The sequence below is a fragment of the Triturus cristatus genome, chromosome 3_1 (genome assembly GCF_964204655.1).
Source record: "Triturus cristatus chromosome 3_1, aTriCri1.1, whole genome shotgun sequence".
Classification (NCBI taxonomy): Eukaryota; Metazoa; Chordata; class Amphibia; order Caudata; family Salamandridae; genus Triturus; species Triturus cristatus.
Window position 1 is genome coordinate 667,990,186 of NC_140583.1, and position 144,179 is coordinate 668,134,364.

The following is a 144,179-nucleotide window of genomic DNA, read 5'->3' on the forward strand; positions in this document are numbered from 1 at the left end:
GGGGTGGATGGACCGGCACGTTGACCCTCTGAACCGCCTCGGTGGAATCCACGTCCGCGACCGCGTGGAGGATGGTTCACAAAAGGGGCGAAAAGCGGAAGTTTGCGGGCGTGGGGCCGAGTGACCCAAGGACTTGGCCATAGCCCTGGAGTCCTTAAAGCGCTCCAGCGCACTGTCCGCTTTGTTGCAAAGAGGCGATCGCCATCAAAGGGCAAGTCCATGAGGGTGCTCTGGACATCCCCAGAAAAAGACGTGGACCACAACCAGGCATGACGACGAAGCGCCACCGTGGATGACATTGCCCTGCCAAGTGAATCCGTCGTGTCCAAACCACATCGGATGGCATACCGCGCTGCGTCCCGTCCGTCGGCAAGAGCCTGGGCGAGCCGTGTCTGGGCCTCCTCCGAGCACAGGGGCAGCACGTCCTCCACCGTATCCCACAGAGAGTGGGAGTAACGGTCCAAGAGACAAACGGTGTTAATCGACCGCAGCCCTAAACTAAGGGAGGAGAACAGCTTTTTGCCAAACTGCTCCAGTCTCTTGGATTCCCGATCCGGGGGAGCGGACGGGAAGGAGGTCTGGGAAGTAGAGGCCTGGATGGCCAGGCTCTCAGGGGTGGTGTGTTGGGACAGAAAACTGGGGTCGCCCGGTGCAGGGCAGTGGCGTCGGGCCACGTTCCAATCCACAGGAGGGACTGTGGAGGGCTTGGACCAGGTGCCCTTGAGAACGTCCATTAGTGCCTCGCTAAACGGCAGCAGAGGCTCCGAGGAGCTTGCTGATGGTTGGAGCACTTCAGTGAGGAGGTTAGTCCTCACGGCCACAGTAGGTAGCTCCAGCCCAAGGGCTTTGGCCGCCTTACGTAACGCCACAGAAAAGGTAGCACCTTCCTCCGAAGCCACGTTCGGAGGAGTGATGAAGCCAGTGTCAGGGGAGTTGTCAAGGCCACTGGCATCCCCCAGCTTATCTGCCCAGTCCTTGGATAACTGGTCCTGGCGGGCCAGAGGGTCATCAGACCCCTCCCAGTCGCCACCGTCATCCGATTCCTGATAAACAGGGGGAATGATCGGAGCCAGGCGGAAGATGAAATAGTCACCCATCGTGTCGGATGCGGCGCCGCACCGGTGCCGGGCCCAGACCGGGGCTAAACCGGGGAACGGCGTCGTCCGGAGATGGCGCCGGGGGCGGCACCGGTGTCGACACCGGCGGAAGAGGCGTCGTGAGGTCGACCGGCTTTGAGTGAGATCCGGGCCTGGATACAACAGGGACCTGTGGCGTCAGGACCGAAGTCGACGACGGCGCCGGAGCAGGAGCCGCCGGCTCGCTAGGGCTCCCAGTCGAGCCTGCGGGGCCCGAAGGCGCACCGGCAGGCGTCGACAGCGGAGCCAGGGCCCTCATGGCCGAGAGGAAGGCACTGATCTCCGCCGGAGTCGCGTCAGTCCCAGGGACCGGCGGGTATGGGGACGGACGCGGCTCCTGCGGAGTCGCAGGGGTAGTACCACCCGGACCCACAACCGAGTCGTGTGACCGGCGAGGGGAGTCCGAAGAGCGATGTCGTCTCTTGGACTTCTTACTATGCTTCGACTTACCCAAAGACTTGGAGCCCGACGATCGGTGGTGGTGGCTGCGGCTCCGCGACTGGTCCTTGGACCTCCTCCTGGACCGGGACCGTGTACGGCGCGGAGCCGAGTGTCGGAGCTCGAGAAGTTTGCGGGACCGCTCCCGCCTAGCCCTCGATGTCAAGGCCCGACAGTCGGGGCACGACTCCGCGTCGTGGTCGGCCCCAAGGCAGTAAAGGCACCGGCGATGGTGGTCCGTTACCGACATCAGTCGGTGACAGGAGTCACAGGCTTTAAAACTAGGCATCCTACCGGCACCACTTCGAGTCGATGAGTAGACAAAAGAGTCTCAAAAAGTTTTAGTCAAAAAGTGACTAATGGGGTAAGCTCTTCCCGGATCGGCGCTGTCTGGCGTGGAAAAAAGAAGAACTGACATCAGCGCGCGAGGGCGGCGTCTAAGTACTCCGACGACGTCATTCCAGCGCACGACGCCGACGACGGACGCGGAGCCGCTGACGACGCCTAGCGACGCGCAAGGGGTATTACGAAAAATCTTTCCGGATCCAGCTTGACGCCTGGGGATATTCTAAGGTGAGGAATCTAACTAACGTGTTTCTTTCAGATTAGGTGCTTTATTTGCCCAGATAAAAGCTGTTAACATACTCTCCATTTCCTTAAAAAATTTACTCTAGAGTTTCGAAGGAATAGCAGCAAACAGGAAATGTTATAAAGGTAAAACTGACATCCGGATTAGAGCAATACGACCCATTATAGAGAGAGGTAACTTGTTCCAACTGGCAAATAATGCCTTCACCTTGCTGATAAGGGGGATATAATTCATTGGAATAAGGTATCAACATTCTCTGTGAAATACACCCCAAATTTCGCTTGGGTCTTGAATTGATTAATGATGAAATTCATGTCATAAAGTGTCTTGTGTGCAATTGCTTAATAAAATCTGTTTTGGACTTATTAATCTTGTACCCACCCAAGTCTTGATAAGTTTGGAAAATTGAAAAAAACGTTTCTAATTTTCTATATCTGGCTGTAAAAACAACACTACGTCATCTGCATATAATTGAATAGGAGTCATGCCCTTTACAGGCGGCTCTATATTAGGTTTTGTACAGATCGCAAAAAAGAGCAAAGGGTATACGTGATAGGCGGCATCCTTGTCTTGTTCCCCTATTTATTGCACGTTATGATATTTCTTGCATTTACAATTATTGGAACTTTAGTTCCCTTATACAAACTAGATACTAAGTAAATCAGTTTTATAGGGAATCCGAATTTTTAAGAATAAGAAAAAGGCTCTCCCAATTTACCAAATCGAAGGCCTTTTCTGCATCTAAAAACATCACAGGAGCAGGTTTTTGTTTCTGTGCAAGAAAACCTAGGGCTTCTGCTAAAAAAATTGTATTAAAAGATAGCTGTCTTCCAGGCATAAAGGCACACTGATCTGGATGAATTAGCTTCCCCATAGCTTGACTAATCAGAGTAGCTAAACGTTTTGTGACGATCTTATAATCAACATTTAAAAGGCTTATGGGCCTATACAATTTGATGTTTTCTTTAGATTTTCTTTTCTTTTTTTAAACTGATTACCGTTGCCAAGCGAAATGAAGTTGAGATCTTGCCCTCACGATAAGCCAAATTTAACATTTCTGGATTTAATACTAATGCAAACCTTTATTTTTACATTTCTGCCAGAATACAATCTTCCCCATATTTGCTAAAGACGTCACCGCTGTTTCTATCTCAGTAAGAGGCAGTTTTTCCACCAAAGCTTGTGCTTGATCTTGTGTTAATTTAGGGATATCTAGCTTATCTAAAAACTCAATAAGCATTTCCGAATCCCTGTTGTTGAGTATTATATGTGGATTCATGTTTAAGAAATTCTTCCTGAATTTGTTGTGAATCTTTAATGCTTCTCTTTGTCACTGGATCTTTTATTGAAATGATCTTGTCTTTCTCTTGGCGATCTCTTGTCTGCCAAGCAAGAAACTTTCCCGCATATTCACTTTCTTCAAACATCTTTTGTAAATATGCGTGATTGGCTGGGTAACCCTATGTGAAATAGTACTCCTGAATGAGAGATCTAGCTTTCTTAAGTGCATCCTTATTGACTGTTGTAGGTGAACATTGCACATCTGCACTTGCCTGGTTTAATTCTATCTCCAGCTCTGCCCTGAAAATCGAACTATCTTTTCTCTTTGCAACCTCCTTGGACGTAATGTATCCACCTATTGTAGCTTTATATGCCTCCCATATATTCTCAATACCGGCTGAGTTATTATTTAATTTAAATTAGTTAGCTATCTCTCTTTGTGTCTCATCTTCAAGATTCACTTTATTAAAAATCCACGTTCCATTCGGCCTTTCTACTTTAATACCTGTTAGTTCCATTTTTAGTAAGGTATGATCGGAAAATGCATGAGGAATATGGGAGTATGCCTCTAACTGGAAATTTTGTGTAGAGAGAAAAAAATCAAGTCTAGCAGATGACTTATGTCTACCTGAATAGCATGAATATTCGTATTTATCCAGGAACTTTTCCCTCCATAGGTCTAGTAGGACTAACCCTCGCTTACATTATCATATAGCAGCCGCCATTCGTGGTTTATTCTGCCTACGCTTCCCTGAGGATGAGTCAACCTCTGAACATTGTAGGAAATTAAAATCACCCATGAAATAAAAAAACCTGGGATATCATGCAAAGCCTGATATAAACCTTCTATTGGAGTCGGATCATCAGTTATTGGGGAACCTATTGCAGCTATAGTTAGTCTGTTGTTATTAAGATATCCACTAATAAGAACCCATCTCCCCCTTTATCTGTTTGGGAGAAAGTGACTTGCAGGGAGAAATGTTTGTTAATATATATTGCAACACCCCTGTGCTCTGCATTTGTGCATGAAAAACATTGATGTTCGGCCCATTGTTTAAACATTTTAAAATGTGGTTCCTTTTTTTGATATAATGGGTTTCGTGAATAAGGACCATATCTGGACAGTGTCCTCTCACCCATATATCAATTGCCCTAGCCTTGGCTTCGTTATTAAAACCATTAGCATTCAATGTCACAATCCGAATTGATTCTCTATAGTGTGCTATCTTTTTACATTACTAATATATCTAAAATGTCTCACTTGTTCCTCATGGAGGATCATGTCCCAACTTGTTTGTAAAAGGACCCTTTGTCTCCTAAAGTGTAACATGGCTGTAAAGCATAACATTTTCGTATTTTAATACTGCATCCGCATGCCTTCAGTATGTAACCACACATTAATATGTTTGGTTTGTCCTTTCCTAATCATTATAAAAAACGTACTGCTCATCTAATTTATATATTAAGTGCCGTGTGTTGTCAAAATTTGCCCAGTGCTTGTTTGCTATATCCAGCTTAATACTCTCTTGGCTAGCCACCTCATATAATATCTTCCCTCCTTTCATATAACACCACCAATTCCAGCTAAAACGTGCCATGTGCTTTTGCGCTATACCTGCGCCCCATATGCTACCTAGACCTTGTCTTATATATCTGATCATTTTACCATTTATTGTATCTTGCCTTCTGTTTACTATCATGCTGATAAATTAACATATTAAGCCCAGAAGACCTTCTTGTAACCATTATTCCAAAACTCTTCCATTTTTGATTGCTACCTTTAGTGCCCTTCTCACCCCACTCCTCTCCAAGAACAACCCCAAGGCTAGGATTGCCATCACATTCCCTCTCCCCCCTTCAATCACCTTGCCATGTTTTTGCACCCCGAACGCACTTGTGCCTTAGGATTGTCAGGAGGATTCTTATGCTCATCTAACCCCCAGCTTGAAGTATATCTCAATTCATTAAATTCTTCAGAAATGCCTGTGCTTCTTCTATATCCGTGAACACATAGAAGCGAGCCTTTGGGAGAACTTTCAGTTTGGATTGCTGTATAACGATGCCTGAGCGCCTCGTTCTTTGAATGTCGCAATCATTTTAACAAAATACCTTTATTTGCTTTCAGAAACCACTGACATGTCTGAGAAAATCTTAAATTGTGGAACTTCTTGAGTAGATAGTGTTTCTTTTGAATGGCTTTAGATGAGATGGATTCCCTAATGCAATAATCCGCAAAAGTAACTAGAATTGTTCGGGGGTATTTTGCATTAGCATGTCGTTGTGATGTCACTCTTTGGGCCCTTGTAATAGTCAAGTCCCCGTCTAATTTCTAATTCCAGTATTGCCTTTCTTATTTAATAATCAATCCCTTGCCGCACATTTAGGCCTTACCTTCCTTCGGGTACCCCCAGTATTCGGAAATTTGATCGTCAATTATCATTTCCCAAATCCACGATTTTCTTTTATTTTTCTCCAATTGTTTAATTTCTTGTTGCACTCTGTCTTCTAATACTCCGATTCGATTTTCTGCTTCTATCAATCTTTCCAGAAACTTTGCAATGTTCTCTTCAATTATTGTCAGTCGATTGTGCAGTGCTGCAATTTCCTGTGTCTGAGTAGGTTTTAACTCTCTTATTTCTGCCAGGATACTTTCAAGCATACTTTTAATTGACAGTTCTGAGTCTCTAAGATCTATTTGACGATTGCCAGACCTGTCCATGCCTTCTCTTGACGCAGTTATTTGTGGGGAATCTTTCACTGTATCCTCATTGCTGTGAATTTGCTTAGCCTCCGTTGTTGGTACTTTAAGTAGCTGCTGACCGCTATTCCCCGACTGTGTCAATTGCGTCTCCATTGGTGCACTTGCTTTATTCTGCTTGTAGAATGACACTGCTTGCTCCTGAATATACTTGTAGTGGACTCTGCTGGACTTCTAAATTCCTTATCTCTGGCTCTCAGGCTATTATCAATCTGACCTTCTGCGCTTTCCAGCTCCTCCAGTCCTGAAGGGGAGCCTGACATTTGTAAATCAGAAATATCACCACAGCTTTCATTCTCTGATCTCCTTTCATATTGTATTTCATTTTTAGGGTCTTCATTTTTTTCAGCATCTAAAAGCTGCTGGACTTTCAAATCAATTCTATGCTGGACGGCTCTTTGTGGACGAGTTTTAGCAGCAGATTTTGCTTGTTCCCCCTTTCTTCTCCCTTTTTGGGCCGCACTTCAGTGGCTGAATAATTCAGTGCTATTATTGGCAATTTTATTTTGTAGTGTACACATGCTTAGGCAGAGGCAAAGGCAAAGTCAAAAGTCACTGAGTTCCTGACTAATTGAAATCCTTCCCGTATTGATATATCTGTGATGCGGAAGTCAAATGAAGAGGTAAAACCATCCCTTTCCTTTTTTTTTACTATATATTAACTGTATTGTTTCTCACATCCACAGCTAGGAGAGTAACTTTTCAGGCTCCGCCCCCTCCCATCTGGCTGCTCTGCATACATACACAGATACACCAATCCGCTTTTGATATCCCCCACAGGTAGCGAGAGCAGCCCAACCCGACTCCTCGCACCGCAGCGCTCTCACCTAACACAACAGTGGCTCCTACTTGCTCTTCAGGTTACTCTTCTCTCTACCATGCCGACTCACTTCGCTTCACTCTCTGCTCGTCCTCCGGTCGGCTCACACTCTGATCACCGTCTCCGAGCTGCCTTGCTTTGCTTTGCTTCTCTGCTCAGCCTTGGATCAGTGTCTACTTCACTGATCACAGTGTGCATACCTCTGACAACCAGGAACCTCATATCTGACACTAGCTAAACAACACAACCTTACCAGTAGGCCTGGAATGAACTGGGTGCTAGGGAGGTATATAGATGAAAGCGAGAAAACAGGACTCAGAGTGATGCAATTAGCAGTATGTTATTGGTGCATTACCCTTTGCACCCCTTACCTCCATTACATAATAAGATATACCAAAGAATGAGTCCTGGACAACCAAGGTTGCATGCTGAAAATACTTTATTATATACAGCAAGAGTTCTCCCTCCACTACTCCACAGAGGAAAGAACCTTGAAACCAAAAATATCCTTAACATTCAAATCCTGCATAATCCTGTAATGTTTAACAAATGTGCATGGGGTAGACCAGGTGGCTGCCTTGCAAATATCTGACATGGAAGCTCCCTGGACCTCTTTCATAAGGGTAGACATCCCCCTTTGTTTACCTGCCCTGAACCCTATTACCCTGTAAGCCAAAGATACTAGGGATCTAATCCATCGACTAAGTGAGGCACATGAAGGCTTCCCACCCCTCTTAGCGGTCCCACAGTTGATAAAGAGCTGGCTGCTACAAAGGGGGATCCTCTATCAAGATATAGAAGAAAAGCCCTTCATACATCTAAATTGTGGAGCCTGATCTCTTCATCTGACTCAGGATTGGAAAAGAACTGAGGCAAGATCACCTCCTGGTCCTTAGGAAAAATAGACTTAACTTTTGGCACAAAAGCTGGACCTGGGTGTACGACAATTCTATCTTCAAACATTTTGCAGAAAGGATGTCTACATGATAGAGAGCCCAACTACCTAAGCCGTCTCACCGAAGTGCCCGCTAAAAGGAAAAAAGAAGCACCAAGGTTTTATGTCAACTGACTAACAGACTTTAGAGGCTTAACGGTGGGATCTTTCAAGGATTCCAAAACTAGAGGCAAATTTCAAGAAGGAAAGATAGCTACACAATAGGATGCATATTATTAAATCCTCTAAACAGTCGCTGTACCAACGCCTCCTCCATCTGATGTTCTCCTAGGTGCCCCTGAAAGCTCTGATTGCCGCCCACTGGATCGTCAGTATTGGAGCTTTCAGCTCGATGTGGAAACTGTCTGGAAAAAAGAAAGGATGTGGGCCATGTTTACAGTTCGGGGATCCAACTATTTAGACATACACCATCTAATAAAAGATGCCCAATGTTTTGAATAGGATAATAACGTAGATGGTCTTCTGGATGCTTAATGTTCTTTAGCTATGTCATCTGAACAACTGCTCTCTTTAATCTATTCTTATAACCTCCAGGGCATGAACATGAGCCTAGCCAATGTTTCCTGCTGCAGTGCCAGAAATACTAGGGGAAGTGGATAGGTGGGAGGTCGAAGCTTCTTTCCCATTCTCATGACTATCAGAAGAGGAACCCAACCAGAGAGGAGTCATACTGGAAATCAAGATCACGGATACCATAAGTCTCTCTTCACCCTGAATGAGAATTGTAGAATAGACGGATCTGAAAGAAAGCATAAATCTGATAAGAGAGAGCATCTACATCCCAGACTCCTAATTCCTACCCTGCGAACAAAACACCTCTAGTTGAGTCTTGAAAGTAGATGCAAAGCGGTCTATGACTGGTCTCTCCAAATGTCTGCAAATCAGGGCAAATGTTTGAGGGCATAAATGAAAGTCCTGAGATGTGGTAATGGGCCTGCTCAACTTGTACGCAATCAATTTGTAAATCCCTTGGATATGAACGGAGATTTAAACTACATTCAGCTTCGTCCAAGTGAAGATCTTGTCTGATATCTTGGAAAGGGATGGAATTCTCGTTCTCCCACATTTGTTTATGTAAGACTTTGAAGTTATTTTAACCATCCTGATCATACTTAACCTCCTCCTCAGAAACTGGGAGAAAGCCAAGAGGAGTGAGCAAATGGCCTCCCCCTCCCTCTAGCTGGGTGACCTGAGGCTCTGAAACAGAGACTAAAGTACTTTTGTCCACTGAGAATCAATCCCAAGTTCCTCAGCCAAATAGACTGGCATCCATTGTAATTACTACAGGATCTGGAGAAGAAAGGAGGATCCCTTTCAATACATTCTGGGTGTCCAACCATCACTGCAGTTCCTTCTGTGCCCCTTGTGATCAGAGGAATAGGAAGAGACATGTCCTGCGATGCCAGATTCCAGTATGCCAAAATGTGCACCATAACTTTGAGAAGATAAAATCTGGTCCACAGTAACAAATCCCCCTGAAGCTGCAGCAATGGTACAGCTGTTGGAGACGAGTGAAAGAGAAGACTCAAAATATGAGATTGTAGTTTTAACACTCTCATGTCTGGCAAAGTTACCAGACCCTTGTCGGTACAGAACCCTGCCCCTCTGAAACGCCTTTCCTGCAAAGGGACTAGTTCGGATTTCTACAGGATTATAAGGAAACCATAGTTCTTTAACTTTGACAGAACTCTCTCCATGTGAAGTTGGAACTGAGCCCGTGACAACAATGAACCAGCCAGTCGTCCAGATATGGATGCACAAATAGGGAGAAGCAGCAAATGGAACCAACAACTTGGTAAATAATTTTGTTGCCAAATTGAGCCCAAAAGTGAGAACCATGAACAGAAAATGAAAGTGGCATTTTCCAAACCGCAAAGCTATTTGATGCTTTGGATAAATTGGAACATGTACATAACCATCATGATGGTCTATTGTAGTCATGAATTGATGACTGTGGACCAACCGTATGATGCTTTGCAATATCATCATTTTGAAATTAATAGTATCTAACCAAATGTTTAGTCTCTTTAGATCCAGGTCCAGCCTGTAAGACCCTGAAAGTTTTAGGACTAAGAAAAGGATGGAATAAACTCCTTGTCCAATCTTCTCTTGAGTAATAGGAATGATTGCTCCTTTTTTCAACATAGGCCATACCTCTTTCCACACAGCTTTGCGTTTGCTAGGAGCTTTGGGGACAGGAGTAAGAATTGGCCCCAAGTCTGGTGGAAGCTCTGAGAAGACTATACAAACAGCCTTTCTTGATAATGTTCAAGACGTCTTCTTATTATGAGATGAGAAAAAATGATTTTTTCTACTCACTGTTGGAGGTGGAGGAGAAGGATATAGGTCAAGACATTCACTTGGAGATCTCTTCTGAAAACTGTAATCCTTCCTGTTGGATTCATAGAAGAATGGCTGCAAGACTTGGAAGAACTTGAAGATTTGCCCGTTGAGGGTAGAGTGCTTTCCTGTCCTTAAAGGCTTTGGTGTTCATGGCTTCCAACTGATTCCCAGAACATTTCCTTCCACCAAAAGCAATCTTTAGAAAGAAATGTTTCTCTGTAACATCTGCCCTCCAATCATGCTTCCTCAGGATTCTTCTGGCTAAAGTAGTGGTGGTTGTAACTACTGAAGCTGACTCCAGAACATCCGAAGAGACATAAGCCATAAATCTAGCGTCCTGCTTCATCTGAACCAACAAATCTTGGCAGTCGATGCCTTCTTCAATTGCTACTTAAAGAGATTCAAAAATGTTAACTAAGGCAGGAGAAACATAGGCTAGTAGGATAAGAGCATTACCATTTGTTTACCCTTGCATCAGCTGGAGAACAATCATCTGGTTTTATTGCTGTACTCCAAATCAATGTTTCCAGATCAGAGTCCATCACTATATATGAGGGAGCACCTCCTCTGCTTCCTGTAATGGATAACGTTTCTGAAGAAAGCTGGGTATATTTGCTTCCTCAACCTCCTTCCAGTCCCCCAAAATAAGTGTTTGATCTTTTTATGGAGAGGCATAATGAACTAGGAAGTCCTCTCATATGGAGCGAAAACCCCTCTTTGGTGAAGAAAATTGAGAAATACTCAGGCTTTCCCTTATATGTACCAATAGTTCTGGCATCTCCTCTCTACAAATATACTTTCCAGTTGCCGAAAAAGTATGCAGTTAAAATTCGGAATAGAATGACTTATCCAAGGAATAAAGCCAACTGGATTTTGCATCTTTTTTTCTTAGAGTGGCCTTTTTTCTATTCTGTAAAGCTTTGGCTACTGCAGCTTCTAAAATGTCCTGCACCTCAACAGCCACAATTTATGCAGGGGCATTAGGGGTGAATTCTGGAGAGCCTGTAGATCTTCTTTCTTTTGCTGAAATAAGCTACTCCTCCAAGAAGATAGATGAGATATGCCTTCTCTTGGCTCTACTCTTCCCCTCCATTACTGAAGAAATACTAAATGGAGTGGCAACCACAGCTCAAAATAAAATTCAGTAGCTGAGAATATGCAGTAGTGAAGAAGGCATGTCTAAGCAGTGCAACAATCAAGCATTGCCATACTCAACCAACAAAATAAAAGAACAGCTAGCTTCAGAAATAGATTAAATAAAGCCTCCTTAGAAGTGTCTTCTTGGTCTCCTTCCTGGCTTTAGATCCACTGGGAGAGCCTCACTACTCCCTTCATGGAAGCAGCATAACCAAAAGACCACTCTGCCATCTCTGATCCAGAAGGGTCAGCACCCAGACACTTTGGCCCAGTCAGACACCTTTTTTGATCGCCACAGACAACTGTGTGTGACCCACCACTACCGTAGCTCTGGCACTCGCTCAACGATGCTTGAAGAGGAAGAATGCATGCCTCTCAGTGCTCAACCACCTGTTATAGCTTTGATGATTTTCTTTCTTGCTGGTTTTTAAAAATAGGGCAGGCAGCCGCAGCTCTACACACGGCCGCCATGGTGGGTCTAAAGGTAAGACAAACTAAAAAAAGGATGAGGTGCGGGAAGGGGCTTTTTATTTTGGAGGAATAAATGGTGATTGGGAGTTCAAGTTCTGTGTTTTTCACTTTCTTGATACTTTTAATTCTCTTTACTTTTAATTTCCTTCTTATTTGTTGCAAATGCTTTTGCTGATTTAAATTTAAGACACATCTACCAAATGAAAGCATCTTAATTTGGGACGCTTTATTTGGTTAAATGCAAGGCAAGTTCAGATTGAGAAAGCTTAATGGGTCAGAAACGTAATGCTTTCATATGCAAGAATGATACGGGGCATTGCCTGGTCGGAGTTAAGTACTAGAGTTTTTAAATCTGCAGTGACAATCTTTGAAGAGATGTCAATGTAGATCAATCCATAGATTGCGTAACTATGGTGAAAATCTCTTAAGAGAAGACACAATGGTGAAGAATGGTCATGTGATCTCTGTGCTCCTGGATTTAAATGGCATCTCTACCTCATGGAGCAAACTGACACATTAATGAGTGGATAGTGAAGGGTTTTGGTTGCATTTCATTAAGAATTAGTACTGGCTGAGTGGAGTATACCACTCCAATTGGTTCAAGTTGCTCGTGTACGGTATCCAAATAGGTTGAACGAAAAGAATGCTTAGTTGGAAACTGATACTTAGGGGCGAAGGGGTGTGTGGCATGTGTGACTTGAAGCGGACCAAGATGGCCAAACTTGCCTGAGCTCTGAGAATGTGGCCCTGATTTCCAAACTACCAAACTATCCCAGAGGAAACAATGGAGCGCCCCTGGCATGGCAGCAGGTGCGGTGACATAACAAGGAGGTGATCATGGGATGTGCGGTCTTGCATGGGCGTGGCCCCCTGTGACAGAGTGGAGGCTGCAGCCTGGCCTTCAGCCAAGCAGGGCAGAGGTAGACCATGCGTGGGCCCCCGTGGACCCAGGGTGAGGACCAGTCCTGAGAGAGGTCCTTGGGCCAACGAAGGCACTATAGATAGTGATCAGTTGAGTGACCCCTGCCCACCCCCATCTGGCAGTCAAAGCAGACACTGGTGTGGTGCGTGGACAACAGCAGCGTACCAGTCCATGTGAAGGAGATAAGTGGGTCTGTTGGCATTAAGAGGGCAGTGGTGGAAGGATGGTGAAGAGAAAGAGTACAGGCCATGGACTGTGAGGCCCTATGGAAGAGAAGCCTGTGGAGCACTGAAGGTTGCTGCCTAGTGCGTGACTAGATCAGCACTGATGCCGCCCGATGAGTGTAGGTACTGTTCTGGGGGCCAAAGAGGTTGCCTCAGTGTTAAAGGGGTGGTCCTCCTCCCCTGTCGGTCCTAACTGGCTACTGGGGTAGCTAAGAAGAAGTTTGGCGAGTGTTCCCCCCACACATGTGACTCCTGAGAAGCCTCGACCGGACGGTTTTTTGAGGCCGCAGTGGGGGTAATATTGGCAGATGTACCGCTGAAAGGTGGGTGGGCAGGCACGCAAGGGATGCTGCCACATGGCATCTGCTGTGCCTGCCTGAACAGGGGATCAGGACTCTTGAGTTCCATGCAGTTGCAACACTGACTGCTGGTAACTGAGTGCTGGTGTCGCACTGAAAGCCAAATGAGCTGGGGGACAACCCACTGATGGCATTGCTCAAACACAGAGATCTTAGGGGAACCCTAGGCCTAATAATCTGGGGCAGAGCCGCTAACTCCATGACTGCTAAAAGAGAGAGTCTGGTGCAAGGAGGCCCTGCCCCCCCCCAGCATATATTGCACTGCAGAGTGCCAGTGGACCACAGGAAACCTGTGAACCCGCCCCAACAAGCTTGCCTATTGATCCTGGTGCTATGATGGACCAATCCAGGTCACTAAGAGATACCCAAGGAGAGACACCCTGAGAGGGTTGGGTTGCTGCCTACCACCCCATGATGTACACCTGAGCCAAGTGGAGAGCACCTCTCCAAGACAGGACTCCCCCGATACGTTAGACTGGAGAAGACAGCTGCTTCTGAAACTGTGCAGGCAGAGGAAATGTGGTTCAGATCGAGCTGCAGACCCTCCATTTTGCAATCAGCAAATAAGAGAGCAGCTGCCATTGATATTGCAACCACTTCCAATGCTTTGGCACAGGGGGTTTCGACTGAGCGGTGTACGGACTCTGCATTGGAATCACAACTGCGACCTGAGTGATCCCTGGTGACTAAAAAATGTGAGGCTAAGAAACACTCGTTCAATTTGCCAAGTCACAACCTCTGTGTTTACTTAGATAAAATAGTATACTTCCCTCAAGTTGCAGTACTACTTGTGCATAAGGACTACCTGGCTCTGACTTTATCAGATCACAACCTGCCGCTCACATGCATACACTGGAATGGACAGGGCTCACTCATACCCACCTGGAGACTCCCAGACCCCCCTACCTCTAACAACCCATGCTCAGGGACCCTCTTGAAGACCGGATTGCGGAATATTTTCCGACTAACTGGCATAAAGTGTCCAATGGCAACATTGAATGGGATCTCTTCAAGGTGGTGGTGAGGGCACACTGCTTAAGTCAATTAGTTGGAGTCCGTACATCCCTCCACTGGGACCTCGCTTGACTCAAAGACGATATCCATAATCTGGAGGTGGCAGGGCTGGGGCATACACAGGCTCACCCTAGATTCATAGAGGTTAAGAAGTCCCACACAACTATGTTAAAAAAAGACTGCATACTGAATGGGCATGAGTATATGTTCACAGCCCATGGAGAGGAAAGCAGGGAGGCTCATTTGATGGGTGATACGCTCAGAGGAACGATACGTCCTATCACGCAGGTCACTGACCTTTCAGGGGGGATGGTCTATGCTCAACTGGACATACATAAAACATTTAACCAGTATTACACAGAGCTTACAGGGCATGCAACCTGACACATGAGAGCACTATTGCAGCTTTCCTCTCCAGGGCAACACTCCCAGAATAGACTCTGGGAGGTCCCATCACTGAGCCTGAAATTAGGGGTGCTTTTTAGGAATTGGTAAGGGGTAGGATGAGGGGCTCAGCCTCAGATGGCCTTCCAGTGGAGTTCTATCATACATGCTCATCCATACTTGATTCGGCCAACGGAAATGTTCAAGGAGGCTTTTGAAATGGGGCACTTACCACACACCAACAGGGAGGCAATCGTTTCTATTCTTAAACCTTCAACAATGAGCTTGATATTGCGTCCTATACCCCTGTCCATGTTTAATTATAAAATTCTCAACAAGATAGTGGCTGCTCGACTACAGCCCCCTCTACCAACACTGATACATGAGTACCAGAATGGTTTCATCCCCAGTGCAGCACCTCTTAAAATATAAAGTATCTGTATCTAATACAAGCTGTGCAGCATGTGATCGAGAACATTAACTCGGAACCCCCTACACATGACCAACTGCAGGTCATGCTGACATCGGAGGGTGGTTTTCACCTAATCTCTTGGCTGTACAAAACAATGGTGGCCATACTACTAGACGGCCTGCCGCACTTATGTGCCTGATGGAAGACCATTATAGGGCGACAGTTCCAAGGAAAGAAGTGGGAAAAGACCCGAGCACACACTATCCCAGAACACGGTTTCAAATTCAAACAGTTTAATTATTTACACACCAAATCTCACCTCACAAAAGCTGAAAATTATGATGGGTGCCTCTAACCTAGGCAGCCCTCGATGTGCGGAAGTTAATGCAGACTTCGCGTACATGGTATGGCATTGCTCAGACATCACTAGCTTTCGGACAGGGCTAACAGTAAAGCCAGGCAGAACATCGCAAAGACAAGCACTTTACTCAGCAGAAGCAATTGTCTCAAGGTGAGCAACAGGTTTCTAGATCTGGCACTGGGCTTAGCCCCTAGGGACACTGCGCTACATTGGAAGTCCCCAGATTGCCCGCCCCATAATCTTTGGGAAAAAAAAAGAGTAGAAAAACTGGGCAATGGCCGAGGAAGCTGCTTTGCGCTGTGAGGAGTACGGGGGAATCTGAAGAAAGGCTCTGGTGGAGCAATGTTTGGCGGCGTTTAACAGCTTCACAGAAGCAGACTTACCCGCCCAATAGCATCCCACAGGTGGACATGGGTACAGGTCTTGCGGTCCCAGCCTCTGGGGATCCTACAATAGCAATTCACATCAAACCCAAATTTCCCCCCCCCCCCCCCCCACCCCACCCATGGCTTACACCCACATATTCAGCAATGAGTTGGCTGGGCACCTATCACTGTTACTTTGCCCAACTTTCAAATACATATATGGCCCTCACCTAAGCCTACACCTGGATTTGTTTGTTTAGAATTGTTAACACACACAGGCTTTCGGATAATCCCTTGGGCTGCATGCATACATTTACAAAATTAGACTTAATTATAACTATGGCAATGTTATTTGCACTGAGTGATTGTATGTTACCATGGGGACCACTGTAGCACTTACAAATTATTATTTGCCAAAAACGAAATCATTTTTTTTAAGTTGGAAACTGATTTTTACTCCAGTGAACCAGCACGGTCCAGGGATACTGAAAATTCATGTTTCAAAGGAATGTAGTTTATTTTGGAAGATTTGGTACAGTGACTGCTTTTGTGAGCTACATTGGAAATATGCATCAATGCCCAATTTGAATGAATGGAGGTATCTGTGTGAAATGTGGCAGCTGCTCAAGGAACATGATAAGAAGCACTACAAATTGAGTGATTCGTATAAGCAATGCTCCAACAATGAACCGGACTAGGGCAGTCCGGACTCAGCATCCATATATGTAGTTTCCAGCATATCTAGATTCTCAATATGTATGCAAGTAGTGCTACTTGAGATGGCTTGCATGAATTAGACATATGGCTAGTGGGAATTGGATACACCACATCACATACATAAATACAGTCGGTGATGTGGTCACCATATCATACTGATTTACCATCAGTGCTAGTGTTTGCTTGATCTGAATTACGGCCTGAGTAATGCAAAACTCGCTACCAAAATTCCCTATATCATAAACTACTCTTGCCAAGTATACTTAAAATAATTTCCATACAAAAGCTTGCAAATGTAAGTGGTTGACTGGATTACATTTAATCCCATAAATCTTGATACTGAGAAACCTCCTAGGCATCAACACTAGATGAATGAAAGTGCAAAATGTACCGATGAATAAAGTACAGTATGCCTGAACTCTGGTTCTGAAGGCCTCAGTGCTCTGGTTCTAGTAGATACACAATGTATTATAGCAATGCTGGGAAAATTGAAAACCACAAAGGAAAGAAGGATACTCGTATATTCTAACTTGACTCACACTTTTTAACAGCACATAAGAAAAACGTCCATTTGATCAAAGTTTTTTAGTTTGTCAAGTTTTTACTGGCCTTGAAATATTTTGTTTATTAGCCTAAGGCTAGTGGGAAAGACAATAATTCTTTAAATTAAACCATGCAAATGTATTTCTAAGTGTGAGCAAAAACTACCTTAGTGTGCAAACAGGGACAACCCGAGAGCTTCATTAGCCTTGGTCCCTTCCTCTTAAACAAAAACCCACACATATGATTTTTAAATCAACAATAATCAGAAAAAAGTCTGATAGAAACGGAGTGTTGTTCGTGTTTTCTACAGAAAAGAACAGATGTAAGAAAAAATGGCCCTGAGATTAAGACCTACAACGTTTGGCACACACTTTGACCACCAGTGATGGTCAGAACGAATGCCTTCTCCTGGACACCCTTGTCTTGACTGCGGTCTTTTACATTAAAGAATAGTTTGCTTGCGAAATGTGAAATGTTGCCACTGTTGGCGAGTCAAGTGCTATATAGACTCTACCTCAGGCCGGACCATAGTCTGCACGTTCTCAGTTCATCTAGAATAAAGCCTTCTCTGACACCCAGCGCCAACTTCAGGTTAACAAATATAATGTAATATTTAAGAAAACTCCAAAAGTTCTGAAGAAGGCAAAATGTATAGATGCATTCAGGCAGATAACTCTAGTATGTACAGACCGAGTGCTCGTATGTTTACCACAAACACTGACGTGAACAGTGCTGAAGGGCAATCCGGCAGGAAAAGTGGTGCTTCAAAGAAGCCAAATGTCAATTTACAATGCACTGAAGCAACGAGAGTTATCCATCCGGGGCGAGCACCAATGCTCATGTCCAATACTATAAAACCAGAAGACCACCGGCCTACTTGAGCCTCTTGAACTCATCTTCATCACTGCTCTCAATGGCAGACAATGCGATGAGCATCTGGGCTGCATAATACGTGACCATGATGATGACACGGGACCGGGGCACCGGGAAGCAAAACTTGTTCACTGCGATGGTGAGATCCGAAACTATAAAGAGCACAGCACCGATGAAGGCAGAGAGCTTGGTCCAGGTCCAAAGGTCATTGCAGAGCTGAATGCCGGCCACGGCACGCCAGCCCATGAAGGCAATCAATGCGGTGTACACACCGACCAGGTAGGTGAAGGGACCGGAGAGGTAGGAGTACAAGAGAATGTAGAGGAATCCTGAGATGAGGCCCATCACTACACCAGCTTTTAGATTCAGAGGCTTCATGCCAAACGCTGCGGAGTACAGGATATGCGCAATAGCAAACATTAGCAAGCCTGGAAAAGAAGAAATAGAATATTAATTCAAATAAATGCAGAGGTTGACAAGTACAGTTATTTTATCCTGCAATATGTTGTTTTTCAGAGATGCGGTGTAGGAATGTATCTCGTCGGAAATTCGAAAATGCTATATTAATTTGTATCTTCAAGTAAATTAATGAGTTCAATAAATAGATCGCTTAATATTCCAGAAGGAACCGAGGGCCCAGACATAAAGCAGTTCATCTCGGGCCTGTTAAAGGTTTCCCTGGGCTTAGAGCACTCTGTGGAGGAGTTAGCCATGGACATACAGCGAGTCCACAGGGACCCCTTTCGGCGTAACCCCCAAAGATCAAAGCCGCGTAAAATTCTCGTTAATTTCCACACGTATGTACTGAAGGAACAGATTCTTAACCTGGCATTAAAACAAAAGTCTCTCGCCGGGGCAGGCTACACTTTTTTAGTTAGGTCTGATCTCTCTAGAATAACATTGGAAAAACAGTGGGAGCTCGGGAGGCGTCTGGATGCCTTTAGGAAGGTCGGAGCAACGGCTCAGCTCACGTTTCCGGCAGCCATCAAAGTTATGCATAATAATCGGATGTATAATATTAGAACTGTACAGGCAGCTGATGAGCTTTTGATAACATTAGGGAAAGAACACAATTAGATTGCGTATTTTCTGTGATAGTGTTGGGGGTTCCTACAAATCTGCCTACCAGATGTTGTATCACTATTATACATAGATCTACGCTCCTTACCTCACTTTAGGCCATTGCCACTTATCCATATTGATTAAATCTCTCTCTTCTTCTTGGTCTAGGTTTAGGTTGGCTTAGTTAATTGTTTAAAAGAGGTCTAGGTGACCTCGTTCTTATTTGTATATTGGGTGGGGACTTCACCTCTCTATGTTTTATACTTTTCTGGCATGTATTTTCTTCTGGGGGATGGGTGGGGGTTTTTCTGACGGGAGCTTGTTTCAAGGGGTGCTATCTTCCGGACTATGGGCCGGTTAGATAACACAAGGGTTTTCCATGGGGGGGGGTGGGGGGTTTCAGGGGATGCACGGGGTTAGAAGGGGGGGGTGTTGGCAAAACTTTAAAATGTTCCTCATTGTTCGAAGTAGTATTATGGAAGATGGAGGTTGGCAGATATTGTGCCAAGTATTAATGCAACAATGGAAATCTTTGCCTTCCTTAGCTTTTTTTTTTGAGTATGGGTAGTGTGGGGTATGTCTCTTGGAATGTAAATGGCCTCCGTACCAAGCCCAGAGCTAATAGAATTATGCAATATTTACGGGACTTGGATACGCAGGTCATTGTGCTCCAGGAGACACATTTAACACATGCCGAAATGCTTGCCTTTCTTAAGAAATTTGGGTGGATAGACTTTGCAGTTTCAACAACCCAAACAACTAACACAAGAGGGGTCTCAATTATATTTAAAAAGGGAGCCAAAGCTAGGCTGATATCACAGGCGGTTGACTCAGGTGGCAGATGGGCCATAGCGTCAGTGGTTATGTCTGGTATGCTAAACACAATTGTAGGATATTATGGTCCGAATCAGGATGACCCCTCTACTCTTGAGTCAATTTTTTCACATCTGCTTTCCTTCCCTGATCCGATTATTCTGGCAGGCGATTTTAACATCGTATTGGACCCTTTACTGGATAAATCGGCTAATAATCGTTCTGCCGTCTTCTCCAAATCTAGGGCCTTGCTGCAAAGCGCTATGAAACAATATGGTTATGTTGATATCTGGAGAATGAGGTCGGGACAACAACAAGGGGTTTCTTTTCGGAATTTTAAATACCACCACCAGTCCAGAATTGATTTCATCCTAATAAGTCTGAGACTGGTAGATTCCGTAAAGGCTATCAGCTACCTCCCATTACATTTGTCTGACCATGCGGCCGTAGTAATGGAACTGGCTAGACCGATTAAGAAGTGCTCCACGTCTTGGTCTTTTGACCGCTCTCTTCTTTCATCTCATGAGGATATCGCATTTCTTAAATCTGAAACCCAGAATTTTTTGAACTCCAATAGAGGTTCAGCCACGACTAGAATAATTTGGGATTCCTTTAAAGCCTTCTTGAGAGGGGTTATTATGGGGAAAGTCTCATACCGCAGGAAGCTACATAGAGAAGAAGTTACCTCCATTGAAGCTCAGATATGTCAAATACAACAAGACATAGATACCAACTATGTGGCTCCCGGATCAGATCCGTCCAATCTTCACAGTCAACTACTAGCCTTGAAGGGTAGTCTGAGTTCGATATTAAATCTTCGACTTCAACAAAGATGGGAAGCAAGTAAGTTGGCCCACTTTGAATATAGCGAGGGCGCTGGGAAACTACTGGCTTGGAAGATCAAAACGGATCTGGTTCGGAATAACATTGCTGCAATAATGGTAGATAACAATACCTTACACTCTGATGAGGATATTAGGGGTGCCTTCAGAGATTACTTTCAGGTGATCTATAAGGAGGATAAGGAGATCTCGATAGATTCTATTGAGGGCTGGTTGAAAGACATTAATCTTCCTTCGCTATCGGCCGATCAATCTCTTCTCTTAGATAAAGCCATCACTGAGGAAGAGGTAAGATCCGCCATTAAAAGCAGTAAGAAGGGGAAGGCGGCTGGGCCGGATGGCTTGCCGGCAGAAATCTATAGAGCCCTTGAAATAGAATTAGTCCCATTCCTCACTATTCTTTTCAATCAAATCTTATTGGAAGGGCAGCTCCCCCCAGCCTCATGGGATAATGCCTCTATTACACTTATTCTGAAACCAGGGAAGCCAAAGACCGCTTGTGGATCTTATAGGCCAATTTCAATACTCAATGTGGATTATAAGATCTTTACCACTATTTTAGCATCAAGGTTGGCTGTGATTGCGCCTTCGGTCCTCCACTCTGACCAAAAGGGCTTTGTTAAAGGGCGACAACTATACGAGCTAACCTACGATTTAATAGGTGCCATAGATATAGCATCGACCCGTGCCCTCCCCTTGGCCGCCCTCACGTTGGACGCGACCAAGGCTTTTGACAGAGTCAATTGGTCATACCTGTCGGGAGCCTTGGCTAAGTTTGGCGTGGGGGCTGGGTTTCGCAGGGTTATAAGCTTGTTATATCATAGCCCAGTTGCACGTCTGTTGGTCAATGGAGAGTTATCCGACCCAGTCACTATTACTAGGGGGACTCGGCAGGGCTGCCCACTTTCCCCCTTACTGTTCGATTTTTACATCGAACCCTTTGCGCAACAACTGAGGGAGGAGGTCAACATCAAACCTTTCTCATATAAAGGTTGGGAAAGGAAAGTAGCCCTTTATGCCGATGATGTGCTTATTCTTACTTCGGATGTTGCCACCGCACTCCCTTTGGTGTTAAAGTTAGCCCATCTATTTGGCCAGGTTTCCGGTTACGAAATAAATGATGCCAAAACCGAGATGCTTGTCTGGAATGATGACGGGCAAGCTAGGGATCTACAAGCAGGCTCTTCGATGAGGTATTTGGGCTTACATATTGGGAAGGACATAGGGAAAATTGGTCAAGTTAACCTAACAGCAGTAGCTAAAGAGTGTCGCAGGTTATTGCTTTCATGGTCTTGTATTCCACTATCTCTAATTGGGAGGGTTAACTTAATTAAAATGTCGATTCTTCCTAAAGTTTCTTTTTCGTTTTCTACCATTCCCCTGCATTTTGATTTCTCTTGTTTAGTTAAGTTACAGTCAGATATAACATCTTTCATCTGGAATAATAAACAGGCAAGGATTTCTTGGATAAAGCTTAGGAGGCGAAGGGACAAAGGGGGCCTGGCTGCCCCTGACTTGAAACTATATGCTTGGGCTTTTCAGTTAACTCATTCCCGTATGTTGTTAAAATTACCTTATGACTACGGGGTGGGGCGGATGTTTTCAGCCATGCTAGAAGGGGAAAAAGTTAGCCAATCTGCCTTTTTATTTAAATTTGGCAACCCCAAGTACTTTAAAAAAATTAAACTGAAAGTATTACAGGGTTTGGCAAAGTTGTGGGCCGAAGTCACTAGATCTATTAAACAAGGCTACTATTGTGATAAGACTCCGTTATGGGGGCTACCTGAAAACCCTGACTGGCTCGGAGATATCTTAGCGGCACCTATAAGAGATGCAGGCCTAGAGGTCTGGGGAGATCTCTTTTTTGAAGGGGAGTTGCTTGCATGGGAACAGCTGCAGGCTAAGATTGGCCCTAACCTCTCAAGGTTTAAATACTTTCAAATGCATAGCTGGACTCAGGCCTATAAAACTCAACCCCTCGGAAGAAATAGGTTCCTACTTGGAGGATGTAGCCCACTTATAAATAATCTGGTTAACAACCCCTTGGGTAAGAAAGAGACTTCACAGTGGTATCGACTATTATTGGAAGAAACGGATGGCGTCTTTAATTTGCCGGACCTGCTGTGGAGCCCTTTAATTTCTGGTCCCAAAGCACAAGAACTCTGGTCAGTATCATTCGACCTTTTATACACCATAGTGAAGCCATCTTGGCTACGCAGGAACCATTTGTTTACTTTGCATCGGGCATATTATTCTCCCCTTAGATTATCTAAATTCTCCGAGGGCAACTCTATTGCGTGCTCAAGGTGTGGTCTTCTGGCTGCTTCGGACACCCATATGTTTTTTGACTGCCCCACTTTACAGCCATACTGGGCAGCTATCAGTAATACTCTAACCATTTCATTGGGGGTCCATGTTAATATTGACTTATCTCTAGCGATTTTCGGGGTCTTGGAAGGAGTACAACTTGCAGCCAAAAAATTGGTGTTCTACGCGGTGCTGTTGGCAAGAAGGGAGATCTGCAAGAAGTGGAAAGACCCGACTCCACCCTCCTTCAGTGAATGGCAGACCTCCGTTTTGTCTACATCACGTATGGACCTTGTTAGAGCTGGCAATCAGAATAAGAGAGCTTTCTGGCATTTGTTATCATGGGTTCACTGATTTCCGGGGTTTTTTTTTTTTTTTTTTCTTTTTTTCCCCGGGTCCCATGATTATCCTATTATGGTGCTCCCATTGCCGTTTACACCATGTGATTTGTCTCTACCTGGTCCTAGCCCGGGCTCACCTTGGTGGTTCATAAAATGGGAATCGCTTGCCTCTTCGCCTTCTAAGATTGACACTGCAATGGCTGAGGGATATTGTGTACCTTCCATCTCGTTTTCCTTATCCCTGCCAGTTCTTATGAACTGAGACAGTCATGTGCAAGCTAATCTGGCTTGGCATTGGAACCATGGTAGCAATGAGGACAAAAAAAAATAAAAAAAAATAAAAAAAAAAATAAATAGATCGCTTTAGCGCTGTCAAATGGCTTCTATTTCATATTTACTAGGAAACTAAGCCGTTACAAAAATCAGATTTTTGATCATTTTGTTGTATTGCCAAGCATTTTTAGCATTACGTCTCCTTTTTACTCAGATTTGCTCTACGACAGCCTTCTCATCGATGTTTTTAATGATTTTACTTAACGTCCACTATTTTTGGCTTGATTCACACACAAAATTAGACATTTGCTTCAGTACCTTGTAGCCAGGTACCCTGAAACTTTCATAAACGCTACCCCACCCCATCAAATTTTTCAAAAAAGCCAGCTCGCTAAATGCTAAGTTTCAATGAGAAATTAAATTCCAAAATACTCATTACAGGGTCATGCTTTTGGCCGACTGATTGTATATCGCGGTAAGTATTAAAAAGATGGCTGGTACAACGTTTGCTATTGATAAGTTTCCATTTTTACAGAAAACAATCTGAGGAATCGTGTCATTTTGGTAACACTTAAAGGACCTAAGGGTATATCTGAGTGGTGCAAACTATGCGCCTAGACCAAGACTGGGGCGGGAATTTAGTTTCCAATAATGTGTGCGGTTGTTAAGTTCTCCGATGCGCCCGAAATTCTCGGGTTTACACCTCATGCGTGCCAACTTTCTGTCCAAAGGGTCTTCCCAGAATACACTTGATATGGGTGAGGTTTTTGCCTGTTCAGGACCCATGACATTTACCATACCAGGGTCAGATTCAGGGTAGTGCGACAGGGGCGGCCGCAACGGGCGCTGACCTGTGGAGGGGGCACCGACCTCAGGGAGTAGGGGGTGCTGTGTTTAACAATAACTTATAATTGGAGAGATGAGGGGCACGTTTGCCCGGTGGTAGTGAGAGAATCCGAGGAGGCGGTCATGGAGTGCGGGCCCCAAAAATGATTGCCGCAACGTGCTCCAAAAGCGCGAAAGACGGCCCTGTACTATACACACGCATGGGGCAAAAGACGATGGCATGGCTATCATTTGTAGAAACCTCTAAAGGCATAAATGCAAAATGTGCGAAATGTTAAAAGGATGTTCCCATTCCAGAAAGCAGTCGTGCACCTGTCACTAGGGCACGAGTCGGGGGTACACACTGGTGGACGGCGTCCACCAACTTTTTTCACAGGGTGGACTCCATCCACCCTGCTAAGATTTCGGGCCCCACCGAAAAAGATGCTGAATTCTTCCTGGTGTAGTTTTCAAACACCATGACACTTTCAGCAGCGCCTGCAAGTTGTCTGCTTTCGATCCACAACAGCGTACAGGCAGGGAGGGGGCATTCTCAGTTCTGACTCCTGCTGGGCCCATAACAATGGCCCAGTCAGAGGGGTCATCTGGCTTCCTTTTGTTGGAGTCTCCTGGCTGGCAGCAGTCAGGAACCTCACACCTAGAAGCAAATGCAGCAGAGGGGAAACAAAGGCTCACACCTTGTTAACACTTCACACATACTTAAGAGAGGCAGCTTTACACTTTGTTCAGGCTCTGTTTAGGAGATATGCATGCACTGTAAGGACGTCAGATGTGTTGATCTTTCCCAGTATTTGCACAAAACAAAGAGTATTTAAATAGCGCTTACTACCCATGAGGAGGCGTTTTAATAATTAAAATATCACTATGTTTTCGTTTAGAGCCCTATGGCTAGAGGAACCTTCACGCTGACAAAGGGGAACATTGTTTAATGTGTAGAGTGCAAAACTGTTAATTTTCTACGTAAATCAGGAGGGTTTGCATGTTTACTCGAAATGTGCTCAAATGGACACATGATACACCCGCTAAACATATATGTGAGGGCTTAAGATCTGATGTCACTTCTTGTGATGCCACTTCCTGTGATGTTACGCACCTCACGTGCCGTGATGTCACGCGTTGCGATGCCACTTGCATACCCAATTAACTAAGTTAGTCCCCCCACTTCTTTTTAGGTCTCGGCCTGACGTAAGCAGCGCATGCGCTGCTCTCGTCTTACGAGGCTTCTTGGAATCAATACGATTCCAGAAGCCTCGTCTCAGCTCCGCCTTAAGTTTTGATTCATGCGCGTCGTTTTGCGTCACTAATTATGCCAAAGGCAGTGCAATGATTGCACTGAAGGCATGTCAATCACCGCTTGTTGCCACCCTGTCTCCTTTCAGCCTCGCCAACCGGGATTTGATCTTTTACTTGCGGCGAGAGACAGTGTCTCCTAATTAGCCGCTATGCACTTTTTTGTGATTATTCCCCTTTGGCAAAGGCAGCCGCGTGTTTCTAATTGCATCGCGCTTTCATTTTAAGTGAAAGCGCAATGCAATTAGAAACATGCGGCTGCCTTTGCTAAAGCTGAGAGCTTTTTATGTTTTTAATTTCTGTGCATATCGTATTTTTTAATGTCTTACCCGATTCCCCTGGAGGGCTTACTGCAATTTACAGTGCTTTGCCGTGTAGACTGTGCATGGGCAAAACGAAAATGCAAAAAGGGAGAGGGGGCTGCTGATGCTGCGGATTGGTAACCAGGAGACCCTGTGCCAATTCCGTTCGCTTGGTGTGTTACATCTGCGATTGCTCTGCAGGTGCGTCTGAAACTTACCTGTGCCTGGAGGGGTGGGCTCTGCTTCGGCCGGAGGGCGCGAGGAGGAGGAGATGCGAGGGAGGTAGCAGTGCTGACTTATGTTGAACGGAATGTGAACTGCGACTCATTTTAGGAATATCTGCACTTCGTGTTTTCACTCTTCCAGGACCCCCTAAGTCATATGAGCTATGCCCAGGGCATAGACGAAAATAATTGCAGAAGGGGGAGCGATGTGGAGAAAACGTTGACCAGAAGACCCTCTTGTTCATTTCAGTGCCTTTATTGTATTTTGTAAAATTTTCATCACCCTTCGCTGTAGCTCAGCAGAGCCTTACTTCACTCTACAAATCTAATCAGGGTGGCTTGCTCTAGGTCGACTAACGGAGGAGGCTGTCTCCCTGTCAAGTGATCTCATGTCATGTGACAGACATCGCCAGCCTGTCCCTCCTTTACAGACCACAAACAAAACATTGCATTCTGGGACCTGTAGTTTCAATTTTAACATTGCACTTGCGGGCTTTAACATTCCCTGCATGCAAAGGGCTGTTAGCTGAAATGCCGGACCAGCGTCAAGTGTTCCCATGATATGTAATAGAGCCACTCACCAGATGGGCAGTGATTATGTTAGAGGATGGTAGCCTGCAGATGCAGAACCCTTTCTTGATCGCATTCACCACATGAGTAGCAGTGAGCAGACACTGTGCGGTAGTTCAGAAAGTGGGCGGGGTCATATCCAGGTGGGCTCTGGACCTCCTTGTATGCCTAAATAATTCTCATTTGCCCACTTCCTATAGTAAGAATTCCTCATCTGGGTAACCATAAAATAGAGCCCTGCTGTGCGAAGCATTCCCTCCCGTCATTGAAAGCTATTCTATGAAAGGAGGTCTAGCTCCCATGTGATAGGTGCGTCTTGACGGGGTCGCCGTGTGTGATCCCGTGTGAAATCGTGCATCACCCGGTGGCAGAAGCGTGTAAATTGGCAGGCCCACGTGTGTAAAATGTCTGGATAGATTTTGATTGTGTTAACTTAATGTGTGTGAACTTTGTAGCAGATGATGGGCTTACCTTGAGTTTTTTTGAGCGGGGGAAGGGGCGGGAGGTACAATCCTAATGGAGTGCTGCATTGTATTTCTTTCGTGCAAAGTGATTTAGTTGTATACTTGGTGCACCAGTACAGACCTGCTGTTTAACAGGACATCATCGATTGTGGCCCAAACCAAGTGTCATTGGCTAACACAACTTTTTTTCTCCTTTGCATTCTGTCTGGTACTTGAAATTTTGCTTTTCTGTTGTACACATAAAACTCACAAGAGCAACTGGACGTCAAAGGCAACTCCAACTCCACGGTAAATTTGAAATATATGGTCTCATGCAATATACAATAAAGTTCTTTGTGGGGAGGGAGCACAAAAGAATGATCCTCTAATGGACTGAGCAATTAATAATATTCTTTAATTTATGAACCATTTTATAATTGTGTCTGGAATGGGACATTTAAAATTCAATACTCTTATGTAAATATAAAAAATGAAGACAGATCTGTTTATAGGCTCTGAATATATTTTTGGTATATAAATCGTTGCAGTTTGATAGATTTTTCTAAAAGAATGTATATTTATAAATTGTGAGCCCCCTCTCAATCCAAAGTACTTTATAGTACATTGCATGACAAAAGTTGATGGGTGGGTGTGAGCGCAGTGACATTGGAGCCCCCCCCACTTACTTAGGTCGATCGACCAGACAATGCAAGCTGTGAGGCTGCAAAACACTTATTGTTAGTTTACCAAGAATTTACAGATTACTTAAAGCCAGCCCTTTTTTTAACCATTGATTGGCTTCATTGTCACAAATTTGCTTGTTTCTTAGTCAATGGCTTGCCTTGTTCATCTTATGTTTGGCCCTCCTTTGAGGCATAGCCCCTTTGCTGTGTACTGATCACTTTTAGGTTTTGCCTGCACAACCCTTGCGCTGTGCTTGTTAGGATTTCTCTGCACAGCGCTTGCACTGTGCTTGAGAATTTTTTTTTAATGTAAACTTAAAAGGGACTCAATCCCTCCTCCTCACTTTCCTGGCTTCTCATTGGATCCTGTGCGTGCCACTTACCTTTCTCCATTTCTATCGGCTGAAGCATATTTTCCTGCATTTGCCAATACTTGTTCCTCCTCTGCTTCTCCTATCAGTTTCCCCGCCGAAATACTGTTAACGTCCGCTTTGGTGGAACTATATTTTCATAAAGTTTTGACTTTTACTCTTGCAGCATATTTATATGACAATTTATCACCTGGAGAAATTAAGTGATTTGCATAGAATCACAGGATGTTGCGGAGCACCTGAGACTCAAACCGGGATCTCCAGCTATCGTTTCAGCTGCTCTGGCTGCTGCACAACATCCTCTCCACTCCTGTGTTATCTGTCAGGGAGGTCTTTCCTTCTCCCAGAAGATAAATGATGAAAACAGCTCTCTATTCACTACATTGGCGAAACCGATGCAATACCAATGCTTGTTTCTTTTTGCTTAAGCACTCCACAAGAAAGCATATGTTTTCCAGCTGTCTCCCTCATGTCCTTCTCTACTCCCCGCTCCAGGTTGCTCTCTTGTCTGTGTGCTTTTCTACTCTGTGCTGCTCTCCCTTGTTTATTTTTGCTTAAGCCCTCCAGGAATGTATTGTTTTTGGTCGCTGTCTCCCATGTGTGTTTCGTTCCCCCACCCCACTCAATGTTGCTCTCTCAATTCTGTGTACTTCTCTCCCCATGCTGCCTCTCATATGTCTGCTTCTGACCACAACCCTGTGTTTGGTGTTGCTGTCTCGCGCCTGCGTGTTTCTGTGGGGTTCTCCCTTTTTAAGCTCCTCCCTTGATCCTCCATGTGCTGCTTTCCCCCTCCCCTTATCCCATGGATACTCACAAATATTGGCCCAAGGGCCACAAAGTATGGTCTGAATTGTGACCGATGGCCACACTGACGGCAGCAGTGAGGCGGTAGGGGATTTTGGTCAAAGGAGCTCTAAAAACATGTTAAACAAGCATTAAAAATGCAATAGGTCTTGCCTTTCATTAAGTTAAAACCGTTTGCTTTGCTATAAAATACCATTAGCAAAGCAAATGGCTTTAACTTAATCAAAGGCGAGACCTATTGCATTTTCAATGCTTGTTTTAGGACTTGTGCCCTGCCTGTCACCCAATGCTTTGGTTGCTCAACCGGAGGAGTTCATAGGATGGCTTTCGAGGCCACCACATCAGTCTCTCGCATTAATTCGGATGTGATCAGCTAGTAACGGAGAAGAAAACATTGTGTAAACCTAATGCCGCATCACGTGCATAGGACGCGTGCATTAAACATTAAAAACACTAACGGGGAAAAAAATTTTTTAACATCATACCGTGAGTCAGGCTGTCAGCGTGAAATACAATTCGATGGGAAAATAAAAGGCTCATTGAGTAGGTGAGCCAGGCCTATACTGCCACCCAGAGGCTAAGACTCTATCTGACTATACGCATACGCTGACATTTATTAAACACTTGAAGAAATACAATTGCAAGCAAAAATAAGGGACAAAATATACTGCAAAAAAATGTAAACTGTTATTTAAAGAGAGCTTTATCCGCGAATACTGTAATACAGAGAACGTCTATATTGAGATTTCGTGCAGTATAGTAGATAATAGCATGGCTCAAACAACATTGATAAATACTATGTTAACAAACGACAGACACTCCTAACAGGAAAGGATACTGCAACTCATCAACCCCAGGGCACCGACATTTCTTTCGTGAAGTTGTTGATGGGAGTACCTGTGCGATCACATTTAATTTCTCATGTTATTATTATAAAACATCACGGTCTATCACCGAGGAGCATTTGAACCTTGAAAAGCTTGTAAACATGTTGAAAGTAGTTTAGCGATACATACAAACCACAGGCAAAACATACGAGTTTCGAAGCAGTAAATTAACATCATCAGAAATGCAAAATAAATAAGGAAAGGGTAAATGTTCCAAATCAGGACAAGTGTGACAATGAATATTATAACATTTTCTCGGGCCAATTGTGCAATTAAGCATTTTAATTAACCATTTCATAGTATGAGAAAGCCTTCAATACGATTAGAGAGAATGTACTCCTAATATCCAGCTATTGTTTTTAAATATGCTCTCTCAAATTACCCACAACCTGAGGAGAGATCCCTCTGGGAAAGCAGTGCCCTCACCCACATGGGGACGTGGCACGCTTCATCGTTGGGCTCCCACACCCTGGACCCAAATGATTTTTTCAAAATTTATACTGATAATGGTGTAGTGTATAATCCATACTAACAAGAGATCCAGACTGAAGATTAAAACAAGCTAAGATTATCCAAACCTATTCATTTATTAAAGGATACTCTGATAGGATTTAAAAAAAAACAAAGAGATGAAGAACAGGGAATTAATGGCCCTATCATTCCAACATGGTCATCATGTTTCAGCCGTCCTACTATGCCCCACAGGCTTAGTGGTCTTCAGGACATACCGTCTCTGGTCAGTTAACTAAACAAAACCTTCCACTAGGAGGTAATGCCACGGTTATCCTACTGTCCACTAACAGACTTAAAGGGACTGTCTTGGCACCCAAAATTCTTACTAAATAAAAAGCCACCGTAAAAGCGTCAGAAAATCCCTCCTGCACAAAAACTTCAGAGAACAATGCTCCGTAGAGCCAAAAAACAAAAAACAGTACAAAAATTGAGTATCAAAGACAAAACATGACACAATGAATACATACTACATACTAAAAGTAAAAGTAAATACAGTTCACATGAAAACTTTAAAACAATAAAATCAATAAAATCCTTAAGACCATGGTAAAACTAATTAATGAACATTTCTTGTTTAACAACTTAATTAAGAACAATACCAGCATGGAATTTCATGGTGTGGCTGGGGCCTATGGCATGTACTTATGGGCTTCGGTAACACCTCATTAGAGAGGGTCAATAAGCTAGAGGGTGGGGCTAGAGTTTTATACGGATCACGTTAACAGCAAAAATAAATACTGCAATGCAATTCTCAGGGCCCAACGCTACCTTGTCTGATTCTCCATACACCCATTAAAAATCAGGACAGAGCGAACACGGTCAAGGGTGTTGTGTTGGATCTAAGGATGCTGGATACAACCTGTAATCCCCATACTCAGACAGAGTAAAAGTATCCACTTCGTTCTGTTGCTTGAATAGTGCTGACAGAAAAATAATACATGGTTAATGTATTCTTTCACCTATGGACAAAAGGGGGAGGTCAGATTTGGATCACTGTCATGTAACCTCCAGTTAGCAGTGAAAGTGTGTAGTGGTAAAGTCCCAAAACGATATTTATAGTACAGGGTTTTTTGCCAATGGGGGAGGGGTTCAAAGGAGTCCATGTATTCTTCCATATGGACGTTATCTTTAAATTCCAGGAAGGCTAGTGTCAAAGTGCCCAAACTCCTGTTCCTGCTCAATTCTACATCTATGTACCTCCAGTACATCCACTTGAGTGCAGCCTTTGACATACCGGCAGTAGCGGTCCGTGGAGGGAGTTCGGTGGGGCAGTGAGGCGGGGCGGGGGAGGGGCAGGGTGGGGAAATGTAAACACCGGAATATGGTGTAACGAAGGTAAGTACACATTTAAATAAATAAAACGAATTTCGTTGCGCGCCCTGCATCTCAATTTGCGATGCAGCGCGCGCAAAGGGATTCGTTTTATTTATTTAAATGTGTACTTACCTCCGTTCATCCATATTCCCATATTCCGGTATTTACATTTCCCCACCCTACCCCTCCCCCGCCCCACCTCACTGCCCCACCGAACTCCCTCCACGGACCACTACTGCATACCGGTCATAGCTCCCGGGTTGGTCCTCAGGTGTTCACAGTCCATCTTTGCCAGGAAGGACTTAATATGTCCTAACCAGGGATCCTGGAGACCCTGGACTGCCGAAGGAGCTCCTCCAACCTCGCCGATACATAGCTAAGTCCACTGAGGCCCATAGCCATCTCCAATACAGTAAAGGTTTAAGGGCTGCTTTATGAACAATGGACCTTTGGCCTAGATCCAGCCATAATGGCAGAAGTGGGACACTGGTAGGGAGATTCGTCAAGTATCGTATGAATTGATTCCTACCCACCTCTAGTGCAGTACCTTTTTATGTCCCCAGAGTTCTCCCACATACATAGACCTGCCTAGCGCTTGCAAGTTAAAAATCGATATACAGGTCGAAAGCTGGAACCCTTAAAACACCTCAAAATGCCCCCTGCATAGTGTTCAAGCTTCAACTTGCTCTTGTAGATCTGAGCAGACCAGCCAAAATTCTGCATCAGGGTAAGACCCAAATACTAAAAGGTGCGGACACTCTCAAGGGGAGCACAGTGCAGGGACAGATTTGTATGGGTCATGTGGCTGTAATTAAAAACGATGTACTTTTTTTTTGTAGACTGATCTCATGCCCTCTCTCCTCGCAGAAGACACCAAACTGGTCCAGGAGATTTTGGATACCCATAGGGGATTTGGATACCAGTAACATGTTTTCAGAGAACAGGAGGGCTGGGACCCTTCATAGCTGCTCGGCTCAGGGCGTCATGATTGTACTTCTTTAATTAGGCGACCGGATCATTAATATATAATAGGAACAAGGTTGGGGCAAGAACACAGCCCTGTCTTACCCCCCTTGTGAATGGTATTAATGTTGTCAACTCCCCATGCCACTATGGTCCTGTGGTGGAGGCAACACATATATATCACAGAACAGGCCATTTTTTTGCATGCTGGCCATTATTAAACTCAACACATACCACTCTAACGTGACTGTCACCACAACCCATGTGAGCAAACTGGTTCACACACTATGATGCCTTCACACAATTTTGCAATGCATGCCGAATATTATAATTAATGTATTTGTCTTACCCAGTTCGGTTAGGAACTATACATGGTGCAAGGAGGATTCCCTATGATGAAGCATGCCACCTCTGGTGGATGAGGGAAACCGTCATTTAAAGGGACGCCTTCTTCTTAGCCAGCCTCTCTTGCCTTTTTCTCTTTCTTAGCAGTATGGAGGGCCTTTGTATAATTTGTAATCATAATTGGGGAGTTCGCCTTCGTTGGTCGTTAAAATGTGCTCGGGCCCCCCTTTCTCTGTGTGTACATGGTTAGGAACAATGGCTAACCAAGAGATCCAAGAGAGCATCGCTCTGTTGTCACACTCGAAGGGACAACGTCAGGTCTCGAGTTAGTCCGACCATACTTATAAACAGTCATGCAGGATAAATATTTGCTCATTACAACGTGTATCACTAGTATTATGTGCCCTCATACTAGCCCTATGCCCAAGGCTGCATTTTCATACTAGGTCAACCATGGTTTCTAAAGATGCTCATTGTAGGTTAGGCTGTTACAAATGTTACAAATCATAAATTTGAGGCAGATACAAAGTAATAAAATGGCTCAGAATCCTCCCTTGTTTCTTAACCCCTTCGATGCTCATGACGGAACGGTTCCGTCATGAGCATCGGTTGAGCTGTGCTCATGACGGAACCGCTCCGTCATGAGAACAGCCCCTGGGGGAAGCGCTGGCGCTCCCCCCCTGGGGCATCGATCGTGCCCCCACAGAGGGGGATGGCAGCGGAAGAGTTTCCGCTGCCACCCCCGAGCCCCCCCACGCTTCCTGATAACGTCAGCGCGCACAGCACTCGCCGGCGTCATCAGGAAGCGTTGGACGCGCTGGAATTCATTTCTTCCAGAGCGTCCAACGGGGAGGGTAAGTATTTTGGTGCTGTGTTGCGGGGGGGGGGGGGCGGAATTCCAGGGCCTTGAGGCATCAGGGGAGAGGAAAGAGTATTTCCTCTCCCCTGATGTCTCAATGCTGGGCATTCCTGTCCCACGATCGCGCACAGCGTCGCGATCGTGGGACAGGAATGCCCCCACTAGACCCCAGGGAAGTTGTTTTTGGCCACTTTGGAAGCGACCCCTTGGGCAAGGGTCGCTTCCCTGGGGGAGAATTTGTGGAAGACTTTTCTGCCCCCCCTGGGGGCAGATCGGTCCACTTTCGGTCCGTTTCTGCCCCAGGAGGGGCAGAAAAGCCCACTAGACACCAGGGAATTTTGTTATATCGTTATGGGAAGCGACCCCTTGGGCAAGGGTCGCTTCCCTGGGGGAGAATTTGAGCACAGACTTTTCTGCCCCCCCCCCCTGGGGGCAGATCGGTCCACTTTCGGTCCGTTTCTGCCCCCGGGGGTGCAGAAAAGCCCACTAGACACCAGGGAATTTTGTTATATCGTTATGGGAAGCGACCCCTTGGGCAAGGGTCGCTTCCCTGGGGAAGAATTTGAGCACAGACTTTACTGCCCCCCTCTGGGGGCGGATCGGTCCACTTTCGGTCCATTTCTGCCCCCAGGGGGGGGGGCAGAAAAGCCCACTAGACACCAGGGAATTTCGTCATTTTGTTATGGGAAGCGACCCCTTGGGCAAGGGTCGCTTCCCTGGGGGAGAATTTGTGCACAGACTTTTCTGCCCCCCCCTGGGGGCAAATCGGTCCACTTTCGGTCCGTTTCTGCCCCCAGGGGGGGCAGAAAAGCCCACTAGATACCAGGGAATTTCGTAATATTGTTATGGGAAGCGACCCCTTGGGCAAGGGTCGCTTCCCTGGGGGATAATTACTGCACAGACTTTTCTGCCCCCCCCTGGGGGCAGATCGGTCCACTTTCGCTCCGTGTCTGGCCCCAGGGGGGGGCAGAAAAGCCCACTAGACACCAGGGAATTAGTGTAAATAAAAACGGAAGTGACCCCTTTGGCAAGTGTCGCTTCCAGGGGGCAATTTTTATAATATGTATTTGGCCCTCCCGCCCCGGGACAGAGTAGCCTTTTTTTTCCCTGCTGTTTTCTGCCCCACCTGGAACATAACCCGATTGACCATTTGGGTAGTAATATAGCATGTTGTAATGTTTATTGTTTTATTTTTTGTGAATCGCAATAGTAATGTTTTTTTTTTTTTACTTTTTTTTTCTAGGTGAAGGCTTTTGCTCTTTTCAGTTTGCCGTGTTGTTTCTGGCGGTTCTGCTGTTTGTGTAGTTTGGTAAGAGACTCTTTTTTGTACAATGTAAATGTGTTTGATTTCTATGCATGAATTTTTTTTGCAAATGGTGTAATAATAGCAGTATGTTTGTTTTTTGAGTGTCAAAAACTTTTTGCATTGGTGCTCGATGTGTATTTTGTTGTCTTGTGAGTAATTTGTTTTTTTTTCTTCTTTCTAGTTTGATATCGTTGGTTTTTGCTGTGTCACTGCAGAGTTGGTTTCTGGTGAGTGCAGCTGTCTCTTGTAATTGGATTGTATAGTTTTTGAGTACATTGATCTTTGTGATAAAGGTACACATTTCTTTACTTACTTGGTTTGCACATTGTTGGTTGTTGTTGACTTGTTTGTGCAGTCTTCTATCTTAGTAAGTATAATGGCTAGCCGCAGGATGACTGCTCAGCAGGTTGTTGGTTTGCTGTTTGAGTCTTCCTCTGATATTGGTTCAGAGACTGACACTGCATCTGAGGGAGAGGAGGCAGGGGACGATTCTGGCAGTGAGTTGTCTCTCCGTATGGAGTCATCGGATGATGAAGATACTCTTAGTGCGGATGAAGTGCCTGTGTTAGAGGCGGAGACTGATGTGCCGATAGTGCGGCAAGAGGCATCTGGGCTGCAGCCTGGGGCTGCAAGGCTTCCCGTTGGTGTAGTGCGGCAAGAGGCATCTGGGTTGCAGGCTGGGGCTGCAAGGCTTCCCGTTGGTGTAGTGCGGCAAGAGGCTTCTGGGCTGCAGGCTGGGGCTGCAAGGCTTCCATTTGAAAGTGATGACCTCTGAGTTGCCCCTGGCATGGTGCAGCCGGCATTGCCAGAGTTTACTGGTGTTCCAGGGTCTAGAGTGAATACTGAAAACTTTTTGCCGGTCAATTTTTTTCAGTTGTTTATGGACGATGTGTTTTTTGCAGAGATTGTTGAGCAGACTAATTGGTATGCCGAACAGTTTTTGAGGGACAACTGTGCCAGTCTTAAGCCACACTCTAGAGCTACCCGGTGGACTCCCACAAATGTTGAAGAGATGAAGAAGTTCTTGGGTTTAACTTTTTTGATGGGCTTGCTAAGGAAGCCATCAATGTCTTCATATTGGTCTAGCAGTCCCTTGATGGCAACGTCTATTTTTCCGGCAGTCATGAGTCGTGACAGGTATTTGCTACTGCTTCGGATGATGCATTTTGTTGATAATGGTTTAGCGTTGCCACGAGATCACCCTGACTGTGACCGTCTTTTTAAGATTAGGCCTGTCCTTGATCACTTTGTTGATCGATTTCCTGAGATCTATGCTCCTGGGAAACAAATTGCAGTGGATGAGTCTTTGGTGTTGTTCAAGGGCCGCTTGGTTTTTAGGCAATACATTCCTAGTAAGAGGGCACGCTATGGAATAAAGCTGTATATGCTGTGTGACAGTAGGACTGGATATGTCTCTAATTTCAGGGTGTACACCGGTAAGGAATCTAGGTTTAACCTCCCTGGTTGTCCGTCCACTTTTGGAGTGACTGAGAAAATTGTTTGGGAACTTGGAAGAGGATTTTTTAACAAAGGCCACCATTTATATGTAGATAACTTCTACACTGGTGTGCGGTTGTTCAGGGAATTGGCCAAAGTGGACACTCTTGCTTGTGGCACAATCCGCTCTAACCGTAAAGGTTTCCCGAAAGAACTTGTTTGTCAAAAGCTTGTGCGGGGACAGTGCAGTGCGTTGCGTTGCCAGGAGCTTCTTGCTGTGAAGTTTACAGACAGGAGAGATGTCTACATGCTGACTACCATCCATGATGAAAGCACTGCACCTGTGACTGTTTGGGGTCAGGTCGCTGAAGCGCGCAAACCTGTGTGCATTTTAGACTATAATAGGCACATGGGTGGTGTTGACAGAGTAGATCAGAGGTTGGAACCTTACACTGCTCTTCGTAAGGCTTACATTTGGTACAAGAAGTTGGCTATCCATCTTTTCCACTTGGCAATGTTTAATGCTTTTGTTGTGTTCCAGGATTCTTGCCCTGAGTCAAAGATGACTTTTGCTAAGTTTCAGGAGTCTGTAATAGGCAGCCTTGTTGTAGTGGAACAGGCAAGTGTTCCTAGAGTTGGACTGGTGGAGGATGTTGCTAGATTGAAAGAACGCCACTTTACAGATCACATTCCTCCCACACCCGCAAAAGATTTTCCCAGTAGGAGATGTAGAGTCTGTTGGCGAAAAGGTTTGCGGAAGGAGAGTCGTATGTACTGCCCCAACTGCCTGGTCTGTATTCTTTGGATAATTTGATTCTGTTTCAAGGTTGGTGTTAGTGCAATGTATTTAGTTGCTGATTTTCTGTTAGAAGATTTGTATCTATTTGCAATTTGTTTGTGTTTTTATTTTTTTCTAAAAAAATCCTAAATGTGATGGCGGTGTGTGTAGGCTTGCGCTTGGCTGTTGGTGTGTGTGGACTGGCACTTGGTTGGTGGTGTGCGTGGAATGGTGCTTGGCTGGCGGTGTGCATGGACTGGCGGTGTGCGTGGACTGGTGCGTGGCTGGTGGTGTGCGTGGACTGGAGCTTGGCTGGCAGTGTGCGTGGAATGGTGCTTGGCAGGCGGTGTGCGTGGACTGGTACTTGGCTGGCGGTGTGCGTGGACTGGTGGTGTGTGCGGACTGGTGCTTGGCTGGTGGTGTCCGTGGACTGGCGCTTGGCTAGCGGTGTGCGTGGACTGGTGTTTGGCTAGCGGTGTGTGTGGACTGGTGCTCTGCTGGCTGTGTGTGAGTAGTGACTTTCTGCTGGTCACTACGCACACTGCTAGCTGAGTGCCACTCCACGCAATCCATCAGCCTGTGTAGTTGCTGTGTCTGGATTGTGGGCGTGTGAAAGTGATGGGCCCTTGAATGGCGCTGTGTGCTGGTGTGAGTTTTGTTATGTGATGGGCCCGCGGCTGGCGGTGTGAATGGTTTTGTATGTCTCACACGTATGAAAGGTGTATGAATGGCCTGTAAAGAGGTTGGTGCCTTGTCGTGGCTTTACAGCTCACGAGCTGTGAGTCAATGGTTCAGTTTCTCGCCCTTTCAATTATTACCAGTGCATTTCATTTCTGTGAAATCACTTGCTAATACAATTGTATCTACTGAACCATCACTCACCCTCGTGCCAAATCCAACCAGTATGTGTGTGTGCTTGCGGATTAGATGGCTGTGCAGTAATATTTGTATTTCTGAAGCAGGGTGTACCTTGTCCCTTTTTGGTGAATTTTGTAATGTGTTGCTTTTGTGCCTGGTGGTGCGAATGGTCTTGTTTGTATCACGTATGAAAGGTGTGTGAATGGCCTGTAAAGTGGTTGGTGCCTTGACGTGGCTTTACAGCTCACGAGCTGTGAGTCATTGGTTTGGTTTTTTGTGAATTTAATTATTGACAGTGCATTTCATTTTTGTGAAATCTCTTGTTAATAAAATTTAATACACTCAACCATGACTCGCCCTCGTGCCAAATCCAACCAGTATGTGTGTGTGTTTGAGGAATAGATGGTTGTGCAGGAATCTTTGTCTTTAGTTTCTCTGCCAAGGTACACTTCCATGCAAGAATAACCCACCAACTGTGGATATTGTCGGAAACCCATGGGAGTTCATGGTGATGTCTCTCTTGTGAATTCAAAAAAATTTTTTATCCCCAATGTCCTGCAAACCTCAAAATGTCTGCCACATTTTCTTTGCAATATTATTCCAAAATTCTCACGCTGTAGGAACAATAGATAATCTGGTTTTGCAAGGGGGGTCACTTTGGTTTTTGGCCCGGTGCTCGGCGGCCATCTAGGGAAACCTACCAAACCCACACATTTCTGAAAACTAGACACCTGGCGGCTTCCAAGGATGTATGGCCACTACTTTCCCACCCCAAAATGTGTGAAAAAAGTGATTTTTTCAGCAAAAATTGAGGTTTGCAGGGAATACTGGGTAAGGAAACGTTAGGGGATCCACGCAAGCCATACTTCCTTGGAAGCCGCCGGGTGTCTAGTTTTCAGAAATGTCTGGGTTTGGTAGGTTTCCCTAGGTGACGGTAGGGCTAGAATTCAAAAACTACAGCTAGTCACTTAGCCAAAAAAGGGTCATTTTTCACTGCAAAATTGAGGTGTGGCCACCTTGCGTTTTGCGCCGTTTCCTGTCGCAGGCACCAGGCCGACCCGCACAAGTGAGGTACCATTTTTCTCGTATGACTTTGGGGAATGCGGGGTGGGTGGAAATTTGTGGATCCACGCAGATTCCAGAACTTTCCATCCCAGAAATGTGGGGAAAATGTGTTTTTTTGTCATTTTTTTACGTTTGCAAGGGATTCTGGGTAACAGACCATGGTGGGAGGCAGTCAAGTCACCCCATCCTGGATTCCCCTGGGTGTCTAGTTTTCAAAAATGTATAGGTTTGCTAGGTTTCCCTAAGTGCCGGCAGGGCTAGGGTTCAAAAACTACAGCTAGACTCTTCGCAAAAAAAGTGTACATTTTCAGTGTGAAAATGTGGTGTGTTCAGCTTAGGTTTTGAGCCACTTCCTGTCGTGGGCACTATGCCTACCCACACAAGTGAGGTACCATTTTTATCGAGAGACTTAGGGTAGTTCAGATTTGTAAAGCAACTGTTATTACCTATTGATTTTGGATGCATTTCTCCCTTCCAAATGAAAGACATTGTGTAAAAAAAAAGTCATTTTGAAAAATGACCAATAATTGTCATGCAAGTATGAGTATTCCCAATTTCGAAAATGTGCAAATATGCACTGTTTCTAAACTCTGTAGTTTGTTCCCATTTCAGAAATACATAGGTGTCTTTCATACCGATTTTTCCATGTATACATTTTCCCACAATAATTGCTATAGACCCGGAACAAAAAAAAAAAACATTACAAAATGCTGCTCAGTTTTTTACTCTGGGTTCGTTGGGCTCTTGGTGAACCTACAAGTCCTATATATCCCCACAACCAGGAAGGTCCAGTGGATGTAACGGTACATTGCTTTCTAAGAGATGTGATAATTAGAAGAAGTTACAGGTGAAAACGTTGACGCAAAAGGCTGCTTTTTTCAACTAATTTTTAATTTTTCCTATATTTAACTGTTAGTTTCTATAAAGAAACCTTGATGGATCTACACAAATGACCCCTTGCTGAATTCAGAATTTTGTCTACTTTTCAAAAATGTATAGCTTTCCAGGGTCCATTATTGTTTTTGTACCCATTTCTACCATTAACTGGAAGGAGGTTGAAAGCACAAAAAATAGCAAAAAGAGGGTATGTCCCAGAAAAATGCCAAAACTGTGTAAAAAATGTTGGTTTTCTGACAAAATTCTGTCATTCCCTAAAAGCTGGAGAAATGGTGATTTCAGCCCCACAAACCCTTTTTTGATACCATTTGCAGAGAAAAACCCAGAAGCTTTCATTTGCAGCCCGTTTTTCCCATTTTTCACAAAAAAAACAAAATTTTGCTGTATTTTGACTAATTTCTGGGAACCCTCTAGGAGAATCCACAAACCCTGGGTACCTTTAGAATCCCTATGATGTTGGAAGAAAGGGACGCAAATTTGGCGTGGATACCTAATGTGGTCAAAAAGTTACAGAGGCCTAAGCGCGCACTACCCCAAATAGCCCAAAAAAGGCTTAGCACAGGAGGGGAAAAGGCCTAGCAGCGAAGGGGTTAAAAAAGGCCAGGGGACCTCCACTTACTACTCCAAGATTTGGAGCTTCTGGTACTGCCAAAGGTGTTCCCACTGTCGAGAGCTATACTCCAGTCTGGCTGCCATTTTGAACAACAGGGTCAAAGGTTTGCATGATCACATTGACGCGCACAGGAAGTAACCCTTCACGTATGCTTAGCCGCCATCGGAGAACGGCCTTACAATTGGAACTCACCCACTTAAAAAGAAATTGTATTCTTATGGCCGTCTAACTTTAATATTCTGTGATGGTGACAGCATTTTTATTAAATCGCTGATACAGTGCCTGTCAATGAGATAACATATATATTAAGGAGTGAGAAGTGTGGATTTAAATACGCGCTAGTGCGCAAGAGGAGGCTCTATTAAGGTCTAACTAGTGGCCATCTTAGAATGCAACCCGGAATAAACCAAAATCAGTGTACAAATGCGCAAGAATAGCGGTCTACATCACATTTACTTAAAAGAAGGCACTACCTAGCCAAGTTGCTGGTTGTGCTCATATCAATGGGAATAACATAGCAGGCTGAAGGGAATACAAAAAGAATACACGCTAATGTGTGCAAAAGATCTCAACCCAGTAGGAATAGTGGCCATTTTGCATTGGGTCATGTAAACTTCTGTCCTACTAAGTGAGTCATATCTGGAAAAAACAGACAGTCACCATCAGTGAAATAGCCCTATCACAATGTGTCTCTTCATAGGTGGGCTGAACATTGACTCGAATTAACTGATAACAGGGGATTTCTTCATTCAACCTCACAAGATAGATTTTTAGTCGATACACCCACTGCTCCTCCTCATGTAACAGGGATCTCTACCGATCTTCAATACTATCATTTAACAATAGTTTGTCAATGACAATCCACTGGATATTGTAGTGTCCTCTCCCCAGCCTGGGAGCATGCTAATGAACACACTCAAAGCTCTGCAACAGACATCTTTATTCTCTAACATACGATCACACACTGAACGCATAAACGAATGAATTAAAAAGTGTGCAGATACCCGAGGGTGTCGCAGAGCTAGAAGAAAGAAGGTAAAAAGAAATATTAGTAAAAGGGGCGGATAGAGAACAAGTAAGTCGTAAAGACGCAGCATGAGTCTAGCAACAGCTTATTCTACTGCTTTGGTAAACAGCCATGTTTTCAGCTGCTTCCTAAATTGCATCAGAGAAGATTGACATCGCAGTGTGAGAGGAAGTAAGTTCCAACATTTACCTCCACAGATGGAAGAGGCCCTACCCCCCCATCTTGCTTTGTTTGATCTGGGAATGATAAAGCGTAAGGAACTGGATCTAAGGCTCCTACTTGGCTTATACCAGGAGAAACGATCTTGCAAATACTTTGGGCCGGTCCGATGAAGGGCCTTGTAAACCATGCACATAGCCTTTAAGATAATCCTTTTTCTCACTGGGAGTAAGTGAAGACTCTGCAATGATTCAGACATAGGACTAAATTTAGGAATTTTCAGCAGCAGTCTCGCCACTGCATTTTGCAGAGCCTGTAGCTTCTTTATCATAGATTATGGAGCACCCAGATACAGAGAATTACAATAGTCCAGTTTAGAGAAAATAGGAGCAGATATAAGCGTCTTCTGGAGGTCAAGGGGAATAAATGGAAAGATTTGTTTCAAAATCTTCAACACAAAAAACTGTTTGAGGTGATAGAAATGGTTTACTCCGAAAAAGATAATTCAGTGTCGAAAATGACTCCCACATTTCTAACTTTCTGGACCGGAGTTGGTAAACTACCTAGGCTCGACTGCCACAATGAATCATTCCAGAATGAAGTCTACTTTCCAAAAAAGCAGCACCTCCTCTGTATTAAATTTCAGACAATTATTTCTCATCCACAGTGCTCCTTGTGACATGCAGTTACAGAAATTTGTGGCCTCTTTATTTATGTCTGATAAGATAGAAACCACCATCTGTGTATCATTGGCGTAAGAGAACACAGCTAAACCCTGGCTTTGAATGAGCCAGATGAGGAGGCGAATATAGACATTAAACATCGTGAGGCTAAGGGAGAATCCCTGAGGAACACCAAAAGGTATGGAAAAAGGTGACAAACTCGCTTCTCCCAGCTCTACCCATTGCTGCTTATTGCTCAAAAATTAGCTTAGCAAGGTTAGAAACCAAGCAAATGGGGATGTTTTATGAGGAGTGAAATGTGAACCGTGTCGAAAGCGGCGGAGATATCCAATAAAATCAGTGCTGCTTTTCCACCCTTATCGACTATCAATCTAACTTCCTCCGAGGCTGCTACCAAGGCAGATTCAGTACAATGATTTGCTCTAAAGCCATATTGTGAAGGATCGAACAGCAGGTTAGCATCCAAAAACACTAGAATCGCACTCCCCTGGCGGTTGATATAAACACACCACCACCTTGTTGTCTGACCGCACCATCACATCCCTCTGGAGGAACCAAGGCAGAAAATGAGCCAACGCCAACTGAACCGCCTTCAACTTCCTCCAAGTCGAGGACATTTCCGCCTCCAGCACAGACCAAAGACCCTGTGCCGACTCCTGATCCATGCTCACTTATTAAGGGTGGGAGGAGCTATGCTCATTTAGTTAGGACGAGGAGGGCTACGACTCGGAGTAATGAATATTACCGGTGAGTAACCGGTCATTACCTCATCGTCAGCCCTCCCCGTCCCATTCCTAACCAAATGAGCATAGCTCCTTCCACCAAAAAACAAACCTGCGAATTCGGAGACACTGTATTTTATCACGGGGTGCGATCCTGTCAACCTACTAGTCAAAATCTAGTGAGGTACTGGAAGGCAACCTCTGTTAGAAATGTCTTTTAGTCTTTTTAGTGATTTGGGGAAAGAGGGCAATTCTTCTTCTTTAGACATGTCTTATTTTTATAAGCTGTTAAGCACCACCCTCCTCCCCCCGAATCCCACTTGGGTGGTTTTCGGACCTTCGACAATTCTATTTTGAGTGATCAGATGGGTGTGAGGTATGTTTTTTAAATGGTCTTGTGAGTACACAGAGATATAGAACTGTGGCCTTTGAAAAGAGTCCTATGGGGGATGCTAGTTTTACCAAAGGAACTTTGCCCGGTGTGGGACTAAGAGTGCAGTTGCTGTGTGGTCCCTTCCCAAGGCTATCCTACTAGGGGCTACCTCTTTTTGATTTTACCCATAGTTGTGCTTACTATCCGGAGTGTAGTTCAGTATTGCTAATGTGCGTGGAAATTTAGGAGGCGGGGAGTGTTGTTTGGTGTTGCTGGTGTCTACCACGTGCTCTGTGAGCATGTTTTGGTACTTGTGCACCTCCCTGACCCCTGCTCGTGGGGTGCAACATGGCCCTCCCTCATGGCCTCATATACCTAGTTTTGCTAATCTCGACCCCACCTTTGATCTAGAATCTTCCTTGTGAGCTGATTTTTGGTGGTTTTACTTTTAGTTCTGGTTGTTTTTCTTGTGCCGCACCATTAATTGTTTCCCTTGCCCCGCTTGGAGAGGGTCCGAAGTTGCTATCTGTGGTTCTTCCCCTCTCCTCTATACTGTCCTACGTCCAGTCAGCAGTTAGGGCCGACTGTTTCCTGGATGGTGCCTGCAAGATTGGAGCAACGTGAGTGGACTGTGCTTGAAGGGGGCTGAACTTGGAGGGGGTGCACCTGATGCCATACGATCCATCTGAAGCAGAAGTAGAGGCTTGGAAGCCTCCATCCCTGGCACCCTCCTCGCCCTCGGGCCACACCCCACCTTGAAAGGTTCAGCGAACCCCAACTGGAGTCTCGGGCTAGTCATTATGCTAACATAGGGTGACCAACTTTACCAAGCCCAATAAATCAGGACATTTCACGAAAATGAGATTAGGACTACAATTTCAAGTCCCAGAGGGGTGCAGAACACCTAGAAAATGGCGTCCAACAATGGAGCCAACTCAGACCCCTAGGTGCTACAGGAGATAGACTATCTACGGGCTCAAAATCTAGTTTGGTGGGGTCTCCCAAATACCCCAGAAAATCTGCTGGGACATATGATCAAAAAAGAAAAAAAACAGGACTGTCCGGGCATATCTTAAACATCTGGTCACCCTGCACCGAGGCCTCTAGGATTGACTCCCACGTGTATGTGTGCGTGTGTGTGTGTGTGGGGGAGTGGAGTTTTGGGATCTTACCATCCTAGGTGTGGGACGAACATTGGTTCTCACTACCGAGGATGGCTTTGATCATAACTGAAAGGGAGGTCTCCATTGCATCGGAGGCCTTTGGAGCAATTTGGAGGCACCTCCCATTTGGCACTACACGCCATGAAGGAAATGTCAAGCTTAGGCGTGAGGCCCAAGGAAATGGGGAGCTGCTGGTCTGGTGATTGAAATACCGCCTATTGGTCTTTTGCTGAGGGACTTGGGATTTTTTTTCTGGCCCCCTAGTCAGACTGCCATGCTCCTGGGGGATGACAAGCAAACCCCTCCCTTGGGGATCAGCAGCAAAACAGGCCTGTTTTCTGTAACCGCTTTAGGCAACCTGATTATTCTGGGCTTCCAAGGCCTCATCATCCTTGTAGGACCAAATATGGGCACCTGATGAGACGGCCTATAGCAGCCCTGAATACTTGAAAGTGAGTAAAAACGTTTTGAGCCTCCAATGCCGTTTGCAGTCCTTTCTGTTCTGTAAAATGGGAAGGGGGATGCTGTTTATATTTCCTATCAGAGGTGAACTACTGGGAGTTAGGTCGATGGTATTATTATTTACTGTGGGGGCCAATCTTACTGTGATATTTGGCTCTGTGATTGAGTGAAGGTGCTACCTCCCCACACTGTCACCTCTCCATGCTGGGGTTGTAGACCCGGTCCCTATTGCACTTGTGCTTGGTAGTGAGGAGGGATGTTCAGGAGGGTTTGTGGTGGCTGTCCTTGGTCCACTATCTCTGCTGCTTTTGCTTTTCATGTTATGTCTTTATCCGGCACCTCTCTACCAGGTGACCCCCCAAGGCAATAGTAGCACTCTCTAGGGTCTGGTTGCGACCAGTCTTTCTGGTCTCCACTACCATAAACTATTTGTGCTCCTGGATTGCCTGTTGGTATGGTAGTGGTATATATGAGCTTGTATCTCAGGCCATGTTTAGTTATCTAAACCAACTATGCTGCCCAGCCCACTCTGTATCTTGGTGGGTAACCAATTCTTACGGATATTGTAGAAAAATGTGACTTGTGGGCCCGTATCGGTCCTCAGCTATACAGTTTCTTGTTCCCATCTTTGCTCTGGCTTGATAGTCTCTGTAATTAGCCTTCCTACATCTGGGCAGTCATGGAATATTTCTCTCAGGGCGGTCCAGATTAGGTGCCTGTACGTATTAAACGCATCCCATCATACTGGGTATCTGTTAGCGTGATTACTGGAATGCGAGCTTGGATGAACACCGTGTTAGTATGCTCCCCAATCAGACTGCTTAGCAAACTCTTAAAGGTCTCCTATCACTAGATTGATACTGTTGTATATTTGTTCTTCATGTAACATGGCTGACAGTGGTCAACTTACAACATTTTGGCGACGATTTGGCTGACCAGACCAGAGAGGGAACGTCCCCTGCACAGTCTCGAGCAACACCTCGCACCAAGAACCCACGTTGGTCCACCCATCTGCTGCCAGTAACGTGGTCATAAGAAGCAAGAAACCTGAGAAACGAGGGAAAACTACAAAAAATGAAACTAAGGAAAAGAAAAGAACAAGCAAGTACCTCACAAGTCGCTCGCTCCAACGTGAGTCAATTACTGGTCTGTGGGTGTCCCTCGCTGAATACATCATCTAAAGACAGTCTATTTATTCTTCATAAATGCCGAGCCTGAGCAAAGATAGGATCCCGTTGTTTGGCAGTAATTATTGACACCGTCAAAGGAGTTGATCGGGGGCATAGATGGGCCCCAGTGTTATCTGATGGTGTTGATCGGGGGCAAAGATCAGGCCCCAGTGTAATCTGAGGATGAGCACAAAACGAGAAGAAAACTTTTCTAAACTGTGAGTCAGTCTTATGGTGTTGTTCGGGAGCAAAGATAGGGCCTCAGTGTTAACTGATAATGAACACAAAACGAGAAGAAAAATAAATTACATAGGAGACACTCCTGACGCCACTCTTCTAAACCGTGAGTCAGTTACCGAGTGCGCGTGCCTCCTCCTGCATGCTTGATCTCTGCATACTCAAACCGTTGCCAGCCAACAGTGTCACGTGCTTCCTTTAACACGCGCGATCTCTGCTTGTTTAAAATATTGCCAAACACCAGCGTCACGCGCTTCCTTGCGCCACTCCCGCAGGAAGCGGCGTTACCATGGAGCAGCGTCTCGACACAGAGTAAGGCGTCCATCTTAGGGGTCGTTTTCTCGCCCCATCGCCGTGCTGCTGCGCTTTGTGAATAAAATGGTCTGCAGAGGCGGAAAACAGACCAGAAAACCGGATTGTGGTCTGCAGGCATGGAATGACAGATCGGTGATGCAGGTAGGAGTTTAACCTGCTTTTGGACATTCAGTCAGCCGGAGTCGGATAAATTAGTGTCACGCGCTAAATTGAGGGATTATTTTAAGCAAAGACAAGTCACTCAGTATGGTAAGCATCTTACTCTTAGTGCATTCCCACTAAGTTACTGCAACTAATCTTATAAAAATATATATATATATATATATATATATATATATATATATATATATATATATATATATATATATATATATATCACAAAATTCGAAATTCCTGCTACTTCCACTCGGCGGCGGCGAAGAAGGAAACTCGGACCCCGCTGGACATCAGGTCAGATGTTATTTATTGCAAATCACAACTCACTTATGACGCGTTTCGGGCTTCAAGAGCCCTTGATCACATACAAGTTAACCTTTCGCAGTAGCCAGACAAAACCTAGATTCTTCTATGTGATCCAGGGACAAGAGGAAATTGCAAATTCAGCCACTTCCTATCCTATGCCAAGTCAGATCAGATATGTGCAGTACAGGCAATTTTGCGGATCAGAGACTGAGGGCCTAACTAGAACCAGGACAGAGAACATAGAACTGTGACTTAAAATCCAAAACTGGGAAAGCCAAGAACTGGGGGAGAGAGCCCAGAACCGGTACAGCGAGCCCAGAAGCAGGTCAGTGAACTTCTAACAGAGACCCTGAACCGGCAGGGACAATGGTCCCAGAACCAGTATCAAGAGGAGACAAAGGTCCCAGAACCAGCAATGGACAAAGGTCCCAGAACCAGGAGGGGACAAAGGTCACGGAACCAGTACCAGAGGGGACAAAGCTCCCAGAACCGGCAATGGACAAAGGTTCCAGAACCAGTACCAGAGGGGACAAAGGTCCCAGAACCGGCAATTGACAAAGGTCCCAGAACCAGGAGGGGTCAAAGGTCCCAGAACCAGCAAGGCACAAAGGTCCCAGAACCAGTACCAAGAGTGGACAAAGGTCCCAGAACCGGTACCAAATGGGGGCAAAGGTTCCTGAACTAGGTGGAGAGCCTAGAACGGAGACAAAAACTCAAAACTAGTACCAGGTCTTTGAGTCCAGAACCTGTGAAAGAGAAAATTAGGCCTTCGACAAAGAACCCAGAACTTGGGCATAGACCCAGAACCAAAGAAAAAAAAAGCAAGACTGGGCAGAGTGCCCACTACCAAGAACCTAAAAAAAAAACTGAGACAGAGAGTTCAGAAGCGGTGTATGAGGTCTAAAACCAGTGAAAGAGGCCCAGAACCAGAGAAAGTGAACCTGAACTGGAACAAAGTGACCCACAACCAGGACAGAGTGTCCACACTCAAAGAATCAAATCAACGGGAGAACTCAAGCTTAAAATGTTACTCAGTATTGAAGCGCAGAAATGAATTTACAAACTACTGAGTACCTAATAAAAACTCCTAACATCACATGCGGTACTGCGCTTGGAAATTTCGAAGAGTACCCAGGACTGTGGTATCTGCATTTGGAGTTCTACAGACCTCACGACTTAACATTAAAGAAATCTGTAACTGAAGCATGGAGGCATCTTTTGAGCTGTTCATCTTCAACTTGGAGCGGAAAGCGGTGGTGGACAGAAACAGATTGAAGAAAGAGAATTGTCTCTTCCTGTTTTTGGTGGACAAGGACAGATTGGAGAAAGTGGACTGTCTTTTCCTGTTTTTGTCAGTCTAAGGAGAGTAGGTGGTGGTGATGCCTGTTAGTTGTTTTGGGTGATGCCTATCACCTCACCCTTCACTCTTGACACTCTTTACCCCTCAACGCTCTTTTGCCTTCGCGAACTAAAAATAGTTCAAGACGTCGTAGACCTATCTGTCTTAATGATTATTGTTGTTGTCTCCCATACATTAAGCTCCATTTTTGTGATTTGTTTATTTATTTCCTTTTTCTCTGTAAAGGAGGAAGATGTGTTGTACATTTGTTCTTCATGTAACATGGCTGACAGTGGTCATTAGCCCTTCCTTTGTCCTTACATCCTCAGCCTCTCAGAATATCTGTGAGTGTTCTAACTTGTACCAGTGTTCTACTCTTGTCAGTTGATGGTCTGGTCAGCTGGCGAGGTGTGCGCACAGCTGTGCTCTTAAATAAAACGACCTGTAAGTTAAATAGAAGTGTCCTAAACTACTTACAACAGAAACCCGTAGTGTTTTCCTCGAAACATGTAACCTATTTTCCTGCCCCATCCAGCAATGATGGTAACTTTGTCCTTAATCCCTTTTTATCCATCTGGGCCCATGGCACGTATATAATCCCCGCTGTGCCCTTCTGTAGTTTTGGGCACACTGTCACGCTAGGTGACTCTACTGGTTTCTCCTCAACATAGCATTACCATATCGCAAGACATTGCATCATGTAGAGGAAGTTCCATTTAGGGTTGCATCCTTCATGTCTGATGTAGTTCTCCCCTACTGCTATCCCCACTGGCTCAAACGATCCTTCCCTCGGTCAAGGCCTGTCATACTGGTCCCTCTTCTCAGTCCAATTGGCTAATAGGTCGCAAAACGTGTAAATAAAGGTCTTGCTTTCCCTTTTAGTTATTATCTCCCTCGGAGTTTGTCTATCTTTGGCCTGCACCCGGAAGGATCCTCGTCACTGCGTCCTTCGTGTGCATGCACAGGTGCAGTTTTTTCCCTGCGTTGCCTTGTTCCTTTATCTCTTGGTCAACCCCTTTCCTATGTCTGAACGACGAGGTTCTCAGCCCTGCTAATAGCCTTCCATCTCTCTCAGGCTCTTGCCAGTGCGGCGCCCTATACCTGGCTTTGCTTTTCTCATGAGGAGAGTGCGCTTTCCTGTACTCTCGTTTTAACTCCCGGTTGCGTAGCCTCTCTCCAGCCTCCGTTCATGCCTCTCTTCTTCACGCCATCTGGCCTGGTCCTTTTGCTCAGATCTACGCGTGGCTTTAGTTAACATGGTTTCACCCTCAAATTCGCTCTTCTCCTCGACTACCTGGGCAAACCCTGTAGCCCCACCCTCATCATCGGTTCACGGGGGACTGGAGCTCCCTTCATCTCCTGAGCTCACTGAGTCGCTATAGAGAACCAGCCACAAACTTTCCTGACATACGTTTGCGTTCGCCTGGCCCAGTGGAAATGTGTATTTTACCAAATGTGTCAAGTGTGGTGAACGGAGAGTCGAGCTTTTAGGGACCTTCCCTAGCAATGTGGGCTGTGCTAATGGCATCTGGGCTTGCTTGCGTTTAGCTTTCTAGGGCTTAGACTTGACTGACCTTCTTTGGGTAGGGGGCTCATCGGCTTCTACTATTATTGACTGTAAGTATCGTAATGCAGGGGTACCTGGTATGAGTTCATCCGTCCCTGCAAATGGTTGGGGAGGAACCGATGTCTCGCTCGCAGTCGGCATTGTGAGGTTATCAGGTCTTGAAAGATAGCCCACAATTCTAACACTGACTCCCTTTTGTCCCTTTCTTTCCTGTATATCTGGTTTTTATATGTGTTTTAGTATGCTCAATTAAACGTGTGTAAAGTTTTCCCTCCTTAGGCCACAGAAATGTATTTACCTTTGTGAATAAAAATCACTCTTGGCAAAACATATTAAGTCTTTTTATTTGTTTGAGGAACCTAGTCTCCATTACTTTAGTGGAGAATCCATGGACATTTTTTTAATTTGGATAATACAATTCAAATGCCATTTTACTAGTTAGGTTTGTCGAATCGTAAGGGCAATTTGTACGTGGTGCACTCTTACAAATTACATACTATGAGCTCAGCGCTTACAATTTTTACACTAAACAGTTCGAATGAACATTTCAATAAAACAAGATAAGACATCATGGGCCATATGTAGGAAGCCCAATACCGGTCAGTAACGGCCGATTTTCGGTAATTATCCCGTTACCGACCAGTATTCAGGCTTTTGGTATGTAGGGGGCACATTTCAGGATTCGGTAATTTACCGAATCGGTAAAATTACCGAATCGGTAATTTTACCGATTCGGTAAATACCGAATCCTGAAATGATATGTAGGGGGAGTGTGTGGTTGTTGTGTGGATTCGTTATTTACCACCAACTAAAAGTTGGTGGTAAATGACGAATAGCTGGGAAAAGCATTTCTTTGCACATTGAAGTGTGCAATGTGGCAGACACACATGCAGGATTCAGGGGTGCAACAGGGTGTCACTGTGACACCCTGCCACCCTTGATTGTGCTCCCCCCATTACCGAATCGGTATTTACCGATTCGGTAATGGTAACTGGCTTCCCATTGATTCCTATGGGCCTCCTGGCCCATAGGAATCAATGGGAAGCCAGTTACCATTACCGAATCGGTAAATACCGATTCTAAATTACCGACCCATTCCGAATCGGTAAATATTACTGATGGATTACCTACATAGCATTTACCACTTCATAAATACCGAATCGGTAAAATTTGGTATATATGAAGTGGTAAATGTTAGGCTACCTACATAAGGCCCCATATGTAATATTGTAACACAGGGTGAATATGCAATGTTAGAATAGAACCTGCACGGTTTCAAATTTTCACACAATACAGTTTTCAAAGACAATAAATTCAATACTATCACATCCAATAATACATTTCAATGATGGCTGACAGAAAAAATTACTTTGTCAAAATAATTAGTACGTTCATCACATATTATGTCTTTCAAGCGAAGACTAGTGTGGAACACATCCCTAATGAACTGGATAGTCTGCCACTAGCCACTCCTAGACAAAGGTGGTAATCATAGAAACCCCGTAGTAGTAACTCTGGAATCACTGCCTCTCTTGGCCACACATGAGTAACGCCTAGTTTCCTAGGTCCAAGTTTTCCCTATTTGAATTCCGCCCTGTAACACCCAGGGTCAAGCTACATGCACCTCCCACACTCCTTCCAGATACTATGGGTGTTAAAAAATGACTTTAGCACTGGGAAACCCTTGAACTAAAACATTTGAGAATTTGACATTGTGGCGAGAGACTGCAGAAATCTTACGAGGTCTTGGTCTTCACTCTCTCTTTCCATTCTGGGTAGAGTTAACTTGGTTAAAATGTTTATCCTACCTAAAATCACTTTTTTGTTCAATACCGTTCCATTATATTTTGAACCTTCTATCCTAGCAAAGTTGCAAGGCCATATTAGTTCTTTTATTTGGAACGATCACATACCACGGATAGCATGGAAAAAGATTAGGCGCCGTAGAGAAAAGGGGGGTCTGGCAGCACCTGATTTACAACCATACGCTTGGGCTTTCCAACTTTCCCATGCTAGGATGCTGCTTAAAATGCCGACAAATGTGGGAATAGGTAGCATGTTTGCTGCTTTACTGAGAGGAGAGGGAATAGGCCAGCAGGTTTTTTTGCTTAAATTTGGGGATAGTAAGTTTTAAAAAAAAGTTAAGTTGAAGATTTTGTTGGGTTTCATAAAAACGTGGGTCAAACTAAGAGGTGCCATAAAGCTGGATTATTTTGCAAGTAGGTCGCCACTGTGGGACTCTCCAGGCTGCCCGGTATGGCTCCTTGACAGTTTGGCAATGCCCTTGAGGGAGGCTGGCCTGGAGGTTTGGGGTGATCTTTTTTTAGATGGTATCTTGCTATCTTGGGACCACCTATTAGCTAGAGTGGGGTTGGGTCTCTCTAGATTCAAATACCTACAGATGGCGAGTTGGGCCCACACTCGGAGCTCTGTTAGGGGTAGATTTCAAATGGGAGGTAATAGCGGTATATTGGACCTGATGATGGACAAACCTCCTGTATCTAAGGAAATCTCGCTCTGGTACAATCTGTTACTAGAAGAAATTGATGGGGAGTTTGTCTTACCCGAGACATTGTGGAGCCCCTCTTTTACTGGAAAAGATCTTGAGAATATCTGGCACTCCTCCTTTAAGTTAAAAAAACAAGGGGGGAGTTACCCCAATGTGCACCACACAAAGGGACGGGGGTATGTGCAGAAGTAATAAACAAAGTGTCCCTATTGAAAAGTTTATCAAAAAACAACTCAAGAGAATACACCGAGGACTGCTGTTATCCTCACTGTCTGGCCGGCCTCCCTGCTTTTACGGAACGTCTTGGCCTGCCCAAGACGTTACGTAAAAGCAGGGAGGCCGATTTTATCCGATACGGTCGTTAAGCAACATTAGAAGAAAGAAAACGTCCAAAATACTTCGGCGTTACTAAAAAAAGTTACAAATCGAAAATAACAACAAGGACCTCTATCTACTAAACTTTGTGAGAGTCAAACTCCTAATGATTTAAAGTGGCCTTTACTCTCCTGGGATAAAGAACAAATACGGTGGTTTTTACGGAACATAGACAGAAAAACATGATTATCATTAAGGCAATAGAGCCTGTGGGCCGAAAACTATATTTCTTACTCGGAAAGGTCATCCTCCTATCAAAACCTTATCAATTGAAAAAGATGAGATTTTGAAAAAACTATTTTTAGTCCTGAAGAAGGTGGCAATATTACTATTAACACCGAAACGCTGCGTTGACTTTTAACCTTTGTGTTTTGAATGAACTGGACCATACCCTTATATAGCAGGTTATAGAGTGTAACCCATTAAGGGAGGTATACAGATATATGTTTTTAATGTGTGGTGCTATGAATTTTTATGATTTATATTAAATGATTATGTTTTAATTAATACGTTTCACAAAGAGCCTCCTTAATGTGCAGATAGCATACAGTGTTCTCAGCAATTCCAGACAGTGAGGATAACAGCAGTCCTCGGTGTATTCTCTTGAGTTGTTTTTTGATAAACTTTTCAATAGGGACACTTTGTTTATTACTCCTCCTTTAAGATCTTGTGGGACACAGTGAAGCCGGCGTGGTTGCGTAGGAACCATCTTTTTACGCTACATGGGGCGTATTATTCTCCACAGCGGTTATCAAACTTTTCTATTGATTCCACTGTGGCATACCCTAAGTGCGGGTTGCTAGCAGCCTCGGACCTACACATGTTCTACGAATGTCCATTGCTGTTACCTTTTTGGGACTCCATCAGTACTTTGCTGACAACATCTTTGGGGTATCAAATCTCAATCAACGCATTGCTTGTAATCTTCGGAACATCACTGGAAGTCCAAGGTCCTGTCAAAAAACTTCTGTTCTATTGAACCCTACTAGCAAGGAGAGAGATTTGTAGGAAGTGGAAGGAACCACTGCCTCCCACCTTGTTAGATTGGCGTATATCAGTACTGCATACGTCTAAAATCGACCTAGCAAGATCTGGCAACTCCGAAAAACGTGACTTTTGGCACCTTTTAAACTGTGCCTAGGATGACCTTTTTTTTTTTTTTTTCGCCCCCAATGTCCGATGATTAACGCTGCTGGGATGGCTCCCCTCCCTAGATTTACCCAAAATTATGGCTTCTCCGATCCGTAATGGGTATTTAATAGCAGCTTCATTGCTCCTTTATGGTTAACTTCTTGTGGCGCATCCCTTTGAGAGTTTGAATATTACTGAGTGCCACTTTCTGTTGGTAATGGCACTACCAGTTTACCTGTGACAGTATAGTTTATTTCTCTCTCCTAGGGCTCTTATGTGACCTTAAGGGCAAAATGAGGACAAAAAAAAAAAAACACCCAGGGTCAAGCTACATGCACCTCCCACACTCCTTCCAGATACTATGGGTGTTAAAAAATTACTTTAGCACTGGGAAACCCTTGAACTAAAACATTTCAGAATTTGGTGTCAACTGCGCCCAATCAGGATGATATGTCACAAAAATCAGAGTACTGGGAGTTATCAAAGCTTCACACACTATTGCACTATATTCACCTTAGCCCTTTGGTAAGCTATCGAACAAACTTGACTTATGGGGGAAGGCCTCCGAGGCCGCCTTACGACTGATTTAGTTAGGACACATACAGTAGGTAATATGCCAGACCCTGTCAGTGGCAGGGTGCGCAGGTTATCTTTTTACGCTTCTCCCTACTTTGCCATAGGTCACATGCTTTAGACTATGTTTTAGGTTCAGATGTAGTCGTTTACCCTCTGCGACAGCTGCTTCAGGAAGAACCACCGCACTGGGGATTCAGCAGAACTTCCAATCAATTGCGGTATCTGCACACCTTTCTCGTTGCCCTATGTGACTCCGTTAGGCGGGGTCATCTTCCTTCTGCTACAGCCAGGTACGAGGTCCCAATACTCCTAGGGTGGATCACCAAAATGTTGCTGGAAGTAAAATGCCTTCAAAGACAAAAGACAAGAAGAATTTGGCAGAACAGGGACCTTTTGTTTAATTAAACAGTTCAGCCCGGAGAACAGCTACAGGCACTAGTTCTGAGGACAGTCTCAAGCTACATTGGGTGTGTGCTCTTCTTATATACAAAATTAGAACAAGTAATAAAAGTTTCCGGCGTACCATATATGGTGAGGAATGTTGGTTGCTGTCTTAGAGACACAGATTAATGACAAAATGGTTACTAAAGGTAGGTCTCGACCTTGCGTGGACACAATGTGGCCGGTGGTGAACGTGTTCATATGTCAGGCATGGGGAGCATATGATCACTACTTTTGCAAGTTCCTGATTGGCTATGTCCTCCTAACTCATCAGGCATCTGCCTTTATGGTGTTTTTAGAAGCGTGCATACCCCCTACGGACATTTATGCTCATCTCCCCTGATCACTGTAACATCGCTGAGCCTATCTGTGGGATTGATGAAGAGTTTCCTGCCTGAGTGTTTGCCTGCCAGTTACGCATCCTTCCACCTGTGACCCATCAATCAGTAATCCCAGGCCTAGGTGTAGAGATGTATTCACTTTGTAATGGAATGTAGAACTATCTGCATGGGTGGAATGTTATGCTTTGAATGTGAAGGGTGGTTAGAGCTGTGAAGCTGAAGTGCAAGCTGGTGGTGTTTTTCCCAATCTTTTACTGAATAAAGACCTTACATGAATTTAACTTTCCTGGATATCATCTTTACATTAGCGACGAGTTGGCAAACCCATACTGTGCAGGGGGCAGTCTACTGACCTGCCTGACTACATACTTGCGTGTTGAGGTGATTGTGGTGTTCGGAACAGGTGATTCTAGTGAAAAGGACGACAGTTCACTTTTATCAATAAAGACATTGATATCCATAGTAACAGAAAACGAGGAAAATGTTTTTCTAAATGGTGGACATTAAAATATCTGGCTTCTAAACAAATAGACTGTTTTACGTAGATACAGAAATAAAGGAATGAGGAGCAATAATTTTATCAATGGTCCTGGAATTTTCTAATTTAGGACATGCTAGAAAGTGATTCTGCAATAAAATGTTCAGAATTGGGAATGAAGCTCAAGAAAAAAATCAAACTGTTGACCAACGAACGCTCAGTGGGTTTCTCGTTATTCTGGCATTCAGCCTGTTGGAGCACTTTCTATGGTTGGTACGGACACTTGCTAAAAACTAGGCAGCAAGTAAAATGTGTCTTCATTCCATAAAGGCTGCCTTTATAACCAGAAGTTCTTTCTTCAAAACAGAATAGTTTACCTCTGCTGGGAAATATTTGGGGGAAGAAGGCGAGTGGAAGTTCTTCCCCGTCTTGACCAAGTTGAATTAAAACTGCTCCCATAGTGAGATCTAAGGCATCAGTTTCGAGAATGGAGGGCTAGGAAGCATCCGGTTGTAATATGGGAGCTTGTGTGAACACTATTGTGGCACTGCTGCTCCAATGAAAGGTCTTTTTCTTTTGAGTGGATCAGTGATCAGAGAGACAAGCTTAGAACAATTCTTAATGTATTTCCTATAGTAATCTGCTAGACTAAAAAAAGTTCTAGGTTTTCTTTACCAAAGTAGTAGGTGGCCAATCCAAAATTGTTTGAAGTTCCAGATTGTCTATTACTATTCCTTCGAACAAAGGAAAATAGCCTAACTAGTCTATAGAACGTTTCCCTAACAGGCACTTTTTGAGTTTTGGTAGCAATTTATTTTTTCTCATACGCTGCATGACTTGCTTGACATGACATTAATACCTGATCTTTAAAAAAAACAAAGATATATAAACAGACAACCATTGTCTGGAGAATCAATTCTGAGATGATTGCATTAATAAAAGGTTGGAATACAACAGGGGTATTAAAGAGACTGAAAGGCGTTACCCGGTACTCAAAGTGCACAAACTGTGTGCTGAATGCTGTTTTCCATGCAACACCAGATCAGATATGAATCAGGTGATGGGCTCCTTTCAAATCCAACTTGGTGAATACTTTAGCTCCTTGAAAAGCCTCCAGAATATCAGAGATGAGGGGTAAAGGTAATGGCCCTTGGTGGTCATTTGATTGAAAACTCTGCAATCGATGCATGTCCAAAGTTCAGAAGTACCCTTTTTCGAACTAAAAATAAAGAGGCTCTGTAGGGAACTTCGATAGGTCAATCAGCCTATTTTCTACATTAGCTTTAAGATAGTCCCTTAGATCTTGTTGTTTCAAAGGAGGTCAGACAAAGATGAGCCCATAAGGAACTATAGTCTCAGGAAAGATTCAAAGGTGCAATCAAAAGGGCAGTCAGAAGATAATTCCTTGATATTTGATCCTTAGAAACATCAAGGTATTTTTGATAGATGTCAGGGATTTCAGACAACTGTGCAACTGACGGTGAATGGAAAACTTTAGAGGTTCTCCATTCATTTTCTCTCAGTCAGTTGCACAGTTGTCTGAAATCCCTAACATCAAATCAACATTATATGTAGAAGAGAGGAGGTCAACTATACAATGAGAGAAACAAAACTCTGAACCTAGGAACAAGGTTTTTTAAAGACCAGTTGAAATAAGAATTGTATCTAGCAAGCCAAGTGACACATACAATCCTAAAATAATAGGATAATGAGGGGAACAAATTAAATCAAAGGTGAGTTTCTCTTAATGGGGCAGTAATCTGGAAAGGCATGAGTTGCATTTCCTTTGTGACTAGGCTCAAAGCTAGAAAAGCTCCAACCGCAGCTTCTACTGTAAATGGAAACGTTGTCTTTTGGGTATCCATATAGACACTGGATGCTCAATAGTCTATAAGCACTGGCACAAAAAGATGTTAAGGCCAAATGAATAGTTCCTCTTGCAGGAGGATAAATCTTGTAGAATTTAGAGGAGAATGCAGGGGTGTTTGATTGAAACTTGCCTCTATTCCATGCACTAGAGATTAACTTCCTAGTGTTCCACCTCCTCATAAAAACGTACAAGGTGCACAGGGCAAGAACCCAGAATATGTCCTTTTTGTCTGCAGATCTTTCTTCATCAGTTAGAGGACCTCTAGAAATGAACAATTGCATGGGTTCCTCTTCAGGATCAGAGACCTTGATTTAGTCTCAAATGCAGGTTTTACAGGTTTTGTAATCAGACAGTTTCTGATGTTCCGTTCACCTTTCGTGTATAAGCCTATTGATCTGGATTGTTATTGGATAAGTTCCTTTACAGAAGCTGGTCTGGCAACTCTGGTGAATTTGTCCTTCCCTCATCTTTGAACCTTTTCTAGAATAAGGTGAACAGGATGCGGTCTCGTGATCCAATCTCTCTAGCCAAGCCATGGATAAGTATGCAAGACCATGGAACCTTTATTTCGTTCCAAAGCTACTCCTAGGCAGAATATTCCTAATGTTGTTAGTCGAACATCTTTTAAAATGCTGTACGAAAAGCTGGAAGGTTGTCCAAATGATGACTGGCATTAGAAACAAAATTCATGGCCCATGACAAAGAATTCTCATGGGTTAAAGGTGAAATGGCCCTGACAAGTGTCCAGAAAGATCTTAAGTTCCTAAGGTTTCCATCAAATTTCAATTCTGCCAAGCCAGGCAAAGGAGGATCCAAAGAGCTGTTTTGTAAAACGACAAGAGATTGACGCTGGACAGCATTTTCTGCAGGCAGGGTTTGGACCTGAAGAGTCAAGTTATTGACTAATGTAAATAGTTTATGGACCTGATCCATTCCGCTGATCACAACCTGCCAAGAGCTGGGATTCTTGGAAATGCCTGGGGAGTTTCCTTTGTACATATGAAGAGCCTACTATCTCCAGAGGCAACCCCATAAAACAGATTGAAACCGAGAATCTGATTTTGCTCCAGAAATAATATCAAGCGCAGGAAGGGATAAAACTGGAGACCAAAAAAAAACCTTCCAGTTGATCAGGCCACGCAGCAAGGAGCAGCAACTGTAGGAGGCAGAGAATCCAAAGTCAAATGAACGAACTATCTAGTCAAATCAATTGCAAAGCAACTGGACTTAAAATGGATGGAATGTCCTCTTTAGGTTTCGCTTGCATAGCGTTTGTGCTGTGCTTGTGAAATCTAAATATATATTAAAAGGGACTTCACTTCACTTCTTATTGGTCCTTGTGCTAGTCAGTTTACTTTTCCTCATTTCTATTGGTTGTAGGCATTCTATTTCATGTTCTATCGTGTGTGTTTCTCTTATCAGTTTCTCATCTGCCAAATACTGTGTTCATCAGCATTGGTGGAACTTCATTAATCATCTCAAGCAACGATCGGGAAAACAAAATAAAAATTATAGCTACACCCTTGATTTAAAGTTAGCGCACTGCCCCAATGCCATGGGGTCAGCGCGTGGAAACCTCGTTATCCCAGTTTTAAATGCTGAGAAGCTAAGCTTCAATCTCAACGGCACTCACCAGTCTCCCCAGGGCAATGCGCAGTCACCAGTCTCCCCTGCCCCCAGGGGTGAAGCAGGCACCCACTCTAGTTTTACTTCTGGATTTCTTTGTTATTCTTGGTCTATACCATTGTTTTAGCCCTTCTTTCCATCATCTTCATTTAACCTTTCTTGAGCTACATTCTCATTTCACCTTATTTCCTTTTGCTCATGCATATTCCTTTCTAACTTTCTGTCTAGAGGGATCCCTATCTGTTCCAATCTAATTTTACGTTTTATTGTTTGTATTCATTTCTACCCCTCCCTGTCTCATTTTTCCTTGCACTTCAATTCAGGTCTCAGCTTTTTTACAATTGCCTGCTGCAAAGGCCGTTGTGTATGTATTTAGAGCAAACTGAAAAAAGAGCTGTCCAGGGCAGGGCACCCAAGGACCCCTGACATTCGCCCAATCAGGGCAGCGATAGGAGTGTTTGCGAGGCTCCTCACATTTTTTGAAGTAACCAATGGCTGCCCAGCATTCTCTGAGTCTGACTACTTGACAAGGGAGCCATGGAAAACGAAACGCTCGTGGCAGAATTGTAGAGGAAGTATGACATTCCGCAGCAGAGGTTTCGTTACTAGACCTGTGGAGCACGTGTGAAGTGCTGAAGAGGGCACGGTCAACTCTCTCAAGCAGCCCCCTTCGCATTGGATGGTCATGGGTCTTTCAGTTTTTATCGGTCAAGGCACCGCTGAGAGGAACTGAGGTAAAACAAAACACGCAGCAGGTACATAATTTTGTGTCAGAGGTACCTCTGTCAGGAAGTGTGCAACTGGGTAACTCACACACAGAGCAAAGAAGAGGCCTCGCTCTCCCACCTGTACCAGGCAAGGCTGGTCAGGGCTGTCTGCAGCAGTAGTGTACCCGATGACAGTGCCTGCCCTGCCTGCTCAAGCATGGAGAACAGTCAAGTTTGCAGCTTTCTTATGAGTAACATTTCCATGTTTAAAGCCTGTGACATTTACGGTTGTGTCTCTGACACCTCGAGTGACTTATTATTGTACTGCAATTACCCCCCCTTTTTTTTTTTTTTTTTTAAATAAAAATTACTCTTGTAATGTAAGTATTTTAGGATAAACTCATGAATTCCTAGTTTGGCACTCCTATGCATTCACCTTCAGGTATGTTTTAATTCCTTTCTCCTCCCCCTTCTAATCTCCCCCCCACCACTTTTTGCATGTTTTGCGCTGCTTTCTTACCAAGATAGCAACCCCCTTGGTGGTAAATTCAAGTAAGTTCTGATTTGGGGGGCTACCCAGGTTCAAGCAAGTGTGAAGGGGGCACGTGGATGAATTAAGCTATTCTGTGGTCAAGTGACTTTACCCATACACACAACTCATGCCTCCCATCCCACCAGTGCTTAATTTGTGCTGGTGCTTTCCGGTGCTTAGCACCAACACTTATTTGTCAGGGCCGGGTCTACACTGCCAAATCACATCATAAGCACAACTGCACTCCCTGCACGTCATATCATATATGTCAAAGTTAATTTAATTGACTTACTCACTGCAGTGCTATTCAAACTGTGTTACAGTCCTCCTGCAGAGTCACATTGGTGAAGAAGAGTGTTGCTGTGTGCTGAGAGAGAGCCGATAAATCCGAATCCACACAAATTTGACTTCCGTTCAGTGTTGCAGGTGGGCGGGCCCCTAATTTGGCTGCATGTGGTTCCGTGGGGGTAGGGGCTGCGCAGCCTGCGTAACCTTTTTTTCAAATTAAATTCCACGCCCCGCCACACACGCAATGCAGCATGACGTCGAGGCGGGCACTATCATTTGCAGCAGCAGCAGGCCTCTTAATAAAGGCAGTGCGTCCAGTAAGAGCTCCCTTCATCTCCTGAGCTCACTGAGTCGCTATAGAGAACCAGCCACAAACTTTCCTGACATACGTTTGCGTTCGCCTGGCCCAGTGTAAATGTGTATTTTACCAAATGTGTCAAGTGTGGTGAACGGAGAGTCGAGCTTTCAGGAACCTTCCCTAGCAATGTGGGCTGTGCTAATGGCATCTGGGCTCGCTTGCGTTTAGCTTTCTAGGGCTTAGACTTGACTGACCTTCTTTGGGTAGGGGGCTCGTCGGCTTCTACTATTATTGACTGTAAGTATCGTAATGCAGGGGGACCTGGTATGAGTACATCCATCCCTGCATATGGTAGGGGAGGAACCGATGTCTCGCTCTCAGTCGGCATTGTGGGGTTATCAGATCTTGAAGGATAGCCCACAATTCTAACACTGACTCCCTTTTATCCCTTTCTCTCCTGTATATCTGTTTTTCATATGTGTTTTAGTATGCTCAATTAAACGTGTGTAAAGATTTCCCTCCTTAGGCCACAGAAATGTGTTTACCTTCGTGAATAAAAATCACTCTTGGCAAAACCTATTAAGTCTTTTAATTTGTTTGAGGAACCTAGTCTCCATTACTTTAGTGGAGAATCCATGGAACTTTTTGTAATTTGGATAATACAATTCAAATTACATTTTACTAGTTAGGTTTGTCGAATCGTAAGGGCAATTTGTACGTGGTGCACTCTTACAAATTACATACTATGAGCTCAGCGCTTACAATTTTTACACTAAACAGTTCGAATGAACATTTCAATAAAACAAGATAAGACACCATATGTAATATTGTAACACAGGGTGAATATGCAATGTTAGAATAGAACCTGCACGGTTTCAAATTTTCACACAATACAGTTTTCAAAGACAATAAATGCAATACTATAACATCCAATAATACATTTCAATGATGGCTGACAGAAAAAATTACTTTGTCAAAATAATTAGTACGTTCATCACATATTATGTCTTTCAAGCGAAGACTAGTGTGGAACACATCCCTAATGAACTGGATAGTCTGCCACTAGCCACTCCTAGACAAAGGTGGTAATCATAGAAACCACGTAGTAGTAACTCTGGAATCACTGCCTCTCTTGGCCACACATGAGTAACGCCCAGTTTCCTATGTCCAAGTTTTCCTTATATGAATTCCATCCTGTAACACCCAGGGTCAAGCTACATGCACCTCCCACACTCCTTCCAGATAGTATGGGTGTTAAAAAATGACTTTAGCACTGGGAAACCCTTGAACTAAAACATTTGAGAATTTGGTGTCAACTGCGCTCAATCAGGATGATATGTCACAAAAATCAGAGTACTGGGAGTTACCAAAGCTTCACACATTATTGCACTATATTCACCATAGCTACTGGTAAGCTATCGAACAAACTTGACTTATGAGGGAAGGCCTCAGAGGCCGCCTTACGACTGATTTAGTTAGGACACATACAGTAGGTAATATGCCAGACCCTGTCAGTGGCAGGGCGCGCAGGTTATCTTTTTACGCTTCTCCCTACTTTGCCATAGGTCACATGCTTTAGACTATATTTTAGGTTCAGATGTAGTCGTTTACCCTCTGCGACAGCTGCTTCAGGAAGAACCACTGCACTGGGGATTCAGCAGAACTTCCAATCAATTGCGGTATCTGCACACCTTTCTCGTTGCCCTATGTGACTCCGTTAGGCGGGGTCATCTTCCTTCGGCTACAGGCAGGTACGAGGTCCCAATACTGCTAGGGTGGATCACCAAAATGTTGCTGGAAGTAAAATTCCTTCAAAGACAAAAGACAAGAAGAATTTGGCAGAACAGGGACCTTTTGTTTAGTTAAACAGTTCAGCCCGGAGAACAGTTACAGGCACTAGTTCAGAGGACAGTCTCAATCTACATTGGGTTTGTGCTCTTCTTATATACAAAATTAGAACAAGTAATAAAAGTTTCCGGCGTACCATATATGGTGAGGAATGTTGTTTGCTGCCTTAGAGACATAGATTAATGACGAAATGGTTACTAAAGGTAGGTCCAGTGCTTAATTTGTGCTGGTGCTTTCCGATGCTTAGCACCGACACTTATTTGTCAGGGCCGGGTCTACACTGCCAAATCACATCATAATCACAACTGCACTCCCTGCACGTCATATCATATATGTCAAAGTTAATTTAATTGACTTACTCACTGCAGTGCTATTCAAACTGTGTTACAGTCATCCTGCCGAGTCACATTGGTGAAGAAGTGTTGCTGTGTGCTGAGAGAGAGACGATAAATCCGAATCCACACAAATTTGACTTCCATTCAGTGTTGCAGGTGGGCGGGCCCCTGATTTGGCTGCATGTGGTTCCGTGGGGGTAGGGGCTGCGCAGCCTGCGTAACCTTTTTTTCAAATTAAATTCCACGCCCCAGCACACACGCAATGCAGCATGACGTCGAGGCGGGCACTATCATTTGCAGCAGCAGCAGGCCTCTTAATAAAGGCAGTGCCTCCAGTAAAAAAAAACAGTAAGTAACAAACCAACGCTGCTTTTTCTGGAGCGTGGTGAGGTTACCATGGGGTAGTAAAACAGACTTGGCAGGAACCGAGTCCAAGGCCAGAGCAATCATACCACGGGCGCCGGGCGGGGCACCATGTGCAGGAGCACTAGTCAGGTCAGGCGGCTGGAAGGGCAGCGGGGCCTTGCCCTTAACCCTTTTCTATCTAATAATATTTGACTTACTTGACTTAAATTAAATGAAGTGCTGTTTTTAAGTGAAATTAAATGCTGTTTTTCCGTGCATTTCATTTCTCTCCTACGTCATCCAGCCTCGTTGCTCAGGTTGTTTGTGCAGCAGTGGTGGTTCTTGAGTGGGGTACGGATCAGTTGGGCCACTCCATTTTCACGTAGTTTATGGGTGATGTTTAGCTGCATCCTGAGTTAGTTTAACTTTCATTTGAGTTCCTTTGCGATTCAAACATCCTCAGCCTTGTTTGTGCACGTTCAGCTTTAGTGATGTTTTGATGTTCTCCTGCTGCTGGGGCTCTTTCCACGTTTGTCTGTGTCTGCTGGATGTTCCAAGGCCCCGGAGCCCCCGCTCTGTGCAGAGTTAGTAGAGTTGGTGACCTTCATATAACTTATATCTTCGGTGCTATTGGTGCGGGTGGCACGCAAGTATTGTCGATGTGCATTTTATGCTGCAAGGGATGAATGTAGTCAGTAACCGACTTCCAGGTTCCAACCCCAGTGAGTTAATGCCACATAAGTAACTCGAGAGAAAAACGCATCACATATTACACATATTGTTCCTATACAGTGCTACCCTCTGCCAATCAATACCTAATGTATAAAGTATGTTAAACAATATGGATTTCATTTTTATTTCTATATTCCTCACATTTGTCATGCTAGTGTCCCTCGTGGGATCAAAGGAAAGGGGCGGGATTGTGTCTATATATATATATATATTCACTGAAAAAACCATAGGTTTCAGGGGTGTTATAGTTAGCTGGACTTTTCACTTGTACAAAACCATTGAAATTCCCCCGTTATAGTTAGTTCAGCTAACTATAACTCGCGCGCCCGCAATGCACTGCTGATGACGTCACATATTACATCACTCATGACATGGTCAGTGACATCACTCATGACATCTCAAATGACATCACTGATGACATCATCCAGTGAATGTGTGTTTTTCTGAAAATTAAATTAGTTTTATATATGTATATCTTAAGGTCGATGGAAGAATAAATGGGTATATTAGTGTCTAAATGGATGATTTGTTTTTGAAAAATTGATTGTGTAACTGACTGATTAAGTGTATTATAGTGAATACATGGCTTAGTGAGTAATGTTTAAATATGTAAATATCTGTATCAGTCTCTCACTTTGTGTATAAGTGGCTGCATGGGTTGGTGAGTAGCTACATGGGTGTCTATATAGGTTATTAGTTGTTTTTTTGAGTATCAGTCTGAGTGTCTGCATGGTTCGGTGGGGGGTATTACGTAGTGCATAGGTGCATGAATGAGTGACTCACTGTTTGTATGTGTTGAAGACAGCATGTGTGCAGGACTGTATGGGTGGATGAGTGTGTGTATGGGTGTGTTAGTGAGTGAATGACTGTCTCAATAGTGTCTTTATGAGTAACTACATATGTTTTAAACTAGTATATGTGACTATTGGTGTATATAAGTGAGTATATGTGAGAGTGAGAAATTGAAAGAGTTCCTGTATGAGTAAGTATGTGTTTCTATAAGTGATTGTTTAAAAGACTAAGTATGTGTAAGTTTCTGTAGAAGTAAGTGTGGTGGTGTGTGTATAACTGTATATGCAAGTAAATGTATGTTTGATTCTTTATTAGCATGAGTGACTATGTGTGTGAGTAACTCTATGGATGAGTGGCATTGTGTAACAGGATGTATAGGTGTATGAGTACATATGATGAGTGAGTAGATGTATGAGTGACTGTATAGGACTGTTGGTGAATGAGTGGCTGTGTATGTGGATCTTAGAATTACTGAAGAGGTTGTTGTAACTGGTATTGGTATGTCCATTGTTTTGAAAATTTTAGTCTCTAGTTTTGAATGTGTGTATCAAAGGTTGTATTAGGGTGAGAGGAGGTCTGCCACTCTATCACAAGGATGATGTCATCAGTGATGTCATTTGAGATGTCATCACTGATGTCATGAGTGATGTCACTGACCATGTCATGAGTGATGTAATATGTGACGTCATCAGCAGTGCATTGCGGGCGCGCGAGTTATAGTTAGCTGAACTAACTATAACAGGGGAATTTCAATGGTTTTGTACAAGTGAAAAGTCCAGCTAACTAGAACACCCCTGAAACCTATGGTTTTTTCAGTGAATTTCTGAGGTTTTTTAAATGCTAATTCCTAACTATAACGTGCCTGAAACCTATGGTTTTTTCTGTGAATTTCAAAGGTTTTTTAAATGCTAATTTCTAACTATGCCTACAGAGATAGGACATGTGAAGAAAGAAGAAAAAATGCACAGAAAGAAAAAAAAGAAGTGCAGAAAGAAGCAACAGAAGTCCTCAAAGACGAAGAAAAGTGCAGGAAGAAGGATAACGTGCAGAAAGAACAAAAAGAAGAGCAGAAAGAAGCCTTGTTGCAAAATCATCCTGTACCCTCAACTTTTTCAGACGGATACTGGTGGTAACTGAGTCTGACTAACCAGTCCTAGCGCCAGTGCTATGTTAAAAGACACTTAGAATACAGTGAAAACACCTACATACACTAGGGAACATTATGCGTTGGGGTCCCCCTGTGATTAGCATGACCTCCTCTGTAAGCCCCTAGTATATAATAGGGCAGGGGGATTAAAACTACCTCTTAAAACAGGCCACAGGGCGTTTTTGCACACGTTAACTCAGGCCCCGTCCCCTCCCTTCACCACTGTGTAAACACGTCCTGTGTCCGTTTTTAGTTGGGAGATTAAGTTCATTTGAATCCTGAGGGTCCCTAGGGTCCAACTAGCCCACTAGGTACCTCCAGTAAGTGCCACAGAGCTGCGTTGCAGAGAGGTGTAAAAAGTGGCACGGCCTGGACCACCTCTCTGCAATGCAGCTCAGTGGCGCTTACTGGAAGCACTTGGTGTGCTAGTTAGCCCCCAGGGGCCCTCAGTATTGAAGGGAAATTATATCCCCAATTTAAAACGTGCCATAGTGCGTGTTTGCACACGTCACCTCAGGCCCCGTCCCCTCCCTTCACCACTGTGTAAACGCGCCCTGTGGCTGTTCTAAGTTGAGAGATTAAGTCCCCTTGAATCCTAAGGGTCCTTAGGGTCAAACTAGACCACTAGATACCTCCAGTAAGCGCCACAGAGCTGCGTTGCAGAGAGGTGTAAAAAGGGGCTTGGCCTCAGAACACCTGTCTGCAGCGCAGCTCCCTGGCGCATACTGGAGATGCCTGTTGGGCTAGTTGGCCCTCAGGGACCCTCAGTATTGAAGAGGAATTAATTCCCCAACTTACAACTCGCCAGGGGGCGCGTTTGCAGAGTGCTGCAAGGAGGGGGCGTGGCCTCTGGCACGATGCCAGTCTTTTATTTATTTTAATTTTTTTAAGAAGGGGGGCTGTGTGGTTCCCCTTCTTATTCTAATTTTTTGTCCCTGATGACCCCATCCCCCAGGGCCTGTCTCCTAATTATATTTTTTTGACCCCAATCCCCAGGGCCGGCCACTGTTTTTTACTATTTTTAAAAAATATATATTTATAGACACACCTAGGACATGCTGGACAAACCGTACGTACCTATCACCATGACGATTTGCGTGATTTTCATTAAAAGGAGACTATGCATACAATGAATCCACGTGGAATGTATTTACACCACTAGTGAAGCTCTGACATGTCTGATGCCCTACCGTGCCTAATCCCGGTAGACACCCTTGTCGTTTATTTATACAAACATGGATAGCTATTGACGGGCACATTTAATACACATACACACCAAGCCATTCAAAGGGGATTCGACAAAAATTCGACCAAAACTATGCAAGAAACCCCCCTCACGGTTCATAAAACACACATCCACTGCCGGATGTGTAATACTTTTTATTTTACTCTCTGGAAAGGGGACGAACATCACTTGAGAGTCACAGCGCGCTCCTGGCAGAGCCCAATGCTGTGTTACACAGACCATTGCCTGCTGAGTGCCACACACCTCTGTGTTGTATTCCACTAGCTAGTGCATATGCTATGACACTCTCTAGCCCATGTGCACTGTAACACCACCCTGTGAATATGTCATGCCACACTTGTCTTCGCACGGGTTATATTGCCCCATCTAACGTGCCTTCCTCGATGCCTATGTTATAACGCACAGTGCTATGCCATACATATTACAATCTGGGATCCATATCTTTGTCACAGTGCATATGCAATGTTACACTCCCCAGCACATATTTTATATTACAACTTTAGAGACTAGTTAGGTTACACAACACTGCCCTGTGCATATTACACTCCAAGGCGCATATCGGATAGCACGCGCTAGTGCCTGTGCTATCTCGCCCTCTCCAATGAATCTGTCATTGCGCACAATGTATTGCATATTATATTTCACGCCCGGTTCATCTTATATCACACTTTTTGGTGCATAGTTTATACCATACACTATATCTAGTTTTCATTTTCAATCGTGCTCTCAGGACTATGTTCTATATAACACTGTGTTCATCTACCCTTTTCACGGGCATTACATTTTGCTATAGGAGGTGGAGGGTCAGGGGGTGTTTCTGCCAAGTGAGCCCGGAGTCACAGTCACAAACGTCCTCTTCTTCCTGAATAAAAGTGAGATTATGCTGCATACTTGTTCATATTTTAAGTAGTTCGCACAGACACACGTTTTAAAAACAATAAAGTTCCTAATACCCGCCTTCTCTGAACAGTTAGCTTGCTGCCCCATCCCCCTCCTCCCTATCCTCTGTTGTGTGAATCCATGGACTAGCCTCCTCCCTCCTGCCATGCATGGTCTGATGTGCTGCCACTGCCCTCAATTTAGTATGATGTACCAGTCCACTCCTCCTGCCCTCCATTGCCCAATTCTATGCCCCATCATTGACCTCCTGCTTAAACTCTGTGCTTAGCTTGCTGCCCCTATTCTCCTTCCCCCTGCCCTCCGATGTCTTTGTGCATGCCCCTGCACCATCCTTTTTGCCCACCATGTTCCATGGACCTGCCCCTCCTATCTACTCTGAGTGTTCTGTTGAGCTGCCACTCCCCTCCCACCTGCCTAGCATTGTCAGATGACTGTAACCTGTCCCTGCCACCTCCACCCTGCCTGTCCACATGCCATGCCCCTATCCTCTTCCTCCTGTCCTACATGGTCCATTGTACTGCCACACCCTTCTGCCCTCCCTGGTCTGTTGTGCTGCAACTGCTCCTCCTGTCTGCCCCGTGCGGTCTGTTGTGAGGCCCCTTCCCCTGAACTTTCTTGTCTGTGCACAGGTCCTGACCCTCCCTTCTAGCCTCCATCGTCCTGTGTGCATGCCCCTGCACCCTCCTTCTTGCCCATCATAGCCATTGTGCTGCCACTAACCCTCCCACTTGCCATGCATGGTCTTCTGTGCTGCCATGGCCCCTCCCACCTTCCCTGTGTGGTCAGTTAGCTGCTCCTGACCCCCTCCCACCTTCCCTCCATGGTCTGTGTGTATGCCATCACAGTCTCACTGTTGCTCTCCATGGTGTGTCTTGTTTCTAGTGCCCATCCTGCCTGACCTCCATGGTCATCTTGCTGCTCCTGTCCTGCCCCCTTGCCCCCAGCCCTCTGTTTACACGTGCAGACCCCTACTCCCTCCCTCCTGGCTTGTCTGTTCCATTGTAATGCCCCTGATCCGTCCCTCCTGCCCTTTATGGTCTGTTATGCTGCAGCTTTCTCTCCTGTCTGTCCATTATGGTCAGCTAGCTACCATTGCCTCTTGCCCCTCTGTTCTCTGTTGTCCATGTGCATGGTCCTGTCCCCTCCCTCTTGCTTTCTATGGATTGTTGTGCTGCACTCCCGTCCCGCATGCCCGGTGTGGTGTATTGTGCTGCTGCAAACCCTGATGCCTGCCCTGCAGGGTCAGTTTGGTGCATCTCTCCATGTCCCTCCTGTCCTCTGTTATCCAAGTCCATGTCCCTACCCCATTTCCTTCCATGATGCAATGTACCATACTTGCGAACATTTTGAACTTGGTAAGAGGGAGATTTTGAAAAAAAACTGGGGTATTGATTTTCCCCTTTGAGTTACATTGAAAAAGAGGAGATTGTAGACAGGAGACAGATCAAATAAAGCCCATTTGAGCTTAAAAACATTGGATGTTTCCTGGCTGAATCGGGTCTGTTGGCATGTATGGTTGTACTACCATTGCCTCTTCCTTCTGCCCACAATGGTCTATTACATTGCCACAGCCTCTCTTGCAAGTCCTGTATTGTTGGTTTGTTGCCCCTGCCCCCCTTTCCACTGCCCTCCATAGTCTGTTGTGCTGCCACGGCCCTTCCTGCCTGCTCAGTGTGGTTAAATTGTTGCCTTTGCACCCTCCTACCTGCCTTCAATTTTCAGAGTCCGTGCCCCTGGCCTCTGCCTCTCAACAGTATCCTAATGAACAACTAGATTGCTAACATTATATATTTATTACAAAAGTGTGGAACGCCTGACGTCATCTTGATGTAATCAAAACTGTAATACCTAGAGCATTTCCTTTAGAAATTACATATATGAGAGGGTCTTATTGGCATCAAAATTATGGTTAGTGCTCTAAAAGACTAAAATAAGGACATATTTTCTGAGTTTTCAAATAGCGACAAAGCACTTTTAAATTATTTGTTATCTTTATGTTTTTTTATCCAGTTGACCACTTGATTAAATGTTGCACTTAGGGGAGAGGATGTGGAGTTACTTCCAGAACTGCAGTCTTTGCAACTGGGGGACCAGGTTGGAGTTTCTGTTTCAGCTCGACATTCTGTGATTCTGGTCAAATCACTTAGTCTCCCCGTGTCTACAACCAAAATGAATTTGTTCTTGTGTGATGTAACCAATGCTCATGTAAAGCACTCCAATACCTGACAAGTCTGCACTATATAACACTGCAAAAAGACAAAATAATAAGTGTTTTGCACACTTCTGTCATTGGGCTATATTTGGCCTACATCTGGGTGATTTTGGGCTACATTTGGGCTCTTTTGTCTCCGGTGGCCATCTTGGGAGATTTATTTGTTATGAAGTTTCCTAATTTCCTCATGTACTGCAGTCTCCTCAGTAGGAAATGCTTTCAGTTTTTTACTTTGATTCCATCATGAAGGTATTCAGATATGTCACACATTTGCCATAAATTCTGAATGTTAGCACTCTAGTTGCTCATTAGATCACTGTAGTAAAACTACTGTTCACCATGGAAGTCTGCTCCTGGTACTAAAAGTGCATGTTTCAGTCTGCATTTCAGAACGTTTTAATGAAATAGAAGAGGATTTGAGAAGTCACTCAAAATGTGCCCTCATTTTCTTTCTTCAGTATTAATCATAATTTCTATGGCAAAATGAACCCCCTCATTGTGTTCCTTTTTAAATTAAATGTTTTAAGTGTTACCAGTTTATTGCAATCAAGATGGCTTCAGGTGTGCCATACTTTTGTCATAATGAAGACAGTAAGCGCTCTAGTTGTTTTTAAGAACACTCTGGGACATTCTGTCATTGGGCTATACTTGGGCTACATCTGAGTGATATTTGGCCTACATTTGCGCTCTTTTGTCTCTGGTGGCCATCTTGGGAGACTTATTTGTTATGAAGTTTCCTAATTTCCTCATTTACTGCAGTCTCCTCAGTAGGAAATACCTTCAGTTTTTTACTTTGATTCCATAAAGAAGGCATTCAGATGTGTCACACATTTGCCATAAATTCAGAATGTTAGCACTCTTTTTGCTCATTAGATCACTGTAGTAAAGCTACTGCTCACCAGGGAAAACTGCTGCTGGTATTGAAAATGCATGTTTCAGTCTGCATGTCAGAATTTTTTAATGAAATAGAAGAGGATTTGAGAAGTCACTCAAAATGTGCCCTAATTTTTCTTTCTGCAGCACTAATCATACTTTTTATGGAAAAATGAACCCCCTCATTTTGTTCCTTTTTAAAATAAATGTTTTAAGAGTTAACACTTTAATCCAAGCAAGATGGCTTCAGGTGTGCCATACGTTTATCATAAGTAGGACTGTTAGCGCTCTAGTTGTTCTTTGGAACACTCTGGGAAGCTGCAGTAGAACACAAAGGAATCAACTGACAGTCTCTGCCCTTGTTGGATGTACATGTTTTACTGAGAATGTCAGACTTCATTCTCACATGACTGAGAAAGATAATATGAATTTACAGAAAATAAGCTCTCAGTTTAGCTTATAGATCACCTTCCAAACCTCTGTGGGAAAAGCATGAGAAAATATTTTTCTCTCAATCATGATATCCCAGCAGAAGGCTTTTTCACATGGTGAAATCACCTTAGAACATACCACAATTCCTAAAATGAGTATGGTACCATCAACAAATGATTTATAATGTAACTAAAGTCTTAAAACCTTCTATTAACTGCAATGCTTTTTAATGAGGTGCTATCATGTATATTGGTCCCAAGATGGCTGCCAACACTTCTTGGATGAAGTGCTGACAGCCAATCAGATCTCAGGATGAGATGTGTGGTTAGGCTCCGCCCACATATATATATGATTTTACTTTTGATTTTCTCAGGAACTACTGAACGGATTGACACCAGACCTGCAAAAGGCACATCCCTGAGCTGAGGACTACCTCTCTGCCAAATTTCAAGTAATTCTGTTCAGCCGTTCGGGCTGTACCTTGGACTAAATGTCCCTATGGAAAATTGCATGGGGAAAATGCGTTTTGGGACCCCCCTTTTTTCTCAGCCCCCGCTTGACCAATCACCCCGAGACTTTCAGGGTAGGAGCGGAGCGGAGCGCCCCACCTATTTTGAAAATTTTGCGAGGATTCGTCTACCGGCGCCAAAGTTATTCCAAATAGAACGTTGCGGATTTCCTATGGAAACACGGTCCTAACTATAACTATCTACTGGCGACCGCCAGTAGATAATATATATATATATATATATGTCCAGAATAAAAATAGATAATCTCAAGGAGAGTAATGTTAGGTAGTTTATGTATCATGAATCTAACTACAAGATGCTGTGCCACTTTTTACAAAACATTTTTATGTCTGCAGCAGCATTCCAAACGTGAGGGGCTGCAGGACGTCTGGTTAAAATCTGATTACAAAGAAACATAATGTGAGATAAGGTTTTTGACAGTAAGCACCCCAATGGACTAAATAGCTCGGAGGAACTCCATGCAAGTCTCTAAAAGCTAGGAAGTGGGCGATAGCTTATTTTGATTCCCCCCACTTACAACCAGACCTATTTAATCAATCTGATCAAAGCTACAAGATGTTAGACACAAAGCAAAAATATAATCGTGAGGGCACCTAAAAGACCGCTGACGCAGAAATAAACATATTGTTATAATAATTAATTCCCTCTATATATATATTCTCTCTTTTTGTAACTATCATTTTAATTTAGCACAATTTGCACATTAATATATATATATATATATATATTTTTGTTGGGGGGTTTTAAGGTTTTACACCATCACTTTTTTGCACGCAAACACCATTAGACGAATCATCTTATGTTGGTTAAGATTGAGGCAACATAGATACCAACTGGGTTGAACAGGAAATAAAAGAGCAATTGATTTAACAACGAATGGGCAAACAAAGAATAGGATAGAATAAAGATAATAAAGTATCCCAAAAGGTACAAACAAGAAGAGTTGATAGCTGAAAATAATTGACAAACTATAAAGAAGGGATTTATCCTGTCAGTCTTTAAATAAATGTTGATGTGTTCATATTGATATGTTGATGGTAATTTGACCCAACCCAACACTATACTTTATACTGAATTGTACAGTTATTTTGTATACTAGTGGTGATTTTATAACTATATGAATAAGGGTTTTATACAGACTCTATTTATCTATTTATGTCTGCTTTTATGGCTATATTTATTTATATATATTTATTTAAATATGTGTATATATGGATTTATCTATTTATGTATTTATCTATTCATTCAGAATAGGCCCATAATATCAATTATGAAGTAATAATTGGTTAACAACACTGCTCTTACCAGTATGCAACCCAATGTATTTATACAGCAATCCAATCACAATGAGTTATACTAAATTGAAAAAAAGAAAAAAAGTGTGTAACCCTTTAAAACGAGATACCACTGGTAGATCAGCGTCATGTGATCAAGTCCCCATGAAGGGATGAAACGCGTAATGGCTGCCGTTTTGTTGGTGTGAGTCATCCCGAAATAAATCAACTGGTATTTTAAAAGAATCCTGTGGTCCGTGCTCTTTTTATCGTGGCTGAGAAGAAGCGCGGAAAAGAAGAGTGCTTGATATATATATATATATATATATAGAGAGAGAGAGATAATGTAAACTAAGTATATTACATTTAGTCCCATTCTATGGTTCCTCAGTTTACAACCCCACTTTGGAGGGGGCCTGCTCTCTCCTCAATTGAGACTATTATCGGGAAGACCCACCACAGCTGTCAACAATTTTTACCTCAAGTGTTAGACCTCACACACACTTGGGCAACAAGGTTTATTTGAAAGTCACACAAAAAACACCCTGCATAAACAGTGCATGAGAAGAAACCCACAACAATTTAACAAAACAAACTATATACATACTAAGTACAGGAACACAACACCATGCAGGTAAGCGCAAGGTTACAAACCTTTGCTGTGCCTGCCATTGGGAAGCCCCAACCATCAGACCACACTCTCCTTGTTCTTGGCACGCAATAAAAAACTGGCATGCACATCCTACCAAAACCCCAGGGCACTGGAGATGAATGCTCCATCCAAAACCAATGTTGTGTAATATAATATAAAATCCTAAAACGTTTGCTGATTTCTGCATTAGGGTATCATTCACAGTCATTAAATCGGCCAAGGTGTCGAAAGTGAGCCTGCAATATGTGAGATTTATTATTTGTTCTCTTAATAGCTTGTATCTGGAGAACATAAAAATCTGGGCATGGCATCATAGATTATACCACCATTGTGATTCCACCATTTTGTTTTTTTTGTCAGTCTAATTTGATGAAATGAAACCAACCTAAGATATACAGGATTATTCTAGCTGGTTGAATGCTTAGATAGTTCCCCTCAAACTAACCACAGGTCACCTAAAGCTAAGGGAAAGAACACTTGTTTAAGTAAACTTTCTTTGTGCACTAAAGCACCCTGATTAAAGATTTCAGGTCAATGATATGCTATGCCATAAGAATAACAAATGGGATCGTCTGTTATATTTCAGAAAAATATGTTTAGTGCAGTGCTTAATTAGAAAAAAATGAAATGCCAATGCCCATCTCAGGAGGCCACTGCAGCCTGCACCACCCATTGTCCCTGTCATCTCTGCCAATGATAGTACCAACACAAATACTTACCATCTTACTCCTACAAGCGTGACAATTCAGACTATTGCTGGCCATCCAAAGCTATAAGTATGGCGAGGGCGGCAGATATTATTCAATTTTAATGTATATTGACATATTTAACATTGCCGCTGTGCTCATTTCAAAATTAGACAGACAGCTCCGCAGTGTGGTGGACTGTCGTTAGTGTCGGTGTTGAGAATTAAGTGCCACTGCCGAGCATCAGAAACCACTGCCTCAAAGTAAGCACTGGTTTCATGTAGTTTGTAGAAAGCATCACCTGATTACAGTCATGCATGATGCAGTCAACCTTAGAGTATAAAAGAAAAATGGTGCTTTGTGCCTCAGGGGCAGAAATTATCACGTATATTATAGCTGCACATGCGAAGAACAATCTATAGAACGTGCAAACAGGTAATCAGCTATTAGCACTTGCCCCTTCTTTGCATGCGATCATTAGTGCTGAAGCTTGCATAGGAGATCAGTGAGCACTGCTGTGATTGTAGAGAAACAGGTGAGGGCACACACTAGCACTCACATTGGAGCAAGTGTGGATCATCTTTGATGTGGGACGTTTTGGACCGCACTCAACTCACTTGACATGAGAAGATAATAAATATCTAATCCAGGCAGCATTTGGGCCATGTCCCCCTATGAACCCCATGTAAGGATGCAGAAGAGCAATAGAAGGGCAAATAAAAACAAGCCCTGGTCTCTCTCGCTCTCTTTCTTGCAAATACACATTGCCAGCAGTGCCTCAGGTTTATATGGGACATATGCCTGCATACCTACAGTTGTCCTTGTGTGTGTCCGTGTTTGCATGTCTGCTTTTTTCAGCCAACTCAACAATCATCACAGACCAAGATATTGTATGGCCTTGTGGCCCTGGATGGGTTGTTCTTAGGTGTGATGTTTGGATTTTCCGCAATCCTCTGACTTCAGTGATATGTAAAAGTTGTATCTTTGAACTCATGACACACAATTCGACTCTGTTAAAAATGGCATTGCCCAGTATTGTCCTTTCTCCAAATCGGCACTGGAATATTTCATGTGTCCCTTTTCAATGCATTTGTCATTTTTGCTAATTTATTCCAAAATTGTGCTGTAAATGCACTTTTGTTTTACTCTTTTTCAAAATTATTGCAGGGCAGGGGAACCTCCTATCAAAACCTCACTTGGAGGAAGGCTCCCTTGCTGGAATTCAGATTGGGTATTAGATCTGAGTTTCAGAAGTGCCAGTTGAGGATGTGGGTGGAGCAAGTGGAGGAAGTGGGTGGAGCTGGGGGAAGTGGGTGTGGTCTCCGACAAACATTTGAGCACCTGGACTTCATATTTTACAAATTAAGCACTGCACCCCACCGGTTGCCTACAACCATCCTGTAACTAGAATCGCTGCTATACGCCCCTCCTGACATCACTAAAGCAGTATGTGTATTTCAATCCATTAAGAAACAGGTTTGAGGACCCTCCACTGCCTGTTCTCATCTCCCTTACTGCACCCATGCAGATCATGCCCGCAGGTATCTCCCTTACGATCCGCTCTATTACCTCGCCAGAGGGATGAGTGTGGACATCTGCTTGGCCGTTTTACACCTTTCACATCTCCCGCATAGCTGTGACAGAGTGACGCCGCAACTGCCCCCGTAATAGCAGCCGAGGAACTTGCACTATTGGAACCTAAGTTCGTTATAGTGCTTGACTCACGCCATTAGTGTCTCAACTAAAGAACTGCCCATGCTGGAAAACATTTTATAGTATTCTCTTGTGCATGTTGCTTGTAGCCGCACACCCATGTTCTTATGCCATCTTAAATGAGCATGCTGTCCAGTCCGTTTCTCTTTTCAATTATGGGACATGTAGTTGTGGGTACATAGAGTCATGTCAAAGCTACGTGCATGTCAATTGCAAAACCTGGTCTAGACTACTGCAAATCACAACTCAGCCTGTCCCAGACATGCATAGCCTTCTTCTGCTGAACAAAATGATCCCAAACTCCCATTTCCTTTGTTTTATGTAGCCCAAATTGTAAAACTTTAGCCTGGAAAGTGGGGTCAGATTTACATAAGTGCAAGCGGCGTATCATGGCTACATCAACACCTCCTTGCATTCATTGTATATAGTAAACATAGAGGTCTTACGACCACCAGAGGTACAATGTATGACACATAAAGACATCATACAACAACTGGCGACATACAAGGTGCATTGTGATTGTGTTCTGGGTTCATATTTCTCGACTTTCAGGACATGGCAAAGAGTAAAGTGCAGGGTTGTGCGCTTGTACTCAAGGCTGGCTTGTCAAAGGGTTAAACATCAACATTGGGCTCGCCTGGATTACCACATTTATTTGATGCACTATACAAACCATGTGTTTTTTACCCATCTCAGTGGTATTTGTTGTATCAACTTCCGAAGAATGAGAGACAGAGCAGCCCGTTAATAATTCAACCAAGCAACCTTTAACTTAGACATGGATTTCTGTGATTGATGCCTCCGATCAGAGAGCTCTTTTAATGGCTAGAAGGTAACCTTATGGCTGGAGCTTGGATTCTTATGGCACCAGAAGCAATTATATGTATTGCCACCCCTCTACCACCACATATAGTACTACCGCATTTAACTAATCTCCCCACTGGCAGTGATCTGTTGTGTACCTGGCCCACCAAGTTGGTAGGGATTTGCACAACCTCTCCAGCCTAATATTCAGACCATTATGGTTTGGGAGCGCTCAAAGACACAGATGCACGTGAGGGCTTTCAGGGTCTGACTGGGTGTTATCAAAGGTTTATCAAGAGGTATAGCACCATTCTGACCCCACTGAAGGAACAGACTTCCAAGAAGCAGCCCAAGAAAGCGATCTTGACAGAGGAGTGTCCAATGTCTTTTGACACCCCGAAGGAGGCACTGTGCACCGTAATCAAGGCACCTAACATTAGCACAGTTTATCGTCCAGATGCTTCAGAGCAAAAGATATGAGGAGTACTGTTACTGCTAAATGAAAGAGTCAGGACCAGCCAGTCACCTTTATTAATAGGCACTCTGCTGTCTACAGTCCAGCATTGGAGCACAATTGAGCGGGAGGCTTTTGTTGTGGTTTAGTCCGCTACCTGTTGGGGACTAACTTTCAGAGTTTAGGCTGACCACAGACTTCTCAGATGGCTGATGCAGAAGAAAAGGGAGAATCCAAAATTGGTAAGGACATTTCAGTGGAGCACAGACCTGGAACTAACCACACCAATGCAGATGGCCTTTCCAGGCCTTTCCAGGTTCTTCCATTAAGACAATGAGAACTACCAAGCGAATGGCTGAGTTGCTCCTTGCCTTACACCTAGGTGAGCGCAGCATGACAAGTGCCTCTTCTTTCGGGATCACCCTCCTTTTTTGTGGACTGATTCTGTTGGTTTTTAAACTTTACGCGGTCTAGTCCTCAGTGCATGTACTATAACCCCTAAAACATGGAAAGCGAACTAATCTTCAATCAGTATGTTCAAGTTTCCAGTAAGGCCACAGTACATGGCTTAAGAAGATACACCATAGGCATAGACGGTTAAATGTCACCTTTGGACTGTTTTACTTTTATGCTTGGTTAAAAGGGATAACAAAGCTTCATAACTACACGTGTAGCCTGACTCCATTAGCTTTTAAACCTGCAGGCAGAGCTGTCAAAAAACCTTCTGGCAGGAGAGAAAGCCTCCTTTTTAATGTTAACTAAGTCACCACTAAGTAGATCTTGTAGCGCACAAGGTGTGTTGCCTGGTATTTAAAAGTGGAACATGTAAGAACGTAATGTTTGCATGTTCCAACAGTGAATAGTCCCAAAGTTATTTACATGGTTAGGGGTTTAGCTGGTTCGATGAAGAAATATTAAATATACTGCAAATATTTACTACTGTATATCTGGTTTGGAATAAGCATCAGAGATGATTCAACAACTGTTTTTAATTTTTATTTAAAAATAAAATCAATGTGAGTTTGGATTTTTGGTAAATATACAGGAAAAAGTTTCTTTTAAAAAGTTAAACTTCTCCTTCCTGAAGCCCATGCAGGCAAATTAGTATTGGCCTGCTTGCTGATGGAGTATCAGTGCTACTTTGATGAAGTGTGAAAAACTGTTATGTTATGCAGATTTGTAGGGCGAGCTATAACTCAGGAGGGTATCTTGGCGCTGAGCAGGTGTGAGTCTAACTACACCCAGGTCCTAGCGTGACTACTCGAAAATTCAAGGAGTGAGGAGGAGTAGCGGCAGGTCACTCTTTGATTTAGGAGAGATGTAGGAAAAGGCTTATCTGCCGGATATGGTTTTCCGTATCTGTGGGATTTGTGCAAGTAGGAGTCCGGACAGGTGGAGGTGACTGGAAGGCTTGTGAAAGCAGATGTAATTGTTAAAGGTATGCTGGGCTAGTGTTATTAGTGCCTTGAAAATGTAGCTGACGAGTTTGAATTATTGTCATTTGAGAATGGGGAGCCAGTGGAGCTCCTTCAGGTATGGTGTGATATGAGTGCAGCGTAGGAGGTTGGAAGTGATTCTTGCCACCGGTTCTGAATAGTCTACAGGCTTCTGGTTTCTTTGTTGATCCCGGCAAAGAGGGTGTTCTCGTATTCCAGCTTGCTTGTGACCAGGGCTTGCCTGATGGTGTCCGGGTGCTGATCGAGAGTCATTTGTAAATACAGCTCTCAGAGCAAAGGCAATGGCTTGGGCCTAGCAGGACTGCCCAGTGGAAGAATGTGATCTAGCTTAACCCAAGCAGAACAGTTTAGTAGTGCTCAAACTCTTCATTAGCTTAAAGGGAACCAGGGAGAGACCTGCACTTTTATTGTTTAGTGATAAGGGAAGCTAGTGAGAGAGGTGTGTTTTAAAGCCAAAACACACTTTAGCCCCTTGGCCTTAGTGTCAGTGGAGGGTGCAGTTGACCTCAGAACCAGTTTGATGTGGTTGTTTGGGAAGGGACTGCTGATTAATGTAAACATACCCCTCTCTGTGACACAAGCTCCCTCCAGAGGCAGAATCATTTTGCCAGGTTGGATTTTACTAAAATGGTGCACTGTGGGAAAGTTTGCAGTAAGGCAAACAGGATGTGCTGCAAAGGTGTGAGCATTTGTCCTTAGGAACTTTGTACCCATGGGTCAAGGTGTGTTCAAGAGTTACCTCCACCCACTGGCTAGTGAACTGAACAAATGTAGCATCTCACCCCCAGTTCCTCAGAACGCTTTCTGGACCTATGGCAAAATAAAAGAGGACTGAACCTGCTGTTTGTAACCCGTGTGGCAACCTGACGGGCTGGCCCTGCTCCAATGTGTATCCATGACTGAGAAGCGGACTCCAAGTGTACTCCAAAGGTGTTCAATATCAGAAGGACTTTGTTGGATACAGCTTCAGACTTACCACACTGGAAGATTGGCATGAAAAGTATCTGTCCAATGAGAGGAATCTGTCCAGGAAAGCTGATTTTTTCCTACGTGCAATACTTAACATTCCAGGAATCCAAAGTACTACATCATAGCCCCTTTCTTCCCCCATAGCAGTGTAGTTCCCTATTGAAGCTGTATATTGACTGTTGGTTTACAATGTGCTACTACCCGACCTCTATATGCTTTCTAGGGCAATCATACGTATTTCCATTTCTTCGCCAGCCATACACACTTTTATTTCAGCCATTATACACCAGTCTAAGTTCTTCTACTACTGCAAATTTGGAGGCCCTGGTGCATGACAATATTTCGTCTTGCTACCATAAATTCCAACTGGAATAAGATATTCCTATATCTGTTTACCTCACTATCTCACCAGATGTCTAGGATGTATAGCTTTGGACATGTTGGTACTTCAGCTGTAACAATGTCATTAGCACACGTTTCCTCACCTTTCCAGAAGGGCACCAGGGTGGGACAATAATATTGTACAGAGGTAGCTGCTTAGTTGTTCAACCCTCTAAGATAAAGGTTTGTAGGCGCATTCCTAATCTTGGGCAGAGGTGTTCTGGTTAAAGACAAATTCACTCAAAGATTGAATTTCTGGAATAATCAAGAACTTTTAAGTTGGGATGAATATTGTTTCTTAAAACAGAATTTTCCAACTATAACCACATTTTACATGAAACCTAAGGTTCATAATGGTTTAGTGAGACTTGCCCCCCCGGAAGACCTACAATTACAGCACGAAATGGCTTGTTTGAAAATATGTCTAAATATATTGACTATTCCTTGAATCCTATAGTTGCGACCATTCCATCGCATATAAAAGATACATCCGATTTTCTTAGACACATCTATGATGTAAAGTGGGAATCAAACATGTTACTCATGTCCTCAGATGTATCAGGATGGCCTGGGGGCAGTACAACACTTCCTTCAAATGAGGCCCATAGGCTTTGCCATGCATAACAACACGCTTTTGGTAATAATGGAGTGGTGCCGCACCTGCTTCGCCCTCAGTTATGCTAACCTGCGTATGGGCAGGTGGGAGGAGGCCATCATGGAACACTGGTCACAACATACAGTATTAGGACTTGGGTACATAGACTGTGCTGTGGCAGGGCACAGAGAGTGAGGCTGAACAATTTGTGAGAGAACTTAATTATAATGATTTTAACCTAAGATTTACGTCAAAGATGAGTCCCATATCTGTGGATTTGATAGGTGTTAATATTCAGGTAGAAGAAGAAAGATTAGAAATCTCAATATTTAGGAAACCCACAGCTGGCAATACAATACTCCATGTAGGTAGTTTCCATCCTGCCCCTCTGATCAAAAGCATTCTATTTGGAGAATTATATAGAGCCAAACGGACCTGTAGTACACAAGCGGAATATGATAAAATAGAGAGGGTTATGATGAACTGTTTTAAGCAACAAGGATACTCTGATGCCATCCTAAATGCTGCTTCAAAACGAACCCATGAACTAGACAGGGAGAAAGCCCTGTTTAATCCTTCTCAGGCAAGTTTAAAGAAAAAAAAAAAGACAGGACACAACCTCATAGATTTATAACAAGATTTAATAAAGAACAATGCAGGGTAAGGCTAGCCATGCAGAAGCATTGGAATCTATTAGGAGAAGATCCTTTCATAAGCAAGCAGATGCCTAGACGCCCCAAGATAAGTTAAAGGAAATCTAAATCAATGAGTGACTATTTTGTTAAAAGTGAATATGAGGGGGGCGTGGCCAAGTTGGCGGCGAGCTAAGACGTGTTTTGTCTTCGCTCCTCTGCCCGCCGAGTTTTAGCACTGGCCTTTGGCTGCCAAAGCACACGGACCGGCCACCGCACTGCCCGGGCCACCACCGGGCATCCGAAGACCTACTAGGTACTTCCTTGGTTCTTGCGGAGGTCTCGGCGATCACCAACCCCGGCTTTGAGAGCAGCGCCGGGGAAGGTCGGAGTGCAGCACGGTGACGCTGCGGCCTGGTTTTGAGCGGCTGGGGCGGGAGGTCCCGCTGACGGCACCGCGGAGGAGGAGACGCGCCCGATGTCCTGACCCTTGGAGCCAGTGGGGAGATCGCTGGAGCACGTCGAGGAGCCCGATTGCCGGGCCGGCTCGGTGGGCGCTGCCGGAGGTGAGACGACGATGTCGAGGGCCTGCGGAGATCCGTCGTCGCTGGACCACCGGAGACTGAGAGGTGAGCCCAGCGAGTTCCCCCCGCCCAGCCAGGCCTGCTGCGATCGCGGCTGAGACCCCTCACGAACTTTGCTGTGCCGGCCCCGGCTGCTCATCCGCGGGACCTGCTTGGCTCGCTGGGCACGAAGAGGGCAGACCGCCCCAGCAAAAGGCGCTATCTTAGTGCATTTGGCCTGCTCGACTCCGGCGGTGCCCCAGGCATGGATTACAGCTGTGGCGACACTGTGGGGGCGGCAGATCGAGGGGCATATCGGCCTCCGGCCCTGGGGCCTGCTTTGACGGCCCCCTCGAGAACATTGGTCTTCCCCGGGGCGCCTCTGGACCGGTCTGGGCCCTGCGATCGCCTGCTGCCTACCCCTACAACCTTGGCACATCGGAGGACGGCATCCCTGACGCGGGGGACTCCCTGGGGTGTGCGGCCCGGCCCGGGGTCATTGCCACGAGCCGAGACCTAGGACTCACATTACTGTGGCTTCCTTCACCGCATGCGCTGGACCGCCCCCCCCCCCCAGGCGATCCCCACGCCTCTCAGCCAGGGAGCCACGCTGCTGCCTTGACACGGGCACTTGGACACAGGGTCTCCTTAGAAGGGACCACTGCTACTCATCCATGGGCACTTCTGGAATCAACGGGCCTGCCCTCTCATCTGCCCCCGGAACTGTCCACTGCAGGGCCATGCTGTTTTACCTGACCCTTGACTCCGACGCTTTCTGGATTCTGCTCTACCTGTCCGGGGGTGGCCGCAGCTGGATGGAGACCGGTCTCGGGGCATGGCCACAGCCAAGAGCCGGAAGGACAAATCTGCCACTAGGGAGAAGAACGCCTTGAAGGACCTGTTTGACAAGGTACAAACTGGGTCGTCTGGTGACCCGGAACAGTTGACCCATATATCACGGATGGTGACCTCGTCAGACGCTCCTGTGATATGGGGCTTCCTGGAGGCCTTATTCGCCACCCTGCGCGAGGACCTCCAGATTGTTAAACGAGATCTGACCGCGGAACTCAGGGAGGTCCGCAAAGATGTGGACGACATAGGGAAAAGGGTGGCGAACCTGGAAGACAAAAGTGACACTCGGGACACAGAGATGGCGGCCCTACAACAGGAGGTCCTCCATATCCACGAGCAGCAGGTAGACGTTCAGTCACACCTGGAGGACCTTGAAAACCGTTCCCGGCGCCACAACATCAGGATCCGAGGAGTGGGCACTAACGAGGATGCCAGGGACATTTTCGCCTATGTCCGCTAACTGTTCAATCACATACTGGGTATCCCCCTAGACACCTCGTTGAAACTGGATCGCGCTCATAGAGTGGGCCCACCCAGGGCGGCAACGGCATCTCCCGCAGTTATAGTGGTCTGCGTTCAACATTTCCACACCAAAGGGGAGATCCTGCGCAAGGCGCGATCCATGCAACAAATATCCTTTCGCAATCAGACGCCCTCCCTGTCTCAGGACCTTGCCGCCATTACCCTCCAAAAACGCAGGGCCTTCCGGCCTATCACAGACATCCTCAGACAGCGTAATATCCCTTACTCTTGGGGGCACCCGTTCCGTCTAGTGTTTAGACATGAAGGTAAACTATTTCAGCTTCGCTCTCTGCAACAAGCTAGCCGGCTCCTAGGGATCACCCTCCCGGAGGACACTGACAATGGGGCTCGCTCGGACCCCGGTTTCGGAGATGGGCGACCTCGGTGGAGGCGGCAGGGGCGGCGTTGAGAGTCCCGTTGTCCGGATCCTGCCGTGATTAATAAGGAGCAGCAGGCGGCACTGGAAGCAATGCCCAGGGCATTGGCCAAAGCAGTAACGGACTGAGACCTCCTAGTTTCCTGGCCTTTTCCTTCCTTTACTATGTGTGGGTGGAGGTGGGAAGTGTTGACTTTGGCCACGCGATCGCTCGAAAGACCTTCCCTCTGCTCATCCACGGATGACAGACAATGTTTGAAGTTTGAATACTTCTTGGCGCTGGTTACACTTATTGTTTTTTTCTTTCTCCTCCCTTTTTCTTTTGACTAGGGTTTCTTCTTTCTTTTTGTTGCCTCTGCCCTCTCCCCTCTCTTCCTCGCCTGGGGGCCTCCAGGACGCATGGGATGCTCTCCCTTTCTCACCATCAGGTTGTTGTTGTATATGGAGGGCATGTGGCTGCGCAGGAGTCCTGACCCTTCCGGGATATCACTGCGGCGCGCTCCCCCTCATTGATTTGAATGCCGCCCCCTTCTATTAAAATCCTCACCCTTAAAGTGAGGGGCCTCAATAACCCGATCAAACGGAGGGCACTCCTTTCTTATCTGGATGGTACAGGGGCGGACATATGTCGTCTTCAGGAGACTCATCTTCTTCCCAAAGATTGTCACAGACTTCGATCCTGCTCCTTTCCAACCCAATTTCACTCTTTCGGGCCTGCTAAGAGAGCTGGGGAGGCCATCTTGGTTTCAAACCATTTCCAAGGTAAGGCGGCGCAAAAACTGGCCGAAATTCGGGGCAGGCTCCTCACATATCAATTCATTCTAGGGGGACACTTGTTTGTGGTGGGTTCCATTTATGCACCTAATGAAGGCCAGGAGCGTTTCCTAACTGAGGCACTGTTGGAGGCGTTGGCCGCCCAGGACCGTCAGGTACTGATTGGGGGGACCTCAATTTGGTGTTTGATAACGTAATGGACCACTCTACACAACGTACTGGCCAGGTAGGCTCCCTTTTCCCGAATGGTCATGCCAACTTACACGACCTGGGCCTTACGGATCTCTGGCGACATCTCCACCCTGACACAAGGGACTTTTCCTTCTATTCAAACGCACACAAAACGTACGCCAGATTAGATTATTTCCTGGGTACCAGATCAGTTCTGGACATCACGCTCTCAGCTGACATTCTAGCGGCCACCCTCTCCGACCACTCCCCGGTGGTACTCACCTTACCTCTCCCGCAGGCACATGCCCCGACTAGACACTGGCGCTTCAGAGACACGCTCTTACACCTTCAAGACACGGTCACACAAATACAGCAGACGATAACCGATTATTTGTTACACAACGATAACTCAGACACTGCCCTTTCCACTAGATGGGCTGCTCTCAAAGCGATCATAAGAGGTGAGGTGATCGCCATAGCCACAGCGGACAACAAGGAGCGCCAGAGAAAACGGGAGGAACTGACTCTTAGGGTGCGGGAGTTGGAGCTGATGCATCAAAGTAAGGGAGCCCCGCTGGCCTGGAATCAGTTAAAGGCAGCTAGAGAGCACCTCACGGCCCTGGATAGGAACAGGGCAGAATACGCAGCAATGCGTCTGCGACACTCTTTCTATGGGGGAGTAGGGGGGGACAAGTGTGGGCGGTTACTCGCGCACAATCTATGTGAGGCCCGACATCGAGATGGAGTGCGGGAGGTCAGGGGTCACTCAGGAACGCTACATACGGACGACTCGGCTATTCCTGAGACGTTCCGGAAATATTACGCACAACTATATGCTGAGCAGCCCTTGGAGGCGCCGGATATTGATTCTTACCTGGCACAGGCTTGTCTCACTTGTTTGTCACCTGACCAGGCGGCCCACATAGAGAGAGATATCAGGGTTGAGGAGGTCATATCTGCCATATCCCGCTTGAAATTGGGTAAATCACCTGGACCCGAGGGCTATACTGCCGCTTTTTACAAACAATTCTGCACTACGCTGGGTCCCCTCTTCACCCAGTTCTTTAACTCCTTCGCCGAGCCTGGAACGATCACAGCATCCATATTGGAGGCAGACGTAGTTGTTCTCCCAAAGCCGGGAAAGGACAAAACACTGTGTGGGTCCTAGCGACCCATTTCCCTCTTAAACATTGACCTGAAACTCTACACAGGGATCCTGGCCGCCCGCCTCAGTCCCTTTATGCAGTTACTAGTGGATCCTGACCAGGCCGGCTTTATACCGCAGCGTCAGATGAGCGACAACACTAAAAGAGTCTCACACCTAATTGAAAAGGCTTCCCGCATCCCCGGAGAATAAATGCTTCTAACGGTGGATGCGGAAAAAGCATTCAACCGCGTCCACTGGTCATATCTAGTGCAGAAGTTGATCCGTGCTGGCATCCAAGAGAAGATGTGAACACACATTCTAAACTGCTACCGTTTCCCCAATGCCACAGTCCGAGTGAACGGCTTCATCTCCGCACCGTTCCCCATTAGTAGAGGCACTAGACAGGGGTGCCCGCTGTCACCCCTGCTCTTCGCACTATACATGGACCCTTTCGCTCAAAGGGTTCGGGACCATCCTCGGATCACCGGTATCCGCTTTGGTGGGGATACCCATACGGTAAGCCTCTATGCGGACGATGTGCTGGCCACCCTCAGACAGCCCGAGATTGCCTTGTGCAGCTTCTTGGAGGAACTAGAGAATCTTACAAAATCAGTAGCGCTCGGTCTGTTCCTACCACAGGCTGTATTGGCAGATGTCTAGACCTGATATCCTCTCCAGTGGTCCGATGAATCGATTCCTTATCTCGGCATACGACTGGCCCCGAACGAACAAATTCTGAGACACATTAATTACACCCGTTTAGAAAACACATATCCGGGCTGAGTTGCTGAAATGGAAGCGTTACCCAATATCATGGCTGGGGCGCATCGCAGCCATCAAAATGACCATTCTCCCCAAGATCCTGTACCTTTTCCAGACCTTGCCCCTCCCACCGGATGGCTGCGAAGGATCCAGTCTGACCTTTCCTCCTTTATTTGGCAGGGGCGCAAGCCGAGAATGAAGAGGCTGGTATGCTTCCTTCCTCCACACGAAGGAGGCCTCAGAGTCCCAGATTTACAGCACTATTATTCTGCCCCTCAGCTGCGGTACCTGGTTGAGTGGAGTAGGGCGGAATCTGAGAAGCATTGGCTTTTTCAGGATCGTGCCGTCGCGGGCACGTCACTAATGAAGATCCCCTTCATGCCCCAGCACCATCGCCCGCCCAATCTATATGCTTCACACGTGACGGGTTCCGTTCTCAAGGTATGGGATCGAGTCCATATACGGCACGCCCTCACCACTTCTCCGTCCCCTCTCACCTCCTTTTTGGACCACCCAGATTTTGGTCCTGGCGTTGGCCCCCAGGCCTTTGCTCGGTGGAGAGAGGCGGGCTGTCGGGCCCTAGGCCAATTGTTCCACAGAGGGAACGTGATCCCTTTCCCTCAAATTCGGGCTGACTATGGCCTCCCGGAAACGGAGCGTATGCACTATTTACAGGTCCGACATTGGGCTCTCCACCCTGACAACCGGGCCCCAGCTTCGCGGCTTCTTACTCCCTATGAGCGTTGGCACATCACAAGATCCTCCGATAAGAAGCTTATCTCCGACCTCTACAAAATGTTCTTATCTAGATACACTCACACCTACCACGCTGTGCGGGCACGTTGGGAGAGAGATCTGGGACGTGACTTAGCTCCCGGGAATGGGACGGAGCATGTTACAGGGCCCGCCACACTGCAAAACACGTAAGCTTTACCGAAACCTTCACCAAACTCGTATATTATTGGTACTACACCCCAGAGAGATTACACCAGATCGACTCCGCCCATAGCTCCGACTGTTGGAGGGGATGCGGACAGATAGGTTCCCTGGTTCACCTCCTACGGGGCTGCCCACACATCCAATTCTACTAGACACACGTCCTCGACGAGATTGACAAAAACCTGGACACGGAACTCCCTAGATTCCCCGCATACGTCCTGTTGGGAGTGCCCAATCCTATCACTTATCCATTAAGATCCCATATGGGGAAGCAAATAGCCATTGCTCTCGGCACGTCCACACAGAACATACTTGCACACTGGAAAACAGCTCAGGTTCCCATCTATACCGGGTGGTATCATTGTCTCTGGCACGTGCTGGGCATGGAAAAGATCTCCCTCACCCTGGCCGGCAAGGGCTCCTCTTTTGGCGAGCTTTGGCAACCTTTCTTAGCTCTATTGGCCCCAGAATTCAGAGGACTGTACAGCCCCAAATATCTACGCCTTCTGCACCTCACTGCTCCAGACCCCATGCATGAACCCCCTTTTAGTCCCCCCAAACACACACTGGCCCTACCACTCCGCGTGGATATAGGGAGGCCTGAGTGGGAAAGTGTGGTTTCCTTCCCACTTTTGTGTGTTTCCTCTTCCTTTTTTCTCCCCTTTTGTTCTTTTGTCAGTGGGGTTGGGGGGAATGAGGTTTTTTTTTTCTGTTATATTGTACGTCGCATGGCCTCTCATTTCTACTTCAACTTGCCGAGCCCTGCGTGGCTCGTTTACTCTGCATTTTTTCTTGTTTGCCCTTGTGTCAATAAAAAGATTTAAATCTAAGAGTGAATATGACACAAGCGCAAACTCTAGGACATGGTTAGCACAACAAGATGGATTCAGAAAATGCACTAAATGCAAAGCCTGCAAGAATGGAGAGAATCTATCTATGTTAGTGACACGTTTAAGAGGAAAATCAAAGTGTCCTTGAATGAGATCACATGTGGGGAGTACCATCTTACCCTACATAAAAGAATACTACAGCACATCAGAGCAATTACAAACAATGATCGAAGTTACCCCAGTGTACAGCATTTGGAACTATACCACCAGAGTAACCCTTCAGTTTTAAAATACAGTTGTATAGCACAAGTTTCCAAGAGAAAGAGAGGAGGTGGCGGGGAGAAAGAATTACGGAAATTTCAATCGCGGTTTATCTTTGAGCTTGACAGTAAGGAACCAATGGGTTTTAATATGGATGAGGAATTATATACTTGTCTTCTTTAATGTGTTCATGGTTGTATATACATCTTGGAAGGCGCAAGAGGGCCTTTGGGAAAGTCATATAGATTTAGAAGGTTCAAGGTGTTTAGGAAGATAATACTGAATTTTTGCTGTTCATGTCCGTACTAGATATTTGATTGAGATCTGTTGGATACACACTTATCCCCTCACTTCGCTATGGTTAGGATATGAACTACTACAAAATCTGAGTTTCAGTGGCTTGCATATCTAAAGTAAGATAATGATTTTTTAATTTATTTAAGCACAGAGCACTTTAAGGTGAAAGAGGAAGCTATTCCGAGGATAAATAGGCACTTGCCGTGTTTATGAGTATGTCTATCTTTTCTTTTAATACTGTTGTATTACTATGGGTTCACAACCATGCAATCAATACTATTGATATTACAAGCCATGGAAGGTCAGTCAAAATACAAATATATATATATGTCTAGCATTGTCTTGACCACTCAACACTAGGACCAATCTGTTCCCCTGTTCGCGCCTATCAAGCCAGCCCAACAACTTGCTTACCTTGTTTCCTACATTATAATTTAAAGCCTTTTGTGCATAGTTTAAGATATTAGTTGTGTTTCACCCACCGCTAGGCCATGGTATTCCTATTTATTCTGTTATCAATGCCTCACCTGTTCATCTGCATCTGTTGTAGAGAGTTTCTCCATTGTCAGTATTTATTTTTCTATCTGTTCCATCTCTCTTAGGTTGCATTTTTTTGTGACTTTACCAGATATTAATCAGCCCTGCAGTACCACCTTATAGCCTTATCATACTGTCACCCAAGACTCAACCGAGGCAGTTTTCAGTGAAATAGAACTCTGTTGCTTCGCTGACTTTTGTCATTACTTCCCCATCTTTCAGGACCCAAGGTTCTCAGCTTTCCTTCTCTTTACCCCCAAGGAACACCCCTAATGGGGAAATATTCTGATATGCCTCTAACAGAAAATGGGCCTCCCTGAATTTGCCTAGTGTATGTCTGTGCATAATAAAGTAAGCCATATGTGAATGGCTGTGAAGGACAGCTGAATGGAATAAGTATGGTCTATTCATGTGGATGCTGGGTCCGCCAAATATCTGTTAATTCAAAAGCCTGCAGGACTTTTTGGAGCTGGCTGCCTGCCTTCTTTTGCCACTCTGTGCTCTGCTCAAGTAGCCTGCCAGTGTAAGGTTAAGTCACTTCTTTTCACCAAAGTCTCGTCTTGGAACTTCATCAGCAGTTGTTGTATCTCAACTGAGGTTTTTGTTTGAAGCCTCACCCGCAAGTACGCAGAGTTTTAGAGTTTTCCCCTCTCATGTCCCCACTACAGTCACATGTCTTCCCAGGAGTTAACCCAACTTTTTCTCTCACGAAAGGCGACTGCTTGTCACATCTGGATCGCCGCACCCCTAGAGTCCCATGCAAACCCAGCTTGGCTCAGCAGCCCATATCATCAGCATCTTACTTTGGTTCACCTTTAGATGCATCTCTAGCAGCATAATTAATGTGGGCCGGGTCCCCTCTGGACTTTATTGCCCAGGCCATTACCATTCCAAGATAACATATTTAAGTGTGCATACTTTGACACTATGATTTGGAATCCTGCCATCTCTTACCCTTGTGTTTCCTCCTGTATGCACTTAAAACTGTGTACCTATGGGTGTGTTTTCTGCATTCTAAACACGTTATGTAACTTTAACCAAACTTTGACCCCGCCCCAGCTCCACTGTAGTACTGGTGACTTGTAGCATAAGCAGACGTTTCCCATCCACTGCCTAGCATTTCTCCCTTTGAACTGCCTCTAGCTTTGGTACAAAATAAGTCTCTTCTGTATGGTTGGGATTTCATGTTAATGCTCCATTAAGTTGTGTGGTTGTGTTTTACCCTTTCATTATGGCAGGGGTGCATATATCCCTACCTCTCTAACCAGTGTTGCTGGATGGACAAGCCACCCGCCAACCCACCCCATCGCAACCTAACAAGTTGTTGTTTCAAGTCCACATAAGTCTATCGTTGGGAACCAACACTCCAATTTTCACCAGCAAGTACTGAACTCTTAGTCACGTAGCGGTTGATTGTGGATCGGTGTGGTTGTCTGTTTCCATTGATGGGCATTGCTATGTCTCTGCTTCATCTCATCCAGTATCCTCTAGGATACTTAATTTTCCGATTGAGTTCTGTGTGTCAGTTTAGGGGGTGCTTTCCATCCATCTACCCAATCCCATATTTCTTCTGGTGTCTGGAAGTGCAAAGTCTTGTTTGCAGCCACTTCACTCCGTTTCGCCAGGAACATCATCATCGTCATATTTGATTCCAAAGTCTCTCAGTTCTCTTTTGACTGGTTCAATACTACGCCATTTTCAAAGTGGAATTGACTATGTTTTTTAGTCATCAACAGGATTACATCCCTGTCTCTGTGATTAAAAAATGCGAGCAATAATAGTTTTCAGGGGTACCCAGTCTTGGTGGGAGTACTGGCTCCCTGTGAGCGCTTTCCACTGAGAAACACATTGAAGAGTCCTTTAGGTTTAAGGGTATTTAGGATCTGATTTTCCACAAAGTGTTCCACACTTTGACCTTCTATCCTTTCAGGTATTCATATTATTCTTTTACTGTCCCTTTTTCCCCACTCTGAAGCGAATAATATGGCACGTTTGTTGTTGGTTACTTTTTAATTGATTTTGCACATATCCGATTTGAGAAGGATTGACCTAAACATTTATGGCATTGATTTTGGTCTTGTGTGTTTTATGTACTGCGGCAATTTTATGTCGCTTAGCATGGGCGTCAGCTTCTATGTGTGATCTGAACTCATAACTCTGCTGGCTTATTTCAAGATTACCTCTCTAGAGAATTTTTGACTTCTGGCCAAAACTCTGCTTCAAAACTGGATGACTTCACACCACCTGAATCTCAGTCCTATTAAAACTTAATTTCTCCTCTTGTTTTCCACTCACTCGACCTTACAAATACAATCTTTGCTTGAATGCTGTGGTGTGCTGTAATACAATCTACTATTGTAGACTGTTCCAAGTCTTGAGGCTTCATCCTAGACAAAAGACTCAATCCGTACAGCCAAATCACTTCACTCTTGAACAGGATCTAAAAACTCTTATGGGAAGTCTATTCTGACCATTCTCCCTGAAATGTATCTAGTCCCTGTAAAGGCAGTTAAATGGGCAGCAACTTGCTTTATCTCAGGGATTGACAGATATGACCATATTTCTCCTGGACTTGTAATGCTTCAGTTGGTTCCTGGTGAGAATGGAGCTTTGAACACGATTGCTTGCATACTCACAGGGCACTACACAACCCCTACCCAATAACCTATCACTTAACTAAAAGTATCAGGTGGCCTAAGATTATTTTGTAGTTCAGCAACACTGTTCCTGGAACTCCCCGCCTTCAAGAAAATATGTATGATACCACAGGCCTTTCCAAGTTGTGGGATCAGAATTTGGATCTCACTTTCTCCCAACTTTCGTACCTCTGCCTTAATAGAGACTTTCAGGAAGGAGCTGGAACCACTTCTCTTATAAATGCACCATCCAATCTGCATCCAAGATATCCTGACTATCCTGACAGCTACATGTCCAACAACAATGGTACATCAGTTAGAATGTAATAGTGCATGAACAATTTAGGTGCATTAAGATATACAATGCAAGTAGATCAACAACAGCAGAGGAGAATTACTACGAACCATAGTTTGCCATATTGCACTCTCAAGTGGGACGCATCCATCTATTGCAATGCACATTTGGCACCAAAACAGCCAACTCTGTAGATACGCGGGGATTTGACAGTTAGAATCCAGAGTTATGTTCGGCTATTCTGGCACTTGTGAATGGAATCTTTGTTCATGGTCTTCCTAGGACCTTAGGGGACACCCCAGGTACACCAATGCTAGGTAGGTGATGGCCAGCCCCCATGCTTTCCCAGCAATTTTTAAGCTTTTTTTTTAGCAATACACCATGTCCTTTAGCCAGTTCTCCACGCTGGGAGACCGCCCTGAGCCCTAGTACATCATAAGAGTAAAACTTTGTAGACTTATAGTCTGATGTTTGAGGCATTTAAAGAGAGGAAAGCCACTTTAAAGTACAGATCTGAGGGCATATGTTCTCATTTTCAAAGTCAGTAAAGGCTCTTTGTAGCCAAAATACAGCATCAGTCCAAAGTTTGAGGCATTACAATAATTTAAGCTGGAATTAATACAAACACCATCTACTAATTTTCAATATCGGCTGGACATCAATGGAACACTGAGCTTCCGTTTTCAGAATTGGAAGCAACTACTTACTACAGCGCGCTGCAAAAGTGGCATTAAAGATAAAGCTTCTTTCCCTACTGGTTGAAAAGTGAGGTTGACAAATTTAGGAGGTGCAATGATTGATCTGCAAAATCTCAATTTGCAGGAAAAAACTAGTTCGCTCAGTGTTTGAGGCATTAAGCAGGAGAAAGTGGGCTGGCATTGAAGCAAGAATTCTAGTCAAAAGGTGTTTGAAGTCTAAGCCTCAACTGTAGTCAGCAGAAAATAAAACATACCTTGGAGGTGTCAACTTCAAATTGTAAACACCAATAGTCTATTTAAGAGTCAAAGAAAGGGTGTAGGCATAAACTGGGGAGATAGTGACAAGGTGGTCCCTTGCAATACTTCAAACCCCAGTCTAGTGATTAGAGTTTAAAAGTTTCATTTTAATGTAATGAGAAATACTGAGTAAAATGCAATGGAACTATGGGCCCCCACTGCAGCGGGGGAACAACTAAGAGGGGAAGATTCACTATTTTAAAGTTCACAGAAAGGATGAAAGGTACAAGCAGCATCGAAGAAACAAAGTGTCAATCCAATAATTAAACAGGAGATCCCTGTGTCACAATAAGGTCTAAATCCGGACTTACAGACAAGCAATGATGAACATAAAGGAAGGTTTGGAGCTTCTGGACAATTATTTTCTTTAGAATTTTAGTAAACACAAAGAGATAAATAGACAGTTTATATGTAGAGGGGCTAACCTTATTTAGAAGCGGGGTAGCTAGGCTTTATCTAAATGAAACTCAGTGGTGATGTTAACAAGGCGGAGCAGTACCTCTTTATTGAAAATGCAGATTATTTTCAGCTAAAATGAATGGAGAGAAGTAGATATCTTCAAGTGCAGTTTATTCCAGTATGCAAGTTATCTTGGAATAAGTTATGCATACATTCATTTCAGTTGCCAGCGTTTTTACAGTTTTACTGTATTTTTATTTTAGTGCTGCCTTTGTGTGTATATTGATAGCAGGATACTTTCAGCACAAAGAATATTCCAGCTTTATCAGTTCCCGTCTCCTGCTAAAGCTGCTGTAAATTACTTTTGGAATGGCCTTTGTTTATCTGACTGCTGCTATTTCACAGCATACCCGATTGTGCCCATTCGACACTGTTCTTTCAGTGGTGGATGCCTTCAATAAAAAAATGGTAGGTCGCAAAGTTGCTGCTCACCATAAACTCGGAGCTGGAGCACGAATGCTGCAGCACTTCTCCTTTCCACAAGCAGGAAAAGGAAGGACTCCCTACCTGCTTGTGGAACGGAACCCCAACCAATCCTGGAGCTGCTTTTATGCTGTGAAAGCAGCTCCAAGATTTGAAGCAGGCTCACCCAGCACACATTTTGAGGCTGGAGGCCTCTGCCACCAATTTTCAGGCTATTTCAAAGCCTTTGGTCTACACTGCGCATGTCGGATAGGACGGCTGTAGACAGTCAGCCAATTCATCATGAGTACTGTAGACCAGTGCTGTAACCCTGCATTTGCAGGATTGAGCCCTGCCCTCACCCTCGCGCTGGAGACAGAGCGAGCCGGTGCAGTGGCAAATAAATAAAATTGCATTCAAAATGCCATTCTATTTATTTGCGTTTGCCTGTTGCGCTCGCAGTAGGCAGGTCGACCTCCTCCGCTCCTGAGGAGGGGTGTCGCCCCTGTGTTCTTTATAAAGTAATACTTACCATGCACACAATTAAGTGTATTTATAACTGAACTCCTAAATGTTATGCAGGTATGTATTTTAATTAGAGCACTACAGTTATACTTGTAAACGTATTTAGTTTGAATTCGATTTATGAGGGCCTAGCAGCTTCCCAAACAATAAAGTTTTGCAAAGCTAATGACAGAACAAAGCAGGAACTGCGAAACCAAAAGACTGGTGACCAACGCCAGAATTATTGGCTTTGCCAATGCTTGCATAACTTGCAACCACGTTGAACTTCTGAGTTTGTCCATAAGGTCCCTGTAATCACAATTGTCACTAAGTCAACTGAATGCCCAGAACACACCAGCAATACAGTTCAAAATGTTAAAATGTCACTAAACTGCAAAGTTATGGGAGTCTGCATATTTCCACAATCTTCACTTAGCCAAACATCATTTTTAATGGTCATTTTACATGGCTCTGGAATGCCACTACATATACCTCTTGGGAGCCACAGTCAATTTACTCTGGCAATGACGTGTATGATTACAAGCCACTTCTCATCGGTACTTTACTTACCATGAACAAAATAGCCCTGTTCTTGCCAAATAAGAAAGGCATCTCCCACTGCAGAGAATATCAGCCCTGCAAAAATCCTTTTCACACTTCCACGGGTCACTACGAAATGAAATCCATGTGCAAGAAGAAAAACCCATAAGCAGAAGATGGGTAGACACTTGATGAGGGCACTGAACCAGGAAGGGCTGGAACTAGGCAACCAGAGCACAAAATAGACACACGTTGCTTTAAAAAATGGCACCAGCTTCGGTCCTTCACTCTTCACCTAGAAGAATAAAAGGAATTCATTAGAACTTCTGTTAGATGAAGAATGATCTCAACGGTTGGCTCTGATCCCTGTAGAAGCATTAAACATTCTTCCCTGCCTGTTAGCTATGCTTTTCTTTCTGGAGGAATTTCGTGGGGGCTTAACAAACCAAGTGACCTTTGGCACACTTTTCCTTTGTAAAGTTATGCAGAACCCCATAGAAACAAACATGAAACTGTGATACCGTTTCAGAAGGGAGCAGAATAATTTGTAGTGTACAAACGCACAAATTAACACGTGATTAGTGTATATCACATTGCTATACAAGTCAATTCTAAATGGTTTTATTTGCATATTCCAATTTGTATTTATTTGCTGTACATCTAAAACAGATTTTTTTTAATTAACACAACAATTAAAGACACTTTGAAATTGGTTAGGAAACAACGAGGAAGGCCAGCCTTAAACAACTCTGCTAAGCAAGCAGTCTGGAGATTTGTCTTATTAAGAAAAGCTAGTTTAAGGTGAGACATGAATGTTACATTTTATAGCAAGCATTGGCAAAGCCAATAGGTCTCGCCTAGAGGACAGCTTTTGGTTTTGTCAATTTCTTTATAGCCATGTTTTATAGCAGAACAGCTGCTGTGCTGCATGGCTGAAAGTTAGAAAACAAATGTACTACAAAGTCCAAGCAGAGAGCTCAGTGCTATTTTCGTCTTTTTAGTATCTTGACACCCACTGGGGTGACTTTTGGGCACCTTTTTGCTGGTGGGACAGGAGGGCACAAGCAACTAAGAGGGCGGTGCGGGGGTGGATGGGGAAAGCAATAATGGAGAAGGGGCGGATATGACAATCAACAGTACAGGAGGAGGATGGGGACAAGGCAAGAAACGACGCGGACCGGGAGGAAGAAAGGGATTGCCAGTAAGAGGGGAAAAAAGTACAACTGAAAGTTGCACGCAGTGGAAGATGACTGGACAATGGAAGCAGTACTTGGGCTATGGTCCAGGATAAGGACAAAGTTAAGAAAAAGAACTGAATCTGGCACTTGCTGATCAAAGAGAAACAAGGGAGTGAGAGTAATGAGAGCAAAACAACCAACAGTACCCCCAAAACATTAGTGTCCAGCCTGAGGCGAAACAGCATTTACAAAATAGGACATTTACCACACAGTCTTTACCACACAGGTCAGCAAGATGCAGGTAAGTAGTTGCACATTTTTCCTCACAGTACTTTACCACGCAGCTGATAATTTATTTTAATTAACATACTTTTAAGATTAGTGGGTTTAGAGACGGGTAGAGGTAAAGAGATGTAAGCAGTGCTTAAGTTGAGCAGGTAATTACAGGTGAGGTCCACTGGCATATATTTTTGGGGACAGGCACTTATTTTTCTACTTCAGACTTTGATCCAAAGCAAGAGAAAGAAAATCATAAACAAGAGGAAGAAGATGGGAGAGAAGTACAGATAAAACAGCAATAAATGAAAAAAGCAGGGATGAGAAAGAATGTGAAATATCCAAGAAAAAGAGGCAGGGAATGACTGTGGTCGATGAAAGAAATGAGGTGTAATAAAGACTTTGCAGCCTTGTTATGTGGCAACCCTGACAGTTGATAGCATCTGACACAGACTTACAAGCAAAACTTTAGGCACCAGCACTTATGTTTTTGCAAATAAAGCACTGGATACAAGAGTTACTGAAGGGTTTGGGGGTGCTTTGAGGTAAAGGTAGTGGAGGGTGACTTGAGTGTTCAGGGGTGGGTAGAGGTAAAGGAGGTAATGGTGACTTGATTTTATAGTATGAAACTGAAACGCCTGTCATTGTATAATATGATTTTGTATGGTGTGATGTGGTATGGGAGATCTGGTATGGTATGGTACAGTATGGTAGGGTAGAATGGCCTATCATTTGATAGTATTGCCGTTTATTGTATGGTATGGCTTCTTATTTTACAATATGGTATGTTATGTTATTTTAAAGTAAAGTATGATGCGACAGGTCATGGCTGGTTATTGTATAGTGTATAATGGTATGACTATAGTATGGCATGTAATTCAGGCGTACAACCTATGAACTTCTTACAGAGCACATGCACAGGCATTTAAGCAAGCAGCAATATCACCAGAGGGTACAAGTTAAAAACATGGCTTTCCCAAATTGTGAAGGAATGTTGCATTACACGGAATGCGACCAAAACAAGGACAAGTTATATACAAACACACCCTTAGTGAATGCTGCAACATACAACGTTATTACAATTGAATAAAATTTGTTGTTGTGAGGCTCAGTCGGAAAATACTGGTCAGAGAAAAGCAGAAAATTATGTTTTGAAAAATATGGAAAGCAAACTATGAGCAAAGTGAGCGGAGTGTCTAAGATAGAAAAGCAAAAACAATGGGGTAGAAAAGCAGGTAATAAACATGGAAGAGGGTTGTAGGCGCATGAAAAAAGAAAACTCAATACACACGCTCAAAAAATACCAATATCGGAGTTCAAGCAGCTCAGAAGAAAACTAATCAAGAAATCATTTAGTACTGTGCCCATGCGCCAGGGGGGGGGAAAAAACAACAAAAAAAACACCAACACCAAGATGAAGTGAAGCAGGCGTGCGCTCCCCAATATTAAGAAATACAATAAGAGTGATAAGGAAACCAACCAATGGTAAGTAATGGGCAGGCTAAAAGCCCCCTTTTACAGTTTTTTGTTTAAAACGATAAAATTGCTGCAAATGATAGTGCATGCATGCGGTCATATGAAATACCTAAAAATTGTCGATTAGACTGAGCAAAGTAACCAGCTTGTCACTCAGTACACTTCAGCAAGTACCTTAGGAAACCTTAACATTAAACCTCTCAAGGCAACAGACAGCAGACCGAAATCTGAAATACCTTCTCTGTATTAGGGGTGAATACAATCACCTAGAGATTCCATCTTTGTATTTTCTCATTCATGAAATGCAATCAGTGACGCCGATTCACCAAAATGTCAGAAACAGAAAAATGGATCTATTACAACCTTTCGCCACTCCACTCATAAACAACCAAGAATGTGGCATTGCATGACTTTTTAACTGAATGATACCACAGAGTGATATCTCATGGCATATGGACAAGGTCAAAAGGAACAAATGATGGACGGAATGCTAAACAATGCAAACAGCCACCCCCCAGTCACAAACATCTGGGTTTCATCCATTGTTCTTTTGCTTACCATGCCACCCCAGTGGCAGAACGATGGATTTAACCCAGATCTCTTGACTGGGGGTGAATGTTTGATATGCTCTGCACTCAGTCTATCATCTGTGTGTCTTTTGCTTTCTACCCCCAAGTGCGCCGGATATGCCCAGACGTTGGTCCCGGGCTCACTGTGCCACTGGATTCAAGCTAGTCTGGCTGATGAGGGGTGATGCCCCAAAACCGGTCCCAGGATCCTTGTTCCGGTCACAGGAGGACCTGGCTTCACAGTTCTGGCTGGGCTGTTCCCATGAGGCACAGGGCCAAGACTTATTTGCATACGGCTGGAAGTAAACTGGTGTGGCATGGTGAGCAAAAGAATTATGGATGTAACCCAGATCTCTGGACTGGGGGTGAATGTTTGATTTGCTCTGCATTCCATCCATCATCTGTATGTCTTTTGCTATGAACAAGGGGACATTAAAATAAATGAAGTAAAAATGTATAAGTCCGTGTCAGGTATTAATAAAGTCAATATTTACTAAAGTAGGTAAGAGATTTCCAGTTTAACAACCCTGTAATATTTTTAAAACAATCGCAAAGATGCAACACTAAACACAACAGAAAACAGACACATAATAAATTCTCAGGTACGTGTCCATAGTATTTTTTCTTCAAGTCCCTTCTTTTATTCAAATTGTGTTAAAAAAATAATTCGCAATTGAAAAGAACAGCCGACGCGTTTCGTCCAGACAGATGGACTTCTTCAGGGCAGACGAACAACTAACGGCAACTCTAGGCAATATTTTTCATCAATGTGTCCGTGGTAGATGGACTTTGCAGAACGGCAAAATTTGTTTCACCAGGATTTCTTGTTGCAGCGATATTGCCTATTGCCAGGAGGTGCCGTTACTTGTTCGTCTGCCCTTAAGAAATCCATCTGTCTTGACGAAACTCGTTCGCTGTTCTTTTCAATCAAAAATGATTTTTTAAATACAATTTGAATAAAAGAAGATACTTGAAGAAAAAAATACTATGGACACGTATTTGAGAATTTATTATCTGTCTGTTTTCTGTTGTGTTTAGTGGTGCACCTTTACGATTGTTTTAAAATTGTTAAAATCCGGTTTTGGATTGCGTCATGGCAGTGAGCGCATTAACAGTGAGCACACACATTTGGTGGGTAATCTCCACTATATTTATATTATTTAGGGATGGCGTGTCAGGTGCTGGCTTATTCCAGGGTTCACTGTCAACATATTTCTTATTTACAAATAAATCTGTAATATTAATGGTGATATATATTTATTTTTTGGGAGTTTTATGTAGCGCGAACTAGACCCAAAGGTATTAGAGCTCTTTACATGAGCACCAGTTGCATTACAGACACGTTCATTTTTATTAGGCACGGAGAGATTAAGTGATTTTCCCAGAATCACAGGATGTTGAGCGTCCCTGTCGAGACTCGAACCTGGTTCCCCAGTTTAGAGGTCGACTGCCCTAGCTGTTAGGGCACATCCTCTCCCCTGACATGATTTTCCAGAGGTGCAACCAAGACACACCAGGCACACAGCCATTATTGGCCAGGGGTACTACCACATAAGCCCATGTATTGGAAACATCAGCACTGTTGCAGTTGGTTAGAATAATTTACAGGCTCAGATTAATGTAGCAGCTTTCTGCCCCTACGAATACAATGATGTCGCTGTATAGCCTTACATCATGCAATGGAACAGACACGTATGTTCAGTTATGGAATTCTATGTGCAGCTATTACCCCACCCCAAAGCACCGGTGGTGACAGAACATGTGACGCAGAGACTGGAGTTACACATCTTTCTAAACACACTGGGCCATGAGTGTCTATTGAAATTGAGCATAGAGATTTTTTAACAAAAAATGGAAGGACATATTCATTTTATCTTTTAAGATCATGGCCGCGATGTCATCCAGACGTGGTCATTTAATATCCATGTTTCAACATTTAGTAGACACTTCTCGGCTTCCTTTCACCATTTTAAAACGGCCGCCAAGCTCATACCATCCCTCAATTGAATAAACCCGACCTCAACTACACAAGGCACAGTTCAATTTTAGGGCGCATCTAATTACGTGGCAGCAGCACTTTCCTGCCATTCCTCAGTTCTGCATTCTTTACCGGGTTAGCTGGGAAAAGAAAAATGATTAACCCCCTTTGGGGTGAGAGTATACATACTCTCAGTACAGATTATGACTGGGCCAAAAATAGCTGCGCCTTTTCAGTCCTCGTACTTGACCGGTTGGCTGCTCCCCCTTGACCCGCACTGCGTGACCAAACTCACGTTCATTGATCGGGTGAATGAATTTCACCTGTAAGCTTCACACCGAATAAAACAGATGCCCCTATATTACACTCGCTATCTCTAGGCAGGCAGGCAGGCAGGCAGAGAGAGAGAGAGACGGGGTAGGTCACACACACACATACACAAACCTTCGCGACGAACTCTGTGAGCATTCAAAACTGTGAGGGCATATCCAGATTCTCCAGTTATGCCTGCTGTGTTCCTAATTTGTCTGCCCTGAGTTATCTGTTACAGTTTATATCGCAGGTATTACGCAGTCCTCTGCCTTGGCCTAAGGCGCTACAACTCCTATCTCATCTGTGTAAGAAGTATCCCTACCCTTAACAGGGCTACTACATCAGTTGGGTGCATGAGTTTATGATTTTAAATGTCTGTTATGTGTCTTGCAATAATTACATGCCATCTCCATTGTGTAACTTGCCTGCTCCGGTATTTGTGGCACTTCTCACTAAGGAGCTATTCTTTGCCCTACTGGCACATTTCCATTGAATGAGTATATTAATACATATCAATGAAAACCTTCCTACGGTTCTTAAGGAAGAGTTAACCATGTCCATTTTTCTTTTCTTTCTCTGGTTGGAATGTGAGATCTGAATAGGTAAATTATCTGTAGATACATTGGACCTTTCACTTGACTATCCCTTGAGATCATTAAACATAACCCAGTTAATATGATATTCACACACCCTGCCCTGAAAAAGGGTAGGGACGCTTGATTCAGTTGGTCCGGACGAAACGACACGGATCCCCCTGGACTATGCAGGCTTGGAACATGTTGACCTTTTAAGCACTTATCAAGAGATTGTCACGCTTTGTAACACTTCCCTGACAATCTGCACTCACCTGCTTATAACCCTGCTGTTGGAAAACAAGGCAGTATCTGTGAGGCCTGCACAAATAACATGTCACATTTGTCCTTCACTGGGAACCAAAAACCCTAGTGTAGCGCCTGACTCTCATGGGTAGCATTGCAGAGCAGTTCAAGACTTACTCAAGGGAGGTGGTGTGGGCTAGTAATCGCCATTTACAGGTACGCAGGAATACCACTCAATAATTGATGGTCCAGTCTGTACTTTGCTTTATAAAAGTAAGAGTACATTTATTAAACACACACACTACTCAATACTATGCACCAGTTTACAAATATACATAAGCTGTTGGAATTACTTTGTTACATTGCATAACCTCTCCACCCCTCCCGCAGGGAGGGTGGGGTCTAGTATCACCACCCCCATGTATGCACATCATCTTGCCCCCTAATGCAGTTAGTTGAACATAACCTGGAGCGAGGGCCCTGCGCACTTGCACCATCCCAGTGGCGACCCACCCCATTTTCTCAACCAGCATTTAAAATAGGCACACCTGCCCTGGTGACACAAAACCCCGACTGAGCATGAAGTATACACCTCTACCCTCTTAGGGGCTAACAGTCTGGGTTCCTCTTCACCTATCGCAGCAGCAGGAATATATGTTTAGGCATCCCTTTAAAATGAGGTACTTATTAGACTTGATAACATTTCTAAAGCATTGCAATTACAACTTCTAAAAGGCATCACAGATGAAATCACAGGAATAAGCATATACAGCCAGACACCCTGGCAGGAATGTCTAGCAACATAACCCCTCATTGCTTATGTCTTCACATTACACAGGTGACTTACAGTCCCTCCATGGAAATAACATTAGAAAATGCACTTCATAGAAATTACATTAGTACTGCACTTCTCATGCAATAGCACCTCCAGGGGATGCCTTTCTCTAGACATCCTCAACTTAGTCCTTCATCCCTTGATGCACTTCTCCATACACTCCCAGCTATAGAACAAACGTTCCAGCTCAGGAAGTGATTCAATGCTGGCTGAGCCCTTGAGGGGTTATTTCTTTAGACCCCACCCCTCTCTGCTCCTGCCGGCTCCCCGCTCGGCCCGTACCTCCATGTGTGGCCATGGGAGCCAGCACATCCATCCTGGTCTGCCTGCTCTGGTGGGCAGACCCACCAACTTGCCCAGCGAGGCCCGGGGGAGTGCGACGGCACTCCCCCCTCCTTCCTATTGTGGCGGGGAGTGCGGCGGCAATCCCCCCCCCTTGCAGCATGACACAGGGGCCCGGTGTTGGGGATCCCCGGGCCCCCTGGAAGCAATCTTCACAGGGAGTGTGACGGCGCTCCCAGACTGGACTTCCTGGCATCGGGCCCAGAGATGGGGTCCCAGGCCCCTTCTCTTGGCGCGCTCCCCGACTTGCACTTCTTCGGGGCCCGGAGATGGGGTCCCAGGCCCCTCTTCTTACCTTTACGGGGAGCACGCCGGCGCTCTCCGTCTTGCGCTATTTCGCCGGGGGCCAGGGTGGGCTGGATGAACCTGTAGCTCCATCCATCTTCTCTTCTTGGAGTGGAGGCCCTCGTCCTTGGAATGCTTGTTGTGCAGGGCTGGGCCCTGAGGCTACAGCTTGGAGAGGAAGGTCATTAATTCAGCCTGGCAGGGTCAGCCCCCAGCCAGGCCCCGATTATGAGCTGACTCAGAGAAATATGACATTTCTGGATGACCCAAAAGCAGTACAAATATCTCTTTGGACTCTGCAGAATACTTATTCTCACATAAGTTACAGTGGACTTTAGTGCATGTCTGGAATTTGTAGGCTCTAGGAAAGTGAAACTAGCCCATATGCTCCGCATCCTCATAGGAGAATAATGGAGTGAAAAACAGTAAAGCACACTGACTTTCCCTGGCATGTTTCTTCCCACTGTATAAAGCCTATTCCATGTCACCACCCAATTCTGCATAAGTCCTGCCACACCATTCACTTTGTAGCTGCTCCTGGGCTGTGCACGCCGTTACACTTGTGCACACGCATGTGCACCCACACGCACATGTGTCTGCATGTAACCAGCCCAGTGCCCCTTACTCCAGCTGCAGCGCAGCGGCCTAGTCAAGCCAGGGGGACACCAGTAAAATCCACATGTAGTCTCTTTCATCATGAGTTCACTATGGGTGAGTCCCAACTTATGAGGCTCCCCCACAGTAAAAGCTCAACAATTAGGTGCTCAAAAAGCGAAAAATCCGGGTGGCTCAGAGTGTCAGAACCACCTTCTAACACCTGCCAAGCAGGCCCCTGATTAAAACAAAATATTGGTACCCCAAAGCCAGTTTTAAACCACTTTTTTTTACTACACACTCTATCCTATCCCTACATACCCGCATTCATCATCACAGCTAAGAGAAAAGATCTCCACCAAAGAGCCCTCTCGTGGGGCATTCCCCGGCTCACATGAGGAGTGAAGCCCAATGATGAAGCATGACACCCACATAGGTGTGTGTGAGGGCAACACTTCCCAATAAGGAAGATCCCCTCACTTCATATATACACGCCGAGAGAACCAAGCAGGTGAAGGGAGGAGGCAGACCACAAGCCCCACCAGTCGCCGTGGCAGGAGCTTCTGACACCGCCAGTTCGCGCCCGGAGGTGCTTTACAAATTGCTTCTTGGGATACAGTTGCGTCGGGGTCGGCCGGGTGCAGGGTGCCATTTTGGTATTGGATGCCCTGTTGTTTTCAATGGGGATTGCCGATTTTGATTTTTAGCTGCTGGCTCAGTCCAGGAAGTCTTCCAGGAGGAACCAACAGCTGGGCAGGTAAGTTTGAGGGCTTGGGGACGTAGGTGCACCTCAGGTTCTCTTCTCCAGGGCGCATGGCGGCTGAATGCAGGGGTGTCTTTTGAGGTCAGATTTCACCTTACCCGGCCACTCACGATTGGGTGGGGGAGGGGGGTCTCCATGCAGAGACTACAGGGGACATCGGGGAGTCCTGGAGGAGTCAACCCATAGTGGGCTCGGACTCTGGAGCGCTGGGGACCTCGCTGTGACCGGTGAGCCACTTGGACTCGGGTCGTAGACGTCAGGTGCAGTGGTGGTTACAGGCGTCACGTTTCTTTGTCCTCAGCAAGCTCAGAGTCTTTCTTGGCTGTTTCCTTTGAACAGAGCTGCAATTCACAGGACATCTGGTCTTTGTTGAAGGCAGTCAGTCCTCCTAGGGGTTCTGGAGGTCGCTGGCTGTAAGACAAGGCGACTTTTGGCACAGGATCTCTGGAAACTGCAGATGGGCCAGTAGGGTTGGGGCCAGGTCAGTTCTTCCCAGCAGTCTCTTTTGCTGGGCGTCTTCTTTTGTCCTTCTTCTTTGTAGGTTGCGGGAATCTGTCTAGATGGGTCAGGACTGTCCCCTAAATACTGCTTTTAGGTGGCGTTTTAGGGGTCTCCAGGTCAGAACCATTGGTGTGCTTACCCCACATGGGGGAGTGGGCACAATCCCTAATCCTGATTGGAGAGTGCATGCCATCTACAAGATGGCGGGCACGGAAGAGTGGGCTTCACCTCGCCTCCCCAAACTGAGGGGTGGGGTTGACAGAGGTGGGCACACCTTCTGGGCTGTTCTAATTGTTCCCGCCTGTCTTCCCGCTGAAAAGGGGGGGGGGGGGGGGAGACAGGAAGGGAGCCTACTCCAGATAGCAGAAGAGGCTGCCACAGGCAGCTCTTCCTGGCCCGGAGGAAGTGTGACCACCTCCACCCATTAAAGGCTTTGCTTCTGGGCTAAGGGAAAGAAGGCTCACACCCCAAGGGTTCAGAAACATGTCTTGTGGTGGCAGGCTGGTATTTACCAGTCAGGGAACCCACCAGAGGCTGGTAGTGTTTCAGGGGGCATCTCTAAGATGGCCTCTGAGTGAATTGTATAATAAATCCCACACTGGCATCAGTGTGCGTTTATTATGGTGAGAAGTTTGATACCAAACTTTCCAGAATTCAGTAAAGCCATTATGTTGCAGTGGAGTTTGTAATGACAAACTCCCAGACCATATACTCTTTATGGCTTTACTGCACTTACAACTTTTAAGAATGGACTTAGGAACTGTAGGGGTACTGGGCTCATGCACCTGTACACTCATCAGTGGCATAGTGGACCCAGCTAGATGGGTGGCTAACCTATGCCATAGGCAGTGAGTTGAGGCATGGCACACAGGGATGTGTGCCATGTCGACTTTTCAATGTACCAACACACGCAGCCTGCAATGGCAGTGTGTGTGTTAAGGTACAGGACCTCTAAGGGTGGCATAATATGTGCTGCAGCCCTTAGAGGCCTTCCCTGGTCACAGTGCCCCAGGTACTCATGTTACCTTTTACAAGGGACTTACATGTGGCCAAAGAGGTGCCAATTGGGGGTACAAAGGTACAGTTTTGGGATGATCACAGGCCCTGGAAACCTGATTGGCAGGGACCCAGGGCACATCAAGTCAAAGTGCATCAGAACTCTGGCAAAAAGTGGAGGGGGGTTACTGCAACAGAAACCCAAATTCCTACAGTGTGCTCGAAGTTGAATAAAACATTAAGGGGGATTGGATCATTGTTAATTTAAGGCATCCTAGATTTACAAAAGCTCTGGTTTAGAGCAACATGCCAAGATATGAGAACTGTTCCCCTTCAATATTTTTACCCCACCAATTCCTTCATGCAGGACGGTAATGACTGTTTTCCCCCTGGACCAGCTATGTTGCCCCAGGGTGAAACTGCCATGTCTTACATTTCACTTGGTAATAGCTTTGCACCCTTCATAGGGTTCGATCATAACAGTTGACAGATGTTATAACAGAAAGGGTCGCTAAGTCCTAAGTTCACTGGTCCTGTTGATAATTTGTCTATCCTGTCGCATTATGTGGCCCCTACTCCTCTTATTCCTTCCTTTATGAGGGTCATGACCTAGAAAATTGTGGGACTAATGGGAACAGAGACGACGCAAAGTGGCTGGAAAATCTTAGGTGGTGTCTTATAGCTGCTCTGAAACAGCCTGAAACAACTCTGATCGGTTGCTGTTTGTTCCGCGTTGGTGCTGCTGCTTTGGATCTTTGTGCTCTTGGACCTGTAAGCAAACGCCACCTTCTTTAAAAGGAAACGCTACCTCTAACGCCCCCCGCTGCGCGGGAGCCGTTCGCCTGTTGAGGAGTGAGGGAGGACTTCAATCTGCTCCTGGTCACTGACTCCCTGAACTGCAGCGGGACTGCGAGGACCAGCAAGCACAGCGGCGCTGACTCGCCGCAGCTGGTCCTCTTCCCGCCCCCGCCTCCTGCCTGGACATAGTGCAGCCTGAAACAACTCTGATCGGTTGCTGTTTGTTCCGCGTTGGTGCTGCTGCTTTGGATCTTTGTGCTCTTGGACCTGTAAGCAAACGCCACCTTCTTTAAAAGGAAACGCTACCTCTCACGGCCCCCGCTGCGCGGGAGCCGTTCGCCTGGTGTGGAGTGGAGGAGGACTTCGGTCTGCTCCTGGTCGCTGACTCCCTGGGCTGCGGCGGGACTGCGGGGACCAGCAAGCACGGCGGCGCTAGCTCGCCGCAGCTTATCCTCTTTCCGCCCCCGCCTCCTGCCTGGACATAATGCAGCCTGAAACAACTCTGATCGGTTGCTGTTTGTTCCGCGTTGGTGCTGCTGCTTTGGAACTTTGTGCTCTTGGACCTATAAGCAAACGCCACCTTCTTTAAAAGGAAACGCTACCTCTCACGGCCCCCGCTGCGCGGGAGCCGTTCGCCTGGTGAGGAGCGAGGGAGGACTTCAATCTGCTCCTGGTCACTGACTCCCTGAACTGCAGCGGGACTGCGAGGACCAGCAAGCACAGCGGCGCTGACTCGCCGCAGCTGGTCCTCTTCCCACCTCCTGTTATTTAAAGAACAATCTGAACACGTACGCGGGCCGCGCGTGGGTCGAAGCGCGGATCGAAGCCCGGGCAAAGGGCGGGCCCTCTAAGGCCCTCATAGGCCGGAGTAGGCTGGGCTGGGGCCTTCCCTTTTACATTTCGAGACTGTAATTCATCTTTTATCTACTGTCTTTGGTTCGTGTGGGTAAAATGTTGTTTTGTGTTTAGTTGTGTTTCATTGTGAGTAGTTTTCGCACAAGTTAGGGAAATTAATAGGAATAATAGCTGCTTTTATACTTCTTTGATAGTGGAAATGACCGCCAAAAAATTAAGGTCTGGGAGGTTGTTGGTGGGCAGAACCTGCTCCAAGACTAAATCTAACCCCTTACGTAATAAGGATGCTCACGTTGCGCTGTTAAAAGGTATATGACAGTTATTTAGCTTATGGGAAAGGGATAAGGAAAAAGTTCCTATAGTGGGGTTTAAGTCAGAAGATAATATTGAAAGAGGAGAAGATGAAGGCCAAATTTATGTGAGGGGGTATAGAAATCTTGTTGTTTCAAGTGATCAGGCAAATAAGATAGGCGGTGTTTACCTTCCCACTGATGGGGTGGGCGGACCCTTAGCCCCTTTAAAAACACAGGTGCCTTCACCGCAAACCCCCAGGGATAAAATTATAAATGGTACTTTGCCCCTACAAGGCCCACTGGATCCCACACTTAAAACAGTGGAGGTTTTAGTGCATAGTCACTTACCTCCCCCCGATGAATTACTATCTAAAGAATCTCTCTCTCCGTCTCTGTCTATGGAAGAGCAAAGTAATGATTTTACGCTCCCAGACCTAGATAGGGAGCTTTGCAAGAGATATATTGCAGATGACTCTAGCAAGTCCATAGCTCCAACAAATACCCCAGCAGTAATAGCCCCTACAGGGCTTCAATTATACAGTAGTACCCCCTCTAATAAATCTCAATTCCTTATATCCCAGTCAAATATTTCTACGAGCCCTGAACTTGATATCACAGATATCCATCTCAATCAGTCTATTAGGTATGATAAACCCGTCTCTGACTCTTTGTCATCCTTAGAACATTTGCTTTCTTCTATTTTATCGTTACTTGAAAAATTTGTTGGTGGTTCCAATTGTGTGTTGGACACTGTAACTCAAATTCTGAAGGTACTACTAAATATTAAACAGGGGGAAGGATTCTAGTTTTAAACACGAGTCTATTCAACCAGGGCTCAAAGGGATGGAAGATAATTGGTAGAGAATGAGCCTAGGAACGCCCCTCAAGTTTCGGTTCGAATTGAACATGATGAGAATTACCAACCTACAGATAGAAAGAAAACAGTAGTAACGTTGAGGAACATCCTCGTAACTCCATTAAAAGTTCCTGTAACTAGCTGTGGTATTGAGCCTGATCAAGATTTGGAAATTATGACTGAAGTTGAAAAAAGGTCAGACAAGGAGTTATTCCCCATCTTTAAATCCCAAATAAATGATGGAAAAGAGGGTGTTCTGGATCAACCATATGAGGGGAAAAAGGAAAAAACAGGGAACCCTAAAAAGAATAAAGTAAAAAAGAGGAAACCAACTCGAAGATTTGCAAAAAAAGGCAGAGGAAAATTAATTTTGAAGAACATTCAGATATTTCCATTGGAAAAGGTCTCCTTCAAGGTTCCATGATTAATACCTCCCAAGATGGGATTCGGCAAGTTAAATCAGATCAAGAGATCCTGTATCCAGCAGATCAGGGTGTTGATTTGCAGGATCTACCATCGTCCCATAATGACCCACTGCTTAACCCTATACCCCCCATATCAGTTGCCTATAGTACTGTAACGGGGGGCTTTCCAACTCTAATCCTTCTGTGGAGTTGACGAAACCTACTAGTTTCATATTAACAGCTCTTAATCCCCTAGCTAAGTCATTCCCTGATACGATTGGAAGAGAAATGGTTTCTGAAAGGTTAAATGACGTCCCTGAAGGGTATAGTATAGATACTCTCCTTTTAGACTTTTTTCCTCTGTTTGATACGGATTGTATACTAAATAGATCTTCGCTCCTTAAATGTTTTTGGGAGATCGAAGGCCTAAAACTTATACAAACTAACGATATAGATGTAGTAACGATCGTGAAAACAGAGGTTGGGATTTTAACGAGGGTAAGGTTTTATTCCAGACTTATTGTAAATCATATCCTTCAACGGTCAGAAGGCTTTCAAAAGTAGAGGGATTGATGTTATGCCTTTCCTAGAGAAATCCCAATCCGGAAGATTTGTAAATAAGCTCCTGTTAAACGAGGCAATCTCTGATAGCATAGATCGCCCTGCTGAAATTGAAGACCTAAAAATCTGTATTTCTAAAAATGCACGTCATGTGACATATAAAAGTTCCCGTTCCTTCCCTACCCAAAGAAACGCTGCTGAAGAGAATCCTCAATGGTATTGGTTGCCCGGCATTTTGTCGAGCAAACCTAATAATAATCCTAAACCATATTCTCCTCTTTAGCAGCGATTTGAAAATAATATCGTGGAATGTCGCTGGATTAAACAACAGCCCTGAAAAATTACAATCCCTACACACTCTAGAGGCTAATGTGATTTGTCTCCAAGAGGCTTGGTGTGTAGAGAATTTATTCGTAGGAAAGGATTATTTTTCGTTGGAGGGTGGAGCAATCCCCTCTAGGAGAGGACATGCAAGGGGGGGAGTGGCTTGTTTACTGTCTACCCAGATAAAATGGAATTGTTCCCACTATATAGATTCTAGTAAACTTTTCCAGGCAGTAACGTTGTTTAATTTCGCCAATACTGAAATCTGTAAACCAATCGTTTTGATAAACGCCTATATCCCCCCAGATGCTTGTTACAATGTAGTTTTAAAGAAGGTTTTCTCCTTTATAAAGAAATTATCTGATAAAAAACCTCTTCCCCATATAATTTTGCTAGGGGATTTTAATTGTAAAATCTCTAACTTCAGTCTAGAGCTATTTAGAAATAAGCACAAAGAGGAAGCCTTGCAGATTCCTCAAGCCCTTTTTCCAGGAAACATCAAAACAAACAAGAGAGGGAAATTGCTCCTTGAAGAACTGACAGTAGTTGATGGAATCATAGTAAATGGTAGGCTTCCTTCAGATACTCCGGCGAATTTCACCCACAAATCAAATCATAGTGAATCCATTTTAGATTACATGATGGTGGAAAGCACCTCTTTTTCCCTTCTGAAGGATCTTACGGCCTCCTATACATTATATAGTGATCATAAAGTAATAACTGTTACTGTAAATTTAAATCCGCCCTTGACGGATCGTTGGTCTTTAAACAGCGAACTTGTCAGTTTTGGAGATAAATCAGGGAGATGCTATTGGAATATTAGGGCAATTAGGGGCTTGGAAAGCATTCTAGAGGTTGCAGTAAAAAAACTTGGTGAACTGGAAAGGACTTGAAACAATACGTTTCGCTGATTTCATGAATGCAGTGATCTCCATTGCAAAAAAATCGAATCTAAAAGGAAAACCAAAGTAGTCCCTAGTTCTGTTCGTTTACTTAATACTGAAATAAACAAATTAGTAAGGGAACAGTATTTGAGTTATTCTCCCGAAAGATATCATAGAATAGTTTTACTAAAGAGAAGGAGGTCCAGGGTGAAGGTCAAATTGAAAAAAGAGAGGGAAGACAATTTATGGATTAAATTGCGGGAGGCTGCATCCAAAGGTCGAGTAAGATTATTCTGGTCGCTCATCGGGTAGGGATGTGGAGTAAGATCTAGACCACTTCCAGTTCCCATCGAAGAGCAAATTTGGGTTAACTATATTGAGAACCTATATTCAAGTAATGGAACAGTGGATGGGGCTAGTAGAACAATTGAGGACAATTCTTTAAATAGCCCCCCTTCTGAAAAGGACATTGAAATTGCTATTAAGGGCTTGCGTTCCTCTGGGGCTATGGGTCCGGATGAGCTTCCCATTTCGGTCCTAAAACAGGATAGTGAACGGTGGAGCAAAATTCTTTTTCCAGTGTTTAACTTTTGTTTTTCAAGTAAAATCGTTCTCCCTTCTTGGAAGGGGAGTATATTAGTACCCCTTTTCAAGAAGGGTGACCGGGATGCTCCACAAAATTATCGACAAATTGCCCTCTTGGACGCTATAGGTAAGGTCTTCGCAAAATGCCTTTTGTAGTTAATTAATGATTGGGTGGTCAAGGGCGAATTATTACCCCTCGAGCAGACTGGGTTCAGGCAAAGGCATGGTACCCTAGATAACTTAACGGCATTACAAGTTATATCAGAAAAATACATCAAAGTCCGAGGAGGGAAAGTCTATGCAGCCCTCATAGACTTCTCCACAGCATTTGACAAAGTAGATCGTCCTTTGCTGTGGAGGAAATTATCGGACCTGGGCATGCCAACCACGATCCTGGAGCTGGTTCGGGCTCTTCACTCTGATACCTGGTGTAGAGTTTTATTGGGAGGGGAAAGAGGTCTCTCTCAAGTTATTTCTTCAGTTAATGGACTAAAACAAGGTTGTTTATTGGCCACTTTATTATTTTCCCTATATATATCCGACCTCCCCCATGCCCTGTCCTTAAGCGATGGTATTGCCCCTGTATTAGGGGACAAGCCGATTGTCTGTCTGTTATATGCAGACGATATATTAATATTGGACCTAACTCCAAGAGGATTAAACAATCGTCTACAGGCACTACATGATTACGCAGAGACACACCATCTGAGGATAAATGTGTCTAAAAGTAAAGTAATGTATATGACGGGAATGAAAAAGCTGAAATATGGGAGCTTTACTTGGTCTGTAGGTGGACAGAAGTTGTAAAATCTTATGTCTTCCTAGGAAAAACAATATCTGGTAATTTAAGTGATAAGGCCCATATAGCAAATAATACCCGGAAGGCATTGGCACAATGTAAAAGTTTAAGCCCTCTATATTGATCTACTGGCAGAAGACATTTTGCCCTTCTGCTAGAGGTCTTCCGTGCCAAAATCCCAGCTTCCCTACTGTATGGCATTGAATTACTTGAATTGGGCAAATGGGGTTTTTTGAACGTTACGGAGGGCAAGATCTTGCGGTATTTAACTACGGTTAATACCGCTTGTACCGTGGCCGCTCTTAGGTTGGAATTTGGCCTGCGTAGCAGTTGGGTCCAGGGCCTCGCTGGGCTAGTGCGATGGGTCTTTAATATTGTAAATGGACAACCCGGTACTCTAAGATATCTTATTCAAAAAGATCTACTGGGATCCCTAAAAGAGCACTCCCTAATTGTAAAGAATTTCAGAATTGCAGTTGATCTTTTGCAATTGGATGAATCAGCACTTTTTACACTATCTGCATATCAGCTGAAGTCCACCTTGAAACTAGTTACATGGAAATTAAGTTTTGGGATGGATAGGGAAGCCCTCATCTTAAAGAAAGGTGTTTCCCCGGCCATTGATTCCTGCCTAATAAGGAAAATACAACCCTATGTTACCTGGAACATTCCTCGTGGTGTACGCCGCTTTTTGTTTCTATTGAGGCAGGATCGTCTTCCTTTGAATAATTTATTGTCTAGATGGTATGGTTCTTCAGCAATGTGTAATCTTTGTAATAATGCTTCTCAGGATATCACTTGTGTACTCTTTGTCTGCCCAGCTCTGCTTTTACATCGGCGTAAGTGGTTGAGACCAATTTGTTTAAAATTAAATATTTTGTCTGCCACCACATTCTTAGACGCCATTTATAATCCCCCCAATGAAATGTTTTGTTATAAAATCTTCAACTTTTTTAAAAGCTTTCTAGATATATACTAGAGGTTCTCAAAATGTTCTTTTTCTGTTGTTTTTATTTTGATTTTAAATGCATGAAAATATATTTTCCATGTGTTATCCTTTTATGTGGCTCTCATTTGAGTTCCAAAATCATAAATAAATACTCTGACTCTTATAGCTGCTCTGTAGGAAACCTGGGACACTGGTAAATCTTTATTTGGATGTTTTTTTAAAGTCGCAACCCCCCTCTCCAGCAGGACGAGATAAGGGAGGTCTTCTTGCTTTGGTCTCACTTAAAATCCCATGTATCTGCAGCGTAGTGGAAAGTGATTCACACAATATGATGGCAATAGAGTTGGTGTCCAAAAATAATCCCCCTCTGTTGATAGTGAAGTTCTATAATTCTTTCTGTAGAAGTTCAGAAATTGAAATTATCGCTGCATAGGAGGGTATTTTGGAACACATCGGGGAGACGAGGACCTTTTCATATCAGGCTATAGTTCTGGGTGACTTTAATATACATCCTTGTCAGCTAGATTCTTTGGATGCAATATCTTCGATCACCTATTTTGAGCATATGTCTTCAGTTGGAGGCGTTCCTTGCGGCGAATTATTTGCACTCCACTACTATTGATTTTATCAAGTTATCTGTCCCTTTGGTCCCAGCAGTTAATGTCCTGAGAGTTTCCTGGAATTGTTTTACCAATAACAACCCCTTAATGGTGGAACTGGCCTGGAACTTAGACACATTCGGTAAAGAGTGTAAGAGTGTTTCAAACAATGTTATTAGCACAAGTGATCAAGCCTGTAGACTGAAGTGGGACATGGCGATACCGGAGGTGTTTTTTTAGACAATTGTATACGGTAAGCACCGGTGACATTGCATTATGCTTTGATAGTGTAACGCATGACATATCAGTATTAGAGGCTTTTAAGCAGATTGCTGGTAACTTGACCTCCCTTGGTAAGACTAATAGTAACAAAGAAAAAGATGGTTTGATGGTAATTGTTCTAAGACACACAGGTATTTAATGGCGGCTATTAAACAGAAACGTAGGGATGAGGACATGTAGAAAGGCATATAAATCTGTGAATAAGCAGAGCAAAAAGATTATCAGGGGGCAGGCATGGGAGACTCTCTGCCAGGCCAATATGTTAAATAATAGCTCTAAATTTGGGGAAGTTGTCATAAATCCCTTTTTTCATGGCCTAGCAAACTCCAGAGTAGACTGTACTATTACCTCTGAGAGATGGGTCTAATATTTTGAAGGGATCTACAGTGTAGAGGACCTGGGGGAGTCTGACTGCGTGGGAACCATGGATTGAAATCTCACCGTTGGTGTTTAATGTTGAAGAGGTGCACAAAGCCATCTTAGCCAAAGCTGAGGGGAAGCACCAGGCATGGATGGGGTTCCCCTTGATCTTTATAACGCTGACCCTTTGACCTAGGCTAGAATTTTGACACAGGTTTTTAACGCGGCCTGTAAGTGTGGTGACGATCCAGCCTGTTTGCAGCCCATTTGCCTACTAAATTCTGCGGCACAAATAACGGGGAAGGTTGTCGTGGAGCATCTAACATCTTGGCTTGATCATTTTAATGTTATTTCGGAGCTTCAATATGGCTTCAGGCAGGTAAGAGGGGCACTAGATCAGTGTGATAATCTACACTTGATCGTGGGTAACTATACAATAGCCAAGAGGGATTATCAGCACATGGCTTTAACCTCTGCGATTGACTGTGTCAAAAGATCTAAGCAAGATGATGCAATACTGTTTGAACGGACTACTGAGGGCCTTCAAAATCTTCTTAATGTCTTCACTGATTTGATGGATTCTCTAGACTTATCTACCAATTTAATTAAATCCCATACCATGACGATTGGTAGTCGGAAGAATATCCTGGCGAAGGCCATAGGTGCTACCATGGATTTTGCCAAGAGACTAGGGGCCAAACCAGTTCCAGCCCTACTAAAGGTTTTTAAAGAAAATGTATCCCTATGGCAAGCTATGGATGTGGGTAAAAAGATGTTAAAGAACTGCAGGTGGTTGAGAACATATTTTTGCAAAGACTTCTCGCAGTTACCAGTAGTCCCCCATCTGTCACGATTCATGAAGAGCTTGGAGTGGGTTATATATCAGACCTTATTACAGTGGTACCTATAATGCGCTGGCTGAGAATCTGAGTTTCTTGTGTATTTTAGCGACGGTCATCCGCATAGCTCAACCTGTAGGGCAGAACACAGAAGAATCCATCTATAAGTTCCTGAGAGACAAAAACAAACATCACATATGATGACATTGGCAGCCTCAAGTGTACTATGTTTGAGAAACCAAGTGACGGACATGATCCCACACCACCATGACTAGGACCCAAAACTTGGTCAAGAAGTGAGTTGTTTCAAGGAAAGAAGCACAGGAACAATAAGACCAGCCAACGATGACAGACCAGGAGTTGGGTAGTCGACAGTGCAGAGCTGTGGTGTGGAGTGCTGGTGAAAGTCAAACATCCAGGGAGTACATGTTGGCTTACGTTTCAGCTAGGAGCCTGCGCCATGACTCGAATGGAAATATGATGCAGTGAGAAAAGGCCGAAGACAATCACGAGGAATGTAAACTTATTTAAGAAGTGCTAGGGCCCAAGGACTATACCCGCAAGGAAAGCGGGGAAGTGGATAGCTTGGAGGCAGAGGTAGAGGTGGACGTCAAGAACGACTGTAGACAGGCTTTGACCGAGGTCCCCCGCAGGAACCGGAAGGGACCAGAGAACAGGATAGTGTGAGTGAGGGCCCGGGACCAGAAAGCAGCCCTGCAAGTGAAAGCACAATGAACAGGAGCAGCTGAGGGAGCCATAGAGGAGGGCTCCAGCGGTATAATCTACGAGAAACTCCATGACATCCCAGTGGTACTTTGTGATGGGAGACTTGAACTGAGGGGGCTGTTTCCATCGAGCAAGTGACTGGAATTTGGAACTAGTGGGTGTACCCAGAGATATGTTACTGAGTACCTGCAACATATTTAATGGGAGCACGGGCACTTATCAGGAGCAAACATGTACTCGGAATAGTTAGTACTTGCACTTCTATATTTCCATTTAAATCACTCTAGTTAAGTTTGCTTTAGGTAAGAAGGAATGTAGTCTGGCGGGACTGCCCCAATAATGGGCCGGGCGAGTTAACCGCGACCCTGTGAGGTGCGGCACTGTGGAAGTATCACAAGTGATGTCATAGGAGAAATAAAAGACCCGCCAGCTGAGAAGTCAGGGTCAGTGTTTAGCACCAGTGTGTGCTCATCATTGTGCGATTGCTGCTAGCACTTCATTGGCCCACAAGGCAGAATACTACACTCACATAGCCTGAAGAATGCATACAAATATGAACATTTCCTTTGCACAACACATCTTTATCAACGGTACTCTGGCAGTGCTTAATTTGAGCCGCTAGTTTCCAGTGCTCGGCATCAGCACTTAATTATCAACATCATCGTTATGCCAGTCCGCCGCATGGCGCGGTTGAGATAAGCACACTAGTTGCTTAATAATCCAATACACATTTAAAATGACTAATACTTTCTGTCCATTTTTGTCTTGTAGCTCTGGGGGGGGGGCATGGCATATTTTGAGTTGTCACACTTGTATTAGTGTGATGGTTAGTATTGTGTTGGTACTGTCATTGGTAGCGCTGGTAGGGGCAAGGGGGGAGGTGGGGTGCAATCTGAATGGGCTTCCTGACAAGGCACCTGGCCGTATTTATTTTTTTACAGATCAAGCACTGTACTGACCTGGATCGGGTATCAGGGTGCTAGCGCTGTGTGCTGATTGTTCTAGTGAGGAGAGTACGTGCCTAAGCCTCTCTAGCCCTGACTAAGCTTGGAGAGGGAGGTGTTTGAGGAAAGGATTCCAAAGTTTATAGTTGGAGGCAGCAGCCCTATTAGGGCAGATCCTTTAAAATACAGTGGCATGACGATAATGCGGTGTTAAACTCCAGGAAGAAAGGAAGGCCAAATATCGCAGGAAGCGTTTCCCCAAACCAATATTTTCACCTACTGGGAGGCCAAGTTTAATTTTAAAAATAAGTGGAATAATTGTTTTAATGGGTGCAATTACATGAATACGTACGTGCTTCGCATAGAAAAATCACTTAAATATGCTCACATAAACAGGAGCCAACCGCTAAACCTGCATGTTGTAGTGGAACTCGATACATCACGAACCAGGAACCATTTGCTCCAGGTATCGATCTCCCGGTAAAATAAGTGGGGGGCGCCGTCAACCCGCGTGGTACCCCGACTCGAGCCCTGCTGAACACCAACACCACTTGTACACCTAGGCGGAGGATTAATACGCCATCTGTTCTTGTAGCGCCATTGTGGCATTCATGAGAGAGAGCACTGTTTCTTGCGACAGCAGGTGACGAGAAATGGGAAAATGAGCAAGCGGCTCTATGGTGTCTAGCCGCCGAATGCCACAAGGCCCGAGGGGCGATGGCAGTGAACGAGCACCTGTCCTGAGGGACGCAGGTATTCAATTGGGAGGAGGGAACGGTGGTGGAGGAGGGAGGAGCTTGGGAGAGAGGTCAGTCTTCGGTTCTCAGCGAGGGGTGGCTTGGCTAAGCAATCAGGAGCAGCAGTGGGTTAGTGGAAGGCCGCCAGTAGCTGCGGGGACCTGGAGTGGTTGTGACCCGAGGTCTGTGGAGTCCCGCTGTGGCAATGCAGTTGCGCCGGGTGCTCGCGGTACGGCAGCGCTATCACGTGCGCCATGTTTACATACACAGGCTTCTGACAGAGCTGAGCCACTGAAGACCTCCCCTCCAGCCGAAGCTCCACCCTCGCTGCCGGTCTCCGCTCAGCCCCCACCTAAACGGGAGTAGAGAAGCCCACCAGGACAGATGACCCATCCCCTAAAAGAGAGACACCCTTTTCAAAAGTATGCAGATTAGAGTTCTTTCACCAAGGGCATTGTTACCGAGTGGGACCCCCCCCCCCCCTTGCAGCGACAGGACGAGCCTGTCCACCCCCAAAACACTGACATCATCCCTCTTCCTCCGTACCTCCGCACTTAGTATAACCCTACGCAAATAGGGCCTCCTTAAGCAGACACATCGGTGGAACCAGACCGATCAAAACAGCTGTCACATCTACAGATGACAAAGAGCAGAGCCTGGCAAGGACCACAGATTGGGGAAGAGCAGCCGAGGACCTCCTCCTTTTTTCGCTTCTTCAACCGGAATTACTCACCACAGTGACCGGCGACACCATTTCTGCTCCGCCAGCGGTGGGTCTGCTTCTCGCAGTGTTCTATCCTCCCGTTCTCTTCACCGGCGAATACTGTTTGTGTTCTTTTTTAGCACGACGTGACGTCACGGGGGAGGGATGCACTGTTGTGACGTCAGGAAGGGGCGGGCTTGCAGCAGCGTTGTGCTGGACAGGCCCTGTCAGCCTGAGCGTGAGAAGGATTCAATGCACCGAAGCATCCAATCAAACTTTTATTTCCAGGCAAAAACACATTAGCCCTTTGTCCTTAGCGGCGTAACAGGGGTGACATGGGCTCTGAGGAAAACCCAGAAAAATGGGTTCCCACATGCTCCATGGTTGAATAGTAAAAGATAGACAGTAGACATCAAGAGAGTGCCGTGGGCGCTAGTGGCACTACAACGCACAACTGTTAATAACAACGTCCCTAATTGTCGCAGTTCCAGTCCTTATTCTGAAACCGACTAGTATCTACATCACTCTACGTCTCCGGTGCAGGATTTGTATTTTTTTTTTTTACAGATTTTTTAAACGCAAACTCAACACGGTAGTGGAGCGCTTTACATCAGCACCAGTTACGTTACACGAGGACACCTTCATTTTTTTTTTGGTAGGCAAGGGTAGATTAAGTGATTTGCTCAGAATCACAGGATTCTTAATCGATCCCAAGGCTCGAACCTGATTCTCCAGCTCTAAAGTCGACAGCTGTAGCATTGAGGCTGCAAGTATTAGCTTTAGTAAAACTGGACATTACATATGAAAGGTTTTTCTCTTTGCATTTTGAGACCCTAAACTCCAATACGATCGATATACAAAAGATTAGCTACAGATTCGGCTCTCAGTGTCTCAAGAATGTTGTTTTTTGGGGGCGGGGGCAGCACAGACCACTGACAACTGGGTTGTTTGAACAAGGGTGCGTTATTGAGACAGGTGAACATTACAAATACCCTGGACCTTTGCCTTACAAAGCTATATCCTCACTATGCATCATTACTTACCTAAGATCAACTACCCCAACCCCTAAAAGAGCCCTCACCCCTATAACCCCTTGTACTTGAATAACATACTTGCATCAGAGCTGCTCAACTGAAAGTGGGACCTCTAAAAACCGTTCCCCTTTTCCTACCTCAACTGCCCTTTGAACCTCCATGAACTTCCTACCTAACATTTTAACTTCCTATGTCGTCCAGGCGTGAACTTCCTACCCAGTCCCCTTCAGCCTGAACTGCCGCTGACAAACAATAAACTTGTGCAAATCCTGACAACTTCAAAGCTGACCGCCACCCAGGGCCAGGGGCTACACCCCCCTGGTCCTGCCCCCCGGTTTACCTGGTCAGTGGTAGATCTGGTGACAGAAGAACCCCTTTTCACTCGACCACCAACACTTTGGCTAACTTCAACTGGAGCAGGTAAAGCTTCCATCTCCATAAAAGACAGGTGAACTTCATCCTCTCTAAAAACTCAATTTCCTCAAATCTCAAGTATGAATGTTGGATCCTGCCAATACTGTTGTCCCTGTAAAATGCCCTCATTTCTTTATTTAATTTCCTCCTGGCTTTGTGGATGGCCGGCGGTTTAATAGCCTCCCTCTCCTGGGTATAAACTCTGTCCATATTGTGTGGCAGCCTGCCCACATCTTGCACGTCTGCCTAAGGTCCCACTTCATCTCTTTAATTAAGGCCAAACCCTTTCGAGACACCAAATCATGTTCCCCATAATAAATTATGCGAACATCTGGACATTTCCCGCCCCCCATGAGTTTGTTCAAACACGGTATTGGCTCCTTCCATCGCATTCCACCTTTCCCTTTCCAAGTTATTCAGTATAAGTCCTTATTGAATCCCAGGTTGGCAATGTGAAAGTTTGCCTTAGCGTGTCGCTCTGCCCATTTTACAAACGAGCGCCCACGACCCATATTGTCATTCTCGCCTCCAAGGCACTGGCGACCGAACCTGCAAAAGAAATAAAGATGACAATGATCCAGCGCGGAATGCAAAATCACTCCCTTCGTCACAGATCATAGATCACACACAATTACTACATTCGCTGGTGGGGCCCATAACACCAACATACATCCTTCTAATAACCTGTTTCAAGGAGGTGATTGTTCCACTCGCTGTAATGGAAGAGAGTACTCACATATCCCTATTCATAAAGATCTAAACTTCACCTTTAGTACTCCTCCCATGAATAGGCCATGGATCTACTAGCTGCAGGTTGGAGTGATAACAAAATCTATAACATCATTTATATAAATACATTTTCTCAAATAATAACGGCCCAACACAGTTCTTGTAATGAATCTTTAATTTTATCTAAATAATTGAAATTTGAGTCTCTGGTTTAATCAAGCAAATAGATCATCATAGTTACCTATTCTGGCTAAAAGTCGCCCTCTAAGTCAAAATCTTGGTCATCAGTTCATACTGTCAGAGTCTTAGGAAACAGCTGTCCTGCAGTGTCACCGTCCTCTCCGTCAGCATAACGTCAGGAAATCGAAAATCTTCTGAAGGGTCTCCCATACCAACCTCTCTAATCTACCATTTTTATAGTAAAATTTACATTCCAAAGTGTGACACATGATATTTTGAACAAACTAATTGGTCCGTTGGAAAAAGTTCGACTTCTTTCCCATACATATAATGTGTCTTTAGATATAGTTCCAATCCACGCAATAGTATCTTTTCATTGTTTCTTTCAGAGCAGCTGGCCGAAAGCCCGGTGTGTCCTTGGGTGACACAGTTGAGTTAGGGTCGTACAGAGGCCACGGCAGCTGATGGCGACACATGCGCACTTCACCCAGAGATGCTCATAATGGAGTCGTTTTCATCAAATAGGGATGTCGGCCATTTTGTGGCCACCAAATGGTCAACTTAAGCAAAGAAACACGAAAATGTAATTAATACATGGTAATGACTAATAATCTGTTATCCCCTTACTAATACCCATATGTGTGTGTATTTATCTAGCAGAAGCAACACTTAATGCAGGTTATATTCACATTAATAAAGCACACATCACGATACATCACGAAAGCAACATATAATCATGCAATTTCTGATTGTCTATTATTAATATGCATACGAAATTAGCTTACGTCATTAATTAGGCCGTACAAATGCAATTCCCACGTGTATTTCCTATATTAGTAATGTTGGTCAATTCACACAGCAAACAATTAGTACAATTACTATTAATTCATTATTCATTTTAATCTAAACATGAAAAATGGAGAGGGTATACCATTTTTAAAGAAAACCCCACTCCAGCAATCCCCCCTTTGGTGATTTTATCACCACCACAACACTAAATTTATTCACCTTTTTACGGAAAATTGAAATGTATTCTTACTCTTAATTATAGTTCAGTTTCTTCTTCATCTCTTTTTGCCTTTTTATACAAACTTTCTTTCCACTCTTCTAAAGTTATCTCTGTTAAGTCTCCTTCTGGATCCTTCTTTCTTTTTCGTTTTTCTCTTTTTATTTTATTCTTTGTTTTCTTGTTTTTACAACACATACATCCTAATTTTAATATTAGTAACACGAAAATCACACAAGTTAATGGGAATAATATTTTACCTATAACTGTACTACCTATTTTTACTAAGAAATTTTTAATAGCAGCAATTTTCATCCAAATCTTTTCCCAAACACCTTCAACCTCCAGTGGTACAATTTCATCATGCAATTCAGTAATATTTTTAATGTAAACTTTTAGATCTTTGCTTTCGTCTGGAATGTAAGTGCAACAATGTTGAACTTTCAGCATTCCACAGACTCCACCCTCTTTTGCCAATAAGATATCAAGGGCAAGTCGATTTTGCATTACCATAGCACGCATGGCAACCATTTCAGTATTGACCAATAAAAATCCTCCAGCGGTGCTTGTTGACAAGCGATCCACTACTGTTGATAATCTTCTAATATTGTTTGCATTCAGAGATATTCCCACTGCTGGTATCAATGCTCCAAAAATGTCACCTACAATTTCTGCCCAAGATTCTCTTTTACTACGTGTTAATTGATTACCTAACCTATGTACACCATCTTTACCTCTGTCCATGTGAAAGATTTTTGGAAAGACCAGGCCTACGTAACATGTGCCATACCAATGGTCTGGCAAACGATAATATGCCCTGTTCCCACAGATAAAATATAGTCCAGGAAAAACTGGATCTCTTCCACCTTTAAATCCCCATCCACCTATGATTTGGTATGTATCATGGCACTCACTATTCCCTACGAAATGATTGTTGTACGCCGTTTGATTTCTTCTTTAACACAGTTTCCCTTTCTGGGGCCAATCTAGAGCCAAAGTTGGATTAGACTCTCCCTTCATATGTTTTTCCATTTCTACATCCCAGACTGTTTTCTCCCCTTTTCCTTCAGATCCCTTTCTTTTCATTTTCAATCTCCTTTCCTCGACCATGTCTAGGAATGTCTTTTCTTCATTCTTCAAACTGCATGTCAAATTATTTTTAAATATATATTCTAATGTTAGCTCTTTAGTTACTAAGAAAAATTCGCCTAATACCTTAGCAGGTCTTACTTTGTTTAGTTTGTTATTAGCAGGTACTTGCGCAAAAATGTTATCTACATCTGAAAAATAATATTCTAATTTACCTGTCTCATAAAATAAGCTTGCTATCATACTACATGCTATTCCATACGATGCTGGAAGGTGATGATAAGTCACTCCCTCTGAGACAGATGCAGGTAACTGCATACATACGTAGCAGTCCCTTACGTCCATGGTCTTTATATATTCATACAATAACTTTGAAAACACATTATTTGAAAAATCATTAATAGACCTATCCTTATGTAAATAGTTATTATCTATTCTAGTCGGAACTACTTTTGGAATCTTCTTTATGTTAGTAATGTTTTCAGTGTGCCCTTCTAATGTATCTATAGTGACCTTAAAATAAATCAGCAGAGCAAGTATGCTCCATAGAAGCATTAATAATCCTGTACAACAACAACACATTTTACACCATCTCTTCATGAATGTACATCTACTTTTACTATTATCTATGTTAGCCATCTTGTTAGTTTGGACTGTGTCTTTTGACTTAGCCTCTTTTATTTCGCAACTAGGTCTCTAATATTAGGCCTCTAAGGCCCTACTTAGTTCTACCAGTATCTATCGTTTGATTCAATTGTTACTTCTTCATCAGTAGTTTTCTAGATTTTATCAGTTTGGCATTTCATCATTTTTCACTTCTTTCAGTTCATCCAAATACAGAATTTCCTGATCTTCCGTTTCTTCTTCTCCGATGTCTGATAAGATAACTCTCAGGATTCCTGCTTCTTCCTCTTCTTCAACCACTTTCAGTACAGCCTCCCCTGGATTTCCTTCACTATCTGCCTCTTCTTCCGTTTCAGGCAGTGCCACGTACGTCCATTCCGGTGACTTATACTTCTGGTTGGGTTTCCTTGTTCTTTTTCCCTCTTCCTTATCTTGATTAATCTCTTCTTCTTTTGATTTTTCTTGGCTTGTCACTTCATTTACCTGATCTGCCCTTGGTGATTTCACTTGTGTCAGCCGATATCTCAATCTCTTTATTTTGTTTGGCCACACTTCATCCTTTTTGACTCTTTTCTATTTACTTTCATAATTATTATTCTTTTCCTCTCTCCAAGCTCTTTTTCTTAGAACTCGTCCTTCTGGTATCTCATTTTCACTCTCTTCAAATTCTGTCTCAACTTGCTTTTTCTTTTCGACAACTTCTTTTTCCACCACTGTTTTCCCTACTTCTGTCCCTCCTCGGGTCTCCGACACGCAATCTTCCTGCTGGCTACTTGTCCCTTCACCTAGCTGGATGTTGCAGTTCCCTACACCTCCTCGGGGGTCTTCCGCAATCTGTCCCTCTCTCTCTGTACCTGTCCCTGTTTCACTTTGATCTATTATTTCGGGTGGAATTTCTCTTGGTTTTTCATCTGAAACTTCCTTTTCTCGGATTTCTTTTACTGCTTCTTCGTTGTCTTTTCCTTTTTACTTTCTGTGTTCTTTTCTGTGACCTTGTCTCCCTTGTTCGTCTTCAGAATCTGAACTGATATCAGAAATCTGCAATCGTCTTCTCAGAGAGATACTTCTGGGGACTAATATTTGATCAGGTTCTTTTTCCCCCCTTTCAGGATTTTCTTGTGTTCTTGGCTCTTCGTTATCTGATTCAGTACTTGACTCTGATTCGTCATAGTACTCTTTTCCTTTGCCGTCAACTGGATTTGGTATCCTCAAAGTATGGCTGCCATGGATCCAATTTTTCACTCCAGCTGTTGTTGTGGTCAGAATGACTTGTCTTGGTTTTCCCCACCCTGGAACCAAACAATTTCTTCTTCTGTGAACTTTTATCCTTACCCAGTCTCCTGGGCTCAGATCATGGGCTGGCTTCCTTTCAAGGGTGGTGGCATCCGCTCCAACCTGATGAAACACAGAATGAACTGCGTCAGCCAGGCCTTTACAGTATTCCAACACCATGTCATCAGTTATTGTCATCAGCTTGTTGACTGGAATGTACACATGCCTCATCGCTCGTCCCATGACTATTTCATGAGGACTTAACCCTGTGGTTCTGTCTGGTGTTGCTCTAATGGTCATTAAAACAAGAGGCAAGACATCAGGCCATTTCATACCAGTGGCTAAACACATTTTCCCAATTCTGTTTTTGATTGTACCATTCATCTGTTCAACCACACCAGAAGCCTCTGGTCGGTAGGCACAATGTAATTTCTGTTGTACATTTAATGCTTCACAAATCAATTTTACAATCTCGTTATGAAAATGTCCTCCTCTGTCTGATTCAAGAGTCACTGGGAACCCAAACCTGGGGATGAATCCTCTCAAGAGTAGCTTTGCCACTGTCATCCCATCATTTCTTCTTGTTGGGAATGCTTCCACCCACCCGGAGAACAGGCAAACTACAACCAGAACATACCTCAGTCTGTTACACGGTGGCATTTCAATGAAGTCAACCTGCATTCTGGTAAAAGGTTCACCTTCTCGGCCTATTGTTCCTAGACTCACCACTGTCTTTCTCCCAGGATTGTATTGCTGACGTATTAAGCATCTCTGACACAGGCTTTCTGCTACAAGTCTGAATTTTGGATTGTACCAGGTCTGCTTAAAAGACCTTATCATGGCATCTCTCCCTATGTGTCCCTGGCCATGATAAATCCGTGTCATGGTAGACATCATGCTATCAGGCATTACTGGTCTTCCATCTCGATAGACCCACACACGGTCCTTCTCTCTTGGTGCACACCCTGCTTTTATCCATTGTTTCATTTCCTCATCTCCTGACTCTTCCTGCAATTGTCTCACTTCTCCCCAAGTTCCTACTGCGTTAGTAAACATTACTGAGCAAGAAGACATTTCTCTCTCCTTGGCCCGATTGACCAAATTCTGGTTCCGTGCACAATACTGTGCCATATCATTCGCATACCTATTTCCAGTAGTGATGTAATCACTACCTTGACTATGGGCAGCACATTTTACCACAGCCAATTGTTTAGGCAGCTGTATCGCCTCAATCAGCTTTCCAACCACTTCAGCATTCTTTATAGGGGTTCCACTCGAGGTCAGGAAACCTCTTTGCAGCCAAAGCTGGCCGAAATCATGGACGACCCCGAAGCCATACTGGCTGTCAGTCATCACAGTCACTCTCACACTTTTCCCAATTTTACATGCTTTAGTTAGAGCAACGAGTTCAGCTACTTGGGCTGACCTCACTCCTTTCAAATAAGATGCTTCCATTACTGCTGCAACCGTGCATACTGCATATGCTGCGCTTAGCACTCCTTCATCTGTTCTCAAACATGACCCATCAACAAACAACACAAAATCACTTTCTGGCAGAGGTACATCTTTTATATCTGGTCATGGCTTTGTGCAGTACTCAAGCACATCCAAACAATCATGATCTGCTTCATCTCTCACTTCCACATTCTCAGCATCAGGTAACAACGTTGCAGGATTCACATTCACACATCTCGCAAGACTCACATTTGTTGCACCTAATATGACCTCATACTTAGTCAGCCGACTATGTGTCATATACTGAGTACGACTCCTTGTTAAAAGAATCGCCACATCATGAGGTACAAACACTTTCAATGGATACCCCATCACAATACCTTCACTCTGCTCCAAACTTCGACATGTTGCAGCCACTGCTTTCAGACATCCAGGTAAAGCTGCAGCCACTGGGTCAAGCATTGAGGAAAAATATGCAATTGGTCTCCTCAACCTTCCATGCTTCTGGATCAACACAGAGAGTGCACATCCATTTCTCTCACTGCAATATAACTCAAACTCTTTCTCATAGTCAGGCATACCCAGTGCTGGTGCTTCACACAAACCCTCTTTCAATCTTTTGAATGCTGCCAATTCTTCCTTGTTCAATTCAAGAGGATCTTTTACATCTCTCCTTGTCAGTCGTACCAAGGGTTATGCAATCAGGGAAAAGTTGCTAATCCACTGACGGCAGTACCCCACCATTCCCAGAAACATTCTCACCTCTCTTTTGGTCAGGGGGGCTCTCATTCCTTTTATAATTCTGATTCTGTCTATTGTTATTCTTCTCAGTCCTTTCTCAATGTTATGTCCCAAATATTGTACTTCTTTCTTACAATACTGTAATTTTGCTGGTGACACTTTCAATCCTCCGTCTGCCAAATGATCCAGTAGTGCTATTGTGTCTACCTCGCAAGCTTCACATGTTTTCGACGCCACCAAAAGGTCATCAATATATTGCACTAGTACTGAACTTTCAGGCATTTGCAGACTTTCCAAAGATTTCTTCAACAATTGATTGAATATTGAGGGGCTCTCTGTATACCCCTGTGGGATTCGGCACCATGCCAAAATCCGCTCTCCAAAACGAAATGCAAAAATTGGCTGACAGTCGTGGTGCAATGGGATAGAGAAGAATGCATGACATAAATCAATCACTGTATACCATTCCGCATCATGGGGAATCTGGTACAGAATTACTGATGGGTTTGGCACAATAGGACAGCATGATACCACAATTTTGTTTACCTTTCTCAAATCTTGCACTATCCTGAATTTCCCATTAGGCTTTTTCAGTCCCATTATCGGTGAATTACATGGACTACTCATAATTTCTCTCAAGATTCCTTGCTTGATCATTTTCTCAATTATTGGAGTAACCCCTTCAATTGTCTCCGGTGTCAATCTGTACTGAGGGACATTTGGATAGTTTATTCCTTCCTTCACAGTTATTCTGACTGGATATACGTTTCTCATTAACCCTACATCTTCTCCAGTAAAATCCCACACTTCTGCTTTCACTGACTGTTTTAATTCTTTAGGTAATTCATCAGGGTTGAATATTGCATAAGTCTCAGTTACCTCATCTTCTCTGTTAGCTATAGTCATTTTATATAGCACATCCTCATCTGGTGTTTCAAATGCTATTCCATCTGGAGTACAGAATATAGTGCAATTCATCTTGCACCACAGGTCCCTACCTAATAAATTCACCGGACTGGTGTCACACACAACAAAGCAGTGCATCTCTGTAAATTTCCCTATACTAACTTTCACTGGTTCTGTCAAAAACGTTTTTAACTGTCTGTTGGACAAACCAACCACTTGGATTGTTTCATCCGAAAGAGGAAGATTCTTAACATCAGCTGATCTAACAGTTGATCGAGTAGCACCAGTATCCACTAGGAAAGTAATATTTTCATCATTAACCTTCCCATCTATAAATGGCCCTGTCTGGTCTACTTCTAGAGTTGTGCCAAGTATGCACTCTTCTTCCTCCTTTCGGCACCGTCAATAGCTTTCCTCTGAGTCACTCTCATCGCGCTGCAGCCAATACTGTGAAACGGCGCGAGCGCGCGGCGGTTTATTTACCTGTTCTTCATTGTAGAATCCCGATTCATTACTATACTTCTGAGTGTTTCTGCTCTGCGGGAAAGGTGGTTTTGGCACCTGATTATGTGAAGTAACCACCTGCGGCTGTTGCTGCAGCTGACCACTCACCTCATTCTGCACATGCGGATTCAATGATGCATTTTCATTATTAGTATTTGGAGGGTATTTACACTCGGATTTCCAATGCCCTAACCTACCGCAATTATGGCATGGGAACTTCTTTTTAGCTTCTTCTATATTACCTTTCCCTTTTCCTGGACCAAATCTCGGTTTGATTCCTGGGTTATTTGCTTGTTCGACCAACTGAGCTTCCTGCCTTTCAGCAACCTTTACTTGTGCCCACATTGCCTTTTCTTTTAATTTTCGCTGTTTAGCCTCAATTTCATCACTGAAATATTTAGCATGTCTCAGTACTTTATCTATTTTCTTATTCTGCCAATCAACTGTATGCTGCTTTATCATGTCACCAATTCCTGGGCGTAAACCATATACAAATCTGTATACGAAATGACTCAAATTCTTATCACTCAGGTTCTCATCTCCACTGAACTGCTTAAAAGCTTGAATTAGTCTCTCATAATATGCATGTACTGATTCCTTTGCTTCCTGATGTGTTCGATCAATCTTTACCCAATCTGTCTCTTTAGGGGGCACTTTGTTTTTCAAAAATACCATAATCTGTTCATACTTTTTCATTACCTCAGGGTCCGGGGCTCCTGTCTTAGGATCCCTAGGATACTCCTGGGTTGGCCAGCTGATCATCAGCTTGCACTCTGTCCACAAATCTGCCGGTACTATTATATCGAACAGACTATTCAAATCTATCCACAGTACTTTTGACAATTTTACAAATCTGTCTACCTGCCTGTACCACTCGACTGGCTTTTCGCGTAGTGAAGGAAAATCATTCGTAAATGACAAAATATCCTGTCTTGTCTATGGGACATGTACATATCTTCCTCCTGGAATCTCCCTCATTGGGTATTCAGTCACTACCTTTTCTTTTTCTCTAACAGGGAATGCCGAAACTGTCCTGTCTGAGGCATCATTACGTTTTCTATACCATTTACTTCTCCATTTATCCACATCTCCCCATTTTCTCAATACAATTATTATGTCCTTAATCTGACCTATCTGTCCTGCGGTGTTCAGATTTTCAATGTCTTTTTCAGTAAAATCAACTCGATAGGGTTTCTGTAAGGCTTTTACCATATCAATATCTATACCCATTTCATTCGCAACTTCTCCTAGTCGTTCATGCAGATTCCTCGCTCTCCATGTCATACTTTTGCATAGGAATAACAGCTCCTCATCCTGATAAAACTTTAATTTTTCTACCGGAATAGTCCCTACAATCAATTCTTCCAATACCATCCGTAATTTAGTCACATCTAATGACTTGGAGTCTTTATCTTGTCTCTGCAACCCTTTTAACCATTCACTCAGTTCTTCCACAGATGGTCCTATTGGGTTCTCTACGCTACTCTGCTCTGGATTTCTCTGGGGTTCCAACAAAGTTTCTACTGTCGTTCTACTCCTTTCAGCATAATTCTGATTTATAAAGGGATTATTTGAAACATGTGATTCAAACATATTTACTGTCGGTCCCCATGGATTTTCAATTTGACTCCGTTCTTGACTCTCAACCACATTATTGTTCCGGTATGGTACCGTCAAACAATGTTCGCTATCCTTTTGCTTCTCAAAAATGGGCATTACTGGACCTATAGTCACTGGAACTGTTACAGCTTCAAGATTCTTAGTTAATTCTCTTATTTTCTCTGTTAATTCTAGAGTTGTTTTGGCCAATTCCGCTGAATTTTCGCTATCTATTTTATTCTCCGATCTCTTTTCTATCCCTCTGATGGAGTTTCTTTTTTCTAAATCTGGTGACATAGTCTCAGTCTTGGTAATTCGTAATGTTTCTCTCATTGGGGCATTTGGTGTCAACATTTCTGGTTCTGGTCGGTACGGTGGTGGATTTTTATAAAACACATCATCCAACACATCATCATCCGAATCATTTGCTCCGTAACTTCTTGATTCCACATTATTCCTTTTTTCCACACATTTTCTACCTTCATTCTCTCCTACCGCTCTTACAGGAAACATACCCTCAGTCATACTTGCATTCCTCCATCTTTTCATTCGATCATCATGCGTTTCATGTCCATATGACCTGCCAAACAAATATCTGTAACTTCTACCATTCCTTTGCTTTTCTCGCTCATGTGCTTCGTCTTCCCACTCTGTCAATGCCTCAAACTGCGTCAGTCTAGGTCTTGGTTCTAAGTACATCCTTGTCTGGCGCAAATTACTTAAAACAGCCAAATTAAAGAAACCATGTTCTGGAAATGCCAGGACTCCATCATCCTTGGTATATTTTACCCAATTATCTACCCAAATACAAGTATGATATCCATATTTCGCAATTATTAAAGCTGCGGGGGTTTTCGGTGGAGGAATTAACTGTCCTTCCCTAGTTTTGACCTGCTTATCTTTCTTGAACCACTTTTTAACTTTACCAAACCAGGATTTCTTTTCCCTATCTTGTGGCTGGTAATACATTTTCTTGGTTTCTGTGTATCGCTAGTCTCTTACAACTGTACCGCTATTCTGTCCACTCACAGCGCGACTTCACGCTAACACACCAATCAAGAGCGTCTACGTCACTTTCACAGTCCTCTAATCCCAGCGCGACTTACACTAACGCACCAATGAAGAGCGTTTACGTCACCCTGTACTTCTCCAATCCCAGCGCGGCTTTACACTAACGCACCAATCCGGAGCGTTCTACACTTCTGACCCACTGTCCAATCCCAGCGCGGTCGTTTTGACGCCAGCAGCCGCTGCGGCAGCTCTGCTCCTGTCTACCCCTCCTTTACAAGACCGCTCCGTGAACTCTTACTGCAACTTTTACAATTCTATTAGTAACAACACTGAAACATCTCCATTGTCTGCTTCGCTAACCAAAGAATAGCAATAGACCTTTCTCACGAGAATTCCGTCTTTCCCGAGAGCAGCGCTTACCTCTGCCCTACTACGGAATCGTTACTTCCGTTGATAAAGTAGCACATCCCTCTACTTCACCCTTCTAGCAAGCATTAGCTAATTGTTTCTCTGGCATTTTAGAAATAAACCTAGAGTTTCGCAATCAACCCGAATGCTTTTACATTCACACTCGTTCACACAACGAAATGTAGTACATACACACAGAATCCTGTCTTTCCCGAGAACAGCGAACAGTCTGTCCTACTACAGAATTATAACACGGGTTAACAAAGCAGCGCTTCCCTCTACTTTGTCCTTCTAACAAGCTCAGAGAACACCTGCTACCTTTTCAGTGATAAGCGTTATCGGTATGCCAATTGGTTTGCTGGTACTTAAAGACCAAAATTTCACATATAACCTTCGCTTTCATACACACTTCTCTCACACGAGAATATTTCTAATGGCAACACACAATGATGCCGCCAAATCGAACCAGACAATGCGCCGTGCGACTTCGCTTGTCACACGTTTCCACTGTGTACCTACAGGGCAACAACAATTCCGTCTTTCCCGAGAGCAGCGCTTACCTTTGCCCTGCTACGGAACTGTTACAAACTTCCGACTTCCTACATCCCAGAAGCCGTGCTAACAACATATAACTCAACGCAACTCAACATATAGTGTTAGTACATAAATCAATACCAATCAATAATCAATAAGCAATTTACAAGCAATGATCACTGAACCAAAACAGTAGTAAACCATATCTCTGCTACCAAGAAAAACTGATCGAGCGCGGAATGCAAAATCCCTCCCTTCGTCACAGATCATAGATCACACACAATTACTACATTCGCTGGTGGGGCCCATAACACCAACATACATCCTTCTAATAACCTGTTTCAAGGAGGTGGTTGTTCCACTCGCTGTAATGGAAGAGAGTACTCACATATCCCTATTCATAAAGATCTAAACTTCACCTTTAATACTCCTCCCATGAATAGGCCATGGATCTACTAGCTGCAGGTTGGAGTGATAACAAAATCTATAACATCATTTATATAAATACATTTTCTCAAATAATAACGACCCAACACAGTTCTTGTAATGAATCTCAAATTTTATCTAAATAATTGAAATTCGAGTCTCTGGTTTAATCAAGCAAATAGATCATCATAGTTACCTATTCTGGCTAAAAGTCGCCCTCTAAGTCAAAATCTTGGTCATCAGTTCATACCGTCAGAGTCTTAGGAAACAGCTGTCCTGCAGTGTCACTGTCCTCTCCGTCAGCATAACGTCAGGAAATCGAAAATCTTCTGAAGGGTCTTCCATACCAACCTCTCTAATCTACCATTTTTATAGTAAAATTTACATTCCAAAGTGTAACAAATGATATTTTGAACGAATCTAATTGGTCCATTGGAAAAAGTTTGACTTCTTTCCCATACATATAATGTGTCTTTAGATATAGTTTCAATCCACGCAATAGTATCTTTTCATTGTTTCTTTCAGAGCAGCTGGCCGAAAGCCCGGTGTGTCCTTGGGTGGCACAGTTGAGTTAGGGTCATACAGAGGCCACGGCAGCTGATGGCGACACATGCGCACTTCACCCAGAGATGCTCATAATGGAGTTGTTTTCATCAAATAGGGATGTCGGCCATTTTGTGGCCACCAAATGGTCAACTTAAGCAAAGAAACACAAAAATGTAATTAATACATGGTAATGACTAATAATCTGTTATCCCCTTACTAATACCCATATGTGTGTGTATTTATCTAGCAGAAGCAACACTTAATGCAGGTTATATTCACATTAATAAATCACACATCACGAATACATCACGAAAGCAACATATAATCATGCAATTTCTGATTGTCTATTATTAATATGCATACGAAATTAGTTTACGTCATTAATTAGGCCATACAAATGCAATTCCCACGTGTATTTCTTATATTAGTAATGTTGGTCAATTCACACAGCAAACAATTAGTACAATTACTATTAATTCATTATTCATTTTAATCTAAACATGAAAAATGGAGAGGGTATACAATTTTTAAAGAAAACCCCACTCCAGCAACAACCTGGCCATTACATCCCTTCAGATCCTGCCCCCCAATATATGACCTAAGCAACCCGATTTCCACCTTCCCAGTCTTCTTAAACTCTTGGGTCCCCAACCCCGTCTGCTGGCCTCTGTCGCAGCCCCAATCCTGAAGGAATGAGTCCCAAACTGGCTGGAGTCTAAGCCCAATAGTTTTAACATCTTGCGTTGCACTGCTAACAGTTGGAAGGCTGTTACAGGTTTCCCATACTTGTGAAGGAAAACTCCTCATGTGCTAACCGACCCACATCTGACCTTCTCCCCGCAGCGTACTGGGCAGACCACTGCTACTGGGTAAGCTTTCAAGAACACTGCTTTACCCGCTGCTCTCTGTTCGGTCTTGGACTTCTATAACCATACCAGTACCACGCTATCTTGAAAAAACACCTCCTCCCAGCGTAGCTCCCTAAAGCCCTTCCCCCCAGTTGTTCTGAAACCCTAAATACCTCAAAAAATAGTCAAGACATGATGGCCGAAAACAATCCTGTCTCCCTGTAATTAGAATACACCATTGGAAGTGACTGAATCACGTGTACCAAAATAGCCAACGTCACAGGCCTCCGCTTAGGCCCTGCGGGGCCTGTCTCCCTCGCCCAACCATCCAGGATTCTTTTCCTCTGCCGATGGGGGGTAACCCCACCAAAGCTTGCCAATAAAGGCGATGCCTACCAGTTTCCCCAAAATCGTCACTCTGGACTGTCCCTTCTCTATGAAACCAAGTATGAATTAGATGACGTCCTCCACCCTTTCCCATTCTTATCACCTCCTCCGCGCCACACCCTTCATAAACTCCCCTCAAGCCTGGAGGTAAGCTCTCCTCGTTGACGGGGCTAAAGATCTGGGTACTAAATGTAGCAACCTCTCCTACGACCATAGCTCCTGCAGCTCCCACGTTTTCTCCTGATCCGCCTCCGTGGTCAGCCCAAGGAACTTCTCCTTCTGTGAACAAGAGAAAGCATCAGCAGTGTCCTTGTCCGCATCAGGAATGTGCTGGGCTCTGCAGGCAATATCAAATCTAAGGAGATGCAATACAAAAACTAGCAGCAACTGCCACAGCTGAGGTTCCCTGGCCGACTGCCTGTTGACCACCTGCTCCACTGAAATGTTGTCTACCCGGAAAAGGTCTCTTTTGTGAGACAGCTTAGCGCCCCATAGCATGAAAGCGACTACTAGGGGGAAAAATTCCAAGAAGGCAAGGCTGCGTCTTCCCTCCCCCCATTTTGGAGGCAATTCCTTGGCACAACAGTGTCCCTGCCAGTAGGAGCCAAACCCGCAGGCACCTGTGGCTTCAGAGAAAATCTGCATGTCCCAGTCCAGCCAGGATGTAAGGAGAATGCCATCGAAGTCCTGTAGAACTGTCCACATATGCAGGTTTCTCGCACCCCCGCTTTCAGATGGACATGATGGTGAGGCAAGGGTAGGCTCAAAAGGGACAAACCTATGCACCTGCAAAAGGTCCTCCCTGCTCTTACTACCCTAAATGCAAAGTTCAAATGCCCCAGAAGAATTTGCACTTCCCTCACTGTCACTTTCTTTTTTTGTTAGCATTGTGTTTAGTAGAGCTGCCATTTTGGTCTTCTTGTCCTCCGGCAGCTGGGCCTCCCCTGCTACCAAGTCAATTCCGATACCCAGAAATGCCAACACTGTCGTGGGCCCCACTGTTTTCTCTGGTGCCAGGGGCACCCCCAAATCCGCAATCAAACCTTGGAATCTTTCAAGTGAGCCCTGGCAGTCTCCTGTCCCCGCTGTCCCTACAAAGAAAAAATCATCTAGGTAGTGTGTTATATGTTCCTCCCCTGTGTACCATGTGAATAACCACTGCAGGAATGTACTAAACTGCTCAAAGAGTGCACATGAGATGGAGCAAACCATAGGGAGTGCCTTGTCCACAAACCATTGGCCTTCAAACTGAATCCCTAACAGTTGGAAGTTGTCAGGGTGTACCGGCAACAAACGGAAGGCCAACTTAATGTCACTCTTTACCATCAGTGCCCCCCGTCCGACCTTCTCTAACAGAGCTAGTGCTACATCCACTGACAAGTATGTTACTGACACTTGCTCTGGGAAGATAAAGTTGTTCACTGACTGGCCCTCAGGTCAGGACAAGTGTTGAATCAGTCGATATTGCCCTGGTTCCTTCTTGGCACTACCCCGATGGGTGACACTACTAACTGATCCAAGGGCCATGTATCAAATGGGCCTGCCATTCTCCCCTCCTGGATTTCCTTAAACAATTTCTCTATAACTACCTGTGAATGCTCCGCTGCTGCTTTTAGATTGGATGCCCAATAGCATACTCTTGGGCTGTTGTATCCCAACCTGAAACCCTCCCGAAACCCCTGTATCAATACCGCAGCGTCGTCTGTCCTGTCGTAAATAGAGAGCCAGAAAGCCAATTTTACACTGTTAAAGGGTGTATGAGCCTTTCCCTCCAGGTCCCTGTGTACCTCTACCCCACCGCAACCCCCCCAGTCCATATTGGTTCCCCTGGGGCGCTCCTGTCTAACTACCTGCATTACCTACCTGAGGTGCCAGCCGAAAAGCAGGCAACCAACGGGTGTTTGCCTGAGCATTTTGAGCAGTCATGGAGGAATTTGCAGAGCTCTCTTATGCGTAAACCCTTGTTGTAGTCCCAACATGCTCCCATTTGAATTTCCCTGGTTCCTGTTGCTCCCCTCCACTCTGCCTCGGGTGGAGTGACGCTGAAAGGGCTTATATTCTATTAGCAAGCCACTCACTGTAAAGATGGTTTTGCCAAAATTCGCTGGCCCCATAGTGTGCTGCCATAAATCTGTGTCTAGCTCGCCCCATTGGACGTCCGGGTCCAACGCTAGTTGGGCCCGCAATTCTTCATCATATTGAGCCCAGTGATTCCACCTGAAATATAGATACGCCTTCCTAATGACGTCTATGTACTTGAATATGGCTACTGCCCTTTCTGGGAACATTTCACAGTAAACGCTGGCATATATAAGGAAAGCTGTGGTCCAGTTCTCAATAGTCACTTGGACTCGCGAGCGTTTAGATAGCTCTAACTACCCCTCCTGGAGCCCTCTTTGGACCTGAGTTCTTTATGCAGCAGTTTTAGGATCTCTACATACACCCCTTTCCAGATTTTCTCCATAAGCAGCACTAGATGTGCTCCTAAAGGTTTTGCTGTCCTCATGTACGTTAGCTTCTTAAATTTTACATCTATACTCGCTTTTTTGTCCCGAGTCCTGCTGGTCGGCCTTGCCCTCTTGTCCTACCCCTGCATCCCCTTTGTTCTCCTCCGTCTTTGCTGGGGTTGATACTCCCTGAGCTGTGCGTACCGGGGGCGTCTTCTGTCCCGACGTCGGTGTCCCGCACGTTTCACCCTTTCCGTGAGTGAGCCTCCCCGCTGGCGTGAGGCTCTCTGACGTCCACCCCTATGGATGACCATGGTTACGATAGCCTCCCCACTTGCCGAAGGATCTCTGGCCTCCATCCCCACCAATACTTTCTGCATGCGGGCATCCCCACTAATCGGGACCCCCATACCTGGGCCCCTACCCTCCCTCTCTAACTGCGTGTACGTGTTTAACCTTCCTACCTGGCGCCAAGGTCAGTTCCTGCTCCGGGGCCTGGCGTTTCGCCACCAACTGTGGACCCTGGTTCTCCAGTCCCGCCCTGTGCTGCTGAGTTCTCTCCTCCTGAAAAACACTACTAGTACAAACGTTAGTGGATCCCTGACCGCTCCCTCCTACCACATTTGGGCTGCCATCTCATGCCTCAGCTTCCCTTCTTCCAAGCTGTCTTCCTTATAATCTAACACTACGTGTTCCTCTTCAGTGCTATCCCCCCACCCCTGCGCTGGGGCCTTACACGAGGGGGTGAATACCTTACCCCTCAGCCTTTTACCAATGGGGTGTACAAATGCCCTTGGTCCAAGGTGGTGGAGTATGCTCCGAGTCCTTTCACCCATTGCACCACCGGGGCTGTGCTGTACCCACTTGTCGCAGTGATCTTGTGGTCCAATGTTGCATGCCAGCTAGCCCCGCAAGGCTTTGCTGACTCTTCTCCGTGGGGCAGCTGAGCCACACAAATGGCCCACCCGAGTTGGGACCCCGTACGCGTGCAATCCTGCAAAAAAGGAACATGGTCCAGTGTGCTGGTCAAGCCAAACCCCCTATCTAGTGGTTCCCCCAACCTCTGTTGTGCCGCACTGCGTGGAGGGGTGCTGGCGCCCCGGTTAGAGGGATGCCCCTTGTCCCTGCCCATCCACCCCAACGTGGCCCCGCATGCCCAGTGATGCTCCCCGTACCCCCGAAGCACCATAGACCCTGCCTGGGACTTCACAGCCATCGGCCTGCCTGGTGACTCCACCCCACGCCAACCCTCCCCTCCTTCTCCCTGTTCCTCCCCGTCACTCCATCCCAAGGCATCCACTTCCCCAGCCGGCCAGGAACCTTTGAGCTGAAATCCTCCATACACTCCCCATGGGCCTCCCCCGCAAATCCCTTCCGCAATCCCTCTCTAACTCTTAGGGGAGCACTGGCCAACCATGAGTCCCTCTCCCAAACTGTCTCACATTCATGTTGAAGTGCTCCTTCCTAGGCCAACCACTGTAGATGAAACAGACACTTCCTGCAACACTCTATCTTTCTTATACCCCACCGTCCATTCCTCTCTCTTTATCGCTGGGGTACCGTCATCATGGAGCAGCGCCACCTGGGAATCATCCCACACATCATCCATACACTCCTCTAATAGGGCAGGCATATGATAAGGACAGTAAGCAACCACATTGTTCTTTCCAGGCACATATACAATTTTGTAATCATAATCGTTCATTGGGATAGAAAGTCTCACCATTCTGGCCAAAGCATTGACTGCCCTTCCATTGTCAACAACATAACTAAGGGCTTAAGGTCGCACTGGATGATCAATGGTTTTCATCAAATTACAATTCTAAATGGTCCGAAGCCAACGTGCATGCCAATGAAATCAGATTTTGTAAAGCGCACTAAATCCGAATGTGTCAAAGCGCTAGTGCATGTAAGGAAACAACCAAAGAAGACCTAGGAATCATATTCATGGAAGAGAAAAGAGTGAGGTTTTAAGTTGCTTGCAGAACACAGAGAAAGTTTCCAGGGCTGCAATCTGGCGACTGTCACCTTACTGAGAGAGGAATATCTGACCAGTCTTTTAGGGGTATGCGACTAAAAAACTGTTCTGAGGAATGCAGGTCCTTGATGGTGTAGAGCCAGGTAGACCATGCAATGACCTTTATATATTTCTCGCTTTCTAACTGGTAGTCACTGAAGGGAGCGAATGCCATCCATCAACGAGAAATGTTTAGGCACATTCAAAACATGATGCGCTGCTGCATTCTGAATGACCTGAAGTCTGTTCAGTGATGACTCATTGATATTCAGACATAAGGCATTGTAATAGTAACGTATCCCAGGTGTGCGTGCAACGATCAGCACGGCATCCTTGCCTCCTCCTCCTTCCTTTGGCAGTTGGTGCTGCATTGAGCTGTGCTCACCTACCTGCTGGTCCATTGGTGGAGCCCTCCTCTCATGTCGTAGAGGCGTGGTGAGCTAAGGCATATACTGCAGTGTGGGGGGGGGGCAGCAGTGAGTAGCTGAGCAAGCTGGGTACAGTGGTCTCGGCTGAAGGCAGTACACTGCTGCAAGAGGGGGATGAGTTCTGCCAATGCTGATCGACTGGCGGTCTGGATGCAGCTTCCGTGCCTGTGGGCCATCATCTGGTTTTCATAGGAGAGATTGGTGATTTGGCCATGACGAAGCAGGTGCTCAGCAGTGTCAGGCGGCGGCAGTGGTTGGAGGACGAGCACAAGGTTTCAGCCTGTAGGGTTCTCCTGGAGTTTATTGGAGGCCAGTGTACCAGCAAATTCTGTGTGGTCTTGGCAGTTGTGCTGCGTATATCCCTCACCGAGGAGGGGTGCATGGCAGAGGACAGAACATGCTTTGTTTATTCTACTTTTCCTACTGTTGGGAAAGCTCCGGGTAGTCTAGGAGTTTTTTTTTACTGTCAGGGCTGCAGACTCTTGGAAGCTCTATAGGCCATAGTGGCCTTGTGGCTGGCCCGAAGATGAAGAGTTCATTAGGGGAGTTACTTGCAGATCTAATTTTATTTGCCTAGAACGAAGATTTGGCAATGCCAATAGCCCGTTTATAAATGAGTAATAGACCTTTGTGCTTTTCTATATCTTCTGGGGCAAGATTCGCCCTCCATTTCCGTTCCTGCTTGCGACACTTCTGTCTGAGGTCTTTAAGTTCATCTAAGAACCAGGGAGCAGATGCTTTTACTCTGGAGCAACCTGATCAATCGCGGCCTTCACATGCCAAGGCTTTTTTCGCAATTATGATGTACTTTTCCTCCACTGGAGACAATGACCGGGAAGCAAGCGAGTGTACATTCTCCACACCCTTCTTATCTTTTTGAGTAAAAACTGTGCCTAAGCCCTTATTGCTTGCATCAGCTATAATTACATTGTCTAGTTATGGGTAGGCCTGGGCGGTAAATTCTGTTCCGCTCATGGAATTTGGGTAATTTCGCGTTCCGTGGAGAACGCGGAATTGCCCAAAATTCTACGTTCCGCGGCTTCACAGAACTTTTTGCTTGTTCGCTTTCTCAAAATGCGTGTTCGTGGGATATTTCCCTCTGAGCACGCAAACAGCGATCGCGAACCGGAAAAAAGGATCGTGAACCTGCAATTCTGCGTGTTCGCGGAATTTCTGCGTGTTCGCGGAGATTTTTTACCGTTTTGCGGAGCTTTGCGTAGCGTGACTATCCAAATTCCACCCACCCCTAGTTATGGGTCAAAACTACTTTAAGAGGCCATATTGTTAATAGTGGATTTGAGTTTCCTAAAATTCTCTTCACACTCAGCCTACTAGTCAAATTTCGTTTTCTTTTTCAACAACTGCCTAATGTTGTAAGTACTCTCCGCAAATCTTGGAATGAATTAGGCACATTACTCAGCCATCCCCAAAAATGACCTTACTTTCTCTTTACTGCTGGGTGCAGGAGACTTTTAAATCGCACTGATCAGAGAAGGTTTAGGTTTAATGTCATCTTCACTGGTCACATGACTGAGGTATGTTACTGAACGTTTAGCAAATTTGCATTTGAAAAATTCTACAGTGAACAGGCGTCCTTCAAGAATTTCTTCCACCCTCTGTAATCTGGCATCGTGAATCTCCCTATTTCCTCCAAAAACAAGTATGCCATCCTGAAAGAACACTCTCCCTGCTCTTTACTCAACAAATTGTATATGAGTGTCTGAAACACCGCTGCAGCAGATGCCAAACCAAACGGCATTCTTTTGAACTGGAAACAATGGAATGGCGAGATAAATGCCATTAACTGCCTGGACGCCTGGGCTAATGAGATCTAGTAGTATGCGGATGATAAGTCAATGGAGGAGAACCGCTTCAATCCGTTTAGACTTACCACCATCTCATTAATCTTAGGTAAAGGGAAGCAATTAACCATCAATTTATTCATTCAAATGACAGAGCTCTACACACAACCTGATCTTTCCATTGCTGTGTCGTGCCACCACCAATGGAAACATCCATTCCAAGTATTCTATTGGCCCTATTACCTCAGGTTTTACCAACTTGTCAAGTTCATTAGATATCTCCTTCCTTACCAATATGGGAATGTTTCTCACCATGTGAACCTTAGGTACCATATTACCTTTAAGGACAATATTGTGCTAAAAAACGTGCACATTTCCCAAGGTTTTACTGAAAACCTTTGGAAATTGACGTAGTACAGCTGCTCCTGATCCAGCGGTAATTTCATGGTAATTTCTCAATGCAAAACATCATTTACCTCTAGTTTACCGCTATAAAGGTGATGGACCTTTGCCACTGTGTATCACCTTCAGGAGACTACAAAAACATGAAAAATCAAAATGCAATTAATATTTAAGCCAATAAAGAGAGTTGTGAGTATTTTAAAGGGTTTTATTTTCTAATTAAAAGTTAGGGTTCTCTGATTCTGTATTCATTAATCAAATATCAATCAGGTTACAGAATTGAGAAAAAATAGGAAAAATAGAATTAAGACAAAACATATTATAGATTGCATACAAAGTAATCCATAAAGAAAGGGAAACCCCTAATTCTATGTCAGTCAGAACTCTTTTAAAGAGTTTCAGGAAAAAATATAATTCCTGAGTGAGTTTTGCAAGGCTAATCAATAATTAATAATTAGCAAAAATCTCCCATAAAGAGAAATAAATGCATAAAACAAAAACCTGTCCTGATCTCTCAGCTGCTCTCTCTCTTCGCTGGTCTGTTCATCTGTGTCTCTCTCCCTCTCTATACCTAACAGAGAGGCTGCTCCTTGAAAAGGCCCAGCCTTCACAAGACCACAGAAGAATGTGATCTGCCTTGCCAAAAATATGAAGTGCTAGGACTCTCTGAAAAAAATATGAGCGGCTGCTGGTGAGATTGCCTGTGTCGGAAAACTTTCTGCGACTGATCATGACGGTGAGAGGCAAGATGGCGATCGGCTGAGACCGTAGCAGCGCACAGAGGCAGAGAGCCAGAACCAGAACTAATGCTGTGACACGAGAAGGAGATATGCAGCAACGATACCCGAGAGACAAAGTAAATCACTACGAGACCCTCAAGAGTGTACGGGCGCTATTTGCATGTAGTTGGGACGATTATCAGTCTGGGGGTGCTGATATACTTTAAAAAAGCTTTTTCAACAGTACCTGAGAGTTACGCTGGTGGGGTGCTTCAGCAGACCGCTGCATCGGTGGATTCTGAGGAGGCTGGTGGGATGGGCCCGAAGCCAACAGGAGCGACAGCCAAGGCGAGGGCGACGCATCTCATGCCGAAGGGAAAATCAGAAGCTGGAGAAGTAAA

The 144,179-nt window shown here is 44.5% G+C and overlaps 1 protein-coding gene across 1 annotated transcript; it reads right to left on the bottom strand.

Annotated features, from left to right (window-relative positions):
- Positions 1-16,467: 16,467 nt before the first annotated feature.
- Positions 16,468-120,409, bottom strand: TMEM86A (transmembrane protein 86A). The gene is made up of 3 exons (XM_085644724.1): positions 120,281-120,409; positions 96,860-97,124; positions 16,468-18,530 (listed from the first exon to the last, which is right to left on the bottom strand). The coding sequence occupies exons 1-3, from the start codon at positions 120,299-120,301 to the stop codon at positions 18,103-18,105; spliced, it is 714 nt and encodes a 237-aa protein (XP_085500850.1). The 5' UTR covers positions 120,302-120,409; the 3' UTR covers positions 16,468-18,102.
- Positions 120,410-144,179: the final 23,770 nt, after the last annotated feature.

What these genes read in the sequence shown, in the direction of transcription:
- TMEM86A (XM_085644724.1), bottom strand. Translation starts at nt 120,301, where the DNA reads ATGGTGTCGCCGGTCACTGTG. An exon ending in TGGTGTCGCCGGTCACTGTG is followed by an intron (nt 97,125 to 120,280) that starts GTGAGTAATTCC and finishes TTATTCTTCTAG; the next exon opens with GTGAAGAGTGAAGGACCGAA. An exon ending in ACAGGGCTATTTTGTTCATG is followed by an intron (nt 18,531 to 96,859) that starts GTAAGTAAAGTA and finishes CTTCTTTTCCAG; the next exon opens with GCTTGCTAATGTTTGCTATT.